The sequence below is a fragment of the Ambystoma mexicanum genome, chromosome 3p (genome assembly GCF_040938575.1).
Source record: "Ambystoma mexicanum isolate Mex_15411 chromosome 3p, UKY_AmexF1_1, whole genome shotgun sequence".
Classification (NCBI taxonomy): domain Eukaryota; kingdom Metazoa; phylum Chordata; class Amphibia; order Caudata; family Ambystomatidae; genus Ambystoma; species Ambystoma mexicanum.
Window position 1 is genome coordinate 1035559382 of NC_090925.1, and position 144179 is coordinate 1035703560.

Below are 144179 nucleotides of genomic sequence, written 5' to 3' on the forward strand. Positions count from 1 at the left end.
TTTCCCAATCAGCTTTCTACGAACTACCTCATCCTGATTAATGCTCTGAATCTGCTTCACTGTTCTTCGTAACATCTTTTTTGCAGATGCTACATCGGTATTGTAATAGTGGGTATGCCTAACTTGGCCAGAGTCAGTTGCTCTCATTCCTAGGGCCATTTTGTCAGTTATCTGACCCACAAACAATTTGAACTCAAATCCATTATAATTTTGGAGTTTTCAATCATAAGTCGAGCAGTTCAATACATGATATATTTGAGGGAGTTGGAGACGGATGAGCGTAGGGCTCGGGAAGGAAGATATTTAGGAAGAGAGAGTTGAAGGTGTTTAGGCCCCAGGCCCCAGAAGGCCTTGTGGACAATGCAGAGGGTTTTGAACTTAATCCTCGCAGCTACTGGGAGCCAGTGTAGCGATTTCAGTCCTGGAGAGATACGTTCCCTGGGCTTGAGGCCAAGGAAAAGTCTCGCAGTCCTGTTCTGGATGAGTTGCAAAGGGCGGAGAGTAGAGGCAGGCAGATTCAGATAGAGGCTGTTACAGTAGTCCAGTTTCGAGAAATCCAGGGCTCTAGAGACAGTGAGCTTCTGGGGGAAGGAGAGGAAAGGAAGGATACCTCTGAGGAGGTGAAGCTGGTAGTGTGACTTCTTAGAGACGTCAGATATGTGATGAGAGAAAGAGAGTGTGGAGTCGAAGATGACCCCAAGGTTTTTAGCCTTGCAGGTTGGAGCAGGAAGAGGGCCCAGAGAGGCTGGCCAGAGAGCTGCAGGGAAGGACGGAGTGGGTGTGCCGATGAGTAGAATCTCAGTCTTACTGGCATTAAGGCAGAGGTCATTGGCGGCATACCATTCCTGGATAGCAGACAGACAGTCAGAGATGAGGGAAGGAGAGGAGGAGGCCGAGGGTAGCCTGAAAATGAGCTGGGTATCGTCCGCATAGCACTGAAAGTTGGGGCAGAGAGCAGCGATGCGGTGGGCAAGGAGTGCCAGATACTATCATCTATCTCAGAGGCAGCATCTGGACAACAAAAAGTCTAAGACTGTTGTAATCTTTTCTTGTTGTCTTCTTCACTATGAGCCTGCGGTGGAAAACTGCAGCACTTGGTCAGTGTGCCACTGTGGGCTAATAATAACTTGCTTCAGAGTACTTCACAGCTGCACGCACGCGCACTAAGCCTTCTGTCAACGCATGTTATTTATATCAAGCGTTTGGAAATGGTCGCACCGAAGCCTGTGCCGACATCTCTCCCACGCCGCTCACTGAGGCAGGAAACACCCCCCACTCTCGCCACCTTGCGCAATAGGAAAGTTCACATCCATTTTCCTTCCCCTCATTTGTCTGTAAACCATGAAGAGAAATGGCCTCCGTCGCGCAGCGGCGGCCCGGCGCTTTGATATATTGCACTAATAAAAAGCCCATTTTCTGGAGGCTGCCTCCAGGAGCTGGCAGGTCGTCGGAGTGTGTGAGCGGGTGAGCTAGCGGTATACCGGGGCTTACATGTGCGGCCTCTGGAATATGGAATTGAGTGGCTGAGAGAGGAGGGTGCCCAATAGACATTGGCCATATTTGAAATTTCTTCTAAAGGCGCAATAGGAAAGGAAGAGAAACAATCGCGAAAATAAAAGCAACAGAAACAAAAATGAAAAGAGGCGTTTCGGGAGAAGAGACAGCTGTACATGAGATTGCAAGACATGAGAACGGGATTAGCGCTAGAGAGGGTGGGGGAAAAGGCGGGAATAGAAATCTAATGAATGGCGCCAAGATTGGTGAGACAATGGAGAGAAAGGGGAGGGAAGTTTTGAGATAATGAGTCAGGGGTAGTTGAGAGGGGAGGTGGGAAGAAGAAAGCGGATATCGGACACAAAGTGAAAGAATGATGTATATAGGAGGGAACACAGGCAAGAAAAACAGGAATTGAGGGATGGTTAGAGAAAGGGAGAGGGAGAAGCCCAGGGTCAGATATAGTGAAATGGCATATAATCAAAGCTGGGCGTTTCTCTAGGTATTTATTATATGAGCCTCCAAGCAACGTGACAGCAGGTGTTATTATGATATGTTATTTATAACGCGCTTAATACCCAGAGGTATCTAAGCAGGGACCCAGGGATCAAACCTGTGTTGCTCCATGGCCTCTTGCTGCCAAGGCAAGCTCGTTGGCCCTGAGCTATCCTCCCGAGACTTATTATTCAACCCAAAAATAATACTTGTTCTGACTTTAGCTGGCTGAGGCGGCTTGCTGGAATTTGAACATTTAAACTTTCCTAACAGCATATAGTGCATAGCTCATGGGTTAAGTGCGCACATCTGGCATGGAGTTAGCGTGCACTTAGCAAATCTACATCCTGGACTGCCAACTCAGCCTTTCATTCGTCTGACATTGGTACATTATCATTAAATTGGGTAAGAATAACAGTTATTATTTCAGAGCTCGGAAGTTGAAAGCACCTCTCCAGTGGATGCATCAATGTGCTGATTTATTTGACTGGGTGAATAGATGTAAAGCAAAGGGCAATGAAAGTGGTAGAGAATACACCTGGGAAAACGGGTTCAGCCTGATTTCTGAATTGCAGGCAAATCGCCAGAACTGAACTCTCCTTAACTACCCTCTGGTTTTGGGTGGATTTGGCTTCCAAGGTTATACATTTTGCATAATTACAAAGGAGTGTGGGAGCCACTCTACTGAGAACGAACATGGATCAAATACCCTGTTCTATGGAATTTCTTCCACTCGGGGGTCTTCAACCACGTTCTCACTGCACCCTTCACAGAGGAGAAATAACTATTTGCATATCAGTCTGGCCCTGCCCACAAGGGCAGTCCACTACCGAAATGCAAGACAATTCTCCTCTGAACAAGAGTACCACCAGCAACCCCAGGCATCCCTTGCTCACTGTGATATGGAGAGGCTCAGCTTCACCTCACTGATGAGGCCTAAAAAGGCCGAAACACGTGTCTGGGGTTGATGATGGTACTCTTGTTCAGAGGAGAATTGCCTAGCATTTCGGTAGTGGACTGCCCTTGCAGGTGAGATCAGAATGATATGCAAATGGCGGTTCTCTGTTGTGAAGGGTGCAGAGAGCTAAAACGTGTTTGTAGACCCTTCTGAGTGTGAGAAATTCCATAGAACAGGGTATTTGACCCATGTTCGTTCACAGTAGAGGGGCTCTCAAACCATTGTTTAATTTGTAAAACTTGGGGGTTTACCCTAAGTAACTCAGGGTAATCCAGACGCGGACCCCTTGATCACTGTGCCTTAGAGCGGCTCAGCTCCACCTCACTGATAGGCCCAAATAGGCCAAAAACGTGTCTGGGGATAATGATGGTACTCTTGCTCATAGAAAAATTGCCTAGCATTTCAGTTCTGGGCTGCCCTTGTGGGTGCGATCAAACTGATATGCAAATGGAAATGTCTCTTTTCTGAACGGTGCAGTGAGCTAAAATGTGGTTGTAGACCCACCTATCTGGGAGAAATTGCATAGAACAGGTTATTTGACCCATGTTTGTTCTCTCGTTCTCATTAGAAGGGCTCGCACACCCTTGTTTGATTTATAAATATGTCATGCATGCTTCGAGTTCCATATAGGTCCTGTAAGCAGAGGCATGATGTTGCTAAAGCAGTTCAGGATGAGTTAAAAAATAGCTTAGGATTTAGTTGAGGGAGTGTTTGAAAGCTGGCATTGGCTGGCTCGCCTATTTGTGACTACTACAGAGGGAAAAAAAACCAGGCACGTACTTGCATAACATATACCCACATGACCTTTCTTTTCATTGACTACTAGGTAAGAGAAAATCCCATAATAGTTTGAAGGCAGGCAGGATATTTCAATCAGTGTCAATGTTTTATGTGACAACTTTTTCTCAGACCAGATTCTAGAAGCAAAGAAAAAATCACAGAATTGTCTGGAGTCAGACCGACTAGAGCAGTGCAGAGAAAATCACAAAATGGTTGGATGAAGAATATTACTCTTACTGATGTTGAGCTATTAGTAGGGAAGATAAAGACATAGATGTGTTAAAGGAAGGATATTACAGTCAGTGGTTGTAACTCAATGTGCCATAATTTTCTGGCAAGACAGAATATGAGCTGCAAAGACAAAATCATGGAATCGTTTGGGGTCTGAGAGGAGCCAGAAATGAGCCACGGGCACACAGGACTCCTGTTTTGGGATAAAGGCTTTTATTAAATCAAAAGAGGTTGGGATTCCTAGTGTAAGAGGTATTTCCCTGCCTCCACCAAAACAAATGGGTCTGTCCCTTGTCAAGATGTCCAAAATCATATGTCCTTTGTTGTTAATCCTATTCTGCCCTCACACTCTAAAAATAAATCTAATGTGCAATAGGTATTGTCTCTGGCTCTTGAATGTGCACAAATGATCAAATCCAATACAAAAATGTAAGTTCAACCAAAGAGTTCCAAAGAGAAACATTTTCAAAGTTCCACGGGAGGACTCCCTTCCCCTGGTTCACCTTCAGCAATATGAAGTTCACAAACGAAAGAATGACCAAGTTCCTGGTAAACCAAGAGCGTAGTTCTTTCCTCTTGGAAAATCCACAATTCTCGGGGAAATGATTCCCTTCCCCAAGCTCCTCTTCACACACAAGACAGTTCAGAATCCCAAGGGCAGGGGTCTTCATTGGAGTTCTCTTATTTTAATGATATAAGGTTCACTTGACTGTGCCTGGTGTACTCCCTTGCCACATCCTTTCTGTATAGACTTTCAGTATTCAACCTGCAGTCCTTCTTAGGTACTTAGCTCTGCCTGGTATACTCTCCTGCCAGGACTTTTAGGCATTCTTGAAACCATTTAGCCTGAAATATTTCTCATACACTTGGCTTTGCCTGGTATACTATCCTGCCAGGACTGATATGTCATTATTTTCCCTTTTGTCCATGAAACAATGTTTGCCCAACATTGGCTTGTTAGAATTTGTTCAACCGAATTCTCGTTAATATTCACTGTTGCCTTTACTTTGCTTTCCTCCTGTAAATATGGGTACATCAACCCGTCCGTGGTACAATTCACAAGTACTTCAGGTTTTTCATACACTTCATTCTGAGATTCTCGTGTCCCTTGCTCAATGCGGCATGCACTTTTAAGCACCCTGGTAACCCATTCAACTTTCCTGGGCTTATGAGGTACTGGAAAAGATCTTTGTGTGTCTTTATTCTGGTTTCCCTCACTGTGCTGGCTTGGCGTGCATCCCATCAGCCGTTGTGCTATCTCTGTGCCTCTTCTACCTGTGCGCGGCTCCTGCTGCCTGCTGCTTCACGCTCGGCAGTGGAGGCTTCCTGCATTCCAGCTTCCTCCGGCAGTCTCAGGTCTTACCTGCTCACAGCTTCCCGTGGTGTGCTCCTGCCTGCCATTTTGACCGGCGACGTGCATTGCAGTCAGCGTCTGCTCCTCTAGCTCACACCCCTCATCATCAGCTGTGCTGAATTTAAAATTCTTAGCCTGTCAGAGCAATCTCCAAAGACTGAACTGCAGTGTTGGTTTGCCGGTCCAAGGCTTTTTTTATTGCTCCGGCCCTCTTCCTCATTCCCAGTTGTTGTCAGATTGTTCTCTATGTCATGTGCGGAAGTATTGGAAGTGGAGTTGGCAAGGGTATGAGGAGAGTATTACAATAGGTCATTAGGGCCTGGGGAAGGGAAGGGACATCCCTAAAGAGGAGTGGGGAGTATGTGATTTTCTCAAACAATGCCATATTGTTCCCCTGGGAATCTCCTCCCCCCATATGATCCTCCCACATATATCCACCCTCAGGGTCAGGATCAGGTAGCAGCTGCCCTCCCCAGGCCACATGGGAAGACACTATCCCAGGGAAAGGAACTCTTTCTCTACACTGTCACTGAACATGTACCAACTTCTTCATTACCTATGTATTACCTGTACTAAGTAACTTGCTGTAACAGTGCCACAATGCCTCTGGGCCGCTGGGTGCTTTATAAATTCAAATAAAATAAAATAAATGACTTTGTCAGATTCATTACAGCTCATATTACATTTAGTGGTTGTGACAGGGTGTTCCATCTATTTGTGACAAGACACAATATTAGTAAATGAGATTTTAAAATAATAATAATCACAAAGTGTCACAAAAGATGTCCGAAAGGTTTTCACTAATGGTTTGACAAAGAATATCTATTTTCTTTCTTTTCTTTTTTCTTTGGGTGGAAGGAGGAAAGGTAAGCCTTGTCATACAATCACAAAAAGCAATACAATTTCATAAACAGTGAATCAAGTGTGAACAAAAAAAACAAAAAGAATGGTCTGAATGGCTATAAGTGCTCCTGCTCTCTCTTAATGTGGATCTACCAAGTACTCTTCCTTAAAGCAAGCCACAACCTGCAGAAAACCAGAAAGAGAGCTGGGCCTTTATATGGCCTTCAAACAGCCCTAGATGTTCTAGTAATCTGATTGGTTAACTGAATCTTTCTGAGAGGATCCTTGGGTCTGGTTGGCCCATCAAACTGAAGCCTACACACTGAACTTCCATGCAAGTTGAAATGCAAATTCAGCCTGTCTCGGAATGTCTTATAAGCTCATGAGTCAGCCAAAAACTAATTTGGGTTGACTTGCATGTTTGGTGTCTGGGAGGTTCTCTCACCACTAGCAGTGAGGGATGAAGGAATAGCATAGGCAGCAGACCGAGGGGATATGACTAACCAATAGAGCGTAAATATGGGGCAGAAAGAGGGACGAAGGGAAAAGAAACAACATACAGAAAAACAGATTGCGAATGATGGAAATGCGGAATTGAGAACATTTAGGGAGAGCGACAGAACGGGAGTGATAAAAAGATGAAATGTTTAAGAGGACAATGAAGGGATGAACGATAGTGTGAAAGTAGACAAGAGGAAGAGACAGAGAGGCAGTCTAGGGTGGAGAGGGAGAAGGCAAGAGGTAAAGTGAAATGCAATTAGGGATTGAAAGATGGGAGGGAAGGTTTATCATTTATTTTTACATTACTAGAGTGTGCTAAACCCACAGGCATCAAGGCGCTGGTTGCAGTACAAGTTATAGAAGGTGAGACATGATAAGAACAAAACAGATATAGGTAGTAAAGTATTGTCATGATCCAGGGGTCCAGGACCCTGTTGTCCCTATTAGGACTCCTGTCACATTCAGCACCAGTAGTAACCTTTGTGCAGGGGAGGGCTGGACTGCCCTGGTGCGCTGCAAGCGCTTGCATCACTCGAAGCATAAGGAGCCTGCCACCCTTCCAAGATGGACCCCATGCTAAGGCTCAGTCAGATAGCCAACATGGCCACCACGTGTCCTCACAGCCACAGTCTACATAACACACTCCAGTCCACCAAGGGAGTGACCCAGGTCAATAGAAGCCATACCCTGAGGCCCACACCCTTGCTTTGCATTGTTTCTTCCTATGAAGCAGCAGAACACTTACTGTGTTCAGGACCGGACCAGACCTGATCTTCTCAGCGACCCATACCTGCAAGGAGAAAAAGACTGTTAACTCAAGGCAGAAGTTCTTCATTCTCCATTTCCAGTTTTCTGTAACTGAGGAAAGGTACTTAGCGATAATCGCATTTATCAAGATCTTCACAGATGATCCGCTCCGCCATCTTGAGAATGTCGTCACAGAGCCTGCAAGATACAAACAGAGGTATTACTTATTGCAGCTTCACTGGGGCAGCAAGGCGGCTGGTGAAATTGTGTTTAGCAGAAGGAAGGAATGCAGCAGTGTTAGCGCTGCAAGTGCCACAAAACCACAGTCATCAGAAAAGGCACTAAACAGAAAGGTAAAGGAAGCAGAGACCGAAAGAAAAGAGACACAGCAAGCAAAACAAGCTGAGCAGCAAGAAAACAGAGTAAAAGGCATTGGGGAAGAAAAAGAAAGCAGATAAGTTCAGAACATAAGCAGACAGGAGAACTACAAAATAAGACACTGAGTTGCACTCCTCAAGCACCCAAGCAAGTTACAGCAGCTCTGGGCGAGCAACAACTAGTGAGGTAAATGGCAACAGGTGCGACCAGAACAGGCCCCAGCCCACCAGCAGTCACACCCCATAGGTGAGTCTAGCCTTCCCCTAGGGTACATAAGAGACAAGGGGAGAGTGGGGGTTAGTAAGCACACAGGTAATTGTACTTTTGATTCTAGGGGAACTTGCAGCCACCGCTGACACCACTTCCATCCGGGGCATCACCTACATCCAGTCCTCCCAACCCTGTCTACCCTAAACACGGCAGTGTGTCATCACACAATGCTGGACAGGTTTGGGGTGGTGAGTGGTGTGGGACACACAACGAGAGACCCAGATGCATCCGCAGGGTATCAGGTAAGCGTTACAAGTATACGTTACAGAAGGTGAGACAAAAAAAATAAGAAGACACAGGTAGTGAAATAGTCAGAGTACAATGTAGGGTCGATTTCTAGATGAAGAGCCACGTTTTCAGGAGTTTGTGGAAGGACCAGTAGGACTGCTCCGATCTTAGAGCTGGTGGCTAAGTGTTACATAGTTTGTTTTTTTTTAAATCAAATTTTATTAAAAAAATTTTCGTTACAACATTGCATAGAATATTAAAACATGAATCTCCATGACAAAATTATAACACATCCCCCTGTCCCTGCCCCCACCCATCCCCAGTTCAAGCGCTCATACATAGTTCACCTAGCGAGTTTGTGGAGAGCATAACAGTGTTCATTCAATTGTCTCTTTGCACACTGGAGTTTTGGGCCAAACATTAGGCAACTTTCAATTGGTCCAGTTGGCAGCAGCCTTTCCCATCCGGGGGGGAGCCCCTGGTGTAATTCTGTCCCACTAGGCCGGGCAACCATATTTTAAAAAAAAGGGGAGCCATAGTTCTTCAATATTTGATTTGGACTCATCGATCAGATGGGTGAGGAACTCCATGTCGTAAATGGCCCGTACTTTCGTGACCCTTACCTTTTCTCCCGGCATACCAGGACTTTTCCATTTCTGTGCCAAACAACACCAGGCCGCCACCAACAAGACCTGCAACATGTGACCCTGAGTTCCCTTGTGGTCATCCCCTATGTCAATTTCAAAGAGGAGGAGCCAGGGCACAGGGACCTTTCGACTCCATCAACCCCTTTGATCCAGGATAATACCTCTCCCCAATGTGTCTGGACCACCGGGCACCTCCACCACATATGGATGTAATCACCTTTTACCTTCTTACATTTCCAGCAGTGCAGGTCATACCCCACGCTCAATCTGTCAATTCTCTGCGGGGGGTAGTGCCACCTGTATATAACCTTAAGGGCCTGGTGCCGAAATAGCAGCGAGTGTTACATAGTTTTGCCGCAATGACCAGGAAGTTGGAGCCACCTGCTTTGGCTCATCTGAATCTTGGAGTGATTAGAAGGTGCACGTAGGCAGCTCTAGTTGGTCTTAGTGATTGGGCTTTTGTGAATTTCTACACAAGGTAAGGAGGGGCTGACATTGAGAGGCATTTGTGGGTAATGGAAAGTGTTTTGAAAGTTATACGTTCACATATTGGAAGCCAATGGGCGACTCCTCTGACCTCTGAGATATGTTCTCGCTTTGGAATGTTGAAAGCAGCACAGAGTGCATTATTCAGGATAACTTGCATTATATGGATAATCCGCATAGAGGTGCCAGCAAAGAGAGCATTGCAATAATCAAGTCCAGATCTGATAACAGCTCTTGCAATGGTGAGGCAGCTGACTGAAGATAAGAAGGGCATACAAGCATTGATCATTTTGGTGGTATGGGCGGCAGTGGATGCAATGGCATTCACATGGTGCACAAGTGAGAGGGAGGCATCAAGGTACATCTCCCAGAGTTTTCACTGTTGAAGAGACATGGATTGTGATGCCATCAATGGTAAAAGAGCAATACAGCTTGTTGAGATTTTTTTGCATAGCTGGTGATCCCAAGAGGAGAATCTCAGTTCTTTCGTCATTGAGACAGAGTAAGTGGGAAGACATCCACGCCTGGATGGTATGATAGACTGTGAGTAGTGTAAAGGAGTCAACTGCACGTTGTCGGCATAGTTTGTGTAGGAGTTGCCTTGATTGTCTAGGAATTCAAATAATGTTTTGTTTAAATGTTATAAAGGGCGGGGGAGACACAAGAACCTTGTGGGAGCACCACAATAAATTGGTGAGGGAGGAACACTTGCATTTTCAGCAAATACTTAGATAGTTCTGTTGGCTAGGAAGGAGGAGATTCAACTGGTTACTTCATGTGAGAAACTGGCTGCTGAGTTAAGGTGCAGGCAGAGGATCTTATGGTCCAACAGATCCAACTCTGAGTGATAGAGGAGAAGTAGGAGGGCAGGTTTACTAGCGTCTTTGATCGCATCTGATTGTTTAGGGCCAGTAGGGCTGATTTGGTACCATTACCAGCACGGAAGCCTGATTGGCAGGTTCCTAGGATGTGGTTATTCTCTAAATATTTTTGTATTTGAAGGTAAGCAGCATGGTCCAGGATCTTTAGGAGGTAGCAGACTGTGGCAATGGGCCTGGAGTTGGTTGGGAACATGGGATCCAAGGATGTTTTTTTCAACAACGGGAAAACCCAGGATTCCTTGAGGCTAGTGGGAAAAAGGCAGGAGGAGAAGGATGCGTTAATGAATGGTGTAATAAACAGAGTCAAGGCTCCCGAGCAGTCTATGGATGTATAGTGTGATCGGCATTGTTTATGTTATTAGGCACCTGCAAGATGCGTATATGGCTTAATTATGGCTGTGCTGCAGTTGGTCTGAAGGTTTGGCTGATGGCAGGCAGTGTACATAGGGGATAGTCTTGATGGACATTCTTGCATGCAAAGCACAGGTCCGGTATTCAGACTACTCAATGTTGGGGACCGGTTAGCTGTATTATGCTGGGGGCTTTGAAATACGTGAGCAGTCCCACAGGGTAGTTTGTTATGTTTGGGTAGCTGCGACGTGGGCAACACAACATGAACAGGGCAGGGCTGAGTCAAGTGCCAATCAGGTGTGCTAATCGATAGGCGTGGTATATGGCTGCATTCCCATGTGGTGGGCAGGCTAGCTGTGAGCCTCCAGTTGCATCAGCAGATTTGGGTGTTAGCTGGCTATGTTTAGGGGCCTGCAGAAGAGGCATACAAGCAAGATTAAAGTAGGGCAATGTTATGTCCTAGTGTAGAGGAGCAGGCGCAGTGCAAGCTCTTGGTCAGGCATTTCTGAAAAGGTTGCAAATGGAATAGACCAAGCAGGGACGGTGGTGCAGGCACTAGAATGGTGGATTCTGGTGGCCCCGTAAACATGGAACACTAGGGAGACTGTCAATGGAGATGTTCTTCAGGTTCAGGGTACGTGGAAAAGTGGCGATGCGCACAGGTAGGCAAACATGCGGCTGAGTGGAAATTATAGGTAGGAGAAAGGGGTGGGTGGAATTGTAGAATAATGGGGTGTAATCCTGTGAGCCAAGAGTGTAACTGTGTGAGGGGCCCAGGAGAACACACATACCTTGCGGCAAAGACGGCTTGATGGCCCACCACGGCCAGGCAGGGGTAATCGGCCTTAGTGCAGTGCCTTTGTGAGGGGCCGGCTTTGCCTCCCGGGTCCTCGGATCAAGGCAAATATGCTGAAGAGTCTGCCAATCCACGGGGATGAGGGGTGGGGCAATAGACAGTGTTACGAAGTGAAACCCGTGTACGCATGCGCAAGCCTCATTTGGGCACACGCATGTGCGATTGTAATAAACGCGTCCCGAACGGCAGTTGCCGCCGGGACCTTGCAGCCAGCAGACACGTCTCAGAGTCTTTCTGTGTGTGCATGCGAGTGCGGTATGCAAGGTGACCCGAGGCACTCACAACGGCCTAACATTGGCGACGAGGAGTCAGCACGTAGTGAGAGTGTGCGAGCCGCAATATCCCAGACCTGCAAGTCATGGTACTCCGTCTCACTACGCAGCTCGAATCTGACACAGCTACTGTTGGCCATTTTGTAATTCAACGTGTGACACTAGCGACCCATGAGGGTACTTGTGCGTTGTCCACGTGATTACAATTGATCCATTTTTGGAATCTTCATGGTTTCCCTTGGTGGGGAGCCATGATTACTGGCTTTGGTGGTCAAGATTGGTCATCCAGCTTGGAGGAGTTGCTGCTACAGGTGGCTGCATGCTGCAAAGAAGGTTAGTGGTCACTGACTGCAAGTCAAGAAGCCCACATCTGCCCACAAGTTTCACCAGTGGTGAAGTGCTGTCTGTGTGGGGAGGGTTTGCGGCCTCATACACGTGGATGAGGTGCCTGTGCGACTTGTGAAGATGAGTGACCATGAAGGAGAGCCAGCGGTACCAGCACAAATGTCACGTAAACAGCAAGACACTCTGGCACCGATGCCGGAATTCGGCACATCAGGCCCTCCTTCCAAGCTGGGGCCCAAGTGGCTAATCTGGATCAAGAAGCTCTACATGTTCTTCAGAGCGACTGGGGAGGACGATGACGATGCAAAGGTTGCGACGCAGCTGTACTCAGCAGGGACTGAGGTGCTCCACATCTATGAATCTTTGAGCATTCAGGTGGTTACATATGACGCAGTCAAGACTGCTCTTCAGAATCACTTCATACCACTGTCGAATATGGACTTTGACAGGTTTGTGATGTGTAGTGAAAAACAGCATGATGACGAGTCCCTGGCCAATTCTTTGCATGAGTGCGCCAACTGTCAAGCACGTGCAGATGGGACAATGAAGAAGGGATGGTGAGAAACCAGTTAATTCAGGGGTGCAACTCGAGCAAATTGCGGAGGCAGATCCTGCGGGAGCCCGGAATGACTTTGGCTCAAATTCTGGACACTGGCAGGTTATATGAACTCGCAGAAAGCAGAGGGGCAAAGATGGATGCGGCAGTCCGGCCAGGCAAAAGTGAAGAGGCTTTTTCCCTAGGGAGATCCACTCCATCGAAATCTCGGTGGAGCCAAAAGCGACAAGCCGCATCCCCTACCCAGGGCACCCCACCAGCATGTCAATACTGCGGATACGATCTGCCGCACGCAGAGGACTGCCCGGCGAAGTCAAGAGTGTGTGACAGGTGTAACACACCAGGCCACTACGCCAGGATGTGCAGAGCAGCAGCGCCAGTGACGACCCACAGGGGCCCGGCCAGGGCAGGTAGTGGCAACTTCAGGAGACCACGGAATGTGGCCACGGAAGAACAAGACATACAGAGACTCAACCAGGCTGAAGAAGAAGAAGAAGAGTATGAGGAGATATCCTTCATCTCCAATATAGCTACAGGAGCCAGGAATAGAAGGCAACCCACCTGTGTGGTGGACATTAAAGGCATCCCCACACCAGTCCTAGTCGACATGGGTACGTCGGTGTGCATCCTGGCCACAGAACATTACAAGGCCCTCACTGGCCCACCAGAGCTTGAAAATTCAAAGGCAAGAATGTACACGTTCAGAGGTAACACTCCGTTACCGATCCAAGGTGTCTTTGTCGCACCAGTTGTGCATGGTCCCAATGCGATCAAAGCTCAATTCTATGTGATTGATGTCAGCCCCCATTCCCTCCTGAGCTGCGCTGCGTCAGAAGCCCTGAATATCATTCACTTCACTTTGGCTGTGTACCAGTCGGACATAGAACAGCTCCTGGACAGGTTTGAAAGCCTCTTTCAGGGAGTAGGAAAGCTGAAAGCTGAACCGATACGCCTGCACATTGACGATACTGTAAGGCCCACTGCTTTCAAACATAGGAGGATACCATTCCATTTAAGAATGCAAGTGGAGAAAGAGCTACAAACACTGATAGATATGGACATTATAGAAAGAGTACAAGGACCCACGCCGTGGGTATCACCAATCGTAGTGGCACCAAAACCCAAACAACCAGTTGCAGTCCGCATCTGTGTGGACATGCGGTTGCTCAATGCTGCTATAAAGAGGGAACATCGCATCAGCCCGATGTTGGATGACATTATCAGTGAACTACAAGGTGCCAAGGTATTCTGAAAGTTGGACCTACATTCCGGGTACCATCAACTTGAACTACACCCGGAATCACAGTACATCATGACCTTCACCACCCACGAGGAGTTATATCAATTTAAGAGACTTAGTTTCGGCATATCGTCCGCCGCCGAAGTGTTTCAAAACACTATCAGGGGATCGCTTGCTGGCTTAAAAGGGGTCCTCAACATGAGCAACGATATTCTCGTCTTTGCGTCGTCTGAAATGGAGCACATGAAGAGGTTAGAACTGACCCTACAAAGACTGAGCAAACTAGGCTTGACCCTGCACCGAAGCAAATGCAAATTCTTCAAAGACTGCATACAATATTTTGGATTTGTCTTTCATGCAGGGGGAATCTCGCCCAACACAGAGAAGGTCCGCGACCTTCGCGAGGCAACAGACCCAGAGTCGCCAGCGGAAGTCCGCAGCTTCCTCGGCATGGTAAATTAATGTAGCTGTTTTATCAAGGGACTTGCGTCACTCTCAGAACCCCTCCAAGCACTAACGAAGAATGACGCGGCCTGGACATGGGACAAGAAAAAACAGAAGGCGTTCCAGGACATCAAATCAGTGCTGTCAGATCAGGACACCATGGCCTACTTCGATCCGGCAATCAAGTCTGAGATTGTGGTAGATGCCAGCCCTGTGGGCCTGGGGGCCGTATTGCTACAGGCAGGCCAACAAGGCAACATGTGCCCCATCGCCTATGCAAGAAAGGCGCTATCCAAGACTGAGAAACGGTCAAATAGAAAGAGAAGCGCTCGCAATACTATGGGGTTGTCTGCACTTCCGCCGTTACATTCTTGGAAAACCAGTGGTAGTGGTCAACGATCACAAGCCCCTTATCCCCATTATGGCTGGGGCATCCTCGAAGCCTCCCCCATGCATTGAACGCTGGATGCTGTCACTCATAGAGTACGGGGTGAAACTACAGTACAGGCCGGGAACCAACAACCCCGCAGATTACCTGTCCCACCATGCGAACCAAGGATGGGAGCAGGGCCATGGGGAGGTCATAGCGTGTCAAGAAATAGTCCACAACATCGTGGAAGTGGCCATGCCGGTGGCGCTGGCTTGTCAAGACATCGTCAGAGCGTCCAAAGAAGATGAAGTGTTCCAGGTCATTAGGACAGCCACAGGAAGTAGGGAATGGAAGGAGGTACTCGGCAACAACGCAAGGTGAGAAACAAGAGCGCAACGGGACATGCAAGCATTATGGAAGGTGAGACATGAACAATCAATTTCAGAGGAAGGCCTGCTCCTACGGGGCCGACAGATAGTGATCCCAAAAGCACTGGTGCCAAAGGTGCTAGAGCTGGCACACACAGGACACCAGGGGTCCACCAAAATAAAAAAGCTTGACTGAGGCCGAAAGTCTGGTTTCCTGACCTGGAAGAGAGAATGGATGAACATGTGGAGAGATGCCTGCCGTGTCAGGCTGCAAGTCCAGCAGAGAGAGCACCCCCCATCAAGTCCATGGAGAGGAGCGAGCAACCGTGGGGAATAGTCCATGTGGACTTTGGATCGACAGGTAGAGGAATGTACTTCCTGGCCATCATAGATCAGTGGTCAAGATACCCGGAAGTAGAACTGGTGGAGTCCACCGCATGTGACCACACCATCCTTGCGCTATAGAAAATGTTCACGACCCATGGGTTTCCGACCGTCCTATGCTTAGATAAGAGGCCACCGTTCCAAGCAGTCAATTTGCAAAGTATATGGAGGAAAGGGGAATCCAGCACAGGAAAGTTAAACCGCTCTGGTCCCGGGCTAATGGAGAAGCAGAGAGATTTATGAGGACTTTAAACAAGACATTTCGGATCTCTGCAAATGGGGATGGAGAACTAAGGAGAAACTTATTTGAGTTCCTACGAGAGTACAGAACGACCCCACACCGGTCCACTGGGGTTCCCGCAGCGGAGGCTTTATTCAGATGATGTCCAAGGGTTCTCATCCCCGAACTTGAAGGCAGAGCACCTGGAGTGATTGATGATGTGCAGGTTAAATATGAAAGAATGGCCAGGAATTAAAAGGAGAGCGAGAGAAGACATCTACAAGAGAAGGATGTGGCAGTGGGTGACACGGTACTGGTCAAGAACCGTCATCCGGTAGGGAAAATTTCATTCACCTATGAGCCGAACCTTTTAGAGTAACACATGTAAGAGGTTCAATAGTGACAGTGGCCAATGGGTGAGGAACCGTAACCAGGAACAAATCGTTCTTCAAGAAGGTTGACTCGAGTCCCACGGATGAACCACCTGAGGGGACATTTCAGCCAGGGGCAAGGGAAGTTCAGCAAGAGGCAATGGAACCTGAGGAACATGGACCTGATGAGGAGACACCACTGCCGACCTTCGGGACAGGGTCGACAACCCCTTGCTCGATTTCAGGACTATATCATGGACTCAGAAAAATGAGCCGTCAGCAGCCAAAGTTGGGCGACTCACGTTGAGTCACAGTTATGTTATATCATGTTTGGTTTCTGTTTTAAAGAAGAGGAGGGATGTTACAAAGTGAAACGCGTGTACGCATGCGCGAGCCTCATTTGGGCTCACGCATGCGCGATTGTAATAAACGCGTCACGAACGGCAGTTGCCGCCGGGACCCTGCAGCCAGCAGACGCATCTCCGAGTCTTTCTGTGTGTGCGTGCGAGTGTGGTATGCAAGGCGGCCCGAGGCACTCACAACGGCCTAACAGGCAGGGCTCTCATATGTTGATTAGCCTCCTCATGGCAACGGCCATGTTTGGATGTGGTTCATTCACCATGTTCTGCTTGTGAATCCCAGAAGGTATTGCAGGTATTTCAACCATTTTCAAATGTAGAAGTTCTGAAATCGGAATGCAATGCTCATCAAAGCTTACTGTAATCAGCCTTAGTGCAGGGCCTTTGTGAGGGGCCGGCTTCAGAGACAGAGAGTGCTAGGACTCCTTGAGTAACATCGATAGATCCACAGCGGCTCTGCTTTTGGGGCAATGTCTTCTTGCTGGATGGCTATGTTAGCCGTATTGGACCTGCAGGTATAAGTCAGAGATGTAGCACAGAGGTAATGGCAGAGTAGGGTACCCTGTCACCTAAGGGCCCTCCGCTGCTCCAGCTCAACCCGGGGAAGACCAGGCATGGTGGAGCACAATGATGAAAGGAGGATTGATGTGGAATCAGGAAGCATAGCACAGAGTGAAGAACAGAACATGGTGTACATGCAAACTCTGCTTCTCCTTCTCCTGGCTGGTTCTCCCGGGGCCTGCTCCAGCATGTCAGAGCAAACATGTACTACAAGATCTCTGCAGGCTCATGGTAAACGTCCCAACTCTTTGATCGTTCGTTTCCTGTGATGATGCTGCTCTTGGCCTCCTTTAATGACAGGAATCAGAGTCTCATTAAACCACTTAACACTATGGAAATGGGCACTTCCACAAGGGGTTAGTGTCAGCTGATAGCATGACATTCTGGTGTTGACCTGCAATGACACCAGCAGGCCTGCGCAGCTGCCAGATTCTTCACTGGTGGTTTGTGCCAGACTGGGGCCACATCAAAGTGAACCACATTTCACAGTGATGCTCGATGTGGAGGTTCTTCCACTGTGTTTCCACCTTGGATGCTGATTGGGCATCCACTCTGTGACTCCAGTGTAGAGGTGCCATTGTTTTTTTGGGGGTATTCTGTTAAAGTACCCCTGTCTTGTGGATGGGAACACCCAACCCCTTTCTGGATTTGTCTTTGGTTGAGGCCTTCATCCGATGGGTTTTGGTGAACATCTCCATTGTTTCCCACGGTGTTTGTATCCTGTATCGTCCATGCCTAGAAGAGGGAGTGACGTAAGAGAGAAAAAAGAGACACGCATGCAAAAAAAATAAAGAGGCTTCCATTTAGAAGGTTAGACCATACATGTTTAAATGGGTCTATCTCTATGATTTGTAATTTGTGAGAGATAAAAGAGAGTTGTGCAGCCTTAGGCAATCAAGGAGTCGTATACCAAAACAGCCAAAAATTGTAAATCCTGTTACAATGTATACCACTTCGTACCGTATATATGGCACTTTCATAAGTCCATTCTTCACTCTCAGTTCTAGGAAGTCCCTAAATCTGCAGCTATAGTTCCACAGTCATACCATGAATTTGCGGAAGAAAGCATGTTGGATCTGTCTGGCTCCACCCTTTTCCCTTTCCATTTTTCCTCTGTAATGGGCTCCTGGGCACGACCATAGGAGCCTATCGATAAAGTACTGACACTAGGGTTCCTCTCCTCTTCTGATCCTTTCTCACTGGAATGCTGAGGTCATTGCAGCTGGAACATCCTGCATCGTCGTTTGTATTTGCATTTACATAGGACTCCCTGTCTCTGCCAAGATCACAGGTAGATTCCAAAGGGTCTAGAAAAAAACTGATGTGTCATCTTCAGACTCTGCAACATCGATAGCTTTTCTCCCAAGGAACAAGGAACGGCCACAAGGTGCTGCAGGCAAAGGCCGCAAGCCGCCTTAGTAATGTCTACAATACCAACACAATGGAAAGACACCTAAGATTGGCCTCCCGAAACCATTAGCTATGCAAGCATTTGGTAGAAGGGAACTCCATTCACAGGGCTCCTCCCTGTGCAGTGTCAATCCCTTTCAACACATGCTCGAAGAAGGCATCCTGAAATTCCGCATAGAGCTGAAAACTCGCCCGCGCCCTAGTGTTTATGGCTGATGGATGACATAACTGCTTTGATGTACTGGTTCACTCCAGAAGTGGACTTCATGAACAGTACACCAACACCTTCTGAAAGCACACAGAAGTGGCAAGAGACAAAAAAGATCAAAGAAATATAATAGTGTGATGAAAGGTTGTCACATATGAGAACATTGCTACTTGTGCACAGGCCCTGGCCTGTTCACCCACATCCTGAGATTTGGACACAACCCCCCATATATACTAGGCACAGGGAGGGGGGACACAGAAGGACTCCTACAGAGAAGGTAGCGTTGAACCGGTTCGAAGATGCAGGAGAGCAGTTTGAAAATGCTAAGGGTGCCAAAAGCAGCACTGTTGTTCCTGTTGGCTCAAAGCACATTGAACATGGTTTGAATGCAGAACGAAGCTGTGTGAACAAGATTCCAGCTGCTCCCGGGCTTTCTGGTTGCTGGCAGTTCCTCTCCATAGGCGCCTGGAGGCTCCTGGGCAAGGTAAGTCATTTTGTTCTGCACTTCCACTTCAAGGAGCTTGGCCGGCACTTACAGGAGATCATTCATCTCAAGGGAGGAGCCTGGTTCCAGTGCAGATGGCAGAGGGGCAAGCATTGGCCCCAACTGCATTCATCCCCATGGATCCCTGGGGCTGGTTAGGGGACAGAACTCTACCCTTCCTTGGGTCCCCTTCCTTATAAAGGTAAAGTGTCAATAAGAATTGGAAAAAAAACAAGTCTGCTGTAAGGGGTCCAATCCATGCTGCTGTAACAATAGACCCTTGACTTATTGGTTCAACGTTCATCATCGCCCGTTTTTATTTCAGAGAGTTTTTTTCCGATACATGTCCCAAAAAAACTCATAAAAAATATGGGGGGTGGAGGGGTTGGGTAAGGGCATATAAGGGGTAAGGGTGGTGGGAGGTTACAGAATAAATAAAAGGGAAGAGGGATTTGGAGGGGCAACCCTCAAATAAAAAATGAAAATATTCAATGAGTTTTTTCAGCAAGAAACTCAGCGAAAGCAAATCCGGGGATGAATGAACATAGAACCATCTTATTACATCATACCCAGAGTGCCTTGTCCTGCAGGAAATGGAGGAGTCAGGAAGAGAAAGAGGCCCACAAGAAAATCAAGATGTTGGACCCCAATCTAACATCCACCTTTACCTCTCTGGCTATTCCAACTCTGCCCCTTTCCCATGCCTGCTGACTTTGAAGGCCCTCTGTAGTGCAGCACCCTCCTATGGGACCGGTCCTTTTTATTTGAGTGCCGCATTTGATGCAGGGGTCCCAGGTGATTTCCAAGTGAGAGCTTTTCTGTCTGCTGGGAGGTGTTACTCTTCACCCCAGAAGATGTGTGCCTAGTACTGTTTCTTGATTCTCTGTGTATATTTAATAATTGCATGTTTTCTGCTTTGAAAACAATTGGGGACTATTATTGAAATTGTTAGAACCTTTAGGAACTTTTTTTTTTTAAATCGTCTAAATTAGATTTTTAGCAGAGTCCTTATCAGGCTCGAAACCTATATTGATTGCACATTGCACTTTGGCTGTTTTGTGCCTTTCTGCAGCCTCATGTGACCGCGTGGCCTTGTCAGCAGTCCCGAACTACATATCCCTTCGGGATTGTAGTGCGGGCGCTCTCATAGTCCAGTCAGGCACGTCAGCACCGGCGTGTCTCGGCCAAGCAAGTGTGCACAAGTCTGCGCATACGTGCTTGCCAAAGCTCGTGTCCCTTGACCGTTGTGTTACCATTTTCCCGTGCGCTCTTGCCCTTATCCACACTAGCATGGATATTTCTCAGGTAAGGGGTGTCTGTCAGGATTACGGGAAGACTTTTAGGCAGTCCATAGTGGACAGATACTTGAATGTGTACAAAAACGACCTGCCACAAACCAATAAAACCAGTTTATCCTACGCAAATAGAGGGGAAATGTGGAAAGATCCCTCACCTGAGATGGGGGGCTTAGATCCACAACCAACTATAGCAGGCACATCGAAAGGGGAAATATTTGGGGAGACATATTATAGAGCAGAGGGGCAGGGCGATAGGGCACAAGAACCTGGTGTAATGCTAGACGAAGCAAGTAGCACTAGCGGTAGTCACACTAACAATGTCTGTATGAGGGAAACAAGCAGTGTTGCTTTGAAACAAATTGAACAGAAAGAAACCAAATTGAAAATTGCCTTACTAAATACACACTCTTTAGGTAAAGCAGCTATCAATATCCAAGATTATGTACTGGATAAAGATATAGATCTTATGGCCATAATAGAAACATGGTTGAAAGATTCCAGCAGACCGGTCATCAGTTTACTCCTAAAGGATTAAAATTCTATAGACAGAATAGAGTTTCTGGAAATGGAGGAAGAGTGGCAGTTATAATTGGAGAGGACCTATGCCTCTCCAGATCTACAGTTGTTTGTGAGGGATATGAGATATTACATTTAAAAATTATCTCTTCCCTAGTACATTGTACTAATGTTATCCTGCTATATCGTTCCCGAATGAGACACCTAATTTCAATCAGTAATTGGCAGGCATCCTAACTAACCGTAATGAAATGAATTCCTCCACAGTGTTGATGAGGGACATCAACAGATGGAGAGGAAATGAGATGGATAAAGAATCTCTGTTGCTTGAGCAAACATTAAATAGTATTGAAATTATAGTGGATAACTGTGAGCCTACGCATATTAAGGGCAATGTACTAGATTGGGTTGCAAATAGGAAGTTATTGAGCTGTGTGTATGGTCAGATCATTTCCTTATTAGTTTTCACATCATTTTACCAGGGAAGCAGGGTCTGATTTTCAAACCCGACAAAAGTATCACTAATAGAAATTTGAAAAGGTAAGACCAGAAGACCTTAATATATGTTTATCAAGTATTATGGCAAATACCTCAGATCCGGACTCCCCAGACATCCTGGCAGCCAGGTATAACTGTGATTTGCAGGCAATGCTTAACAGTGTAGCACAAATAAGGACAGAGATGGCGAGGGACCAGCTGAATCATCACAATTGGTTCTCCCCAGAACTTACCAAACTTAAACAGGAAAAAAGGAAGGCAGAACAAAGCTGGAGAAAAAATAAGTCTGAAGAAAAAAAGACTAGTTGGAAAAATATCAAGAGCAATATACAGATGGTTTGAGGCAAAGAAATGTTATTTTGATGGCGAAATTGAAAATTCAGGAAACAATACTAAGACATTGTTTGAGATTCTGAGAAGCTTGTAAAAGGCACATATCACTCAGAATATTTTAATTCCTACAGCAGAGGACTTTACAAATATACAGCATGCATTTGCTGATAAGCACATTGAGGCACATGCTAGGATCACCCAAGAATCTATCTTGGATATATTGCCTAAGGTAGAGGTGGATGATGCAGGAAACCATGACTCTCATTTACATTGTTCAGTTATTTCTGTCTCTGAGATGGAGACAATTTTAAAGAAAATGAGGCCCACATCGTACCCAGGCGATGTTGTTGCCTCTAAAATGGTTTTAGATAATATCTGTCTTTTTGCCCCAATTTTAACACGTTTTACTAACACTACTTTTATTCATAAAACCATTTCAGATAGTATAAAAAAGGTTGTGATATCCCCTTAGTTAAAAAAGGCAGGACAAGATCCTAAAGACCCAAACAATTTTTGACCAGTAACAAACGTACCTTTTCGGTTGAAAATTATTGATAAGTTGGCCACTATTCAACTACATTAATATTTGGACCAAACTAACATTTTTCACCTAAGGCAGTCTGGATTCAGGTCTAATCACGGGGCAGAGAGTGCGCTGATAGATCTCCAGACACAGATGTTGGACATCTTTGAGAAGAGCAAGACAGGTCTACTGATGCTGCTTGACCTTTAAGCAGCCTTTGACTTGTTCGATCATAAAAACCTTTTAGCCACACTTTCTTCAGTTGGACAACACTCCCTGCATCTATCGAATGCATTGAGAAATTTCCTTCCAACAGGATGTCCAGAGTATGTTGAGGGCAGGCCTTTTCTGACTATGAGACATCTATGTGTGGAGTACCCCAGGGCTCTTGCCTGTCCCCAGCACTCTTCAGCATTTATTTGCATCCTCTCTGCAGTCTTTTGAAGAAGAAAGGGATAAAATTCACCAACTATGCTGGCGACACTCAGCTGATTGTTGAGCTGAGTGGTGATTGCATGGAGGATATACTGGTGAAAGACTGGATGTCAGCCAATCATCTCTGTTTGAACAGTTCAAAAACTGAAATGTTGATTTTTGGATCTTCTCAAACTTTAAAGAAGCTGGATTCACACTTCACAGACGTCATCATTGATGGCTGCTGCATCAAGACACAAGACAAAGTAAAGATCCTAGGTGTGGTACTAAACTGCTCATTGGGGGCTGATGCCCAAGTGGAAAGAATGGTTAAAACGTCTCAGTATCACCTCAGACTGCTGAGAACTGTTAACCCATACGTCACACACAAAAATTGTGAAACTCTAGTACAGACTACTGTAATGCCCAGGTTGGGCCACTGCAATGCGCACCAGAGTGGAGCAAACAAAAATAACAACAACAAACTACAAATCCTTCAGAATGATGCTGTACGCATATTACCCCAGGCCAGACGTGAGATTCATTGGCTCCCGGTGGCATCACAGATCCTCTTTAAGATTTTGACCATGACCCATAAATGTATACATAGTTCAGCGCCGGCATATCTTAAAGATAGTGTCACCATGCAACAACAAGGGAGAATAACACGTTCTACCAATACCCTCCATTTTACCTGCCCAAAGGTTAAGAGAACAAGAGGGAAGGGACGCTCCTTCCCTGTTCAGGCGTCACAAGCATAGACTGAACTGCCAGTTATCTTGAGAAGAGAAAAATGTCTCTCCACCTTTCGCAAGCGTTTTAAAACGCTACTGTTCAACTAACCATGCTTGCCTGGATGCACCTGATCATTTGTTCTCTATGTTGTTGGTTTTTTATGTGTGCCGTGATGCCCTCGGGCTCCGGCACATAATAAACAAGCAAACAAATAAATACATAAATGGCAGACAGCACACTGCCTATTGTCTCACTTTCTGAAGTGGTGCTAGCCAAGCTGCCATGAATACACATGTCCTCACATAGCTAGTTGTATGATAACAAATTGGTGTGGCTTCAATAATTGTGGGCTTCTGACAGTCACCACACCATAACCATATACAGCTTATTCTTAGAGATTACCCAGGCACCAGATTGATGAGGTAACAATTCTGATATTTTAAATCAGAGGTGCTGAAGTTCAAATGCAACCTCTGGCTGCATTCACTTTGGCTCACAGCAGCTGTCATGAATGCACATTTCACCTTTGAACCTCCCCTGTGCTACTGATGACCAGGTACTGCAGTTGGCGGGAGACAGGTGCAGCAAGGGCACATGTATGCACTTTGTTTTTTGCATGTAGCTTTTGATGAAAGGGGTGCCTGTTTAGCAGACCCCCTTCCAGACACAGAATTACCCACATCATTTTATGTAAGTGAAAATAAAAAGATCTGGGGTTTTCACATCATCACCAGATGGCAATCCATCACAGTTTTAAAATGTATGTTTTGTAAAAATCCTAAAAGATGAAGTGGGTCTGGCTTTTTGGGATTTGTGCTTGAATGTGCCTTCTCTTTTCCATGAGAACCAGAAATGACCAAGATTGTGCCTTTATCTTTCTGTCTATAGGAAAGTATTGTGATGTGCTTGGAATTCTCAATGATTCTAAGTGACATCATTTGGGGGTTCCAGGGTTGAGGATTCTATTGTTGTTAGTTGATGGCTATGTGTATGCCAATAAAGGAATTACTTTCATACTGTGTCCCTTAGTTAATTTCACTTGGAGACAAGTGACACTTGTCATGCTGGAGGTGATGTGCATCCACATGATCAGTAATATGATCTCACATCACCCTGAAGTATAGGAGTTCGTAGTGGTAATAAAGGAGGTAAGGTGCAGTGAGCTTTATGAGAGTTTCATCTGGTAACAGGCAGAAGATAAACACAAAGGTAGCTTGCCTCACCACAGTCAAGGGGGAACACTAACAACTCAGATTGATCAATTCAAATCCCTCAGGTAACATAAATTCACTTTTTGTCATTTGGGTTGGAAACCAGAGCCACCCAGACTAGCCACTCCAAACTCTCAGTCTCCTTCATCACTTCTTTTTGCATCCTAGCATCCAACTCTTGTTGGAGATTGTCCTGCATACTGTGTGGTAGAGGGCACCCTTTATGTACAACTGACTGAGCATCATCTTTGAGAACAACTTTGTTTTAAACCCCGTTAACTCGACCATCTCAGCCCTGAATGCATCCCTGTTGTTCCAAACATCAGATATTGCCCATATACTTACAGGATTAATTACATTGTGGCCAATCTAGGCCACAAATTCCTAGGCTGAACATGTTTTCTTCTGACACTTAATGGCACTATGAACTTCCCTAATAAAACAGTATTTACACCCCCATATGTTTTCAGTTGTACCTCTAAAGCCCAGAGATCATTGAAGACATTATGGAGTATGGATGCTTTTGTGCTTTCATGATGGCTTTCATGCCACCCAGCTTGAATACATCTGTGGGTCTCTTGCTGCGTAGGTCATGAATCCCAAACACACGGCCACTGTTTCCACATTAGACTTCTTCAATAGATTTCACTGTCCTGTCTCCCTGCCGCCATCTCAAACTTCCTCTGCACAGCTTTGCAAAGTGGCCATGTTTCTTACACCTATGACAGGCAATTCGTCTTCATGGACACAAAATGACTGCTGGATAAATGCCAAGGATTCCCACTCTTGAAACATCTAATCCCTTTCCCGTGGGTATCCAGTTTTGTGGTGCTCTAAATTTTGTACAATCAGATGACACAGATTGTTCATGTTTACCCAATTTCATAAATGTCTGTCTGCTCAATCATGGAGCCAGAGATCCTTAGTCAACAGGGATGACTGCTTCAATTGGGGGTTATTAGAGTAACTCACTAACTGATCCCTGATTAGAGGGGTGGCTAGGTCTCCAAAGTCACAGGCATGGCTAAGCCATGCAGGTCTACTCTGTAGTTCTTTACAGATTCATTTGGCCCTTGTGCCTGTGAAGAAAAGCAATGTTTACTGATACTTTGTTGATCCTGGGTCCAAGTTGTTTGTGCAGTTTGAATACCCTTTGTGGCATGAGTCCAGTTCACCTCCACTTTCTTCTATTCATTTTGGATGACAATCATACATTCTTTGTCCGTACGGACCCAAGTTCTAGCAGCACAGCTTCCTTCCTGGAAGGTGAAAACATTTCACCTCCGTTCGTGACGAAGTGAATGTCAAACAATTCCTTCTATCTTTTACATGGCATGGATGGGGGAACCAGTTCTGCTAGAATGGAAATATAAGGTGATCTACTTGAAGTTTTGAAGGATGGAGGTACACAGGGACACGCGTGATTACTTATCTACTATTATTTATTAACATTAAAACAGAATATATATATATATAACTATCAGAGTATAAATGGGGATATGAATGGAGCGTCAGGATCAGCTGTGCTTCTTCACACCAACCGCCAGCTTCTGCTCACGCATCTCTGTTCCATCAGTCCCGTTCCACGTTGGAACTCCAGGCTCGCATCAGCTGCATGATAGCATGATACTACACATCCTCCTCTGTCCACAAGACACCTCTCACTCTGCAAAATCCATCAGGTGTTTAGGTCTCCGATACATCATTCCGACCCTTGATATTGGAACTCCTGCCATGCTTGACATCTCTGGTACATATGCCATGCTTGACATATCTGGTACATCTGGTAAGGATAAATCCACTCCATCTGTGCGCACTCCCTCATCACACCTCATATTACTACCACCAGACACGAACCTCACTCGACCATTGTTCCAAACGCTCCCATCCTTGGTTCTTAGAGCATGTTTGAAAACTTCAATCACCTCAATGGGCTTAGACCACTTAGCACCATTCAACCTTAACACTTCTGGTAGCTTGATCCTCACCCAACATCCCACTTGGGGAAACTTAACTGATCTGAACCTTCTGTTATCATGCACACACTTATTGTTCAACTGTCTCATCCTTATTTTCTCCTCCACCTTGTCCAAAGACAACTCCATACTCATCACCTCACTCATTCAACCCGGAAACAATTTGGTGTTAGCTTTTCTTCCTCTACTGAGCTCAAAAGGTGATACCCAGTTGTACTGTGTGGGGTGAACCTATGCGCCACAATTGTCATCCTCACCACTTCTTTCCAATCTCTAACATGGGACCATGTCCACCTAATCGCTTCCCTCAACACCCTGTTGTACCTCTCCACAATGCCATTGCGCCATTGTGTGCTTGAGGGGAGAACCTGACTGGCTCTAAGGGGGGATATTTCCCACAGGGATATCTGAAAAAACATGGTTTGAGGAAATTGCACTACATCCCATACGGTAACCAAGTGTCTTCACATTTGCAACGCTAAAGGACAGGGACCCAAGTATTGTCCTCAGCTCCAGGGAATTCCTTGATTAGAGCTATTGATCATCAACACATTGAAGCAGCTATTGGAAGGGCTCCAGCGGTCTGAAAGGACCAATTTTATCGCAATCGCAGTGTCAATCCACAACATTAGAATGTTGGGGAAACTGTCCTTATTCACAATGCCAGGCTTAAAAAATACCTCGGCAAGAACTTCACAGGCCCAAAGAAGGTCATTGCGGTGAGACTGAATGTTGTTGTACTGGAAGAGGGGGAACTGTGGGCAATGGGTCTCCTCATCAGGCAAGAGGCCCTGATAGGAAGTGGGTTGTTGAATTCTGAGTTGGGCTGTTTCTCATCATCTGATGTGACAGTGGTATGTCACGCCACAATCACTATTGTCACTGCATTGGGTGATTCCCATGCCAACCACATTATGGCTTTGAGGTTTCACAGGGTGGTGCAGGACATTCCTCAAGCCCAGGCATCAGGGCCAGCTCCCAAATATGGAGTGCATTGCTCTAGCTCTTTTCAATGCTTTCGACAAACATTTTTTGTGGAAGGATTGTAGACTGAAGGACCTCAAGAGGTCCCGAGGGAAATCCGGGGGAAGTGCTGTGAGGAAACGAGCCTCAGCTCCCACCCAGGGCATTCTGAGCCGGCAAGCAGGGAATGAGCAGCACCCTGCCACACGCTCTCTCTCAAAACCTCCTGCCTTAAAACTATATACTTCCTGAGCATAGGAACCACAAGATAACATTATCACTTACAGTCATAGATATAGTATTGTATGCTGGAAGGTCAGTATTATGTGTTAACAGTGTCATGTGCTAAAGTAAAATAAAGGCCACTAACACAACCCCTGGGCTCGGTGTCATCATTGACAGGCCACTACATAATTGGCGACGAAGGACGGGATCGGCCCAGCTGCACCACGATGCAAGGAGCAACGCCACCACCACCATTCCTGCAAGTCCAAGGCAAACCAGCAATTCCGTGACTCCAATGGGAGCCTTTATTTCACCCTATCTGGATGCGATGGGTGGAACAGGATATCCAGCCGTGCGCAAGAAGGCCATGTTATTAAACGCGCTGGGTGTGGAAGGACAAAGAACTTTTTCAGGCCTGAACCCAGAAACCCCAACAGGAGAAGGTAATGACGTCTATCAAGAAGCAAAAACGAGAATAGCCAAAGGATTCTCATGTAAAGAAAATGTAGTACTACATAGAACCAGATTTTATGGCAGAAAGCAAGAGCTGACAGAACCTGTGGATGACTACGTAGTCATGCTAAGAGAACTGTCTGCGTTATGCGCATTTGGAGCAACATCAGACGAAAGAATCTGCAACATGCTCATGGTCCACACGAACAACACAAAGGTACAAGACAAATTTATTCCCGAAAAAGAAATTGTGTTAGATAAAGCAATCCAAATTGCGAGGGCTGTTGAAGAGACGTCCAGCAGGCGCAAAGAGTGGGGAATTGCTGCGCAATCACCCGAAATACAGTGGGTGCAATCCAGAGGCAGAAGGGACAGAGGACAACGTGAAGCCAGGGATGATGCCGCAGTGAAACGCGAACCATTGAAGTGCCACAGGTGCGCCAGCACAAGCCACTTAGCCAACAGCAGAGAATGCCTGGCAAGGAGTAAAGAATGTTAAAAATGCAGAAGGTATGGGCACTTCGCATCGGTGTGCCCGTGGAGAGCGAAGACAACTGTGATAGCAATCCAGAGCAAAGAAAGAAGAAATGAGACATACTCAGATGAAGAAGCAGGCGCAACAATTCTCATGGTGAATAGCGGCACTAGTCGGAGAGAAAAGCCCTACTGCACCATCAAAGTCAATGGTCATGAAACAAGAGTGATGGCAGACTCGCGGTGAGACTTCACCATACTACCCTTAAATTTGTATAAAAACATGCTGGGAAGAAAAAGAGTAGAACCCTACAAAACAAATGTCAGTCCCACGGTGTATGGAGGTTCCAGTATAAATATTTTGGGGTATGTCAGAGCGACAGTAGAATTCAAGGACAGAGTTACCAGAACAAAAGTATATCTGGCAGAAAATGGACCACCAGTGCTAGGCTGGGATGACCAAGCAAAATTGCAATTCAGGCTCGACCCCAGCGTGGAGGAACAGGTCCTGTCCATAGACAAAAATGGTGCCTCAATCAGCAAAGAAAAATGTCCGCAATTGTTTTCAGTCACGCCCGGCCGCATCAAAAACTATGTGCACAAGATAAAACTAAAACATGGAGCGGTACCAGTCAAGCATAGAGTGAGACCCGTGCCGGCAACGGCGAGAGTTGCACTACAAGAAAAGCTCAACAAGATTCTGTTGGAAGGAACCATAGAGACAGTAGAGACATCTGAATGGCTCAGCCCAGTGGTTCTTACAAAGAAACAGCATGCCGGCGACAAGCGTATTTGCATCGACTTGCGCAGCCTAAATATGGACCGAGTATAAATGAACTGATCTTGCTCATGAAAGAGGCTAAAATATTCTCAAAATTAGACATGAGGGATGCCTACCACCAAATCACTTTACATCGAGAATCCAGACCCCTCACGGTATTCATAACCCCATTTGGAATGTATTTGGAATGTATCAATTTACCAGAATGCCATTTGGGTTGTCCTCGGCGGCCTCTGCGTTCCAGCGCATGATGGACTCGCTCTTGAAGAACATTGGAAACGTCTACTTCCAGTATGATATTTTAAAAAACTCAGAAGATACAGAAACACATAACACAGCGCTCCGCAAAGTGTTGGCAAAATTGCAGGAAGCAGGAGTGCGACTTCGCTACAGCAAATGTGTACTACAGGCAGATGAAGTAGAATACCTGGTATACACCATATCCAAGGCAGATATCAGTCCCAAGAAAGACTTACTGCAAGCAATCGTGCAGGCACCCCCCCCCAACCAGCAAAGAAGAGCTGAGATAATTTTTGGGACTATCAGAATACTACGCAAAATTTGTACTGAACTTCTCAAAGACCACTGCTCCCATGAGAGAATTGCTCAAGAAAGGCGCAGAGTACCACTGGGATGCAGAACAAACCAGAGCATTTGAAGATGTCAAAGAAGGAATAATGCATGCACCCTGCTTGCAACCTTTCAATCCCCAATGGAAGATCATGATTACCACAGATGCCAGCGCATACGGTATGGGAGCAACGCTCACGCAAAAGAAAGGCGATGAAGAACACATTGTCGCCTTTGCATCAAAGGCTCTCTCACAATCAGAAAAATATTACTCCACCATTGAAAAGGGAATGTTAGCATGTGCATGGGCCGTGGATTACTTCCGCACATACGTATGGGGTACAACATTTTGTCTGGTAACCGATCACAAACCCCTAGTGCACCTACTGAGCCCGGTAGGAACCCGCACAGTGACACTGCGGCTTGCTCACATTGCCGCCAAGCTGCAAGAATACACATATGAAATACAGCACATTGCGGGATGGAAAAATGCCCAAGCGGACTGCATGTCCAGACTCCTGCAACGCAAAGATCAGGAAACCAGTTTTCTACAAGACTAATGCATCATTGCATCACTCATGAACCTAAAGAGCAGGGAATTCCTTGAAATGAGCGAGAAACACTGGATAGAAGAAGCAGCCAAAAATGACACCACAACGAAAAGTGGGTAAGAAAAGGGTGGCCCGATGAGAGGTCTATTCCAGAAGGGTTGCGTCCCTACTGGAAAGTGTCAGATGAAATATTTGAAAATGGAGGGATGCTCATGAGAGGTGACCAAGTGATTCCACCAATAGCCATGAGAAGAACCATCATATGCAGAGATCACGCTGGTCATCTTGGAAACACATGACGAGAATGCGAGTAAGGGAAGCATATTGGTGGCCAGGCATGGACTTGGAAGTAAGGGCCATGACAGAGAGGTGTCACGAGTGTATGAATAGTGACAAGAGACTCAAGGTCAGGCAAGCCCCACTACACCCCACAGAAGTGCCCGAAGGAGTGTGGAAAAAAATTGGGTTTAGACTTTATAGGCCCGCTGGAATTCATGGAGCATGAGAGCAAGTATGGCATAGTTCTGGTGGACTATTTATCGAAATGCTTGGCTATGTTGGTCAGATCTAACATGGCGACATCTTTTTTTCTTCAATCATGAGTAAAAATGCTCTTTTCTCTACAACACATTCCTTGCGGTCACGCGCCCTTGGGGTGTGGTACAGCCAAGTGAAAATCACATATAAATAGTTAAATAAGAAGAGAAAATCCCAAGTTGAGACTGCGCCCAGTTTTCTCAACAAGCGTTTTATTATAGTGATGCCCTTTGTGATAACACGTGTTTCGGTCCCTCTTGGACCTTTCTCAAATCAGGGCTGATTATATGTATCAATAAAAAGAAATGGTCACAAAATTATAAAGATATTTTCAAAATAATATGAAAGCAAAATTAAAAAATTAAAAAATGACAGAAATGTTCATTCACAAGTTTGACCAATTTTGACATTAGTTGATGGATTAAAACAAACCATAAAAAGTAACAACAGTTATTAAATCAAAGTAAACCAAAGTGCCAGACAAAAAATGGAGTGGGGAATAGGGAGGAATGTTGGGGGTCAAGAGGTAGGCAAAAAAAAAACATTTTCGTTAGCCAATGCTACATGTAATGTCACATCAAAAATCAAGGAAAGTTGAATTCAGGTTGTCTGTTTACCTTATTTTCATCTAATTCCCCTTATGGGTTAAAGCAAACAGTAGTCTCTCTTCGAGTCTCGGGTTAGATCCCTTCGAAAAAATACAAATCAGACAAAGTTGTCAGCTCCAATTATGTGTGCTAGATCATCATAGATATCACCTAATATTGTGTGATAGTAATTCTGTGCATCACCAAGGTAAATGTGTTTGTTTTTAACTCTTAAGCGTTAAAATATTGTGAGGATGTTCTTAAGTGTCCATTACTTTGAGTGCCTTAGTAGTAATACTGCGTGTTATCCATCAGTTTCATGCATACATTTATGAGAGAGTAATGCCCCTTTATTGCCTTTCCATATATTATTCCTTTTATATAAGTACTCATTCAGGTTTTCAAATCATTCTTAACTGACTGTATATTCTGGCTTTTATTAATGCTCTGATAAGAAGAGCCGTGCGCGCGTAACGCCGCGCACGGCAAGACAATAGTAATGCTGCCGAGTGTTTATGTCTTAGTCCCAAAGGCACGGCAGGCATTTCTATCAAGTGCAGCGTGTGCTACAATTGCAGGATGGCCTCTTACCTGCCAACATTATTCTTGCGTCTAATCGCGCACCGCGGATTCTCCTGAGGGAGCAGCGATCGGCGCCTAGTCCCACATTAGTGTGTTTGTGTTGTCATGGAAACGGATCCTAGCCCTGGTCCATTTTCTAATTTAGTGACAACATTTCTCCTATGTTTTAGTGGCGGCCATTTTAAGCTAGTGTTTGTAACGTTACTCAGGTGTACTTCAGGCATGTTTTATATTCAATTTCATTCCCCTTATCTTATTGGTGTATTTTCAGAAATTACTAAAACTTACTGAACCAGGTACTGCATCAATCGGAAATTAAATTAACAATGTTATATACTTACGAGACTTTTTAAGAAACCCGTATTTTTCACAATTACGTACTGGTTGCACGTATGTCAATAATGGGTTCTAGTCTCATTTAGTGGATTAACAGTGAGACAAGTAACCGCTTAGGGTTCGCTGTCTAATCTTATTTGTGTTACTATTGTCACTTACTATGAGTGCCAATAGGAGAATTACACTTCTCATATGAAGATACAATGCTAGAGTGCCGTACTGAAACCTGTCCAGAGAGATAAGTACAAGTATACACATTATAGAATATTCATGATAGTTCATTTGGACAAGTAAAGTTGTGAGAAAGAAATGGGTCCTCTAAAGAAAGGACACCATTTCATTGTCCGTGTTTAAACCAAGTACTGTAGAGTTAAGTTTGCAAATTATTCTCGCTTCCGCTTGTCTTAGTTTCTTTTCTTTATTTCCACCTCTTCTGCCTAGTGAGATCTTCTGAAGGCCAGTACATTGTAATTCAGCTTTATTAGCCATCTGATGTTTTTCCTGCCAATGGCAGGCCAATGGTAGTCTCGGATCTTGACGGCTAATTTTGGCTAGATGTTCCCTGATTCGTATCCTAAATTCTCTCTTTGTGCTACCAATGTAGACCAAATTGCAAACATATATAATTCCATATACCACATAGTTTGATCTGCAGTTGATAGGTTGTAGAATCTTCAGTGTTTTATTGTTAGTGCCAGTAAATGTGTCAGTTTTGTTATGTGCACATTTGCACATTGTGCATGTACCACACTTTCTAAAACCATTTGTAGATGCTTTAAGCCAGTTCATTGGTTCTTCCCCAGTCAGATCCGGTAAGTTCGATGGACTCAATTTGTTCTTTATGGTTGATGCCTTTTTGTATATAATTCTTGGTTTATCGTCCACATTATTCGCGATGTTCTCGTCCAGTTTGAGAAGGTGCCAGTGTTTTGCTAGTATTTTGTACAAATTTCTGTGGTCACTAGTGTATTTGGTGATAAAGCCTATCATTAATTGCTCCATCCCTTTGGTCTTTGGTGTTAATATATGCTTCTGGGTTAATGTTGAGCTTTTTTCTAATGCTCTTTTAACACATTGTTCTGTATAACCTCTTTCCAGAAACCTGGATGTTAACAGAGTACATTCCTTCTCGAAGTGTTCAGTTGTTTGACAATTTCTTCTTGCTCTTATAAATTCACCTGTAGGTATATTCATGATTGTTGGTCTATAGTGGCAGCTCCCTGCGTGGAGAGTTGAATTCACTTCTGTTGGTTTGCGTTATGTATGGGTTCCGATCTGATTATGGTCAATATATATCGTGAGATCTAGAAAATCTATGCTTGTTTCATTGCAGTTGCCCGTAAATTGTATTCCCATTTGATTTTGATTGATTCTGTCTTTGAAGTGTGTAAAGTCTAAGGTTGTACCTTTCCATATTATTAATACATCGTCAATATATCTCATCCAATGCACAAGTTCTCCTTCATGTGCATTGTCTTTGTAGATGATTGTATCTTCAAACAGGCCCATAAAGATGTTAGCTAGGGCCGGGGCATATTTGGTGCCCATAGCTACGCCCTTTGTTTGTCTGAAAAATGTATTGTCGAAGTTGAAGATATTACTTTTGAAGGTCAGTTCAAACATTTCTTTCACCATTTGAATTTGTAGGTACATCGATGCAGAATCCTCCTTAAAGGTGTGATCAATTGCTTTCAAGGCCCATGTATGCTGGATCGATGTATACAGTGCGCATACATCCAGAGTTGCAAGTTGATAATTGCTTTCCCAATTTATGCTTCTCAACTTTAGGATGACATCAGTAGTATCCTTTATATATGCCTTCAATCTCATTGTTCTTGGTCTTAGGATGTTATCCAAATATGGGGAGATGTTCTCTGTTGCCCAGCCTATTCCGCTGAGGATGGGCCGTCCTTCCGGTATATGTTTGTATCACTTATATATCTTGGGCAAAAAATACATGATTAGTATGGTGGGTTCTTTGATTGTGAAAAAGCTCCTTTCATCGTCCATAAGTAGACCTTTGTGGTGCCAGATCTTAATTTGTTGCTCCAAGTTGAGTACTATTTGTTTCGTTGGATTAGAGAGTCGTATTTCATAAAACAATCTGGGGTACTCAAATGCTTTCTTGCCATTTCCAAGTAGTCTTCTCTATTCATGATAACATTGTTTCCCCCCTTGTCTGCTTCTCTTATCACAATTGAACGGTCAGTCTCTAGAGTCCGAAGAGCTTCTTGTTTCTGTGTAGTCAAGTTATATTTGGTTCTAGTTTGTTGTCTTTTCCAATCCGTCTAATACAATTCTTGTGATACCGCCTTAGAAAAGGTGTCTATGATGTTATCCGCTGCAAATTGTGGTACAAATTTGGAGACAGGTTTAAGCTCTTTAGTTGATAGCATGTCCGATTCCACATTAAGGTCTCTTAGTACTTCGTTAATATCATAGCTCTGCAATGGACCTGAGCAGGTGTATCTCCTCTATTTCCTTGATACTCAAATTGCTCTGTTGTATCTTAGGTTGTGATTGGTAATTCCCTGGTGCTTTGGTGGCAAAGAATTTCTTCAATTTCAATTTGCGTACAAACTTGAATAGGTCTATATGTAAGTCTGTAAGTCTGTCTCATTATGTTTCACTGTGGGGGCGAATGACAATCCTTTATTGAGTAACTGTTTTTCTGTTTTTCTTCAGGTGTTATCTCTCTTCTGGATAAGTTCAGGACAAGATTTGGTGTTATTTGGTTCTGTTTAGTTCTTTTGCGTTCGCTCTGGTAAGCCCTTTGTTTGTGTTTCCTTGTAATCCTGGATTCGTTGGATCTTGTGCCCCCCCTCCTTCCTCTCCTCCTGGTGTACTGATAGTTGCTTCGCCGGTAACTGAAAACGGACCTGTTTGGGTGGAAAGTTCCTATTACCTTTCTTATATCTTTTTATTTGGTTCATGAAGCCTGAGGGTGATTTCCCACTTACATTTGTCTTCTCTGTTTTATCTTCTGCAGTAAGTGCTTCTCCTTCTGAATCTGTTTCCGAACTTGCGGATGATGTGTTCGGTGTACTTGTTTTTGATCCAAATTTCGTGTTTTGACTATATTTAGTTTGGAAGGTGTAAACCCTGTCTTCCTGGTAATCCCTCTCGTCTCTGTAGTGTTTTCTTAGTTTTCTAAGTTTCACTTCGTCCTGGTAATTCTTAAGAATGTCGTGCACAGTATTATAGTTCTTTTCTTTCGTTGTTTCTTGTGAATTTTTTCCACAATCTCTTTTCTGATTTTGTCATTCAGTTCAATTGTTCTTTTGTGCTTCTGTGTTGCGTGTTCTATCAGGAGTTCCACCATTTTGTTTGAACTTCCGTTAAGATTCTTCTCCCACAATTCTGCTAGGTCGTTATCCAAATCGTTGCTAAAGTTAGGGAAAATCAAAATCCTCAAGCCTCTAGGGATTAGTTCATTTCTATTGCAGTAAGGCTGTTCCAATGATTATGTACAGCTTGGACTTAAATCATTAAGTGAGTCCTGACCTGCTAGAAAGGATGGAGCGCTGAATTTGGCAGAAAGTCGCTAGCCTGCTGAACTGTGTTCATTCAGTTATTTGAAGGCATGAATTACAGCTTTTTTCATTGACTGCTCAGTATATTTAGAAGGTTCTTTGCCGATGCAGGCCTATTATTATGGCTAAGGGATACCATTTTTATTTTGACCTTTACAAATATATTGGCTCTGAAAGAGATGGGATATTGATGACCTTAAGGCTAGTAAGTTTAGAGCGATTGGAAGTGGCGAATTTAAGCAAAGATGATTTGTTGAAAATCTGCACCTTGCTTAAAAAAAAAGTTGTATGAGTATGATTGGTGGCGCACGTGTGATGGGAGGCACATGTATAAGTTACATTATCTCAAGAAAACAAACAACAAGGTATGCTTCAAAACTATTTAAGCACTTTGCCATATGCTACTCTCAGAAATGCCTTTATGAGATTTAGGTTGAACTTGAGAGATACATGGGATACGGGGTGCTTTGTTTGATGTTTTTGCTGCTTTCTGCAGGCTGTGGACAAAGTAAAATAATTTGCAATTTATTGTCCTGCTTTAGCAGAGTTGAGACCAGAAATGTTTGCTATTACATTGGTTTCTGACTATGAGCAGTGATGAATTCTGGAGAAGACTTTATAGTGGTTTTTATATGCATAAACTATTGCAACAGTAACATTTTTAAGGTATATTCATTTACTTGATTCTCACAGTGTGATAAGAAATTTGAAATGTGGAATTCAGTGGGTATATTGTTTATAATCATTTTGAATCTTGTTTTTTTTATTTTATTTTTTAAATTTTCTCTTATTGAGGTTTTTGTTCATTACCAGTCACAGTAAATGACATGTCTCTGTATACTTTCTCTACATACATCCGTCTTTGATCTGCAACAGTTTATTGTGACTTTCCCTTTTCCCTCCCCCCACACCCCTGTGGGTCAAGCAGACATCTTTGGGATTATGTCTCAGCATATCTTTGAGTGGTCACAGTCTCTTGTTGAGGAAATTACCCATTTGGTGAGTCCTTTTTAATCACAATCTTTACTTTTCAGCTCTGGGCATCATATTCCTTAACATGTTCACTCCTCTGATAAGTTTTTATCCGTAAAGTCTATCCATATAGTCTCGCATTGTGAGGATCTCCCATGGAGAGAAGCTGTTATCTTTTCCATTATACATATGTTTGTGGCCACATTGATCCACTCGTTCTTACTCAGGTCTGTTCTGTACTTCCATTTTGTTACAAGTATGGCACGGGCTGCTAGTAGTAACTGGGGAATCAGACCCTTAATCGTACTCCATTCATTATCACTTTTGTCTAGATCAAATAATATGAGATGAGGGTCTGGAACTCTTTTGACACCGTCTGTTTCTTTAATCCAACCAGGACCTCGTTCCAAAATACCCTTATTCAGGAGCAGCCCCACCACATGTGAATAGTCGGCGACCTCCCCACATTCCCGACAGCATCTTGTGTTGATCGTTTGGAACATCTTAGAGTGCCTGAGAGGGTTGTATTGCCATCTGTGTAACAATTTGATTGCATGTAATCTGTATTGACTTGATATGGACATTTGCAATGTCGCTTTGCACATCCTTCCCTACATTTCTGGATTTATATGTTCACCTAGGTCTCTTTCCCATCTTCCTCTCAGTGGGTTTGTGGTCCCATCCCCTGCCTCAACCAATTCTTTGTACATAGCTGATATAAGTCCCTTCATCTCTGTCCTAGAATGTAGCAACTTTTCAAATGTGGTGAGGTCTTGCATCAACTTGTCTTTCCAAGCTGATTTCGTTAGATTGCTTTAATCTGTATATATTGGGAAGTGGACAATGTGCCTATCCCCAAGGCTTCAGTCAGTTCTGGAAGTGTGATGAAAGAGTCTTTTTTTATGTCATTTGGCCACTCTCTCTAGGCCAGCCTCATATCATGTTTGGAACCTCTCAATGTTGGGGATGTGTTCATTGATTCCCAGAGACCATAAGTGAATCAGTGGGGATGGCCATGTGGAGATCCCTTGCATCTTCGTCACATTTCTCCAAATGCCCCATATGGTGTTCAGAATTGGGTGTCTTTGATTCTATTATGAAGTTTCCTTTTAAGAGCCAAGAGCCACTCCGATACAGTGGCCGGTGATAGGTAGTAATTGTCCATGTGTATCCATTGGGGTTCTTTGTGGTTGCGTAAATGGGGAATTAGGATGCGTAACTGGGACGCTTCATAATATTTTCTGAGTTCGGGTGCCCTACTCCACCTTTATCTTTGGGGAGTGTTAGGGTGTCATATCCGATTCTAGCTTTCTTCCCCTGCCAAAGGAACTTCACTATTGCTTTCTTGACCTCAAAGAAGAAGCTTTTGGGTATCTCTAGAGGTAGCATTTGGAAGGGATATAAGAACCGGGGGAGGCAAACCATTTTGACAGCATTGCGTCACCCTAGCCAGGATATCGTAAGTTTACTCCATTTATTAAGGTTGGCATGGAATTGTTGGAGGAGAAGGGGGAAGTTGGCTTCATATAAGTCCAGCAGGTCTTTAGTAATCTGTATTCCCAAGTATTTCAACTTGAAGTGTTCAGTTTTGAGCCCAAGTGGGGAATACCTGGTTTTATTTGCCTCTGTCGATCCCCGTAGAGGAAACAGAATGGATTTGGTTTTCTTCACTTTAAACCTGGCGAGTTGGCCGTATTCTGCTAGTAAATAGAGAGCCCAGGGAATGGACATCATGGGGATAGTCATATGTAAGAGTATATCATCAGGGTAGAGGGCAACCTTATATTTCATCTCTCCCAGTCGGATCCCCTCTACCTGGGAGTCAGTCGTCAATGTTTGGGCCAGGGGTTCAAGGGAGAATGCAAAAAGAATTGCGGAGAGGGGACCTCCCTGGCGCGTACCACGTCCTAGTTCCAACCATCTGGAGTATTCTCCATTCACAAATATGGATGCTTTGGAGGATGTGTATACCGCCTGTATTCCCTTTCTGAACCACGGACCAATCCCCACCTTACCCAGGACTGCTCTCAGGAATCCCCACTCAACCCTATCAAAGGCTTTCTCTGTGTCAATTGAAAGTAGGACAGGTTCATTGGTCATGTTCTGGGATGCATGAATAAGGTGGAGCGTTTTACGCATTGTGTCCGCCCCTTGTCTTCCCAGTATGAATCCGACCTGGTCGAGGTGTATGAGTTGTGGCATTAGCGTCTCCAGTCTAGCGGCCAGAACCCTTGTGTATATTTTCGCATCTAGTTTGAGTAGGGAGATAGGGCGGTACGATCTACATTTTTTCTGGGTCTCTTCCATCTTTGGGAATTACCGTGATCAGGGCATGGGTGAAAGAGTCTAGAGCTTTCCCTGTTTCCAATATTTTGTTAAAGAGGTCTGTCAAGAATGGTGTTAGTTGTGTACTGAAGGATGTATAGAATCCTGCCATGTACCCATCTTCTCCTTGGAGTTTTGACTAGTGTTAGCCTCTTAATTGCGTCTTGAACTCCTTTCTCGGATATGGGGATTCTAAAATGTCTGAGTCCTGGCCTGATATCTTGGGCATGTCAATAGAAGACAGGTAATTTTCAGTTCCAGGTTGATCAGGGTTTGTCTCTGAGGTGTATAGAGCTTGGTAGAAGGAAGTGAAGAATTCAGGAATGTCAGGGGTAGTATTGGCAGGGCAGGGTTGTCCTCGATTATTTCTAATTCTTTCTGCTCCGCTCTTTGCGCTCTTACTCTTGAAGCTAGAAATGCGTCAGCCTTGTCTCCTTTCTCATAACATTTCTGTTTCAGGAGTCGAAGCCTACGCCCTATCAGCTTGTGTTCTAGTAATCTCAGTTCCTCTCTTCCTTTTTGCCTCATTAATTTTGATGGGATCGTTCACCTAATTCCTCATGTTTTCTCTCTCCAACTGACAGATTTCGGTTCTGAGTCTGTGTTCAATGATCTGTCTTTCCCTCTTCTTGCATGACCCTTCCTTTATTAAAATAACCCTCCGGGTGGCTTTCCCTGCCTCCCAGACCACTTGCTTAGATACCTCTCCAGTGTTATTTAATTTAAAGCATTCGTTTATCTCAGTCTCCAATGTCATCTTGACGACAGAATCCTTCCAGAGACTTTTGTTACATCGCCATTTCCCTCCCACCACTGGTAGATACTCCCAACGAATGTCTGCTATCACATATCGTGATCTAACCACATAACTGGGATGATCTCTGAGTGTGTTGTGATGTCGGAGAGATCTTTGGACAGGTATATATAATCGATTCAGGTGAACGTGTTGTGTGGGTTACAGTAAAACATGTAGCCTTGTTCATTTGGGTGCATGTCTCTCCACATATCTCTCATCCCATATGTGTCCATCATCCCCATGAATTCTGTGAGGTTCCCCCGGGTTTGGCTTCTCGCATTGGGATTACCATGTTTCCAATCTTTAGCTGGGTCTGCCCATTGATTGAAATCCCCTCCTAGAATGATATGGCCGGAGGCCTATAGCATGATCTTAGGGATCGATTTTGCCAGAAATCTAGCATGTCCAGTGTTGGGGGAGTAGATTGTGGCAATCACGACCTTAACCTTAGGAATGTTTCCCGTCACCAATAGAGCCCGCCCTTCTACATCGGACCAAGACTTGGTTACCTCAAGTTCTATACCTTTTCTGATTAGAATCCACACTCCTCCCTTCCTCAGAGGTCCAGATCCCCAGAACTCCATCCCTATACGTTTTCCTAGTATTTGCCATTCTTCCCCTTTTGCACATTTTGTCTCCTGTAGTAGGAGAATATCAATCTTGGCCCTACGGAATTCTCTGAGTACCAATGATCTCTTAGTTGGTTAGTTGAGCCCTTTTACATTGAGTGTTCCTACTCTTAAGGAATCCCTTCCCCTTACTTCAGTAATCAATGGCATCAGAAGTTCTTGTGGGATGGTAGGTTGTACTCCATGACCAATATGTTATTTGCTCATTACGTTTCCCACTATGTCAAGCGTTTCGGACCTGTATAGGTGCTGCATCAACTATTTTCCCTTGTCTGCCCTCTCTCTCTCCCCCATCCCCTTCTTCACCTGGGTGGTGGCATCTGATCGAGCCGGTTGATAGCACCGGTCTTGCATCGAACCACCTGTGAGGACCGTTACTTCACACCCCTTGACCTGATATAGTATCTCAAACTCAATTGAGCCCCATTGTGCCCCCCCCAAATTTCAATGTCCTGGCCATATCATAGTTCCAGGAGTATCCGCTTATTCAAGTCACAATTTGTATAGTAGAATTAGTTCAGTCTTACCACATTCAAGAATGGTCAGTTTACCCCCTCTGGGGAGACATTGCCTCTTCGGTACTTTCTCGAGCCTTTCACCCGCTTTGCGTGGGGCCCTGGATGTGCCACCCTCTATCTTCCCATCTCAACTCCTCTCGATTGTCTTCTCCCTCCCTGGGTCCAATTAGCTCAGTGATGCACACCTTAATTTCTTTCTTGGATCTCACTCGTATCTTGTTTCCATCATATTCAAAGGAAAGGGAGAAAGGATAGCCCCATCTGTATCGAATGCTCTTTTCCTTCAGCCATTTTGTGAGCAGTCCACACATGTGCCAGAGGGCCAACGTCAGCAAGGATAGGTCTTGATATATTGATATTTGGGCACCTCCTAGCGTGATTGCCTCGCTGCTTCTGGCTTTTTCAAGAGCTCTGGCCTTGTCTTGGAAGCAATGAAATCGGGCAAGGACCGATCTTGGTCTACACGGGGGACCCCCCTCTCTGTGGATCCGCTCTGTTTTGGGTTCATCTATGTCATCATCCAAACACTAAGAGTTTGAGGATGTCATGGAGCGTTTTCCTGAGATCGCTTTCAGTCTCTCCTTCTCGTTCCGGAATCCCGAAAATGCAGAGATTGTTTTGTCTTTCCCTGGTTTCCAAGTCATCCATCTTGAGTTTGAAGTCCTCTTCTCGTTGCTCCAGTTCAGTTATCCTTTGCTCAAGCTGCGCTTCAAGGGTATCTATGGATGCCTGGTTGTTCTCTAGCCTTTCCTCCATGTTGTCTAGTCTTTGTGTGATCTTATCTATTTTAGCTCCAATGTTGGCCCCCATGTTCTTGATTTCTCCTAACAGGGCTCCAATGCCCCCTTTCGTGGCTGCAAAGTCATTTCGTGTGGCGTCCATCGCTGCCATATTAGAGGTGCCAGGCCAATTAGATGTGGGGGTGCAGGCAAATGAGGCAAATGTTTGTCTCACGTTCATGTAACCTTGGGAGGAGTGTTAGCTGCATGTTGAAATTACAATCAGGGTGAATTGGTCCAGACGTTTGGCGGGAGTCTTGGAAGAACATTGCTAGCTCTCCCTAAGCACTGGGAAGTGGAGCACCTCTCTCAGTCCCTTTCAAAGGCTTACCAGTGTTGCCATTGGTGACAGGCTTCATTGTGTGTATGTATGCACTTCTACCAGGGAGGGTCAGCAATGTCACCTTAATGTTTGATTTATTGTCCAGTTTTCCTACACGGCTCTTCCTCTTTTAACCATATGTGTGGTGTGGTGAGATGGTCGTCGGACGATGGAGTTGCATTCTTTCAAGCCTGTAGGAGGGTGTCTTGAGAATGGTTCCAGGATTAAGCTGAGATGTTGGAGTCGTTGCCGGATCCACCCGTGTTGTATCCGCTCCAGGGTATGCAGTTTACCTCAATTTGTTGTTCTCTTAGGGGGGAAGAGAGGTGGTGGTGCTTATTGTCTCTGTTGTGTGCCCCTCTCCCGGTTGTGTTCTTCTACTATATGGGGTATTCAGCTTATTGATCCGCGGTGGTTGGGTTTGGCCATATTCCGATGGAGTCCCAGGGAGGGGCACCATCAGGGCTCACCAGTTTACCCTCTCTTTGTGCTGTTTTGATGGGGGCAGCTATTTAGTACTGCAGCGTCCTTTGTTTCTACAAGATTCTTCTGGGGCACAGTCCTTGTACTCAAATATTTGGCTAAAGGCTCCTTATTTGCCCCTCTCCCGCTCCCTGCTCGCCTGGATGGGACTGTACAGCTTGTCTATGCCTGTATCATTCTATGTGGTCACATATGTTCTGAAATGATTATTTTCTATGTTGTGCTCCGATGGCTGGTGCAGGAGCATTTGGGGTATAAGGGTGAGGTTTCTGTGTGTCCCCCTACCTCCAGAGGTCCCAGTAACCCCTGCGCTCATGGGGCTCACGGCGCTTATCTGGCCGACGGAGCCGCAGAGGGAGCACGAAGGTTCCAAAGGCGCCGGGAGCATCACACAGTCCCCCACCTCTAATCCACCTCGGCCGGGCTGTCCTCTGGCAGCCCCCACCACCCAGTACAGGTAAGCGCACCTGCAAGGGCACCAGGGAGAGCTGAGTGCGGGCGGATCACACCCCACAGCTCTTCCCCAGCGCAGGTATGGGGAGGAGCAGGCCTCCAACAACGGCAGGCTGGGCGCTTCCTGACCGAAGACACCCACCTTCTTGGTTCACTTGACCGATGTTCCTCCTGCAGTTGCTTTGCAGTTCGGGACCGTAGCTGTGCGTTGGTCCTATGGGTCCTGCCAGCGGCACCGTGGAGGGACTCTTCCTCACTGCACCGTCCCTCAGCACACGTGTTCCTGGCTGGTTTCGTTTTCGCCTTCCTGGGTCCGGCGGGCCGTAGTTTTGCATGTTGCGTTCGGGGGGATTTCCGCACTGATTTTTGCCAAAATTTCTTCCAGGGAGGGGGGGAGATGTTCCCACCTCTGCCATTCATTTTTCTCCTAATGGGGGGGTCCAGAAAGTGGGGGCTCAATCCGCTTTATGGGGACGTGACAGCAGAGCTCACGCAGAGAGAATGGATGCCCCCTGGTGGCCAATCTGAATCTTGTTTTTTAATGGATATATCAAATGGAATTAGGTATAGTGAATGTGATTTTGTTATTGTATGTGATATTCTGTATATTTGTGTTTTAAATGTTTGGAATGTATATGTGTATGATTTGAACTAGCCAACACAATAAAACAATAAAAAACAGGGAAGTGGAGTCACATCAATGGGGATGCAGATGAAAGTTTCTTGATTAATGTTGCTCTGAAATCCCACTGGTAACTAACCACTTCTCCATTTACCTCCTTTCATGTGACATTTACGGGCCGATTCATGGAATAAATGTGAGCCGAAAAGGCGAGCGCAAGCGTGAAAATCGCAGCGCAAGCATGAAAATCGCAGCGCACGCGTGCCAAAGCCGCACACATCGATTCATGGAATTCAGTGCGCGTGTAAATCCTGGGATGCGCGCTAAAATCGTGGGTGGTGCACGCGGGCGCACACGTCATTAAACGGTGTGCGCTACACATAGCACAGCGCACACAACAAAAGTGGGCATAACACGGGGCGTAACACGCGGAATGGGGAACAACCCATGAAAATGTGGGTGTTACGGGGAAGTACAGGAGGTAAATGCTTGCAATGCCCACACGCGCACGCCAACAACACGTATTCATGGAATCGGACAAGGGAAAGGCATGTGCCAAAAAAGACGCACTAATCCGGAGACACGTACGCCAGCAGGAAGCAGGCATAAGCAGCCCCGCGCAGCATAAAAGTGTGCGCAAACAACACACAAGCTCAGACGCTACGATGAATATATTGTTCCTCGCAGCAGTGGTCGTGGGACAGCGCAGGAGGAGGGTAGCCAGGCCCCGCATTTTTTTACCCAGGACCAGCCTTTTTGGGATGCCTGATGACCAGGTGTATGGGAGGTACAGGTTTCCACCACACATAATCCTAGACCTGGTGAGGCAGTGGGAGGATGACCTCACATCACCCACCCTGTGCCCGCAAGCACTGAGCCCCTTGGAAAAGGTGCTCAATGTACTGCACTTCTTGGCTACTGGTTCATTTCAGCAGACAAGTGCCATAGTGGGGCGGGTGTCACAGGCCACACAGTCACGCTGCCTACACCAGGTGTTGACCATCATGACTGCACGCCCTCAGTCCGCAGGCACATATACATGCCCAGAACACCTGCAGAAAGGCAGGCTGTTGTCCAGCAATTTTACGGGCTGGCACACTTCTCCAAAGTCCTAGGTGCCATTGATTGCACCCATGTGGCTCTAAGTCCACCCAGGGCCACTGAGCACATCTATCAGAACCGCAAGCACTGGCATTCCATCAACATGCAGGTTGTATGTGATGCAAGGGAATCATCACCTCAGTATATGCCAACTATCCAGGGTCCAGCCATGATAGTTTCATATTCAGAATGTCACCCCTAAACCGGGACCTGGAAGCTGGCCGCCATGGCGACACATGGCTAATTGGTGAGTATAAATGCCTCTGCACATGCATGCATGTCAGAAACTGAGAAATGGGAAAACCCCACTAATGACAACCACCATCACCTCCCCAGGGGACAGTGCCTACCCTCTGAGCACCTATATGATGACGCCAATTCGGAACCACCCGAGGTAAGATACAACACAGCCCATATTGCAACCCGGGCATAGTGGAGCGCACATTCGGAGTGCTCAAGTCACGTTTTCGCTCCCTTCACCGCTCTGGTGGGCAGCTGCTATATGCGCCCCCAGTAGTGTGCAGGATCATAGTGGCAGTATGTGTCCTGCACAATGTTGCAACCCGCCGGAGCGTGCCGGTGGACATGTTGGTGCCCCCACATCCCCAACCACATTCACGGCCGCTGCGCATGGGAGGTGTAAGGGCACATGGTGAGGCAGCCCGTACCCAGCTTGTGGCAAATTACTTCACCTAAAATTCCTCCCCTGCGGAGTGCACACAGGCCTGGCACATACCAGCTGACAATCAATGATGATGACAAAAGGGAAAGTCAACTGTCACAACCATACCAGCCTGAGATTGTTCACCTGGAAGTGTTACATTGTGTGCATCCCTACCTACTTAAAAACACCCAATGCTGTGTCAGAAAAAGACACACATTCATGCAGCAGGAAGGACTACCCCCTTGCAAAATACCACATCAAAATAGTACCATGTTACCCAACCCCTCCCCATCTCAGCTACCCAACACACAATGGCATGCCATGCAATGTGAAAGCAACCAAATGAATGCACAACACATGACACAAGTGTCACAAAGTGCACTGTCCCTAATGTAAACAGGCCACAGACAATATGCGCTCAGCAATCAATAAGAAACAACACACATGAACAAACACTTACCAGCAACACAAAACATCAGCTCAGGATGAAACCGTGTTAATATATGACAGTAAAAAATTGAAGTAGTGCAAGTCTCACAACCTGACTAAGGCAGCACATCGACCCCTTCCAACTGCAGAGTGTTGCTGTCAGGCAAATGTCTCAGTGTACTGCATACAACATGAACTGCATCTGCAAAGGAGACGCCTTGTGAAAACATGAAGAACCTACATGTATATAAAGAGAAAGACATGGATGCACAAGCACATATCAATACACCATGCAGTGTAGAATCCAACAACAATCCCCCCTAGGGATGTACACACAGTTTTGACTACAGACTGCCCACACAACTCATGGGAGCCCAATATCACTGTGTAAGTTACTGTCACTTGGTCACACCCTTTGCAAGCCCATGGAAAGGGGAAGCAAGAGGGGTGTGTGTGTCAGGAAACCAAGCATCTAACCCAAAGACAGGACAAGCCTGCATGGGCTCAGCTGGAATACACAGTGGATGCCCACGGGAGCCACACAAAGCAACACACTGTAAAAAAATAATATTAAAAAAAATGGCCATGTGTGGACCGGGGGGGAGGGCACCCAGGGGGTTCGAGGTACAGGGTGCACCCCAACACCCACATGTATGGATGCTGAGAAAAAAAAATACCTCCATGGGCTCATGGCCTGCACGGCTGCGCTACAGTGGGAGAACTGCCGTCGCTCTCTTCACCCTCTGCTGCTACATCAGGAGGTAGCCATGATATGGGAGGCAGCCCACACAAAGCCCTGGTATGGTCCTCCATGGCAGCAAGCATGCAGGTCTGGAAGGTGTGGTTCTGCAGGATGATGGTGCGGAGATCCCCATGCAGCACCTCACGGGTTGCCCGCATTTCTGCCTGCAATGCCTTGCGTGATGCCCGGATTTCCACACAGGTTGCCTGGCGCTCAGCTGAGAGTGAACGTGTGAGCTGCTCCAGCTGCTGTTCTGACCTAAAATTCCGGGAAGCCTAAATTCACCCAGAGTATCTCTGAGGAACCTGTGTTCTAACCTTAGGGCTTCCCTGTGGGCCTGTGACTCTACAGATATGGTTTCGCGCAGAGCCTCCAGTACAGCCCGTCGGTACCTGTAGGACGCCAACATGTCCTCCCTGTGTGAGTGGCAAATGGAGTCTATTGCCTGCTGCTGGAGCGCCATCGCCTTTCAGGGGGGAGAATGGAAGTGGCAACCCTAAACATTTCCTGAGCCATCATTTCACACGATGCTCCCTGTTGTGCTGCAATACTGTACATGGAGTTCTCCCACACTGTATTGCCTGGTGGAGCACGGCCACCGCGTTGACGGGCACCACACCTGTTTGGGGCAAGGCAATCTGCACCTTGCTGTGCTGGCACTGCATGAGGCTGCAGGACTGCATTCCTCCTTTGATCTGCTGGCCCAGGAACAGGAGCAAATATTGTGGAGTGTGACCCTGCATCCGTAACCGCCAAAAGCAGACTTGCCAACACTGAAATCCCCATAGAGAGGTCTACCCCGGTGCAGGTGGGTTGGACAGAACAGCATCCCTGCTAGAAACACTCACCTGCAACAGCACATATGTCTCACTGTCCGATTCAGCACCTGATTCATAGAGGTCTGCGGAGGTGTACCCAGAGACACCCCTGGACAGCATGGTTTGTAGGACAAATGCGTTTTCACCCACCACCACCCCATGTCCTCCAGTGGTGCCCGGTTGTGGCTGTGATTCCTCCTGGGTCTGCACCATCTCCTCCTCCTCAACAGCATCAAGTGCCTCATCACCTGCAAAAACATGAAAGATAACAAATGGAAACAAGTATGAGCACCATAGCACACACATAGGCCTGACGAGGCAGAGATCCAGTACATAAATTACACCTCCCACATGACTATAACCCTGGCATGCATGCACTGTCAATGAGTTGGAAGGGGAGGCAAGAAGCACACACTGAGGACTCTAAGATGGAAAAGCAACACATGTGCTGCATGCTGGATATCACTGGCATCAACATTAGCCTGTGAGTGGCATGTCCAATACACATAGATGACACATGCTAGCACACAGATGACACGTAGCATAGCCATGGTACATTTGACAAGTACAGCCATATGGTAGGAAATAAGTACTGTCACCCATCCATGTGAGATGGACATCATGAGATACAACATGCAAAATAGTGTGACAAAAAACGCATGTGCCACACGCTGCAACAGATCCAGTATTCAATTATACAGTGATGGCAGGCAGATGGATACATCAATGGTTGCTCACTTCAACATGACAGAAGACAACCGTCATGTTCAACATTCAAACAGGGCCCAAAAATGATTGTGTGCAGGCCATTACTCAATCAGCCTGAATGGGTAAATCATTCCCATAACAAGGTAATAAATGTGGGCCATTGTGGGGTGTAATCTATGACAGAAGTATGTCACATTTGTGGGGAAAGGGCAGAAAAATGTGTCCTAAAAATGGCAAGGATTGAAACAATCAGACTGAATGAACAGGAAAACATTTTGAACAATGTTGTTGCAAGATGACAGTTGAAGGGCAACTATAGTAATCTGGTGCAAAGTGGCTACTGTGGTCAGAAGGGATACTGTCATACCCAAACCCAAGGCCGGGGAATGGTTTGGAGGAACCACACGGGTGACCATACCAGTCATGACTACACAGCCTCACCTGGCACTCAATCAGAACACATCACCCAAGCAACATACACATGGATTGCACACACAATCATGGGCACTCACCGGACAATGCTTGAAGATCTGTTAGGTCTCCCACGCCTCGGATCTGTTACTCTGTGACGAAGGTTCCAGCGACAGACTCATGTTCAGTGAGTTGGTTGTCCTCTGGTGGAGACCCACCGCCAGTCACCAGAGTAGAGGCATGATTGGAAGCCAACTTGTTCTTTGCTCTAGGTTTCAGGCCATTCCACTGCTTATAGCAATCATCAGCTGTGCGCCTCACAAATCCAAGGGCACTAATGTGGCCCGCGATGGTCTGCCAGTGGGTCCTAGGTTGAGCAGGCGTAGTCTTGCACCCCACAGTCACCACCATTTCGCAGCTATGTGCCAACACATAGGCCACAAGTGCATCTAGTACGGCGTCATTGAAGCTAGGCTTCCTTGACATGCCGGAGTGTGCAGCCGTGTCTGGGATCCCAGTCTGTAGTGCAAGAGCACCCTTCTTCTTCCTGGAAGGTGGTGCGGATCCTGAGTGGCTTACGCCACTCTGGTTGGTAGGGGCAGAAGCGCAGGGGGACTGAGTACTTGAATTTTCCAAAGGCACAATGACCAAAGGTCTCACTGCAGGCATAGGCTGCAGGGTGATGCTGGCAGGACCAACCTCGGTGTGATGTACTTGGACCGACACTGTCCCGGCTGGGAGACTCGGAGCTGGGGTGTATTGAGCTGCAGCTGCCCCTGCAGCCTCCTCACCCTGGCTACTTGGGGCAGCAGATGACATTGCTGCCCCAGATCCAAGTGGCCTGTTGACAGCAACTTTCACCACCACACGTTGCTTAGACTTGGTGACACGGAAGTCAGCCTGGGAGTCATCCTGTGCCGGTTAAGTTGACAATATGGGCTGGTTTAACAAGGGCTGAGCTGGGATGGTGTCAGCTACATTTCCCACAACCATTGGGGGGGGCATAGGTGGCACCGATGGGTCCTCCACACACTGCCCTCTTGGGCCACCCTGCACATCCAGGCCACGTCCCCTACCGCGCCCACCTTTTCGAGGTCGGCCACCTTTGCCTCCCTTACTGCTTGGTCACCTCCCAACCATGGCACTGATGTTGTTGTGCGTATGGGAGTTGCAGTAAACAATTGTCCTGGGCAATTGGGGTGAAAGGGGTAGGGTACCAGATGGTATTCGTACACTAGTGCTCTAGCAAGGCTGTCTGTGACCCCTGGTGGGGAATATGATGATTCACGCAATGCACAGGCACCCCGAAAACAATATCAAACGTGCACGCAATCCCTGGTAGACCACATGCGTGGAAAAATGAACCCGCACTACGCTGTGGGACCCAAAAACACAAAAATAAGTGTACGCGTGATACACACAGCCTACAATGACCTCTGAAGGGGTACGCGACACACAGTTGGAAAATACATGCGCGACTCACTGTCTGCCTGTAAAAAGAATGTGAAAAAGACGCACGTGGGCACGTTGGCAACACCCCAACCAAAAGAAGAATTGAACGCTGTCTGAGGAAACAGGGAGTACGAACTGGAACCTTTGTGAAGTAATCGTGTGTGAACCGACAAGAAGTACAAGAATCACCCGCTCGCTCTCCACAAAAAGCACGTACAAGAAAATGGTGTCCTACACGTACCTTTTAAGCCAGCCCACACGTGCGATGTCACTTAGGCACCTACACACTAGATGCCTTTCCTCCAATCACATGCAGTGACACCCGGACGTGCAGTTTTTTCACGTGTACATTAAACATGCACCCATGTTGTAGGAAACGCCCGCATGCGTAACGTCACGACGCGCTTACGCGCTAAGGGCCTTTCCTCAAATTTCACGCTGACGTGCACTTTTTTCATGTGCCAAATCACTCTGACAACACACGGAAGACCACGCTCCTGCCCAGAATGCCATTTACCTGCCCTCCAGAGCCCCGAGCACGTTCCCACCTGCCATCTGCTGCTGCTTGCCTGCCTGCTGGCCATGTGACCTCCTATTTGGTGCCTGCACATCAGCCATCTGCAGGGCTGCAGTTGCTGTGACCACCCCTGCTGGAACTGAAGACTCCCGACTGGGATACCATCACTCCACAGCCCAGCCCCAGGACCCAGTTACCCACCCACACCTGCCTCTGGGGTTGCCATGTCGGACACAGCACCATCTGGCACCACTGGCAACCCCCAGCCAGAGAGGCAGAGGGCTACCAGCTTCAGTGCCAGTGAAGTTGGTATCCTGGTGGAGCAAGTCTTGGGGCAGTATGATGCCGTCTTTGGAAGTTTGCGCGCCGACAATGAAGGACGGAAGAGGATCTGGATGGACATTGTGACTGCCAACAACGAGGAGGGGGTGGCAGTCCGCGACATTCAACACGTCCGGAAGCGCTGGGAGGACTTTAAGTCCAGGGCTCTCAACAAGGGCTCAACAAGGGCTCTTGAAGGCAGCGGATGCCAAGGGTTGCCGGGTCCGCCTAACCAACAACCAAATGAGGGTCCTGGAATGTATACACCCAGCGCTCCACGTCCAGGTCCTTGAGAGGCAGACCCGTCTGGATTTGAGCGGTAAGTGTACATGCGTACTGATTGGACACTGTGCGTGTTGAGGTGTGCCAGGAGTGTGCAGGTTGCACATATGTCTTTGTAGGCCCATGTATGGATGCCTATGTACAGGGACGTGAACCTGCCACATGTGATTCCTCTCATGTGTGAGACACATCGATGGTGTATGTGTTGGTAAGCATGCTGGGCAAATGCATGTGTGGGTGCACACATGTAAAAATGTATGTGTATGCACTGTGGCATGGTTGTGGTGTCACACATGGATGCTGGTTCCTGCTGCATGTATATGCACTATGTAGATGTGTGTGTATTTGACAAGTGTGCAACTGTGATGCAACATGGATGCATGTGACACTGACATGTAGGAGGCTGATTGCCAGATGTGACATGGATGGCGATGTTATCACTGCGACAGGTGGTGGAGATGTACAGATGCATGTAAGTCTGGTGGCGTGTGTGCATGTGTTGTGCACTCCCCATGTTGCATGTGACGTCAGGCTCACCTTCGGCTGCTCATGCTGTTGTTTGTTGTTTGTGTATGGATGGTGCTGCCTGGTGCAACATTCCTGTTGATTTGCTCATGTGTGTGAGTTGAAATGACATGTGTGTTGGGGAGTGTGATGCCATGTCTGAAGTTTGACACTGCCGCTCATGTACAAATGTCATGTGTGTATCAGTCTATTGTACAGTGCCCTGATGCCTGTGTTCTATCTCTCCCTGTCTGCAGCGTCAACTGTTGAAGAGGGCGGAGAGGGTGCTGTGGAGCAAAGCGGCAGGGATTGCACAGCCAGCCGGAGACGCAAGGCCCAGCTCCCCTCCCATGTTGTCATCTCATCGGGGAGTGAGGAGTCTGGTGCGTCCCAGGCCGCAGCTGCCGAGGGTAGGTCCAAGAGGCGGAGGTCGGAGCTGGACTCCTCGGCAGCATAAGAAGGGTCAGCTGAGACCCCACAGCGTCCAATGGAGGAAGATGGCACGGAGTCATCCAGGTTGGTGGGGGGTTTGGTGGAGGAGGAGGCCGTGGAAGGGACACATGCAGGGTCTGGAGGGGGGGATTCCACTGGTGCTAGTGGTGCAGTCCAGGGGCAGGGACAGGAGGTAGCACAGGCCGCCGCGGAGGTGCCTGTGTGTAATCCTGTCCCCATCTTGTGACTGCATCATCCCGCACTAGCAGGCATGCCTACGTCCAGACCCGTTCTCAGGGAGGGGATGAGCGCACAACAACTGGCCTTCCTCTCCCTGCAGACGTAGCAATCCGGGACCGGGTTGAGCCTGCCCTGTCTGGGTTGGCGTTGGGTCAATGGAGCATGCAAGCTGACCTGCAGTGTTTTCGTGAAGACACTGCGCGTCATCTTGGATGCCTCTTTGACCACGTTGACCTACTAGGACAGGTCACCAGTGCTGGATTCCTCCGTGTGCTGGACCTTCTTCCGACCCCCTCCTCACCTGAACCCCCTATGCGCCAGTCGTCCTCCATGCCATCTTCCCACCCATGTATCACCTGGGTACCCTGTGGAGCTGCCTCTGACCCGGCGGCCAGGCTGGTGGAGGACACATCCCTGCCACAGTCGGGAGTCGATGTCCAGCAGAGGGGGCCACCACAAAACTGCACCCGAGCCGGAGGAGAACGTGCAGGCAGCAAGAGGCAGGGCACAGGCACATCAGCAGCAAGCACAAGGTGGGAGCGATGATGGCTCGGGGCCATCAACATCAGAGAGGCAGGCATCGGCCAGAGGGCAGGAGGACGCTGGATTGGGAGTGTCTTCTGTGTGGCAGCAGTTGGGCCAGGCCATAGATGCGGAGCGGGGTCTGGCGGAAGAGGCACGGCTCACAATGGTCAGTGTGGAGAACTCCATGCGCAGGGCGCTGAGGCGGGCCGAGTGCCTCGAGGCAATTCACAGGGAGTTGGAGTTGAACATGGCATCGTCCCTGCAAAACCCCGGGCCATGGAAGAGGCCCGCCTCCAGGACATAGACCAGGAGTTCGATGATGCCCTGGCCCGGGAAATCAAAAAGTGAGCCGTCGGACTAGCCCGCCCCCAATGTATATAGTTTGTAGTGTTAGGTTTCATTTTCGTTTTGCTTTATTTTGGGGTGCTTGGACAATGCCCCACCCTTTTGTATATGGTTATTTGTTCGGTATTTTTTTCATAGGTTTCATTTCATTTGTTGGGCTCATGGACCCTGGATTGAATAGATGTACATAGTTGAACTATGGATTTCTTAAAACAACATTTTTTTAAATCACCATGGATCAATGGATTTTCCAATTTAAGTTTCCTTTGGATTTGCTTTGGTGGACGGAGAGTTTGGACGAACTTTCTTTTGGATTACTTTGGTTTGAGACTTCATTTTTTTGATTCATTTTTGGACATGCATTTATTTTCTTGTTTAAAATATTTTTCATGTTTTCATTCCATCGCCTTAATTTTGTGGAAAATACATTTTGATTTATTACTTTCATGTGTGGTATTTGCTCATTGGTTTACTGCATGTCACAATGTGGGTTTACACAATCACTGGCACCCAGTGTATTTGTGTGACGGACATGTGTTGATGTACATAGTTGACTTTTGGTTTGTGTCATGTAATAGGCCTTTCAGTGTCTGTCACTGCTGGGTGGGATGGGGGTGTGCATGGGGACATGAGTCGGGGCCTGCTGGCAGGTGCCCGTCACTGCTGGCTGGGTGAGTGCGGGTGCAGGGGGACATGAGTCGGCGCCTGCTGGCAGGTGTCCGTCACTGCTGGGTGGGTCCAGGGTGACATGAGTCGGGGCCTGCTGGCAGGTGCCTGTCACTGCTGGGTGGGGGGGTGCAGGGGGACATGTGTCAGTGCTCACTTGTGCATGGTGACATGTGGGCTGGCTAGGGGGCATGGCCAGGGTGGATGGGCTGCCTGCAGGGCATGGCCAGGGGTGCAGGGTAGTCCCCTGTGGTGTGGGCTGCTTGCAGGCCCTGGGGAGGGTGGTGAGGGCTCACCTGGGAGGACACACACTGCCAATTTGCGTTGGGGCACCCCAGGTATACACGTACCCCTCTCGGCCAGCGAAATCACATGTAAAACTTCCTGTGCACCCCCAAAAGACACACACCCCCAAAATACACATACCCCACTCGCCCAAGGCCTATCGCGTGTGAAACTTCCAGCGCACCCCCAAAATACACGTTCCCCGCTCGCCCAAGGCCTATCGCGTGTGAAACTTCCTGCATACCCCAGAAATACACGTACCCCGCTCGTCCAACGCCTATCGCGTTTGACACTTCCCACGCACCCCAGCAATACACATACCCCACTCGCCCAAGGCCTATCGCATGTGAAACTTCCCGTGCACCCCAGAAATACACGTACCCCGCTCACCCAAGGCCTATCACGTGTGACACTTCCTGCGCACCCCAGAAATACATGTACCCCACTCTCCCAAGGCCTAGCGCGTGTGAAACTTCCCGCGTACCGCAGAAATACACGTACCCCGCTCGCCCAAGGCCTATCGCATGTGAATCTTCCCACGCACCCCAGAAATACACGTACCCCGCTCGCCCAAGGCCTATCGTATGTGGAACTTCCTGCGCAACCCAGTAATACATGTACCCCACTCTCCCAAGGCCTATCGCATGTGAAACTTCCCGCGCACCCCCAGAAATACACGTACCCCACTCGCCCAAGGCCTATCGCGTGTGACACTTCCTGCGCACCCCAGAAAGACACGTACCCCGCTCGCCCAAGGCCTATAGCGTGTGAAACTTCCCACGCACCCCAAGAATACACGTACATCGCTCGCCCAAGGCCTATTGCGTGTGACACTTCCCGCACACCCCAGTAAGACACTTACCCTGCTCGCCCAAGGCCTATCTCGTGTGAAACTTCCCGCACACCCCAGGAATACAAATACCCCTCTTGCCCAAGGCCCATCGCGTGTGAAACTTCCTGTGAACCCCTGAAATACACATTCCCCGCTCACGCGATTGCAGTGTAGCGGCCCTGTTAGCTGGTCCAGGGTTAGCGCGGCCCTTTGCGCTGCATTGGGGATTTCAATGGTTTTTCCTTGCGCAAGGGATGTTCTTGGGGGCGCAACTGGCGCTGCGGGATGTTCTCTGCGCCAGCACTCAAAATGGTTTGGTAATTCCATGAATACGCGGTGCGCCAGAATGCTGTTTGGTGCACAAGGCTGGCGCACGCTGGTGCACGCTGGCGCATGCTCCCTCTCTGCGCTGCTCGCGTGCGCTGCCTCTGCGCTGAAATCTATGAATTACCCCGTTAGTGTGCATAACTGGTTATCTACATTGTTGGTAGGCACACAAAGTATCCCATAAATGCCCACACTTCTTATTATTTTACCATGTCTTACTTGACTATCTGTCTAGTGTTTTCTGTCACTTCAAAAGCCTGCATCCGGGCAGCACATGGAGGCGTGCATCATTGTTTTCATATCGTACCATCTCCTCTTGAGGCCAGTACATTTTGCAGTTTATCAGTGGCAGATCTTTCCACCAGGAGGAGGCAGGTTGGCCAAAATTGGAGCTTTTAACCTGGTGGAGGGCAGAGTTCTGGTGTGGGTTTCTATACACAGGTAAACCCCGCTAGGAAAAGCAGCACTTTGGATCTTTTCTGGTTCCCCCATTCAAAGATACAAGGGGGTTGGGGGACAAAAAGATGTGGCAAAAATTGTGTTTAAATGGAAGTATACTGTGCTTCGATCCTATCATGATCCAAAGTCTTATGACACTAATAGCCAAAGAAGAAGGAACTCTTTAGTTGCTCATAGATAGATTGATGCGATTATTGACTATCTATCTAAATCTTCTCCTGGGAGATCTCAGAGGAGGTATTTTCGACATCTGCCACCTCATTATAATTTTGTTCTCCCTCGTCAGAAGACGAGATACCCTAAACTTCGGGATCAGAGATTGTTACGTTAAAAAAGAGTTTGTGGTGCATCTTATTCACCACCTGAAAGAGAATCTTGTTGCTGCAGAGGCTCCACCTCCATCAACATTCCAAAACATTACAGTCATTCAAAGTCGTCTTCGTTGCCCCTTGATGATGGCATCCAACATGTTGCAGCTAGAGAATGGTGTGTCAGTGAGAACAGTGATATTCTGCAAGTCCTCATGAAGAGTGCAATGCAATGCTATTTGACTTCATTGGGCAAACGGCTGTGTACCCCGATGATGCTACTACCCTTGATTCTACTAATCAAAAGATGGATAATTCTCTAAATAAATACTTCTGGGATTTGCCCTATGCCCTGTATTTTCTTACAGTGCATTTCCTATGCAGCTAATTCTTTGCAGTCTCTGTCTCTGGTCTAGCTAAAGTTTGAAACTGTTTATCTCTTACTAGTATCATTCAGAGGCATGTTGAATTGCTATTAGACCTGGCTTTCTCTAGCATCAGGCACCGCAGATGAGGGCAGATAGAGCACTTGAGTCAGAGATTGGAAGATGGGTGGGCCATCTCAATGTACTCGTCTTGTGAAGCTTCCCTTTCTTGATGATCAAATTGACAAAATAATGAAGCAGGACTACATGGATCTCCAAAGGTCACATAAGGACCAGACTGAATCCAAGCCTTCATTCTCATGGTTGCATGGAGATCTTCTTTCTTTATGGAGGCTCTTACACCAGACATCTACACTCAAGCATGGTCACGGGGCTAATGTGGCAGCACCCTCAAAAGCATAGTCAGTCCTCTATGTTTAAGGCTCCTGTTTGTTCCTGACTATGCCGAGCTCCCTCTGGATAATGTAATGGAACGTCAGATGTTATGATTTATGGATATCTCGAGAGACAATTCTTCAAATCTTTGGGTAGTAGAAATCATCAACAAGAGATCTTGCACCACATTCTCCTCTATCACCCTGATCACAGATTTTGGAAGCCCATATTCCTTAGGATTGAGCCAAATTGTTGATTGCTCACAGGTATCCACTATTTCTACCAGTTGTTAGAAATTGAGGTTATTGATCAGTTTGCAGAAGTGGATCAGAAGAAATGATTTCCTTCCATTCGTTTTCTATTTCACCTAGCGCCATGTCCTGGACCGGAACAGGTTGAATACATGTATTCCTAACATCATATTTTAAAAGGGAGACTTTTCAACAAGTGATTCATCTGTTGAGTAAAGGGGATTTTCTCTGTTCTATAAAAATGCTGGATTCATACAGTGTCTTCACATTGCTTTCGGATTTCTTATCATAGCTTTTTTCCTTGTCAGTTCAGGGGAGGAGAAATTAGATCAAAGCTCTTTTCGGTCTGATTTAGCTCCATAAATCTTCATGAAGATCATGTGCCCACCATAATGTGGGGTTGATTCATGATGGGGTATAGATCGGTACATTTATTTTGGTTTGTGCCTTGCACATACCTCCGCAGTGGCAGAGGCGAGTGCTGATATCTGGAAAGTGTTCCGCATTATACAGGTTTCTTGTCTGCTTCTGAAATGGCTGAAGTATTCTATTCTCCTCTCATAAACAGCTTATAGGGGCCCAATTCATATCAGACAGGACATGGTGATTCTATGGCAATATAGGGCAAAGACACTGAAGTGAAAATTGAAGGACTTGGTGGACAGAACACTGGCACAGCTCAGATGTGGATTAGGTCATAGAAAGACACAGAAACCTCTTGTTTGTGCTCCAAAGAACAGATGGAAGATTGCCTAAACAGGAACAGTTCCATTCTTCGAGCTGCAATTCTCAAAGATCTGCTGTGTTCCACCTATGTGCAGCTGAACCATGATTTTAAGTTTCATATGGACAGAATAGTCACTAAGCATATATAAACCTAGAGGACAAGATCTCAATCCATTTTCCCTCTATGAATTCTCTTGCCATCTGGCAAGAAAGAGTCTGTTATCTGTGGTAGCCGTACATGTCCTGGGATTACCATGTTGTTCCCATCATTCTCGTTTCTTTTCTGTTCACCTATATTTTTGTTGAGATTTTGCATTGAGTCTGGCACACTGCTCCAACATCTGTTAACTTCTCGACAGAACTCCAACATGCACAAGTTCTTTCCCAGTCTCCCAAATATCTGAGCCTGGAAACTGAATCTGCCCTCCGTAAGATGCGCTAGGGGATCTTTTTTTTCTTCTCCTAATTTCCTCTCGTGTGTGAAACACCTAAGGATCTCCCACCCGCTAGTCCCCAAAGATATGTCATCTAGGTGGCCTGGACACAGCCATCTCTTTTGGATCCAGTTCCTGGAGGTATACCAATGCAGGAGGATCACCTGTGTGAGGGGTCTTCTGGGGATGGGAGTGGGACACTGGATGGCAAAACACGGTATCCTTCCCTGTAACACGTTTACCCCATCCTATATACAGTATAGGATACTTAGGAACTCAGCACCCCCACACCCATTTACATGAACACTTTCTTATGGACAGCTCACTATGAGAGAAAATGGACTAACACACGAGCGGTGTACCTAACATGTCCCAATACAGTGGTCAGGCAATACCTAACCATCACATACACCTGACTTACATTACACTTCCCGCACGGGTAAAAGGCGGAGCACGAGAGCACACTATGAGCAAGGCAAAACACATGAGGAAGAAGCAGTTCCAGGGTGGCAGTTTAACACGAGGAGAAAGACAGCAAAACAGAAGGGGGGCCGCAAGGAGGGAAGTCCCCTTGACCTTTTTGACGAGGAACTGTTACTTTCCCAAACCCTCAAGAATAGAAAGCATAAGACCAGGAAACGAGGCTGAAGAATACTGTATTGTGTGTCAGAGGTACCTGAGGCCCTCCCGCGTCGATAATCAAGGTGGGGAGAATCGCCTGCCACTGTGGTACTGTCCTTGGCTCCTACAACAAAGCAATACCAGTGAAATCAACACAGCTGGCGAGTTGGGGAGAGTGAGTACAGACCGGTCTGTGCTGAAGCCAAGGTTGCAAGCATCAACATTGTATGGTGAGCGCTGTTTGGTATTTTGTATAGATTTGGGGCCTAGCGGTATTTTCTTACTGCCAAAATGAAAATAATTCAGTAATAATCACTCTTTGCATTCAGATTAGATTTGGTATATAGTACTACAGTATACATACATTATTTCAGCACACTGATACATTTAGTGGTATACATTATGTTGGTATGCATTATTGGTATCCGTGGTTGGTGGTATTTTTGGTGAGCATAATTCCTTTGTTTTATTTGTGGCCCCAATATCCAGAACCCCTTATTTTTGTTTAGATTGTTCGTGTGATCACTAGAGAGACCTCAGGCCTACATTTCAGAAATACCACATTTTCATTTTTAGTGTGCCACCATGGGCAATTTCTCACTGAATTATTTACAACAGCGAGCAAACATGTGGTACAACACTCACTATTTTATATACAACAGTGAACTATGTCCCGGGTCTCTATTTCTGCTGACTCCTTTACCTTCAGCCGGCTATAACACACACAGTTATTTATAATTGCTCATACTGAATGAAATCGTGCACACAGCTGCAGCCAAGTCTTATTTTTAGCTACCTTAAAAATGACAATTGCACTGTCTAAACATCTCCCCACATCATCAGCACTGCAATGGTAAATGCACAAAGGAAAGAGAAAATAAAACACACTACCTGTCTGCTTTCAGATATTTTTGTGTATTATAAAAATTGCATTTAACACGATCTTACTCTTTTTACAGAGATAAATGAAATAGCACAGTCAACATTATCTGTAACAAAATGAGAAGAGGGTGACGAGAACAGTCGCAACATTAAATATGTTGATAAACACTGGAATTTCCCTCTTCTACACTGACTGAATAGTTTCGCACTCATGCACACTGCCCCCGTACTTTGCAATGTATAATTACCTAATCTGTTCAGCATGTGAAATTCTTCGGCTGGTCGCCTTCTGGATGTGGTAATTCCCTCTTCAAGCACCCCCAGTGAGAACAGGCATCTGCCGTTACTCAAACCGGGGATTATTGTCTGGAATTCCCAGTCTCTGCAGCAGTGCAGCTGGGATCTGCTTTTTCAATCAGGAACTCCACAGCCACCAGTCAGGTCTTTCTCCGAGCTGTGTAAAATGTATTCTGCCTTTTTCTCCCCCCAGATTCTACAGGAAAACCTGGTTACAGCCTCTAATATGATGCTTGTCCAATAAGAATCCCTCATGTTCTATCCTCCTCCTGCACACAATGGAAATCTTTTACAGTAAGCAACTGTAACAAAACTGATTTCCTGCTATTCGAGTCTTTGCTTCCTGCAAATACTGTGGACAGAGTAGCACAGAGCAGCAAAAAGAAAAAAAAATCTGGATGCGCGTTTAAAATGACTTTCAGAGCCTGTCTTTTCCATCCATTTTGCACTAGAGAACACATTATTTTATTAATGAGTTAGCATGTTAGTTTTCTGTTAATGAGGTTAGTTCATTAATCCTCAAATGTGTCTCCTGCAACAGAGGAATTTCAGGTAAAAAAAATATATGCTTTTAACTGTGAAAAAAAATTATTTGCATTTTATATGTAGAAATCGTTTTTGACTGCATAGCCTGTTTTCATTTACATGTCCATGTTACACTGGCAACACATGCCTTGCTGTACCACCTTATAGCAATGCACCAAACCCATGCAGTGGTGCTGCACTTCAAAAAACATGCTATACATTGATCCTGTGCAGTGGTGCTGTGCTCTGTGCTCCCAAAACACGCTAAACAATCATACATATCCCCTCCTTTTTTTTTTTACTTGGCTACGATCCAAGCCAATTGGAAAAAAACAATTTGCCCCCCTTTTCAAAGTGTAGCAATCCCATAAAATGAATATTCACGTGCATAAATGAAAAAGTTGAAAACCACTGCTCAACATATATCAAAATTCATCTGAGTCCATCAGTTCTTCTAAAATGTTCTACATTTGCCTTCCCAATGGAAGTGTCCATAGTTCAGTGTTTTAATTTTATACTTGAAGTCAATTGAAAACAATAAAATAAAACAACTAACTAAAACAAATTATTAACATAACAGATTAAAACAATTAATTAAAATAATAAATACGTGGAACTCCATATGCCAGGACACTTGTCTGCCTCTTTTGGTTCATTCGGGTACTCTTTCATCTTGGTACTCTTGGATCCTTTTCTATACAAGTCATCTTTTCTTTGGCATTCCGGTTATTTTGTCTTCACCTCCACCCGGAGGCAGGCATCATTCGATCTTCATCCAGGGGACTCCAGGCAGGACTCCATCGTCTCCCGTGACCTCCGGTACAACTATGTTAATATTCTAAATCAAATAGAAAAGAAACAGATTAAGTATATAGCACAATACTAACTTCACCATTTTGCCAAAAATAAAACATGCTTTGTAAAACATTTCGCCCTTTTTCTTTTGCCTTCTGAAATTAAGCACAAGTTATAGAGAACAAGCATACATAAAACAACATTCAATATTTAATCTATTTTCATTCTGCACATCGACTCCATAAACTTCAGCTTCTTTTTTATGTTATATATATATTTACATATATTACAGTGTTTATGTGCCATTATAATCAACCATCTTTATTTAACTTCTCTGTCACTGCCTCCTGACTGTACCCATTTATTTTACCTTTTTGTGTTCAAGGGACTTTATCTGTTTCTACACGCTCCAGATGTTTTATCTCATGTCTTGGATGACATGGCTTGATTTGATTTACATGCACAAATTGTTCTATTGCTGTTTCACCTTCAGTCTTTTAAAATTTTATAAACTACAGGAGAGACCTTATCTATAATTCGAAATGGCCCCTGCCAGGCTGCTAGAAATTTAGAATTTTTCTGTTTACTTTTTCCAAAATGAAACTTATACACCTGATCCCCTACACTGTATTCTCTCACTAATGTTCTTTGATCGTAGTATGTCTTGACGCTGTCAGCAGCCCTTTCCAGATTTCTCTGCACAAAGGCAAATGCATGTTGCAAATGCTTCCTCAGTTCATCAATGTACTCATGAACTGTGGATGCATTCACAAGTGTCTGCTCATGTGTTCTGTATAGCAGGTGTTGTGGTAACACCATTTTCCTACCTGTCAAGACCTCATGGGGGCTAACACCTGTTGCTTTGGCATGAGTTGATCTGATTGCCATTAAAACCAACGGTAAACGTAAATCCCAGCTGGAACCTGCTTCTGCCACGAATATCTTTAACATGTCTACAACAGACCTATTGCTCCGTTCAACTCCACCTGAAGACGCTGCCCGCTATGCGATATGTAGTTTCCTTTTCACACCCAGTATTTGCCATACCTTACTCATTAGAGTACTTGTGAAATGACTTCCTCTGTCTGACTCAATTCTTTGTGGCAACCCAAACCTTGAGAACACATGGTTCACCAGCAATGTGGCTGCTGTTTGCGCACTACAATCTGGTGCAGGAATACATTCAATCCACTTCGACATCAAACATATAACACTTAAAATATAAGGGTTTCGTCTGCACTACCTTTTTAAAGGGCCTACATAGTCTATTTGCAAATCTGACCATGGAAGAGTTAGGCCTCTTTTCATCAATGGGGCTCTATGCATTGGTGAAGCAGGTTTAAATTGGGTGCATACTAGACATCCTCTAGTATATAATTCCACATATTGGGATATATGTGGCCAGTAAGCATAATCTTTTAGTATTTCCAATGTTTTTTGTGAACCTCTGTGGCCTGCAGTTATTGCATCATGTGCATGTTGTAGCATTAGCCCTCTGAATGAAAGGGGTACCACCCACTGTATCTGTCCTGTTATGGACTCTCTAATCATGAGTCCATCCTGTAATCTAATTAGTTTTTTATTCTTTAATAGCACCCTCAACTCTTCTTTTCCTGTACAATCATTTTCTGTTAAAGGGTTTTGTTCAGGATCTATCAAATGATTATAATAGATTCCCAAAATCCGATCATTCTTTTGTGCCTCAATCAAATCTTGGTCTGGCGTGTCATGGCCCCATTGCACCACTGGTTGATCTACCTCCTTTGGTGCTTTAGAACATGTTACTGCATCAATCTGTATTTCACCCAGTAAATCATCAATAGGTAGCAATTCTCCCATCACAGCCCCAATTTTAGCCAGGTGGTCTGCCTTATCATTTCCCTCCTTATCCTCTCCGGGTGTTTTTAAATGCCCACGAATTTTTCTCCAGTATATTGTTAAATCATTCTCTGACACCAATTTGTCTATGGCTTGTATCATTTTTCCATGTTTAAGTGGCTTTTTGTTGCATGTAATCATGCCTCTCGCTTTCCAGCCAGGTAAATACTCCACAAAGCTATTTCGTGCATAGTCAGAATCAGTCACCAGGACAATTTCACTGAATTTATTATCAACTGCAGTAGCAATTGCTTTCTAAATGGCCGCCAATTCTGCCACTTGACTGCTTCTAGCTCCAATCCTCATCCCTATACTGGGGACGCCTTCACATTTCAACCAGACATCCCCTATTCCTGACACTAATTGTTTATTACTGTCATTTTCAATGTGAAAAGCACAACCATCCACATATACAGTTGGCAAATCCTTGCATGTTTTTTCATCAAAAGCTTTGTGTGGTGATTGTTCAAATTCCTGCAAATTAGGTTCCACTTCCATTTCATTTGATACCTGTTCAGCTGCACGGTCATGTAAGTCAGCTAACCCTTGAGCAATTGGGCTATTTTTATTTTGTCCATATCTCACTTCTACAGGAAAACCTTGTAATGCCAGCATCCATGAAGTGATTCTGGACTGCACTAGATTACCTGACCTAATTCTTTTACTCTCTAAAAACTGCAAAGGTTGATGATTTGTCTCAATAATCACCTTTTCTCCCTGAACAATGGGGCGGAAATGTTGTAGCGCCCACACAGTGGTTAATAGGGCCTTTTCACATTCATTGAATTTTATTTCAACTTGGGAAAATGCCTTACTTGCATAGGCAATGGTTTTGTGGTTCACATCATGTTTTTGACATAACACTGCTGACATACAATGTTCAGAGAAACCTATTTCTATAAAGAAATCCCTGTCCTTTATGGGATATGCTAAACATGGTGCCTTTACAAGGCATTCCTTTAATTTAGCCACTGCCTCAGACTGCTCTTTTTCCCGTATCCAGGGTGTATTCAGTTTAAGCAGTTTAGTCAATGGTTGAGTGATTTCAGCATAATTTTCAATGAACTTTCTGTTATAGCCTGTCATCCCTAATAAACTTTTTATCCCTTTCACATTTTTAGGGTCCTTTAGTTTTTGTATGGCCTCTATTTTCTTCTTTTGTGGATTTAGTCCATGTTCAGTTACTTCATGGCCTAGAAAATTCACTTTTTTCTTGCACCATTGTGCTTTTTGTAAAGACACTTTGGCGCCTGCTTTCTGCAATTGGCCAAGCACATGCCTTATTTCATCAAAATGGTTTTTTAAGCTTTCATTATTTATCAGGACATCATCCACATAAACTATGGTTCCTCTTTCCGCTGCATCAGGCATGGCCTTCCTCAAAAATATTCCAAATTCACTCCCACTATTAACGTACCCGAACGGAGTTCTAACCCATGCGTATTGAGTCCTGTCAAATGTAAAGGAAAATAAATTCTGTATCTCCTCTGCCAATGGCACGCACCAATATCCAGAGGTGAGATCTAATGTGGTAAACACTTTTGAACCATGTACCTGAGCTAGGCCCAGATCAATGAATGGCAGTGGCCATCTGGACACTGGTACTCTTTTAGTTAACTCCATCAAATCTGCACAAAGCCGCCATTGACCATTTGGCTTTAACACACCTAAAATGGCCGTGTTGGATGTGCTATGGATAGGCCTAATGATTCCTCGCGATTCTAAATTTTTAATAATCTCTGCCAATGATTCTAAACATGCCAGCGGTAGTCTATACTGGCGTACAAATACTGGACTTCTGCTACACCCTTCCGGAAGTTTGGCCACATGTAACTTAGTTAACCTGCAATCATAGGCATCTTTTGCAAATACATCTTTAAATTCCATAAATATCTTCCTCAATTCGTTTCTATCCTCATCGTTGTCACACGCATCCGCTAAGGAGATCTGCTCTTCTACCATTTTGGAAAATTCCGGAAAATGTTCTGGTAGTGGAATCTCGGCGCTTTCCTCTAGCTGTGTAGCTGTGTCTCTTTGTAAAGCTGGCACTTTTAAATGTTTTGTCATGTCAGATTCCATTTCAATGGGCTGATTTTCTATTTCATTTTCACTTAAATCAAATGTTATCCAACTCTCTTGATAACAGCACACTGTCTCACTTGAATCATAAGGGTACACAGAATGAATTCTAAATATTCCTTTGGGCTGAGAGTCCAGGTATTCTGGCAACTCACCCTTGGCATCTACATACTTTTCAGGGATATTTCCAATCACCATGTTATTTAGATCTGCAGTATAATGTGATTTTTGTATAGCCATCCCCAATGGAGAGTTTTCCTCTAAAAGAATATCTTGACAACCTTTATTATTCAGCATAATTTTTACAGACCCTTCACCAATATCTACCAATGGAATGCATTCATAATCCAGGCCTTGCTGTTTTATGGATTCATTCAGGCACACAAATGCATCAGAATCTTTCATCTGCTGTCCATTTTTGCACCTTAGTGTTATTGCAACCTGTTTGGTGAATGCAGGGATAATAGTATGCTTCCTCATCTGTAATTCAACTGCATATGGGACCAGCTGCGCGCAATGAAAAGCTCTTCTTTTGTCTTCAAATTCAGGTGCAGGCCCACCCAGGCGCGACGATATTTTTTGATTAAGGAAGTCTAACACCATACACATTCTGTGCATGATGTCATTGCCCATGTAAAAGTCATTTTGTGCTCCACTCACTATCCACACAAAATGGTGAATTGTTTTTTGTCCAATGTTAATTTTCAGCATGCATCTGCCTGCAATTCGGTTTTCAAAGTCTGGACTGTCCAAACCAGAGACATATTGGTACTTAATTCTAAATTTCAGGATCTCCTCCCTCTCCATTATTTTTAGCAACAATTTCTCATTAATGAAACTCGTTTCCTGTTCAAGCGCTAAAGTGTCTTTTATTGTTTTAAAACAGTCATTTATAGCAACATGAACCCATGGTTGCTCATCTTCCATGTGTATTTCAGCAAGAGTGGTAATGTGTTTTTCTGAATCTGCTATAGGAGTAATATTTTGTTTGCATATCTTTTCTTTTAAATAAAAACGTAATGTGTGCTCATCTATGGCGGTCTGCCAATTTTTCCTTGGGTCCAAGTATATTTGTACAGGTAGTTTTTCATTGTCGCTCTGCATTTTGTCTTGACACATTAATATAACAGTGACACTAGGTATGCAACAATTCTGGAGATATATCTCCACAGCATCATTTGTTTTGGCAACGATGTGACATTCATTTATGTTGCTGTTTTGTGATTTTAGTTTCTTAGGTCTTAATGGTTTTTTGGTTAAGGACCACAGCACTCCATTCACCCCATCTATGAGAGGAGACAATCTTTTCAGGCAATCTGTCCCCATCAGAAATGGAATTTCACAAATAGATGTGATACATTTTTTTTTAGTTTTTTTTTTTTTATTGATTTAGTTGCATTATTTTTATGTTACAACTTTTCAATAAACATGACATCAACACAATCTGAACATGGTAGATTAAAATAATATAAAAACAATTTCAGATCATTTCTCAAAGGATCCTTCAGATTGGACAAACAGTAAATACAAAACAGATATTAATAATCCGATATTCACAATTTGATCAGAGTTTCTTCAATAAAAGGACACGGTGTCTTAAATTTCATCATACTCGGTTCAACTATGAGTATTCAATCGCGGATTCAATGAATTTTTCCTTGATCTAAATTTAAAGAGAGAAGAAAATGTACAGTTGTTATCTGAATTTTCAAGTCTGTCGAACCAAAAATACGATCCCAACAAGCGTCAGATTCATAGATAGCAAATCCAGGGCAATATTTATGAAAATGCAATTGCCTCAGACTCGTAAAATTAGGACATTTAGTGATTAAATGGGCTAAGGTTTCTGGGATTTTGGTTGTTTGGCAAAACCGACAAAAATTTTGAAGAGGTCCTATAAGGTGACGCGTATAGAGGAGATCTCTCGTTTCCCATATATGTAGCCGGAAACGGAGGATTACATTTCTATATTTCGGTGAAGGAGCTCTTGATAAATAGGATTGTGTAATGCCTCTTTTATGTGGTGGAAAACGAAAGCTCGAGGCATGTTTATAGGTGAGACATTTCTGATGCTTCATGATCCAGGAGGTGAATATTTGCCTCAGCTAAGATCTTGTAAACTGCTGACAGCCATCTTTGGATAAAGACGTGATCTGTCGTAAAGATGTAGTTCGACAATACCTTAAGTAGGTTGTCTATCCGAGATGATATTAGACATTTCCTGAAAAATTAACATTGTTTCCAGTTAAGATGTGCTGACAGGGAAGAGAGGCCAAGTTCGTATCGTAACCATGAGATGGGAATACACTGAGGCAGATGCAGCACATTTCGCCAAAATTTAGCCTCCCATTTATCAAGAGTAGTAGATGGTACGGGGGGTCCTGCTTCCAAACCGTATAATATGGTGGGAATGACTTTCATCTGCCAAAATGTTAAGGCCGGGATTATGGAAACATTTCCAAATTTTGCAACAAGAATACGTGATTGTGAAATCGCTGTAAGAAGTTTGACTTCAATCTGAGCCATGTGTTTCAATGAATGGAGTGAGGCTTCAAAAATAATACCTAGATAGGTATATGATGAAACCTGGGACAAAGAAATATTATTACCAATCAACCAATGTTTCCGAGTATGGAGGCCAAGATGAGGATTGAACATCAAGACTTGAGTCTTTGTGGAGTTAATTTTTAGATCATTCTCTACGACATAATGGTCTAGGGCTGATAAAAGTTTTTGTAAACCATTGGGAATCTTTGAAATGAGAACGATATCATCAGCGTAGAACAGTGCTTTAATTGGGACACCATTAATTTTCGGAGAATCTGATTGAATGGGTTCAAAGGAATATTTAATATCTTGGATATAATAATTAAAAATGTCTGCCGCCAACAGACAGCCTTGTTTAAGGCCGCGTGTAGTCGGAATCGGGTGGAAAAGTAATCCATTCAACGTCAATCTAACCTGAACCGTGGTGGTAGAATGAAAATGATAGATAAGATCGGTAATGGAGGGGGGACATTTGTCATGAATAAGTTTAGACATAAGTTTAACTCTAGAAATTGAGTCAAATGCAGAGTGCAGGTCCACAAAAGCAAAGTAGACCTGCTGTTTTTGAATGTGACACAGAGATTTGATGGAGTTTAGAAGGAACAAGTTGACTGCTGTGCCCATTCCGGCAACAAAACCTGTTTGGAACGGATTGCGATGGAGATGGATTGAAGTCCATGCAGAAAATTCAAGCAGCAAAAGCTTTGCAAAAATCTTGCTCGGCGAGTCAAGAAGCGCGATGGGTCGATAATTCTCAGGGAGCGAACAATCTCCCTTCTTGTAAATGGGCACGAGAATAGACAAGTGCTATGAAGATGGGAGTGTTCGAGTGATCAAAATGTTTTGAAATAAAAGGAAGAGAATTTGGGCCCAATGGTTTATGTTGGATTTAAGCATTAAATTGCTGATTCCATCGGGTCCTGCAGCTCTCGGATTTTTAGCCAATTTTATGTAATTAATAATGGTTTCCATCTCGCAGTTCAGGGACCATTGCGTGGTGGACTGCATTTGGTATTTGAAATTACTGAACTCCGGATCAGAATATAATTCGGAGAAGTGTTGGACCCATTGCGCTTCTTGCACGCCATTGGCTTGTGCATCTAGTTGATGATTACAATGTTTATGCTTAAGTAATTTCCATATACTTGCAGAATTTTTTGTAGCTAGAGTGTTAAGCATAAGCTCACTATCTTGTTGAAATAACAAGGCTCTATGTCCATGAACCCAGTTGGTATTGCGGGTTTTTGCCTGCCTTGCGTGGGCAAACCGAGAGCTTAGTGACGATGAGAGCAATAATTTCCATTCCTGCCTATAACTAGACCTTCTATGATGTAATTCATGATCAAAGGAGTGTAAATGAGTAATCGACCTCTGTTTAGAGATAAGAATGTTGTTCTGAAATTGTTATAGAAGGTGTGTATATTCTATCTTAGAATTGGAATTGGGCACCGTAGAAGGGGCAAGTGATTGTTTTAACATCCAAAACATTCTAGAGGACACCGAGAGGCGATTACCAGAGGAATTGATAACAAGTTGTTGAGAGGACCTTTTAGTATGAGAAGGCGCTATAGCCAGGGGTCTTAGGAAATGTATTGTCAAAAGCTTGTGGTCACTATACATCTGAGGAGTGATGTTTAGTGAAGTGATATTATAAAACAATTTTGAATCAGCATATATATAATCAATTGTACTGGTGCTTAAGTCACGGCGCCAAGTAGTTGAGGCTGGAAGATCACCAGGCATAGACCCGTTGATCATCATAAAGTTATTGTGAGACATGAAGGTAGACCAAGTCAAGACCTCCTGGGCAGTAGATTCAGAAGTAGGATTAAAACAATCAAGATCAAGATCGCCAAGAAGAAAAGTGGCAGTAACATCAGATGCCTGAGAAACTATTTCCAACATATAGGAGAGTTCTCTAAGGAATAAATTCAAAGAGAGTTTTGCCAGATTCCGGTATATGTTGAAGATGGCCATATTGCCTCCACAGCCAATTACTCAAACTAATTGTATATAGATGTCGAAGGCGCACCATGGAACTATTTATAGGTCGGAAGATTGTCTAACTGCTACCAAGAGGCCCGACATTGGACGACCTTTCTCACCTCTTACAGCCGCAATAAGTGCAATTGCATAATTGTCCCAGACAGGAGGAGTTAGAAACCATGTTTCTTGAAAAGCCAGTATATCATAAGAGTGAGTGAACACATCAATAGAATGTTGTAAGTGAACATGGCCTCTGGTGTTCCAACAACCTAATGAAATGGAACGATATTTCGGAGGATCTTGAGGTTATAAATTGTGACAGCCATTTTTGGTAGATTGATAAACTCGTGTGGTTTGAAGGGATTTACCTGAGTCACTAGCCGATAAATTTGTTGAGGTGAACAGGGATTGTGATCAATACCTCTTGTTTCATTCTGTGCTTTCCTATTTTTATGTTAACCTCAGTTACACCTATAATGGGCACCTCCTCCCCATTAACGTTATGCACTGGACCTTGATTTTCCTTCACTGTGATCTGATTCTGTGGGGATCTCCCTTCATTGATACTCTTTACCAGCTCCTTGGACATAATTGTGGCCTGTGCGCCAGTGTCAATCATTGCAAATGTTTGGCATGTTTCTTCTACAGTGATGGGAGCATAATACCTGTCCTCAACTTCCTCAACTTCCTCTAATACACATAAGAAGTGTGAACTCTTACTGATTTCAGGACTCACCTTTCTCAGGCCTTTTTCACTTTTGGCTAAGCACATTGGTAAATGGAAAGACATTTTTCCCTCCTTTTTACCCATTTCTGCACGAGAGACTTTATTCTTGTTCAGAGGTTTTTTGGAGTGTGGCCACTGTTCGCCTATCCATCCACGTATCTTCAGAGGCCACATTACAACCCTCCAACTGAACATGTGTAACAACATCATTCAGCAATCTGTCATTGTCTAATTCTGTGCATTTGTGATCATTTAGTGTGGTACCAGCCCTTTCAGCCTCTTCAAAAATATGTGGCTCAAAGAATTCTTCAGGTGATTGGCATGTACCCTCCTTTGGAGTATTTCCTTTTTCTGCCTGTGTTTGGTCATTGTTTTCACCTTCCAGGGAAGAAATCATAGCATCCCCACTTACTCCCTGTTTACTGGTATTCCCCATGCATGAGTCATTTTTCCTAAATCTGTCTCTTTGTTCTCTTGGAGTTTCAGGTTTTCTTATTTCATTTGTACAAATCTCCAATGTTTGATTTAGCTCTAGGTTAAACCGTACCTCTCTTTTAGAAGTATTTGCACTTTCTGTGACATGTTCATTTACTGGCATTTTCAGTTTTAAATCATTAGACATCTCAGAGTCATAATGCGAAATTACATCAGAGCAATCTGTCTTTTCGGCGCTGTAGGTATCATGAGTACTTAGTCACTTTTCAGAAGAAGCCCCCCGGTCATTGCTATGGCCATCAGCCCCCTCTTTAGATGGTTGTTTTTGTGCTGTATAGAGCTTTCCTATTTGTTCAGCTAACATTTTCACTTGTGCCTCGAGGCACTGGAACCTTTCCATCTCTCTAGAATCCTCTTTCTGTGGCCTAGGTCGATATTGGTTGTTTTCCCCCCGATTGGATCTATTCTGATACCTCTCAGGTGAGTGATTTCTATTGGGATGGTTCCTGAACTCTTGATTCATTTGTGGAGGGGAGCGCGGTGCACCTATCCTTTGGTTGTAGTCCCCTGGTGGGGGATCATTGTACTGACGTGGAGTGTAATTCATGCTCTGTCTCATGTCCTGTCTCTCATGTTGTGTGTACTGACCCCTATGTTGATTCCCATTATCAGCAAATCGATCCACATATCGAGGTCTATCCTGATTACCATATATCATGGTGTTGGGATCAAATTTGCTCTGTGTCCCCAATGTCTGGTAGGGACCATCATTTCTTTGATCTTGATTTTGTCTCTGATTATAGTTCATACCTGACATATCAGGCCGATAGCCTGCCCGGGGCCTATGTCATCCCTAATAAACTTTTTATCCCTTTCACATTTTTAGGGTCCTTTAGTTTTTGTATGGCCTCTATTTTCTTCTTTTGTGGATTTAGTCCATGTTCAGTTACTTCATGGCCTAGAAAATTCACTTTTTTCTTGCACCATTGTGCTTTTTGTAAAGACACTTTGGCGCCTGCTTTCTGCAATTGGCCAAGCACATGCCTTATTTCATCAAAATGGTTTTTTAAGCTTTCATTATTTATCAGGACATCATCCACATAAACTATGGTTCCTCTTTCCGCTGCATCAGGCATGGCCTTCCTCAAAAATATTCCAAATTCACTCCCACTATTAACGTACCCGAACGGAGTTCTAACCCATGCGTATTGAGTCCTGTCAAATGTAAAGGAAAATAAATTCTGTAACTCCTCTGCCAATGGCACGCACCAATATCCAGAGGTGAGATCTAATGTGGTAAACACTTTTGAACCATGTACCTGAGCTAGGCCCAGATCAATGAATGGCAGTGGCCATCTGGACACTGGTACTCTTTTAGTTAACTCCATCAAATCTGCACAAAGCCGCCATTGACCATTTGGCTTTAACACACCTAAAATGGCCGTGTTGGATGTGCTATGGATAGGCCTAATGATTCCTCGCGATTCTAAATTTTTAATAATCTCTGCCAATGATTCTAAACATGCCAGCGGTAGTCTATACTGGCGTACAAATACTGGACTTCTGCTACACCCTTCCGGAAGTTTGGCCACATGTAACTTAGTTAACCTGCAATCATAGGCATCTTTTGCAAATACATCTTTAAATTCCATAAATATCTTCCTCAATTCGTTTCTATCCTCATCGTTGTCACACGCATCCGCTAAGGAGATCTGCTCTTCTACCATTTTGGAAAATTCCGGAAAATGTTCTGGTAGTGGAATCTCGGCGCTTTCCTCTAGCTGTGTAGCTGTGTCTCTTTGTAAAGCTGGCACTTTTAAATGTTTTGTCATGTCAGATTCCATTTCAATGGGCTGATTTTCTATTTCATTTTCACTTAAATCAAATGTTATCCAACTCTCTTGATAACAGCACACTGTCTCACTTGAATCATAAGGGTACACAGAATGAATTCTAAATATTCCTTTGGGCTGAGAGTCCAGGTATTCTGGCAACTCACCCTTGGCATCTACATACTTTTCAGGGATATTTCCAATCACCATGTTATTTAGATCTGCAGTATAATGTGATTTTTGTATAGCCATCCCCAATGGAGAGTTTTCCTCTAAAAGAATATCTTGACAACCTTTATTATTCAGCATAATTTTTACAGACCCTTCACCAATATCTACCAATGGAATGCATTCATAATCCAGGCCTTGCTGTTTTATGGATTCATTCAGGCACACAAATGCATCAGAATCTTTCATCTGCTGTCCATTTTTGCACCTTAGTGTTATTGCAACCTGTTTGGTGAATGCAGGGATAATAGTATGCTTCCTCATCTGTAATTCAACTGCATATGGGACCAGCTGCGCGCAATGAAAAGCTCTTCTTTTGTCTTCAAATTCAGGTGCAGGCCCACCCAGGCGCGACTATATTTTTTGATTAAGGAAGTCTAACACCATACACATTCTGTGCATGATGTCATTGCCCATGTAAAAGTCATTTTGTGCTCCACTCACTATCCACACAAAATGGTGAATTGTTTTTTGTCCAATGTTAATTTTCAGCATGCATCTGCCTGCAATTCGGTTTTCAAAGTCTGGACTGTCCAAACCAGAGACATATTGGTACTTAATTCTAAATTTCAGGATCTCCTCCCTCTCCATTATTTTTAGCAACAATTTCTCATTAATGAAACTTGTTTCCTGTTCAAGCGCTAAAGTGTCTTTTATTGTTTTAAAACAGTCATTTATAGCAACATGAACCCATGGTTGCTCATCTTCCATGTGTATTTCAGCAAGAGTGGTAATGTGTTTTTCTGAATCTGCTATAGGAGTAATATTTTGTTTGCATATCTTTTCTTTTAAATAAAAACGTAATGTGTGCTCATCTATGGCGGTCTGCCAATTTTTCCTTGGGTCCAAGTATATTTGTACAGGTAGTTTTTCATTGTCGCTCTGCATTTTGTCTTGACACATTAATATAACAGTGACACTAGGTATGCAACAATTCTGGAGATATATCTCCACAGCATCATTTGTTTTGGCAACGATGTGACATTCATTTATGTTGCTGTTTTGTGATTTTAGTTTCTTAGGTCTTAATGGTTTTTTGGTTAAGGACCACAGCACTCCATTCACCCCATCTATGAGAGGAGACAATCTTTTCAGGCAATCTGTCCCCATCAGAAATGGAATTTCACAAATAGATGTGATACATTTTTTTTTAGTTTTTTTTTTTTATTGATTTAGTTGCATTATTTTTATGTTACAACTTTTCAATAAACATGACATCAACACAATCTGAACATGGTAGATTAAAATAATATAAAAACAATTTCAGATCATTTCTCAAAGGATCCTTCAGATTGGACAAACAGTAAATACAAAACAGATATTAATAATCCGATATTCACAATTTGATCAGAGTTTCTTCAATAAAAGGACACGGTGTCTTAAATTTCATCATACTCGGTTCAACTATGAGTATTCAATCGCGGATTCAATGAATTTTCCCTTGATCTAAATTTAAAGAGAGAAGAAAATGTACAGTTGTTATCTGAATTTTCAAGTCTGTCGAACCAAAAATACGATCCCAACAAGCGTCAGATTCATAGATAGCAAATCCAGGGCAATATTTATGAAAATGCAATTGCCTCAGACTCGTAAAATTAGGACATTTAGTGATTAAATGGGCTAAGGTTTCTGGGATTTTGGTTGTTTGGCAAAACCGACAAAAATTTTGAAGAGGTCCTATAAGGTGACGCGTATAGAGGAGATCTCTCGTTTCCCATATATGTAGCCGGAAACGGAGGATTACATTTCTATATTTCGGTGAAGGAGCTCTTGATAAATAGGATTGTGTAATGCCTCTTTTATGTGGTGGAAAACGAAAGCTCGAGGCATGTTTATAGGTGAGACATTTCTGATGCTTCATGATCCAGGAGGTGAATATTTGCCTCAGCTAAGATCTTGTAAACTGCTGACAGCCATCTTTGGATAAAGACGTGATCTGTCGTAAAGATGTAGTTCGACAATACCTTAAGTAGGTTGTCTATCCGAGATGATATTAGACATTTCCTGAAAAATTAACATTGTTTCCAGTTAAGATGTGCTGACAGGGAAGAGAGGCCAAGTTCGTATCGTAACCATGAGATGGGAATACACTGAGGCAGATGCAGCACATTTCGCCAAAATTTAGCCTCCCATTTATCAAGAGTAGTAGATGGTACGGGGGGTCCTGCTTCCAAACCGTATAATATGGTGGGAATGACTTTCATCTGCCAAAATGTTAAGGCCGGGATTATGGAAACATTTCCAAATTTTGCAACAAGAATACGTGATTGTGAAATCGCTGTAAGAAGTTTGACTTCAATCTGAGCCATGTGTTTCAATGAATGGAGTGAGGCTTCAAAAATAATACCTAGATAGGTATATGATGAAACCTGGGACAAAGAAATATTATTACCAATCAACCAATGTTTCCGAGTATGGAGGCCAAGATGAGGATTGAACATCAAGACTTGAGTCTTTGTGGAGTTAATTTTTAGATCATTCTCTACGACATAATGGTCTAGGGCTGATAAAAGTTTTTGTAAACCATTGGGAATCTTTGAAATGAGAACGATATCATCAGCGTAGAACAGTGCTTTAATTGGGACACCATTAATTTTCGGAGAATCTGATTGAATGGGTTCAAAGGAATATTTAATATCTTGGATATAATAATTAAAAATGTCTGCCGCCAACAGACAGCCTTGTTTAAGGCCGCGTGTAGTCGGAATCGGGTGGAAAAGTAATCCATTCAACGTCAATCTAACCTGAACCGCGGTGGTAGAATGAAAATGATAGATAAGATCGGTAATGGAGGGGGGACATTTGTCATGAATAAGTTTAGACATAAGTTTAACTCTAGAAATTGAGTCAAATGCAGAGTGCAGGTCCACAAAAGCAAAGTAGACCTGCTGTTTTTGAATGTGACACAGAGATTTGATGGAGTTTAGAAGGAACAAGTTGACTGCTGTGCCCATTCCGGCAACAAAACCTGTTTGGAACGGATTGCGATGGAGATGGATTGAAGTCCATGCAGAAAATTCAAGCAGCAAAAGCTTTGCAAAAATCTTGCTCGGCGAGTCAAGAAGCGCGATGGGTCGATAATTCTCAGGGAGCGAACGATCTCCCTTCTTGTAAATGGGCACGAGAATAGACGAGTGCTATGAAGATGGGAGTGTTCGAGTGATCAAAATGTTTTGAAATAAAAGGAAGAGAATTTGGGCCCAATGGTTTATGTTGGATTTAAGCATTAAATTGCTGATTCCATCGGGTCCTGCAGCTCTCGGATTTTTAGCCAATTTTATGTAATTAATAATGGTTTCCATCTCGCAGTTCAGGGACCATTGCGTGGTGGACTGCATTTGGTATTTGAAATTACTGAACTCCGGATCAGAATATAATTCGGAGAAGTGTTGGACCCATTGCGCTTCTTGCACGCCATTGGCTTGTGCATCTAGTTGATGATTACAATGTTTATGCTTAAGTAATTTCCATATACTTGCAGAATTTTTTGTAGCTAGAGTGTTAAGCATAAGCTCACTATCTTGTTGAAATAACAAGGCTCTATGTCCATGAACCCAGTTGGTATTGCGGGTTTTTGCCTGCCTTGCGTGGGCAAACCGAGAGCTTAGTGACGAGGAGAGCAATAATTTCCATTCCTGCCTATAACTAGACCTTCTATGATGTAATTCATGATCAAAGGAGTGTAAATGAGTAATCGACCTCTGTTTAGAGATAAGAATGTTGTTCTGAAATTGTTATAGGTGTGTATATTCTATCTTAGAATTGGAATTGGGCACCGTAGAAGGGGCAAGTGATTGTTTTAACATCCAAAACATTCTAGAGGACACCGAGAGGCGATTACCAGAGGAATTGATAACAAGTTGTTGAGAGGACCTTTTAGTATGAGAAGCCGCTATAGCCAGGGGTCTTAGGAAATGTATTGTCAAAAGCTTGTGGTCACTATACATCTGAGGAGTGATGTTTAGTGAAGTGATATTATAAAACAATTTTGAATCAGCATATATATAATCAATTGTACTGGTGCTTAAGTCACGGCGCCAAGTAGTTGAGGCTGGAAGATCACCAGGCATAGACCCGTTGATCATCATAAAGTTATTGTGAGACATGAAGGTAGACCAAGTCAAGACCTCCTGGGCAGTAGATTCAGAAGTAGGATTAAAACAATCAAGATCAAGATCGCCAAGAAGAAAAGTGGCAGTAACATCAGATGCCTGAGAAACTATTTCCAACATATAGGAGAGTTCTCTAAGGAATAAATTCAAAGAGAGTTTTGCCGGATTCCGGTATATGTTGAAGATGGCCATATTGCCTCCACAGCCAATTACTCAAACTAATTGTATATAGATGTCGAAGGCGCACCATGGAACTATTTCTAGGTCGGAAGATTGTCTAACTGCTACCAAGAGGCCCGACATTGGACGACCTTTCTCACCTCTTACAGCCGCAATAAGTGCAATTGCATAATTGTCCCAGACAGGAGGAGTTAGAAACCATGTTTCTTGAAAAGCCAGTATATCATAAGAGTGAGTGAACACATCAATAGAATGTTGTAAGTGAACATGGCCTCTGGTGTTCCAACAACCTAATGAAATGGAACGATATTTCGGAGGATCTTGAGGATCTTGAGGTTATAAATTGTGACAGCCATTTTTGGTAGATTGATAAACTCGTGTGGTTTGAAGGGATTTACCTGAGTCACTAGCCGATAAATTTGTTGAGGTGAACAGGGATTGTGATCAATACCTCTTGTTTCATTCTATGCTTTCCTATTTTTATGTTAACCTCAGTTACACCTATGATGGGCACCTCCTCCCCATTAACGTTATGCACTGGACCTTGATTTTCCTTCACTGTGATTTGATTCTGTGGGGATCTCCCTTCATTGATGCTCTTTACCAGCTCCTTGGACATAATTGTGGCCTGTGCGCCAGTGTCATTCATTGCAAATGTTTGGCATGTTTCTTCTACAGTGATGGGAGCATAATATCTGTCCTCAACTTTCTCAACTTCCTCTAATACACATAAGAAATGTGAATTCTTACTGATTTCAGGACTCACCTTTCTCAGGCCTTTTTCACTTTTGGCTAAGCACATTGGTAAATGGAAAGACATTTTTCCCTCCTTTTTACCCATTTCTGCGCGAGAGACTTTATTCATATTCAGAGGTTTTTTGGAGTGTGGCCACTGTTCGCCTATCCATCCAGGTATCTTCAGAGGCCACATTACAACCCTCCAACTGAACATGTGTAACAACATCATTCAGCAATCTGTCATTGTCTAATTCTGTGCATTTGTGATCATTTAGTGTGGTACCAGCCCTTTCAGCCTCTTCAAAAATATGTGGCTCAAAGAATTCTTCAGGTGATTGGCATGTACCCTCCTTTGGAGTATTTCCTTTTTCTGCCTGTGTTTGGTCATTGTTTTGACTGCCCAGGGAAGAAATCATAGCATCCCCACTAACTGCCTGTTTATTGGTATTCCGCATGCATGAGTCATTTTTCTTAAATCTGTCCCTTTGTTCTCTTGGAGTTTCAGGTTTTCTTATTTCATTTGTACAAATCTCCAATGTTTGATTTAGCTCTAGGTTAAACCGTACCTCTCTTTTAGAAGTATTTGCACTTTCTGTGACATCTTCATTTACTGGCATTTTCAGTTTTAAATCATTAGACATCTCAGAGTCATAATGCGAAATTACATCAGAGCAATCTGTCTTTTCGGCGCTGTAGGTATCATGAGTACTTAGTCACTTTTCAGAAGAAGCCCCCCGGTCATTGCTATGGCCATCAGCCCCCTCTTTAGATGGTTGTTTTTGTGCTGTATAGAGCTTTCCTATTTGTTCAGCTAACATTTTCACTTGTGCCTCGAGGCACTGGAACCTTTCCATCTCTCTAGAATCCTCTTTCTGTGGCCTAGGTCGATATTGGTTGTTTTCCCCCCAATTGGATCTATTCTGATACCTCGCAGGTGAGTGATTTCTATTGGGATGGTTCCTGAACTCTTTATTCATTTGTGGAGGGGAGCGCGGTGCACCTATCCTTTGGTTGTAGTCCCCTGGTGGGGGATCATTGTACTGACGTGGAGTGTAATTCATGTTCTGTCTCATGTCCTGTCTCTCATGTTGTGTGTACTGACGCCTATGTTGATTCCCATTATCAGCAAATCGATCCACATATCGAGGTCTATCCTGATTACCATATATCATGGTGTTGGGATCAAATTTGCTCTGTGTCCCCAATGTCTGGTAGGGACCATCATTTCTTTGATCTTGATTTTGTCTCTTATTATAGTTCATACCTGACATATCAGGCCGATAGCCTGCCCGGGGCCTATCTCCTAAATACCTAGGACTGATGTAGCTCTCCCTATTACTAGGATCATGTGATTGAAACATTGGTGCAGAGTGTGATGACCTTTGTTGATTAACCCTTTGTTCAGGTCCGAATTACTTTTACCTGGACTTTGAGCAGACTCAAGGGACATTTTGGCTGACCTGATTTCCATCACTGTTACTGAGGGTTCTTTAGATTTAGGTCTAGTATCTTTCATTTTATCACTTTCTCTACCCTGACCATAGAGTACCTCATATAGTTTTGTGCTTTGATGCACAATCCACTCAAGGGACTTGTCACGATCAAATTCACGAACCAATTGGGATATGATGTCTTTCTGTAGCCCATAGAAGTAGGCGGTTTTAAATTCATTAGAATTGGGGTCAAAAGATACATCAAAGCGAGAAAATGATCTTTTTAAGTCTTGTAAAAACTGGCGAGGGGATGTATTAGGCCCAGCAGTAAGTGTGTAAGCAACTTTCTTTGCCTCCTGTAATGACTGGAAAGGAGAAAAATGACGCCTAATTTCTTTTTCAAACTCCACCCATGTCATATTCTGCTGTTCTTTTAATCCCCTTATGATGCTGGCCATCGGAGTATCTAAAGTTAAATGAAAATATTGTCTGTACTGTTCCTTGGGTATCTGGAGTGCTTTAAAAATGTCATGAACCGCTTCTAAGTGATCCTCAATGCAGCATTCCCCTCCTTTTTTAAATGGTTTTATCAGAGCTTTAATAGATTTCATTATTTTTATGGGGCTACTTGTTGCAATGCATGGAATTGCACTACTTGGTGACTCAATCCTGGTTCCAGGTGTATGGGATTGGTGGCTGCCCCCAATGGGAGTATCAAATCCCCCAAGGGCGCTGCAACCAAGTTCAGTCACCGGCCCAGTCACTGGAGCACTAGCTCTTTGGGCAGAACTAGAATTCACCTCCACTCCATTGAATGTAGTACCCTGCCGCCTCTCCTGGGACCTTGGAATGCATATTTGTTGTTCTAAGTCTTTGCACTTTTTAAGGAGCCTGCATGCTTCATTTTGCAGATAGTTGTTTTCATCACTCATTTTATTTATTACCTCCTGCATGTCGCACATTTGCATTTGGCATTCATTGAATTCTTTGTTTCTCTTGTCTCTTTCTTGAATCATTTTAACCATTTCTTGCTCTGCACCTTGGAGATCACTTTCCTTTTCAAAATTATCTTTTTGTAAAATCTGCATTTCTGAAACAATCTCATCTTTATCCTGTCTAATGTGATCCACTAAGGCTTTTAAGTGTACCAATTCTTGCTCACTGTCTTCAAACTGTTTCTTGCTTTTGGACAAGTGAATATCAAAATCTCTGCATTTTAATTGCATGTCTTTCTGACATCCTTCTAATTCTGTTCTTAACATCTCCTCTTTTTTACTTGCCCCATCTAAGTCAGTCTTTAACCTGTTAATTAGCTGGGTATCATTTTCTTGCATTCGCAGGGACCTATTCAAAATAAACCATATTTTAGCGCATAGCCGTATTAAACAGTCTTTCTCTGCACTTTCATCGGCTGCATTCAATAACCTTGTAAGGCACACCTGAATTATGCTGCCTTCTGCAAAAATATTGTCTAGTTTTTCTTTCTGCACCTCACCCTGAATGCGGTCATGCCATTCTGAGGTATTGTTCGATGACCACGTCCCATGTGAAAACAACTTTGCCTCTAAATATTGCACTAAGTCTGAGAATGTGGTTTCCCTTTGTGACATTCTGAAATTCGTTTTTGGTGACACACTGTTATTATGAAAAGGGTTCCCTTTAATGTACAGATGGCAGTCTGAGACACAGTTGCCACGCCCAGCAGGTGCTCTATGATCACTTTCCCGGCCAACGCACCATAAATATGTTGGGTATTTTGTATAGATTAGGGCCTAGCGGTATTTTCTTACCGCCAAAATGAAAATAATTCAGTAATAATCACTCTTTGCATTCAGATTAGATTTGGTATATAGTACTACAGTATACATACATTATTTCAGCACACTGATACATTTAGTGGTATACATTATGTTGGTATGCATTATTGGTATGCGTGGTTGGTGGTATTTTTGGTGAGCATAATTCCTTTATTTTATTTGTGGCCCCAATATCCAGAACCCCTTATTTTTGTTTAGATTGTTTGTGTGATCACTAGAGAGACCTCAGGCCTACATTTCAGAAATACCACATTTTCATTTTTAGTGTGCCACCATGGGCAATTTCTCACTGAATTATTTACAACAGCGAGCTAACATGTGGTACAACACTCACTATTTTATATACAACAGTGAACTATCTCCCGGGTCTCTATTTCTGCTGACTCATTTAGCTTCAGCAGGCTATAACACACACAGTTATTTATAATTGCTCATACTGAATGAAATCGTGCACACAGCTGCAGCCAAGTCTTATTTTTAGCTACCTTAAAAATGACAATTGCACTGTCTAAACATCTCCCCACATCATCAGCACTGTAATGGTAAATGCACAAAGGAAAGAGAAAATAAAACACACTACCCGTCTGCTTTCAGATATTTTTGTGTATTATAAAAATTGCATTTAACACGATCTTACTCTTTTTACATAGATAAATGAAATAGCACAGTCAACATTATCTGTAACAAAATGAGAAGAGGGCGACGAGAACAGTCGCAACATTAAATATGTTGATAAACACTGGAATTTCCCTCTTCTACACTGACTGAATAGTTCCACACTCATGCACACTGCCCCCGTACTTTGCAATGTATAATTACCTAATCTGTTCAGCATGTGAAATTCTTCGGCTGGTCGCCTTCTGGATGTGGCAATTCCCTCTTCAAGCACCCCCAGTGAGAACAGGCATCTGCCGTTACTCAAACCGGGGATTATTGTCTGGAATTCCCAGTCTCTGCAGCAGTGCAGCTGGGATCTGCTTTTTCAATCAGGAACTCCACAGCCACCAGTCAGGTCTTTCTCTGAGCTGTGTAAAATGTATTCTGCCTTCTTCTCCCCCCAGATTCTACAGGAAAACTTGGTTACAGCCTCTAATATGATGCTTGTCCAATAAGAATCCCTCATGTTCTATCCTCCTCCTGCACACAATAGAAATCTTTTACAGTCAGCAACTGCAACAAAACTGATTTCCTGCTATTCGAGTCTTTGCTTCCTGCAAATACTGTGGACAGAGCAGCACAGAGCAGCAAAAAGAAAAAAAAATCTGGATGCGCGTTTAAAATGACTTTCAGAGCCTGTCTTTTCCATCCATTTTGCAGTGGAGAAGACATTATTTTATTAATGAGTTAGCATGTTAGTTTTTTGTTAATGAGGTTAGTTCATTAATCCTCAAATGTGTCTCCTGCAACAGAGGAATTTCAAGTAAAAAAAATATATGCTTTTAACTGTGAAAAAAATTATTTGCATTTTATATGTAGAAATCGTTTTTGATTGCATAGCCTGTTTTCATTTACATGTCCATGTTACACTGGCAACACATGCCTTGCTGTACCACCTTATAGCAATGCACCAAACCCATGCAGTGATGCTGCACTTCAAAAAACATGCTATACATTGATCCTGTGCAGTGGTGCTGTGCTCTGTGCTCCCAAAACACGTGATTGAACTTTTAAACTAAGATATGATACCTTTGACAGAGTAGTCCGGCACAACGTGCATGCTCATTTTAAGCTCTATGTAAGGTATCCAAATTAGAGTGGAGAAAGGTGAAAGAGTGGCAAAGAATTGTACATCGAAGTGGTCCTGCGATGGGTCAAGCAAAATCCTGTGCATAATTGAAATGTCTTTGATGTTGAAATTGCCTAACAAATTGATGACAAGTGAATTAAATTGGTCCAAGCCCGAACGAGGAAGATTAACTGAAAACTTTTGGGATAAAATAAGTTTTGTGTTAAAGAGAATTAAATTGGCCCGGGCCCAGCGGAGGTAGACTGATGGAACATTGTATTAAACTGGATCTGAGGGGCATACGAGGTGAATACTGAATCACCTGAGAAATTGGACACATGAAAATTCTACAAAGTTTGCATTAAAGGGGATATGAGCCCAGCTGAGGGGGATCTGAGGTGAATAGTGAGTCACCTAAAAGGTTGAGTATGTGTGAACTTCAGAGAGGAAAATAACGTTTTATTTGTCATATCAGACCCTCTGAAAGAAGAGACTTTGAAAGGCAAAGAGACTTGGGCACAGAAGGCCCTGATGCTAAAGTTTGAACTGGACCCTCATGCCAGAGAAGTCAGAACCTCTGCTAAGCTCGAGTGTACCGCCTTTTCCCACGCTGAAAACATGGGAAAGGGAGGCCAATGGCATGAACATCCTGACATATGATTTCTGAACACTCTTTCTCTTGCATGCACCATTTTCCGACGCCATTTGTATTTAGAGGTAAGGATTGGCAATTGGTTTATTAGTATAGCCCTTTCACTTTGACAAGTCATCACTAGGACTGCGTTGTTATTTGATAGTCGTAGCTTGCTCCCATCTTTAGATTTAGGATTAGATAGGCGTTTTTCAAACCCTTTTATTTGAAGTTCAATAAGCACCCTAGAACTGTGGTCACTTGTGTCTTTCTTACTGTTAATACCTTACCTTCCTTACAGATGCCAGTGTCAGAGGATAACATCTACAAAGGTAGTTCCCTTTTGAATTACCATTAATTGGTTCCCTCTCTGGAGGCTTTTTGTCATTGTAATAATCTAACAAAATGATACAAAAAAATTATACACCTAATGTAAAAAAAAAATCAAATGGAGTTAAAAAGATCTTAAGGGAAATCATGTATTCTCAAGAATTGCGTTGTGCTGGTAACATAGAAAGTTAAGCGTGAACCTCTCGAAACTTCAAAATATAAGTCACAAACATGTGTGAACACTACTGCACTCTGATAGGGATGATATCCCAATGCAAATATGTCAACAAGCAACATATTTAACACAACATTGAAACTGAAAAGTTCAACAAAAAGTTGTAGACCCAAGGGTCAAACCTACTTCTCTTCTCAACCCAACTTATTTTATCACCCATTGGACCTCCCACCATCTTGTGCTCCTCCCACTAATCCAACATCTGCTACCCCTGTTCTCTACATGTAAACCCCTGGATGCATCCCCTATGAACAGCGCTCCCTTTATATAGACAAAGTATTCGGGAAAGAAATAGTTAGTGAAAAAAACAACCCATAATGTATAATGCAAATTTGATCAAGGGTGCACAGTTGTTGTATAAGTGCATTTGTTTCCAAAGTATCTCTGTCTTAAAAAAATTGATATCGAGATAAAATCTCAAAGAAAATACATAGAGAATGAATATCCATGTCAGTTTGTATTCAACTTCAATAGCATCATAATAATCCTGTATACCCAGCAAGATACTCAGTTCTCACAGTTCCGTGGGCTACAATATGTACAACTACCTAGGGAAATAGGTTAAGAAAATAAATTACTTAATTAATCTTTATAATGTGCTTAATAGAGGAGACCAGTCTTTAAGCACAGGACAGGAATTCAAACCTGTGTTGCTCTGTGTGTATTACGCCTGAGCTATCCTCCCAGCCCACACTTAGAAACACACTAATCCCATCACGAGTATTCCCCTTGAGGTCCCAATCTGGTGTGCCACACTTGGTAGCCGTTGCAGGTCAGTTGCAAATGCATGTGCATATCTATTGGATTTATAAAGTGGAAACCTAGCTGGGGAGCAACATTTTAAGCAGAGGGGGCAACGGGAAATCAGTGCAGTAAAGCCTGGTGGCTGCTAAAGAATCCAAGTGTACTTCCTACTAAACCAACGTGGACCCTGGAAGGTTTCCCATGAGAGACCTCTCTCTAAGTACATAACTTGCTTTTTGATCAGATAAAAATGTGTGTCATCTCCCTTAATTCTGATGATTCACAGTCAAAGATGCTTACTCTGACAGAATGCCACATGTGGTGTGTACTCTCCTGAGTTTTGATTAAATTGGAGGCACAAAAGGAAGGCCGATTATGCAGGAAATTGTGTTTTGGCAAATGAATCCACTTGATGCATAGCCACAGTCAGGGGTGTTGCTAAATCTGGAAGAGATCTGGGGCTACACTAATGTTGGGATTGTCGAGACTCAGGGCTAGCTGGTCTTTTGGTTGTAGCTCCTGAGCGTCTATCCGAGGCTGCAACCAAAAGACCCGGGGCTATAGCACCCTCTGCCCCCTTCCAGCAACGCCCCTGTCCACAGTTTTTAAAACGTTGTGTTAGTGGTTATACCTTGGATGGATTCTATGCCATAGTGTGAGTAACTAAACCTCTAACACTGGGTAAATGTTAGCTTCTGCTGTACACAATCCAAACCCGCTGCAGCCACTTGCAGGTGAATTGGCAACCTTCCAGAACCGAAGATGCATGCTGCATGAAATGTGCTCTTGAGATATTCTGCAGCATATTCAGATCATGAATCGTGATAATAACCAGTTGCAGGTTTTATGGAGTTGTGGGCACTGGCCTTGTTGTGATGCATGAGGTAGATAAGAGGTACCATAATATGAATCTTCGACTTAATTTCAAAGCAGGTTATGAATTCTAATAATGTTATTATACAACAAATGAATACTCTATGTTGCCCTTCTTTTCTCTGTTTTGTGTTTTTTGTGAGATGTGCACTTTTATAATATGATTTATGATCATGAATTTCTTATATTATTATCTGATTTCTTTTGAAATGCAATCAACTGCCTTGAATAGTGAGATAGTCTTGATAAAGACTGATGTGTCGAAACACGCGTTGACTATATTTTCCAAATGCAGAAGAGCAGGATTCGAATGGAATGACTGCTGAGCTACATGATACCTTCTAATTTTGAGAAACTGTTAATAAATACTTAAGACAAAAACAATTTGTACTTGTTACTGCCAACAATCAGACTATGATCAAGCGCAATCATTTATGTTAAGGATATTATGTTTTTTGTTTACATAATAGCTATGGGGCATCACCTATCTTAACTAGATTGCTGCTGTTCACTTACACTGCTGATTAGGGGATCTGGAGCGCTCAAGCAGACTGATATTATTTCCAAACTGTGATAATTGAATTATATTCACATCATTGCTTCTTTTCTGACAGCATTTCACTGGGAATGAATTTTGATAAAATGCAGTTGTTGATTTGCACTTTTATGTGCACTCTTGGCTTTATCAATATCAATAGTTACCAGTCAGCAAATGTAAGGTATTAATTAAGAAGACCGCTATTCCCAAACCCATGCCATCAGCAGTGATGTTTTATTGTCAACTATTAAGCCCCATATTAAAACTCTGCTGGGATTTCCAATGTTCCTCCATACCAGGCGTCAACTGTTTCTGGCAGCACAAGTGAGAAGCACAACAAAGGCTGAAAGTGATGTAGTTCTCTTAAAATGTTAAAGTTTATTTACAGAAACAATACAGTAGAAAGAGTTTTCAATATTGAATGTTTAGCGAAATGAATGTCTATTAGAAGGTACCTAATTTGGTCTCGTCCTAGTCCCGCTTCAATGTTCCATGGAACATCCTGGTCTTTTTCTCCAGGTTGCAGGTATGTGGGGTTCTTGAACCCACATCCAGACCATTCATAGTGATGGTCCTCTGAGGCCAACACGCCACATTGTTGACAGAGTTTTAGGTTCTCCTCTAGAAGTCTGTGACATAGTGAGATTTTTCTCAACAGCAACCCACTCGTCTAGGTATTCAGCGACTTGCTTTGAGAGTGCACTGTAGGATGGCCACCACTCTGGTCTAGGGTCCGAGGCATCATTGACACTGCCCTCCTTGCTACCACTGTATTAGCCTCCTTATCCCTCAATGAGATTGAACCATCTTTTCCTTCTCCCAACACTGCTGATATCTGCCCTGGAATGATCTGGTCCTCTGGAACCTCCCTGGTCTTTCTGGCTCCTAGGGAATAATCCTAATACATTCTCTTGATTTCTCAATATTTAATTATCAGATTTTATCTAACTTCAAAATCTTAAACATCAACTCTTTACATATTTCTTTATCTTGAAAATGTGAATTCCAGTTTTGCTTTAAGATAATGTTAGTCATTAATACTAGTAAGGAGAACTGCACATCACTTTCCTCCTCCTCAAGTCTTGTAACTATCTCCTCTTCTAACTTCTCTCCATTCTCATCTTCAGATTGTAATGTGTATATCCTTCCTCTGCTTCGCAGATTCCTTGTTTCCAGACAACAGTCCCCCTACAACTTCCTCAATAACTCTCAACATGGTAACAATTCTCCAACCTCCTCAATAATTACCCTCTAATTTGTCTTCCTCCTTCCAACCTCCAACACTCTCCTCCCAGCACTCCTCTCAATAGACCTGCAGCGTATTAGTCTCCTCCAAACACCTACCACAAACTTCATGAACACCAACGTACGTTGACTGAGCAAGTTGGCTTTTATATTCTAGTCTCACCTAGTGCTTAAGGGTATCAATTGCAGCTATGTGTTGTAGAATGGACTGGTCTGTGATTGGGGCATGTGCGTGTGGCCAGGTGGGTTGAAAAGGGGTTGGCCTGAGCTTATATTAAGGTCTGTCACCATCTTGAAGTCAAAACTGCTGACAACATGTGTGAGGTCTCCTATGCTGCCATGTGGAGTCTTGCTGACATTGTTGGCCTTTAAGTGGCGCCCTTTGTGTTGCCAACATGTGAATCAAAAGGCAGAAAATCCTCTTGTTAGTGAGGGATGATGTTAGATGGGAATTTGACATTTTAATTTCTGAGAAATTATAATTTTGCAATCTTTTTGGCACCAGTGGGAGAAACAAAGTTGTTTATTTTGTCTCTTGTGCATACAATGCACATACATTTTGTTTTATTCTGCGCATGTGACAATTGCATCTTTGTATCTGCCATGGTCTGAGCTAGCCTGAGTCATGCTCTCAAATGTTCCCTTTGCAGTGGTGGAGAAAATAGAAATGTATTTCTCCTCTCAACAGTGAATTAAGAATGTTGCAGTTCTGTTCCCTTAAAAGAAAAGACAATAACCTTGATGCTGTGTGTTTGCATGTGGGTAGAGAGTTGGGAAGGCTCACCGGGAGGGCTAAAACTAAGGATAGAGATATCCTTAAGGAGTTTGGCCCTGGCCCTCTTACATGGTGAGCATTGGTGTTGGGGTGTGTCCTTCTGTGACTGTTCCCGGTCTTGGTGATGGGAACCAGTGAGGGTGGTCTGGGGATCCCAATATACCTCCTCTGGCCCCAGCATTCAATAGCTTGGGGTAACACGCCGGCCCCTTGCACCACCCCACTGTTGGTCCCCAAGGTTAAATTGGATGGTAGGTGCTCTTAGAAATAAAGCAAGGTATTGCAAAAGGGATTAATTGTGGAATAAGTACAAAGAAGGTTATGGCTGTATTAGTGAAAACACAAATCCATCTGCTGAACTTGCCATTCACTAATTTTCCATGCGACAGAGTCCAAATGCTGGGAAAGCTATGCCTCTCTCAGAACTGAGACCTTCTGGTGCCATTACAGTCCAGGAAGCCCGTTATCCAACCAAGTGAAATAGTAGGCCCTTGAGTATTGCGATTTAGCTGAACCCATAACATACCGCTGGAACTAGTATGTCAGGGTATGATTGAAGAAAGAGATTAGTAAATGCAGCTAGGACTCTGTGTTCTTGGGAATGCATGAAATAAGCAAAGCTAAGGCAGACTGGGATTCCAAGAGAAGTGAGGATCACTACCACCACTTTGAATATCGCAGCATGCAGAGAAACTACACCCAGGTAACTCAATGCAAACAAAGGTACCCTGTGAATTGCTGCAAATAAGAGAGGATACTCCACAAAGGAGATATTTCCATTGGACCCGTGAGGGACGCTTGGCAGCCACCAATGCCCTACTAGTGCCTATTTTCATATGGAGTTGGAAGCGTCGACTTTCTTAATTACTTTGTGGTTTGTAAGGACTTAAATCCTGTAACAAAGTGAGTGACTACAAGAGAATTGCAAAGGGAGGAAGAGCCTTACCTCAATGACCTTTGTGAACAGAAGGACCTCTACACGAGCAACCTGCAGCTTGCCACCTGCTGAGGACCAGAGATCAGGACACCAAAATACCTTATGGGAGATGGTGTGCCTATAATTGGCCTCAGCTAACCTCACTCTGGTGGTGAAGCAAAGAGGTCGAGGCTACAGCTTGTGTGGTTTTCCATTAGCACATGCAGTAAGCATGTTGCAGCTTGAAGGCATTAACACATAAGGTAATTTAGGACATTTCCTCTCCACAAAAAACGGTGAATTTTACTGAGTTTCAATACGGAAAATAAATTTGTTGGTGTGCAAAAAGTTGAGACATCCTCTTACCACCATATTTTTAATACACCTCCAACCTCTTGATGGGGGCAATAAAGGTTTCATCTGGCTTCTGCATGCTTCATGCAATGGACCGCTTCCTGATTCATCAATCTCTGCTTCATCTGTCTATCAGCCTGACTGAGCCTGTGGAAACTACATGCTTTAAATTTGTCATCTTCTGGAACGAGCCTCGAGTCACCTCATCACCCTGGAAACACAATGACCAAACCTATAGCTTTGAATGCTATCAACACCTATCAAGTCCATCAAGCATCTCAGACTCAAAGAAACTGCTGTAGTGCCCGAACCAAATCTAGCCTTTGCAGCGTACTTTTGAAAGCATGTACCATTGAGTCAACTCAAAGTCTTAAAACTGGATCTCACATCTGTGAAAAAACCAAGAAGACCAACCCAATGCTGCTGAGCCACCATCAAGAGAGAGAGCTAAATAAGTTTTGGACTTGGTGTCATTCCTGGGCATTCCAGATACCCAGACCACCTGGATTCATTTGGGCACTAGAGACTTGGTTATTCCCCTTTCCTCTGCGCCAAGTTGTTATAAAAGTTTGGCCAAAGCACATTGAAGGTTTTGCTCCCCGTTGAAGTTCTTTCGGACAGAAAAGTATTCGATCAAAGGTGCTGTGCTGACTTGAACCTGAGATATGAGGGAGGCCAAAGAGGTTGAACATGAGTGGTGCCAGGAACTTGAGAGCACCTGAGGGGTGCTGAGAACCTGATACCATTTGAATCCTGGGTGATGTTCAGAATCAAAAATATGGAGACTAGGAATTAAAACCACCTGTATTGGATTTTGTAGGATCCTCTGGCAATCAACAGAATAATCTTTCATCCAGCCAAGGAGCAAATCAGTCTACATCCAGGGGCAGATAGCCAGAAGCTGGGCAACATGAACCCCTATGAGAGGTGTGTGAATCAGGGGAGCCAAGAATGCTCTGGGCAACTCCGGGACAATAGAAAAGTAGACCATTGCAAGAATGTAAAGCTTGGAGTGAAGAAGAGGTTTGAGGGTAAATCCACTTTGTCGGAGTGCATTTGATAACTTCAACTTGTTTTTGAAAGTCTGTGATATTGATAACCGTTCATGAGAGCTTGAAAGCTGCAAATACAGAGACTGTTAATCCTGGAGGTGAAAACAATGTTGAAAATAAAAGTCTCACAGTTTGAAAAGTTTTGGTCTGTTTATTCAATCAACAACTCTGCCACAGCTTGCAGGTACAGTATTTAAAGTCTCCTAGCATTGTATTTAACAGGTTTCTTGTAAGGATTCCACTGTACTCTTTTTATCGCCTTCCTAAGAATGAAAGGCTGAGTCGGGCCTGCGTGCGTAGTTTGAGCAGTCATCTCATCAGTGAGTTGTAAAGTCATTGGACTATGATGAACATTGAAACCTATTAGCCTTGCTTTTCTCAAAGCTTCTTCCATTATCCTCTCTATCATGGCTCTTTATTCTCTCTATGCCTTCTACACATTCTCACACGACCCCTCTCTCCAACTCTCACTCTCTGTCTCTCTATGCACTCCTGCTGCCTGACAGTGCCACTCTTGTCTCTTCCAGCCCCCGCCGTGACCTCCCCGTCCTCCATCGCCTTTCATCACTGGGAACTCGTCCAACAATTTTCAATGTATACATCCAAACAGGGCTGCTACAGTTTACACAGCAGATCAAAGCAATTACATTTCAAGTAATAGGAATAAGGACAGGCGAGCTTACCGGGCGGGGAATGCAGACGGAGGCAAACAGAGTATGGCGGGGTCCCAAAGAAGGAGACAATGTAGGGAATGCTGATGGGGACCTGTTTTGCGGCAGTCTTCTCAAGCGACCTCGGGCTTCATTCATTGAATGTTTAGCATAGTGCAAAGTGACTTTGCACTGCCAACAACACCCTGATTCACAGAGCGGTGCAAGTGTATTTTTGCAGTGCAATGGCCCTTTGCACTGCAAAAGTACTCTTTGCACTGGGAACTAGTACCATTTAGCTCAGTGCAAAGAGTACTACACTTTGCATCGCTCTGTGAATCAGGGTGTTTGTTGGCAGTGCAAAGCCACTTTGCACAACACAAAGAATTCAATGAATCAGGCCACTAGTCTCTTCCAATCCCTGCAGGTGGCACTGCATGTAATGGAATTGGAGCACTACTTTTGAGAGCTAAGCCTTCTGCAGTCCTATTTGGAATTCTTGCAGTGCTACACAGTACGAAGCATCACAAATGGGGTAACAAGCACTTAATAAACGGCATTAATTTTATTTTATTTAAAGGTTTAAGGCGCACACCTAGCCCAAGAGCAGTGGAGCGCTGTACAAGGTTCGTGTAGACAGCATTTGGGCTTGCGTCTTTTAACAGTGGCGCAGTACTTTGAGATGCGTTCTGTGTGTCCACTGAGATTAGTCCATGATCAGGTGCTGTTGAAAAAGCCACGTTTTGAGAGATTTGCGAAATTGGAGAATTGTGGGGGAATTCCAAGTGGATACTGGGATCCAGTTGCAGAAGCTAGGTTTGTGACACCAGAAGGATTGTGTCAGGGTCCTCTGTTTGTGGACTTGTTGTGATTCGATACTTTCATAATTAATATTATAAGTAGTGGTAATTATTATCATTGTTTTGAATTTTGTTTGCCCTTGCTTTTGAGAATTACAGATGATGCAGTCCAACCTCGTCTGTCACAGCAGTTGACTCTCTAAGGAATGGTGTTGGGGCACTCGTTATGAGAAGCCGGACATTCTGGCACAACGCTTTCGGTGCTGGCCATTTTGCCACATCACCTTGGACGCATGTCCCTTTTAGACCCACCCTGATGGCCACAGCCAGTGGGGGTGCAAGGACCTACGCACCTGGATATTTCCACTTGATTAAATATGTCTTTCGAAGCACCGACAAATGCAGTGCTTCGGGTGACATATTTAAACACACACTAGGAGCTCAGCACATGGAGCTGCACTTTAACTGTTCGCTCCATGCGCAAATAGGTTGCTGTTAAACAAGCAGCACTATCCAGGTAAGCAAGTGCCTGCGCCCTGCCGGCCGCGGCCAAAAGGGTGCGCCTAAATTGGACTTGTGCCCAAGGTGCTGCGCCAAAAGCGCCCGCGCGGAAACACAGCGCACCAGAGGTTATGGGGTCTTACCACTGTTGCAAACCTTTTGTCTCCCACTAGTGGAAGTCTGCAGTTAAGAATGCCAAGCGATAGACGTGGTGGTGTCATAGCTTGGCCAGACCTACTTCTCCCTGAAGGAGCCTTATAGTCAAGATGGTGGAGTACTAGTTACGTGTGTGCTCAGTGCTCCTGAAGTCTTTACGGGTCATTCTGAGGGTCCAGCGGGTTTCTCAATGGATTATGATGATGGCATGGCACTGGAAATCCCCATTTGGGATTTGGCGGATTTATCATGGGAGTTCATGCCGCCCGCCGTATTCTGGGAATTTTTGGCATTGAACAGAGGTTTTATTTCTTGCTCAGAATGAGGCAATGTGGTAAGCATGGTGATAATGCTGTTACTTCCAGAAAAGGGCAGTGACAGAATTACTGCCATTAGTTTATTGTGCCTCCCATATTAGGCACACAAAAGAAAAGCTATCTTGCCTATACCCTCTTTCCCCAGTGACCTGTCTCGGGAAGATAGCCCAGGATCACTGGGCTCGTCTTGGAAGCAAGACGATGCGAAAAAAAAAACACAGGGTCGATCCCCGGGTCCGCGCTTGAAAATCTCTGGATATTAAGCTTGTTATAAATAACCCATTACAAATACAACCTAACCCAACCCTTCTTTTTCAGACCCGGCAGAGCACCTGGAAAACATGCAAATTACAGTGGTGCATTCTTTAAATCCTGGTAACATAACGATAGGGAATGGTGCTGAGTACTGGTTTTAGGAGTCTCACCATTCCTGCTGTCCATTGTCTTTCACAGCAGGACACACTTTAGGGAATGGTCCTGAGGCACTGCTTTTAAGGGGGCTCACAGTTCCTGCCATACTTGTCTCTTGCAGCAGGAGGCACAGATGGGAATGGTGCTGGTACAGTGAAAGGTACAGTGAGCTAAAGTGTGGCTGAGGATTCTCGAGTGGGTACCTTCCCAAAGAACAGGTCAATGGGCCGTGTTTGTTCTCACAGAGAGGCACCAATGGACTATTTTTTGATTATTTAAGGGACTTAGGTTTAGTCACCCTACGTTTCCTAGGGTCATTCAGACGTGGACCCCTTGCTCACTGTGCTTAGAGAGGCATAGCTCCACCTCACTGATGAGGCCCAACAAGGCTGAAAGATGTGTATGGGATTGTTGTTGGTACTCTTGTTCAGAAGGGAATTTCCATAGCAGTTTGTGCTGGACTGCCCATGTGGGCAGGACAAAGACTGATATGCAAATGAGAATTTCCCATTTGTGAAAGGTACAGTAAGCTAAAGTGTTGCTGCGGACTCTCACGTGGGTACCTTCCCAAAGAACAGGTCAATGGGCAGTGTTTGTTCTTGCAGAGGGGAACCTTTTGACTATTTTTTGATTATTTAAGGGACTTAGGTTTAGTCACCCTAAGTTTCCTAGGGTCATCCAGACGTGGACCCTTGCTCACTGTGCTTAGAGAGGCACAGCTCCACCTCACTGATGAGGCCCAACAAGGCTCAAACACGTGTTTGGGGTTGCTGTTGGTACTCTTGTTCAGAAGGGAATTGCCATAGCATTTTGGTGCTGGACTGCCCATGTGGGCGGGACAAAGACTGATATGCACATTAAGGTTTCCCATCTGTGAAAGTTACAGTGAGCTAAAGTGTGGCTGAGGATTCTCGAGTGGGTAACTTCCCAAAGAACAGGTCAATGGGCCGTGTTCGTTCTCACAGAGAGGCGCCAATGGACTATTTTTTGATTATTTAAGGGACTTAGGTTTAGTCACCCTACGTTTCCTAGGGTCATTCAGACATGGACCCCTTGCTCACTGTGCTTAGAGAGGCACAGCTCCACCTCACTGATGAGGCCCAACAAGGCTGAAAGATGTGTATGGGGTTGTTGTTGGTACTCTTGTTCAGAAGGGAATTTCCATAGCAGTTCGTGCTGGACTGCCCATGTGGGCAGGACAAAGACTGATATGCAAATGAGAATTTCCCATTTGTGAAAGGTAGAGTAAGCTAAAGTGTTGCTGCGGACTCTCGCGTGGGTACCTTCCCAAAGAACAGGTCAATGGGCAGTGTTTGTTCTTGCAGAGGGGCACCTTTGGACTCTTTTTTGATTATTTAAGGGACTTAGGTTTAGTCACCCTAAGTTTCCTAGGGTCATCCAGACGTGGACCCATTGCTCACTGTGCTTAGAGAGGCACAGCTCCACCTCACTGATGAGGCCCAACAAGGCTGAAACACGTGTTTGGGGTTGCTGTTGGTACTCTTGTTCAGAAGGGAATTGCCATAGCATTTCGGTGCTGGACTGCCCATGTGGGCGGGACAAAGACTGATATGCACATAGAGGTTTCCCATCTGTGAAAGTTACAGTGAGCTAAAGTGTGGCTGAGGATTCTCGAGTGGGTACCTTCCCAAAGAGCAGGTCAATGGGCCGTGTTCGTTCTCACAGAGAGGCGCCAATTGACTATTTTTTGATTATTTAAGGGACTTAGGTTTAGTCACCCTACGTTTCCTAGTGTCATCCACACGTGGACCCCTTGCTCACTGTGCTTAGAGAGACACAGCTCCACCTCACTGATGAGGCCCAACAAGGCTGAAAAACGTGTTTGGGGTTGCTGTTGGTGCTCTTGTTCAGAAGGGAATTGCCATAGCATTTCAGTGCTGGACTGCCCATGTGGGCGGGACAAAGACTGATATGCACATGGAGGTTTCCCATCTGTGAAAGTTACAGTGAGCTAAAGTGTGGCGGCGGACTCTCGAGTGGGTACCTTCTCAAAGAACAAGTCAATGGGCCGTGTTCGTTCTCACAGAGAGGCGCCTATGGACTATTTTTTGTGACTGTAGGGAATTGTCCAGGAGCACTGGTTTTAAGGGGGCTCACAGTTCCTACCATACTTGTCTCTCACAGCGGAAGAGACTGGAGGGAAAGGTGGTAGAACATTTTTTGAGGTGGGGCTCACAGTACCTGTTGTCCTTGTCTTTTCCAGCAGGTGGCAATGTAGGGAATGGTGCTGGAGCACTAGTTTGAGGGGTTTACCATTGCTCCAGTTTCAATGAGCGCCTTCCCTATGCATGTGCCCAGGCTTTCCCCGTAACAATGCCAAATGAAAAAGACTGACTGTTTCCAACTAACAATTGGAAAATATAGAGAGTATGCATTTGTGTATCAGTGTGTATTTGGTGCAGTGGTGTTTAAAGGAGGTAAAGAAAAACAGCACATGAAAATATCTGGGCATCAAAGCCATTAACCCTCCAAATGATCAAATTTCATTTTGCTCTGATTTCCCCTCTCGCTGCTACCATGTGTATCATTACATCTCACTGATAGCATAGTGCCCTGGCTAGCATCCTGCTCCCCCATCACAAAAAAGGACCCCCGCCTGATGTCCTGATTTACAATAAAAGCTCCCTATCAGGCGGCCTCCCTCCAACCCCACACCCTTAACTAGAACCTCGTTAACTGGATTGCAGACGTGGGCTGCATCAGCATGGCAGTGGTCGGGCCTGTTGCCATGTCTGGGAAGGTTCGAGGGTTCTTTGTTGGAGGGTCATGCGACGATGGAGGGTTCTACCTGCCCAGGCATTTCAACAGAAGGGGGCGTGGATGGAAAAAGGCAGGAGATGCGACTCACATCACCTGCAACTACAAATTCCTGTCCTGCCATTCACAGCAATGGCAGGACAGGCCACTGCCAAAGAATGGCCACCTCTCAACCACATCCAGGCATTTTTATGTGATTGGTATTGGCATTAGCAGGAAGAGCTGAGGCTCGCCCAGTCTCTTGTCCAGCTAGAAGCTTGCGTGGCTCACCCTGCTCTATGGCTAAGCATGCAGTCCCCCATCACTCAGCATGTCTGTTCAATCTGCTTGTCTATTCATTAAAATAAATCTATCTCCTGTTCTTTCTTACTCACTTATCTCCAAGGCATCTCTCTCATCCTCTCTCTCTCGGTTGAATCTGACTAAAGGCCATCTCTCTCTATCATTCCCTGGATCACTTTCCCCCCTTCGTTTTCCTCTCTTTCCTACCTCTCTTCTCATCCTTCCATCTTTCTGACTTAATCTCTTTATTGTTATCCCTCTCTCTTAATCTCCACCGGCATCCTTTATTTCCAGACCGCCGCACTTTTAATGAGGCCCCATGTGTGTTCCTTCCCGGTTTCCCTCATAACTGTGTACTTGATGCTCACCCCAACCTCAACTGCTCTCATGCAGTTGAGCACGCTTACATTTCACTCCATCCTAGGACCCTGCATATGTTCATAAACCACCTGAAATAAGAATGCCACAATTCCACACCCCGTTTGACTAGACCCCAACTAAAGACTGGGTCCTTTATGGGATCCACATGCATGCTGTTGATCCCCTAATTTGGTCTCCTGACAATACCCCTCTTAGATATTAGGAGAGGGCTTTGTCCCCTACATTTTTGGGTGTGGATCCCCCGTGTGCTCAAAGAGAAGAACACGATGAATTGGAGAGTAGCTTGCTGTGATGTAGAATGCTCCATTGCGTCATCCATAGACAGGCCGTATTCATAATAAAAGTTAAAAGCAATTTTCAATCCAGAGGTGCCATGTTTGTCACAAGCCAGAGCATTGCTCCCTGAATTCAAAAACAGTTCTCTAAGTGTAAGAAGGTTGAAAAATGTGAAAAGGCAGAATGCACACACATCGTCGTATCACACTGCAAGCATCACAAGTGACGGTGAGGGCTACAGAAACCACTGTCACTCACAGCGGGTCTGATGATGTGCACCACCAGATGAGAGTAGAGGGTCATGCCTACTGGCTTCTTCACACTTGGTCCCATAACTTGTTGCACATAGAAACTAGTGGCAGCAGTCCAGACTAATGCCAGATCTGAGGTCTCAATGAAGAATGATTACATTGGATTTCTTAAAACATCATCAAAACCCAAGTGTTAATATATAAATATATAATTATGTTCCAGCTCTCACTGTGAGATGTTGTTATGCTGTCTGTGGAAAGTCTGTCCAAGAAACAAGGTGCTCTTGGAATCCCACACCTGCACCTCCTTCTGTAATGAACCTGCAAGTCATTGTTAGTCCCCTAATGGCAGGGGAACTGAGTTGGTCATTTTGATGATGGTGGGACTCTTGGTCTGATGGCAGCGAATTCCTGAAGGAGACACGTAACTTATTTTCTCACAGAACGTGATCCTGCCATCAGGGAAGCACAACACTGAGAGAGCAGTCATCGATTTTGGATGGATTCATTGATAGCCTAGAAGGCACTATCTTTGTGGTCTAATCTCTGTCCTCTGTTTTTGGAGCCCTTTGTTACTGCTTTCCTGTGCCTTCCGGTTAGTAATCGATAGCCATTCTGTACAGCAAGCACCTGGTAAGGAGTTTTGCAGCCTGTTTGGTGTCCTTTTGTAAGGATTTACCAGTGTATTTAGTGTGATTTCCAATCTGTTTTTTGTGCTTGATTGCTTCTAGAGGGCACTGCCTTTGTGGTGTAGTCCTTTATTTGTGTCTGTCCTTTCCCCTCCCTCCTCCCCTCTTCATAGCAGTTGGCTAAGGCAGTCAGGTGTCCCAGGCCCTCTGTTTTTGGAGTTCTTTGTGATTGCTTTCCTCTGCCTTCCTTTTAGTAATCCATAATCCTGTACAGCGAGCAACTAGTAGGGAGTTTACAGCCTGTTTGGTGTCCTTTTGGAGGGACGGACCTGTGATTTAGTGTGATTTCCAATCCGTTTTTTGTGCTGGATTGCTTCTGGAGGGGACTGCCGTTTTGGCGTAGTCTTTTGTTTGTTTCTGTCCTTTTTCCTCTCTCCTCCCACTCTCCATTTCTTAAGCACAGCTCCCAGGGCAGCCTTGCCTGGGCAGCTGGAAAAAAGGGCTCAAGGCTAAGGGCACCTCCCTAAGCACCTCAATCGCCTGTTTGTCATTTCGCCTTGGGCACCCCAACAAGACCTCTAATGCTGTCTGCAGCAACCACCAGGTAAGAGACAACTATTTGGTTGCAAAGCCAGTGCTGTGTTTGTGATTTCTTGACACTGGGCCTCATTACGACCCGGGCGGTAAGGGATTACCGGTACCGGTAAGGGCACTGGTACCAGTAGTCCCTTACCGCCCTATTACGAGGTCCCTTTGCGGGTCCTCCCTTAACGCCTGGTTTTACCAGGCGTTAAGGACGGGACCCGCAAAGGGACTTTGGTGCTAATAACGGTACCGCAATTTGCGGTACCGTTATTAGCGCCTTCCCCATTCCTATTGAGCCCTATGGGGGCTCAAATGGGAATGGGGAAGGGCCCTGGTGAATGGGGAATTACCGCTCCGCCAACCTTTGAATGGGGCGGTAATAGCTCCATTCACCAGGGCAGAGTCGGTGAGGTTTTGGAGGCAGCCATGGCGCTAATAGTGCCATGGTTACCTCCAACCTCGTAATGACCCCCACTGTCTTGCATATACCTGGACTATAATGTTACTGGACTGTTGATTTGGCCATTGTGCTATATTTACCTGTAGTTTGTGTACAGCCATTGTGTTGAATTCAGCTTCTTTCTGAGAATAGCCACTCTTCAATATTTTTGAGTGCAACCACTATTTAAATGTAACTGCAATTTGAGTGCAGCCTTCTGTGTTTAACTTAACATAGCCACGGTGTGGGAGTCAGATGCCATTTCAGTATAGCCACTTGGGAGAATCTACCCTTGCTTAGAACTCGTCCACATTTAAACCTAGCTGCCTTTGAGTAAAGCCACTGTGTCAAAGTTTTGCTGCATTTTTGTGTATATCCACTGTGCCATACTTAGCTGCATTTTGAGTGTAGCTATTATATCATATTTAGCTGCATTTTGAGTGCATCCACTTGTGTCAAATTTAGCTGCATTTTTTAGCATACCCAAAGTGTCATATGTAGCTGCATTTCTTTTAGACTCTAGTCTCGCTTAAAGATTGCCCCTTTTAAACCTAACTGCCTTTGAGCATTTCCACTGTGTTATACTTAGCTGCACTTTTTAGTATAGCACTGTATTATATTTAACTGCATTTCTGAGTATAGCCACTGTTATATTTAGCTGCCTTTTTGAGTGTAGCCACTGTGTTATATCTAGCCGCATTTCTAGTTGTAGCCACTGTGTTACATTTAGCTGCCTTTAGAGGATAGCCACTGTATTATATCTAGCTGCATCTTTGAGTATAGCCTATGTGCTTTATTTAACTGCATCTTTGAGTATAGCCACTGTGGTATATTCAGCTGCATGTTGAGCATAGCCACTGTGTAGAATCGAGCCTCGCTCAAAACCCAACCCCCAGTTAAATCTAGTTGCCTTTGAGCATATCCACTGTGTTATACGTAGCTGCATTTTTAGTATAGCCACTGAATTATATTTAGCTGCATTTTTTAGCATAGTCAATGTGTCATATTTAGCTACATTCTTGAGTGTATCCACCGTGTCATGCCTAGCTGCATTTTGATTAATGCCACTGTGTTAAATCTAGTTGCATCTTTGGAGTATGCCCACTGTGTTATATCTAATTGCATCTTTGAGTATAGCTTATGTACTTTATTTAACTGCATCTCAGAGTATAGCCAAAGTGGCAAATGTAGCTGCACTTTGCATATAACTACTGTGTAGAATATCACTCAAACCTGGTCAAACCCACCCCCATTTAAACCTGGCAGCCTTTGAGCATAGCCACTGTGTTATACATAGCTACATTTCTAGCATAGCCACTGTATTATCTTTAGCTGCATTTTCAGTATAGCCAGTGTATTATATTTTGCTGCATTTGTTAATACAGCCACTTTGTTACAGTAAGCTGCCTTTTTGAGTATAGTCACTGTGTTATATGTAGCTGCATCTTTCAGCATAGCCAGTGTAGTATATTTAGCTGTATTTTGCAACTACTGTGTAGAATCTAGCCTCGCTCAAAACCCAACCCCATTTAAACCAAGCTGCTTTTTGCGTATATCCAATGTGGTGTATTTAGCTGCATTTTTTGTATAGTCACTGTGTAGAATCTAGCCTCACTAAAGACCTGCCCCCTAGCTGCCTTCGAGAATAGCCACTTTGTTACATTCAGCCGCTTTTTGGGCATTGCCACAGTGGTATATTTAACAGAATTTTCTAGTTTAACTTCTGTGTTATATTAAGTTGCTTTTGAATATAGCCACTGTGTAGAATGTATCCGTGCTTTGGATTCACCCCTTCTAAATTCAGCTGCATCTACGAAAGCAAGAAGCCAGCCAGGACTCAAAAGTACGAATCACACTCTATTCTTATGGAACATAGCCGAAAGCACGGCCACCCACCTGCATGCCTCTGCTTTCATACACTACTCTAAGAAAGAAATCGTATTACTACTCTGCCATACAAATGCAGCTATCCCCATGACAAAATTCTGGTTAGCTAAACACATAATAAGCCTTCTGCTGTCGCTTACTCTCTAGACTACCCCACAGCACCCATTCACGTGCCAGCTCAACATGGATAGCTAGCTAGCTTGCACTTGGCCACCCACACATACCTTTGTATTGGCTAAAACGCACACACATTCTAAACTCCTCTGACGAAGTTCCCAAACCTGGACTACGGTCCCCCAAGGGAGTTCTGTGGTAAAATGCTTATGTATATTCCTGCCTGTGTACAGAAAATATCTTTAAGGCAATAATGAAACACCGGAACAGAATTTTGTTTAATGCTCAGAGACACAGGTTTTTATTTCATCCTTAGTGGACTCCACATGGTCGTACAATCTACCATGTGAACCACCTGGTCTCTCTCATTATCTCTCTGTGTCTGCCCTCCCCCATTCACAAGGAGAGCATTTTTTTTTACATTTTACAGTTAGTGTAGTCTTACAAAGGTCTTTAACCATGGGCTAAATCTGAACTCCGGCCAGGGAGTCAACTTACTCTCTATCAGCTGTTCCTTGGCTAGATAGCAGACAAAGCTTGATTTGCAAGCACAAGTGGGCAGCTGACGCCATACATGGGCATTCTATGTTTTTGCAAGCTCAGGATTTCTAAAGCAAGACACGTTTGCATCTTTCCTGGTTTGGAGAATCTATGTCACAGAATTTTACAAGGCCTACAATTTGAATACAAGGTTTACAGTTCCCCAACAGCACTTTGAGACCATACCAATGGGAAAAGGCACTATACAAATGACCATTATATTACAATACATTACATGGACTAGGACTTCGTTCTGATATTGGAAAGGCCATCTGGCAATTACTTTGGATTTTTTGGTCCTTGCTCTATGTCACACTTTGTTCACACCCTCATCAATTGTCTCACCACTGGTTCTCATCTTTGTGTTACTGCAGGGGCACCCTTCAGAGGAATGCCTGTGCCATCCATACATGTGGATTTGTAAGTCATTTCTGATAGAAAATTACATCCCTGTTATTCAAATAAATACAAATTTAGAGTTGCTAGTTTCCACTCTGCTGGAAAAAGAAGGATGGTCACCAGTGAAAATAAACATGGTTTATTGGAAAGTAAGGTAGGCTAGGGAATTGCCAAATCACATAGATGACTTCATGACTAGCTGGACTGACACACTTAGAAACACCCATAAGAACTGTTCCCTCAAAAGGAATCCCCACCAAGAAATGATTATGTTTGCTGTGCCCTGCTGGACTGCAAATCGGTGTACAGGACTTTAAAAGCTAGTCTCCAGACCATCTTGATGGATTGAGAAATATCTTGCAAACTGTATCAGTTCAGAGTGGCCCTCACTGTCTGTGCTGAAGCACACTGGACACTGTGAGTTGCTGGTTTCTCAAGGGGAGGGGCCAGCAGAATTTGGGCAGATCACTCAAGGGATCTATGGGTTGGATCACAGGATCCTTCCATGCACCTGGCAACAAATATCACAATGCACTGTGCACAGAACGCGGTGGCAAGTGGGCATTTGCACCACCTTGTTGTTACGTGTCAATAAGTGTACCTTTCACTCTGTCATCTGCTGGTAGGTTGCAAATAAAACATGAAGGGATGTATTGTGATTTTGGAAATAGTGATAAAAACAGTCCATATGTAGGGCCTGTGTTTACTGCCCATCTGATTAAGAACCAAAACACTATTCCTATGAATATCAAATTCAGTAAATACCACATGATTTTGAGGTCAAATGCTCCATAAATATGACCTTAACTTTGACCTCCACCCAAAAGGTGTAGATAAAAATTGTACACAAATAAAAAAAATAAAAAACAGAAAAATCTGTAGAGTGACCCCGAAAGTGGGTGAAAGAGTTCAGCTCTTAAATAGCCACTTATTCCTCCCCTTTGCAATTTAATGCAGGGAAAGATCAAAATGTTTTTATTTATTTGGCGTATTTGCAAGTCACACTTCTCGCAGTTAGGGCTCAAGATTCGTGGCAGGATTAAACCAAATAGAATGAAAAGGGGTTAGCATGCTTTGAAAGTGACTCAGGTATTCAGGGAGCGACAAAACTGTTAAAGGACAATATAATTTCAGTAAAGTTTGGGAAACAAGTTCCACAGGGAAGTGCCATCTGTATCCCAATGAGGTAGACTTGAACGGGATGGTTTTGGGGGGCTAGCAATTTCCTGTTGGAAGAGCATAGGGATCTGGGAGCTTTTGGGATGTGATCCAGTTGCATGGATAATCTAGAGTGTCGACATGCAGAGCTTTATAGACTAGCACAAGAGGCTTACCATTGCATCTCTTTTTGACGGGAAGGCAGTGTAGCCACAGATCAATAGGATGTATGTAGTCTTGAGGGTCGATATGAAATTAGTTAGGGTGACCAGGCGTCCCGGTTTTGCCAGGACTGTGCCAGAATTGGGTGCTCTGTCCCCTTATCACAAGAGTCTTCTTGATTTACAAACCCTGGCCCGGTTTTGGATGCAGGGAGGGTGACAGTTCCGTTTTTTTTTATTATAAATAAATAGACATCATTATATTTTCAGAATGTTGCCAACTGAAGATGGACGTGAACTGCCAGCCTTCCAGGAAACAGCCAGACAAGTTAACTGCTTGCACCACAGAGACTCGCTAAGAAACAAGCAAATAGAAAGCAATTCAATGTCAAACAGAGCTACAGCTCCTTTGTTATTAACATTCTTACATCTAAACTCAAAACCGCACAATGTATATGCAGATACTGTGGGGTGGGGTAGGAGGGGCATGTCGTGTTACGGGGAGAGGTGTGAGTGAGGTAGTCCTTTTACGTTGTTGGCCGTCCCGGTTTTGTGTCTTGAAAATCTGGTCACCCTAAGATTAGTGCACTTAGCTCCTTCTTAGACGTCATTCCAGTAGAAATATTTAGGATTGATTAGAGGTCGGGCTACAGTATCTAAATTCGAGGGTGAGAGAGGAGGTTTCATGTTGCAGAGTAATTCGAAAGTGAAACAACCAGTGCAAAGAGTGTGGTTTATGGGAGCCTCAAACAAAAGTGAGAGAACAAGGATCAATGCTAGGGTTTTATATTGTGTGGCCTCAAAATATCATCATCCCGATGATTGGGATTTGTCAGTAGAAGCGTAGGGTGCAGAGAACCTTTGGCTATTGCGAGGGTAAGGGTTTCCATTTTGGTTTTATTCAGATTCATCATGCTAACCTTCATTCAAGTAAGGCAGGTTCAAGATGGAGGTCACACGGTCTATCTAAGGCCAACCGTTACCTGGATGACAGATGTATAAAATAAATGAGTGTTGCCACGGTACATGTGCTATTTGTTGAAAAGTGTGGGGTACCGGCTGCTGCATTTCAGTGCTTAACATGTTAACAGAACGACAATAAGGGGGACGGTGGCCTGAGCAGATATTAGAGTATCTGTTGGATAGGAGCACTTTGAACCATCCTATTGCTGGGGTACAACAAGGGCTACTGATCTAATAAGATCAATTCGGATTTGGTAGTCCAAGGTATCGAAATTGATGTACAGGTCAAGAAAGTCCAAAAGCAGGCAGCAGCTGGAGTCATTGATATGGTGGAGATAGTCTGCCATTTCTAGCAGAGATGTTTTGGTGCCATGTTTTGATCGACATCCTGATTGCATTCGTGTGTTGTTAAGTCATTAAGAAGATGACAAAGGTCATCTGCCAGAAGGAGCTTTAGTGCTGTGAGGTTAAAGGTAGTGTCAAAGGAATTGGGTTATTTTGGTTCATTTGAAATTTGAACACTTAGAATTAGGGGAGGTTTGGGGTACTGGCCTGGTTTACACTGAACTGTATGTTAGGGGGGGTGAGTGTAGAAGCTAATTGCTGATAACAAGAAGGTTCAGCTAGCCCGGGTTGAGTGTCCAAGCAGAGCCTCTTTAATGAAAGAGCACATAACACCTAAAAGACAATGATTGGAGGCCTATTGAATACAATATGAAGAGGTACAACGAGCAAGCGCTCAGTGACAATCAGAAACATGATTGCTACCTTTTGGTAAGAGTTCAAAAAAACAAAAACACTAATTTATTAATTGAGTCTGGTATTCAATGTCCTCGTCGACACATAATGCGCTTCCACTTAATGCACTTAAAATTGTAGCAACATGCTTCATTTAAGGGCAACAAATACTGACTTTGTTCAGCAGGTTAAAATAAATGTACTTACCATCCAGAATTATGAACAATGGGGTTGTAAAAGGGTCAGGGGATTGATCCTGTCTGGGGGGGACACGCGTCTCTGCAAACCTGGGGTTAGCAACATTCAGAGTGTAGTCCAGATCTGATTATTACCCCAGAGTCAGAGTGAAGATGTTGGGGGCAGGGGTGTTGTTGGGTCCCAGTCCATGAACCACCTGAATGTGCCTGGAGTACGTGTAAAGGTGGTGTCACTCTGTGTCACAAATCAGGACCAAGTTCCCTACTCGATGCCAGCCCTTGTGTAATTGCTGTAATTTCCCAGCAATAACATTCCTCTGACTTTTTATGCTGTGGGATCTGATATGCAGGGAACAAGTTGCTCTGAATTGGGCATCAGTTTCTTACCATATGCGAGATTCAGGATTGATCATCAGAGATAACTTTCCTTCACTTACCTACGTTGTGGATTAAACCACACATACGCAGGTGTGCTTCTGTGTGGCATGCCCTAATGTTCTTGTGATTGAACACATAAGCAGGATGTGAATCGTCATATGTTTATTAAACCAGATTTATGTCTGTTCCACTCATGCAAATGACTGAGCCTGCGGAAGGCAGCCATTAAGCTGCCCCCCCTATCTGCCTATCGATTTTATTCATGCCTCCCCATCCCCCTTCTCCTTTTCGGGGGGAGGGGCACCTCTTCCCGCTGCGCGGCCCCACTGCACACCTACCGCCCCATCCCTCAAGTTAGCTTTAGAGGCCTCCAGGCCACCAGACCTTTCCAATCACGGTCTCCAGATCATGTCCATTAAAACCCCACGCACTGCGCGTCAAACTTCCTGACGCAGTCTTTTATGGCTTGGGTTTTGAGGAATGCAGTCTGAAGACTGCAAACGGTTAAATCATTAAAAATTATAGACCTTGGGGTCAGCTTTGAATTCCATGTCAATTAGACTCTCGTAAAAATTGAAGTGCCGAAGGAATATACATCTAAACAAAAATTCGGTTTCCTGGCATTCCAACACTTGAGCAACAAAATATTGGAATGTAATTGTGATGATCTTGTGGATTTACAATTAGTCCCTTTTTCACCCTATCCTGTGTGCAAATCTCTCTAAACAGCTTGTTAACAAAATCTTTTCGTATATGAACCTTATCACAAAAGCAAATTTAGTCGCTGTACTCCAAAAAAAAGAAACCCATGTAATCTCTCCAATTGTAAATCCTTCCTTCATTATTCTCCAGATTTATTTTATTTTTACACAATTTTGTTCACAACCCTCATATCATAAGTATATCCCAGTCACCTAATTACACAATAAAGAAATCTATAATATTTTTTATTGCATACATTTTGAATGCATAAGTCAAACTACATCTCAAATGAAAGTAAATTACAGCCTGGTTTGTCTATGTGGGGCAGGCCAATTATGCAATGGGGAGCATTCCAAACTCCTTCCGTCTGAATATTGTATGTCCCCTCCCTAATTTATTGAGATCTAAGTGTTAAAATCCCCTCCCACAATAGTGAAACTATCTTTATGAGGACCTGCAGTTGACATGTTGGGATTTCCTCAAAGAAAGTAGCCAATAGTACAAAGGTGTTTTCCTTGGAGCAAGCACAGTCTACTGACATGAAGCACATGTGTTGGACTTGTTTTCCATTATTCCCTCATTGAGAACTATGTATTCTAGTGTCATTGCCTTGGTGGACTTTGGAGACCAATGCAGAACAGACTTAGTTATTCTCTATGTAAAATCAAGACATGTCTTCGATCTCCTGCTTGGTGAGGCTCAGGCCTCACTTCCTATGGGCTATGATTTGTTTAAATGCTCAAAAACACTAGATTGGGTAGCAAGTTATGGCGAGTGGGAGGTCAATCCATGCTAGCAACAAGAGTGGAAGAACCATGGACAAGTCAAGGGAGAATGATGTGGTGGAACGATGTTTAACTGAAGGGGATGGTGGATGGCTCCCTGGTTGCCTCGCTGGGAATTGCACCTGTAGAGGTGTGAGGTTTCAAGCGTAGGATTCATCCCTGAAGGTTGCCTCCTGGAATACGAGAGGCTTTACGCATCTCCTGAATTCGGGGCAGGATATGGCTATTCTGAAAGTCTTTCATATAATTCATCTTCAGGAAGTTTGGTTGGCGGATCCCCCTTTGTTGCACAGTTTTAAGATTCATCTGTAACCAGCATGGAAAGGGCCTAGATGAAGACCTTCCGGAGGGCTAATCACAGACATCAAAAATGAGCTGGGCTGGGAGAGAACCAACCTTCAAATTAAATTTTCTGGGTCTCTTAGCAACCATACTATTGCGCACAACTGAAGATCGACACATTATGAGTGACGTCCTATTAGTAAATGTGTACTGCAACCATGGCTTGGTTTCTCAGACTGATTTAGTCGGCTGCCTTGGAGAGCAGTTGCAAGATTGGTCGGAGGCTGGGAGAGGTGAAGACATTCTAATATTTGGGCATCTTGACTGTTAGTCTGGAACAAATTTGAAGAGGATGTGCCACAAAAACGAGTTAAATAAATGGCAAGTTGGTCGGGATGCAAATAGGTGGATCCAGCTAATGGATCTTTGGGATCTTCAATTTCTGAATGTTACTTCTTCTGTGGGGCAAGATCTGGGTTTGACTTGGAAATCAAATGGAGCCTCTTCCACTTTGGATTATGTCTTTGTCTCCCTGCCCTTGTTTCAGGTCTCCAAGGGGTTTGAGATATTTAATACTGTCAGTAGCAAACATTTGCTGGTAGGAATGTTTTTCTCTTTGGGATGAGAAAAGAGAGTTCACACAGTGGCTACACATGTATGTGTGAATAATGCTGGTACTCGGCTAGTGTGGAGTCATGGGACTGTTAGTAAATGTAATCATGATTTGAGATTTTCTACTATGGATATGACATATGAGGAACTTGTGAAATTTCACTCTGAGTCACATTTTTCACATTTGATAAAAGTGAAGCTCTTGAGACTGAATCGAGCCACGCAGGCTTGAGGTTCTTCTGGTGGTAGGGGCACCTGAAGAGAGAGCTGCATGCATTGAAAAAGAATAAACTTCCTGTTGATTTACTATTCATTCAGGTGAAAAAATTAAAGCACATCTTTAAGAACTGGCTAAGGGCTCATAAAGCGAGAGTCTATCAGTGTGAAGGGAACTGATGTTAATTATTCTGAAGGCTAAGGATATGAGAGGGTTCTGGAAACTGCTAAATGTGGATTCTGGTACTCAAGCGAGAAGACAGGTAACCCCGATCTCTGAGAGAGAATAGATTGACTTATTGGCCAATATGTATTCAATTCCAGAAACGAAAAAAGAAGTGGCGATACTGGAGTCTGCAACATGGTACCTGGAGTATGCTGGAGAAGATATAGAGTGGTTCATTAGATTGGCAAAGCCATCAAGAGCAGCTGGCCCTGATGGGGTGTCCAATCTGGTGATGAAAGATGATCCTGCTCTTTGGTCTGAAATCCTGGAACCTTTCTTCAGGAATATCTTGGCCACTAAAGTCCTTCCAGAGTCATGGAAGACAGATTTATAAGAAGGGTGATAGGCTCTCTCCGAAGAACAATTGTCCTATCACCCTTCTAGGTATAAGTAGTAACATCTTTACCCCAGTATTACTGAGAGCTCTGAATGATTGGACTAGGGAAGCAGGTAGGTTTGATGAAAACCAAGCAGGTTTTCGAAAATCACTGGGGACCATGGCCAATAGCTTCACAGTTATGACGCTTATCAAGGCTATCAGGTCTGGGAAAAAAACACTCTATCTTGTACATGTGGATCTCTCTTCAGTGTCCGACGGGGTTCGAAGGAATATACTTTGGAAAAAGCATGCAAATTGGAAGATCCCTAATGCCCTGTTGGAGATTCTGATTGTCCCACACACCAGATCAAGAGTTAGGGTGAGGTTGGATGTAGCGGGTACCTTATCTGGGCCAGTCCTTCCAAATTGTGGAGTCTGGCAGGGTTGGGTTCTGGCCCCCTCTCCTTTTCAATCCTCTATCTGGCTGAATTGGGGCTCTGGTTGAGTGTTGCAAATGGTAATCCCCCCAGACCGCGCTCAATGTCATTCCAATACCTTGTATACGCAAATAATTTGATTATCTTTGACCAAATGCCTGTAGGTCTTCATCGGTCTTTGGCTGCCTTGAGCGCTTTTATGGAGATGCACGATCTGACCATAAATATACAAAAATCAAAAGTTATGGTCTGTGATTCAAATAGAAAGAAGTGCACCTTCTTGTGGTGGGTTAATAATGAGAAGTTGGATTTGGTAACTCAATATTAGTACCCGGGCTATACCGTTTATAGCCATCAAAGACAGTTGGAGCATTGACAGACTCATATGAGTAAAACTGAGCTATACATTTCTCAAATGAAAAGGATCCTCTTTAGGTATGGAACATTTTTCACTAATGCACACATTAAAGTATTTTCCATTGAAGGTTTTGCCGGCTCTGCTTCATGACTCCAACATCTACTCAGGTTTGTAGGAGATCTATTGTAATCGCCTAGCGGGCCATAAATGTTGAGATGTCTTTGGTGTCCCTAAATGTGTGCCGATTTCAGTGATTCAAAGAGAACTGGGGCTGGCTTCTATAGTTGCATGTCTAAAGTTGAAATCCATAGCGTTTTTCAGAAGTGTTAGACACCCGGTGGAAAAGTCCCAATTGAGCAAACTAAATGGGATCATGAAAAAGAAAAACTGCAGCTCATCTCCAGCTGGGATCCAGGAAAAATGTCATCATTACTAGAGCTGGAGAAGTCTGTGGGTCTCTTAGATCGGGATCCACAAAATGTAAAAGAGGCATTATTAAAAATGATTGGATTAAGAAAGGAGAAATAAATAAAACTTTTTCCTGATATGGAATTGCATCGAAAATAGAGAAACCGATGTCAAAATGTCAACCCTACTTAGTGAAGTACCCCTGTCCTTCTTTGAGGAAGAAATGTATGAGTATCCGACTAAACATTCTGCCTACTATGGAAGTGGAGGGGGCTCATATGACAATTGATAGAAAAATAAAACGTGCTGATTTTGGAAGGATGTGACATCCATTGAGACGATGGAACATCTTTTGACAGTCTGTCCCCAAACGCTCCCATCTCTATTGAAATATTTTAAACTTTTTTCTGGGTAACAGAAGTTTCTATAGTCCATCTAGCTCATGGGGAATTACATTTTAGTTGGGGGACAAGTATGATTATTGCTGCTACTTGTATTGAACAAATATTGAATTTGTCATAATATGTTTCAAGGTTGGGTTTTTATTATCTGGATTTTGTAGGTAATTGAGTAAGGTTTGCTAGAGACCATGTGCACACATAAAAAACAAATAAAAACAAATTTCACACTGCATAAACTTGGATTCCAGTGTAAAGTTTAAAAAGGGGTTACATTTTCATCCACTTGTGGCAGTTTCCCACCACGTGTTAGAAACAATAATTGTACTAAATTATGTCACTGAGACAGAGACAGTTTTAGAGTAAATCCATGTCAAATAAAGATTTAATCATTCAAGTTTTGACTTTTATTCATAATTTGAAATTCCACAGAAGACTTCACGCTGGGAATTCTCACCACGATCACCAGGGCACTGAAAATGAGAAAGGAACAAAGCAATTATTTTTTCAATGTCCAAAAAGGACAATGCATAGTTTGAAAACAGTGCTACTTTGTTTCGGTAATTATTGTGTTGTAATACACTCCTATTAAATAAAACAGGCCCAACATTTTTCATTCCAAGACAAAACTTTAACTAAAGTTCTACCAGGATTAGGCATGTAACTTGAAGGTAAAATGTATTGTAGAACAAGAAAACACACACGTTCACACACAATGTACCGGTTAATGCCACACTAGGTCTAGATGTTTAGACATGTTCTAAATACATGAATATTAGAAACTTCGAGTCCATGCAAATATGTTCCTATGTAACCTTCTGCCCACCCAATAAACTCATCACAATCATCAATGATGGCAACCCTTATTGATGAGCCTCTAGTTCTTAAGTATTTTGCATCACGGCATTCCAGATGTGGATGGGACGGAGAAAGTCATGAACGAGTGTTTATGATATCATTGGCATTTACTTATTTCAGTGCGTTGTTGGGCACCATCGAACACCATGGTGCTGCTTCAGGGTGCAGAAGTTGCAAACAAAATGTACACAGACAATAAACTAGATTTGGAGGACAAATCCTACGCTAGCTGGATTCTTTCTAAAAGAACAGCCAGGCCAGGCAGGTGCTCTTTAGTTTTCTCGTCTTGGGCCCCTGCATTGTTACGCAGCCCCCTTACCACCCTTTCCTGTTGCCAAATTCGCTTTGACACCTGCCTGTAGGACCCAGAGTGTGTAACAGAATTAGTTTCTATGTCTAGATCTATGTCACTGTGATTGACGGGAGTCTGTGATCATCCGCCTCCCGATTGACGACCTCTATGTTGCGCGCCAACAAGGAGCTGCGTAACAGGTGTCTGAGACTTGATGTTAACGAGAATGAAGTAGTTTGAATTAAGTGCAGTAATGGTCAAAGGACGATGATACATTTTGGATAATCTCTCAATATTCTCTCAGGTCAATGATGTAGATGGCTTTTCCACTCTGTAAATACTTAGGAAATTGTTCCATATCTTGACCCGAAGCATACCACTGCCATGACTCTGCCATTATCTCATCTTCATTACAACTGAACAATAGCCTTTTGTCGTGGATGCCAGCTTGCTTCAGGTTATTACCACACGCTCTGAAACACTTGTGTACGAGCGCGATACAAATAAAATATCATATCATATCATACCTGGTGCAAAATAGGGACGCGTGATTTTTGACCAGGTTCAAGTTTTCAGTGCATATCAGTCTTTGGTTAACTTCTCTGCTTTCATTTTCAGTCATTTGTTGAGTCCAATCTGAAGCTCTCTTTATCACATAGATCAGTTTTTTACTAGAATACACTCCCTTTCTTACTTTCGAATCAAAATCAAAACACATCAAAAGTCTAACATTATGTTCATATGTGTCAATGGCCCTCATTACGACCTTGGCGGAGGTCCATGGTGCAATTTGCACCATGGTCCATGGCGCTAAGCTGCCAACTCCGCCATGGGGGTTGGCGGACTTACCGCCCCATTCCGAGGTTGGCGGGGCGGTAAGTCCCCAATCCCCATTTACCCTTCCCCATTCCCATTCCTGGCCCCATAGGGCATAATGGGAGTGGGGAAGGCGTTAATTACGCCACCGTAAATTACGGTGGCGTAATTAACAACAAGGTCCCTTAGCGCCATGGATTTTAACGCCTGCAAAAAGCAGGCGTTAAAATCACCATGGCGCTAGGGGAACTCGTACTCAGGCGGTAAGGTACGCCATGGTTTACGCCGGCGTAAACCCCTTTCCGCCAGGGTCGTAATGAGGGCCAATGACCTTTTCAATGCTTGTCTCCAAGTTCTGTAACTCCTTTGCACTCCAAGTCAGCACTATCAAGATTCATCTTGCGTGCATCTGTAAAATGAAGACATTGGCCCTCATTACGACCCAGGCGGTAAGTTACCGCCTGGGTCGTACCCTTACCACCATGGTGTAAACTACGTTTGCACCATTGTGGATGGCGGATTTACCACCCCATTCCAAGGTGAGTGGGGCGGTAAATCACCATTTCCCATTTACCCTTCCCCATTCCCATTTTTGCCCCATAGGGCATAATGGGAGTGGGGAAGGCGCTAATTACGCCACCGTAAATTACGGTGGCCTAATTAGCACCATGGTCCCTTACCGCCATGGATTTAAACGCCTGCAAAAAGCAGGCGTTAAACTCACCATGGCGCAAAGGGACCTCGGAATCAGGCGTTAAGGGTCGGCGCCGTTTACGGCGCCGTTAACCCCTTAACGCCTGACTCGTAATGAGGCCCATTGGGTCAGATTCTCTACATTGGCTCCTTTAAAATAATGCACAGAGGATGCACTTTTTTAATTTGGGCTAGTTTGAGAAATGCACAGGTCTCCTTTTTCTCCAAAATGATCAGCGCGTTTTTAATCAGGCGGGCCAACAGCACAAACGATGCCCTGACGAACCCCCCTTGCATACATTAGTGTTGGGAGTGAGCCACCGGACAGTAACTTTGACTAGCGGTCTGCACCCACGTGGGGGCTGATAGCTCCTGTCAATGCAAAATGCTGAAAAAAGAAAAAAAAACATTTCTAGCCCTGTTTAAGGGATGGACATTAAAATGGAGCATGAACGGTTCATGCCGCTGCGGTTTCACTTGAAAAGAAATGCACGACATGCAGGGTCAAGGCAGGTCACATGAAAGTGGTGAAAGCACTAGCACTGTGAGGCTTTGCCTAATTCGTGTCTCTCCCTCACAACATGCTTTATGCAGCCAAATTAACTTTTGCTGTGAAAAGCATATGTGCAGGATGGGGAATGTTGCATGTCACTTGCTACCACATATTAAAAAACATCCTGGCCCACAGCAGGATGCATACTAATCTGTGGCAGCCCTTTGCCTTGTGCCTGGTCTCCACTGACAGAAGCCATCTGCATGCTAAACCACAATGCTGTCCCCTATGTGCACCGTGGTGGGGATTAGTTCAGAGTTCATATCCCTGGAAGAATGCCTCTGGTCCAGATAGTCAAGACTGTTCTGCCCCAGTTGACACGGGCGTTTCTATTTATATCTTACATTTCCAGCTCTGAAATCGATGTGCAAAAAGTAAACGTAGCATTTGCAGAGACAGGCCCCCTAAGGCTCCTCAAGGCGCATGTGCCTACCGAGCCCACACGAAAAGGGGTGTCCCCACCCACATGGGGCCAGTCTGCCATTACCTTCCAAGGAAAGCGTGTGAGAGGTTGGCTGCATGATGCTTACATCAGCAGAGAGCGCCTCGTGCATGCACATCACTCACTGCTTTGATAGTTATGAAATCGAGGCATCGAATCCTGTGTGTTCATCATAAAATATTTAGCTTTTGTAAGGTACTCTTTAACTTCTTTCTTCTGCTGAACTCGCTCTATCAAACCTATCCCCTCCCCTGCACTCCTCACTGTAACCCCCCTTGGTGAACCCCCACTGCACTGCAGTCTGTTGCTTCTGAACTTGATTTCTGCCTTATACATCACATGCGTACGTACAAACATAGACAGACTGTGCTAAAATTCCATGGAAGAAGATTTCTTTTAAATCGCCATATAATATAAATTTACCATAGATCATATCTGTACACGTCAGTAAACTTATAACGCACAGTAATAGAACAGCATCCTCAAAACACCTCATAATATTTTGTTCATTTGATAACAACTCACGCCAATTATTTTGTTCTCAAAAATATTTTAACTTCTTATCTGTGGCTGCAGATTCTACTTATGTAATGTTCCACATTGACAGCATGTGAAGTAAATCCATGGACATAAAAATTCACTATAATATGTATGTATGCTTATATGTAGGGATGTATAAAGCGCAAAGTAAGTTGGAAGCCGCAAAACCCCCCAAACCCTATATGTATAATACATCCACATTAGGTTAAAAACGAATATGAAAAAGTTACTGCATGAACAGAAGATGTAATTAAGAGATGTCTGCACACATTAACCAAATTTTCTCCCCTCCCTACCCATGACTCCTATACTTGATTCTACCACACTTATACCTTATGACTCGAACTTCCTCCCCAGACCTCATTCAGATTTATTACCAGACAACCTTGACTCTGCCTACCATGGCTCTGCAAATGGTTACCAGACTTGGACCTACCTACATAAACTTGTTTTATGTTTCTAATATGAATGACGTTTAAGCACAAGAATTTCTGTTACTCATGGCGCCTTAGCAAAAGCTTCACCGAGACTATGTAGCCTAACTGTCAGCTCAAATATCAGATACTGAGTGCAAGTAACCAGGCCACTTGAATGGATGATTCCTATCCTTTTTACATATGTCACACAAGAACTTTGAAGCAGCCCCCCCTTGCAAGTTAATGCATTCTAAAACTCAAATATTAATTTGCCATCTAAGGATTTTGAGTAGGCAAATGTCATGTCTACTTTATAAGCGGAGAGCAACATTACAATATCATTTACCTGACCTGCAAGGGATAATGGGTATTGACTATGCCTGCCATTATTCGTATGCAGTATTAGGGCAACAGATATTCAGATTACTAGAATGCTTTTCACTCAATCTGCCACCTTTCCAGGTTTTCAAAGTTCCATGGGGCATAGACCGTAACAAATTATATGCTAACACGCTGCTATAAAAAAACAATTGAAATGAGTATTTTTATTATCCTACCCAACAATGTAAAAGTGGGGTATGTTACAAACAATCTTGTATACACTTCATAGTAGTTGTGTACTTACAGATTCATGGCATTTTCTTAAACTGCATATAATGTCATGGTCAGGTTTTAAACATGTTTTGCATTACAAAGTATTGTGGGTATGCAAATATCCCAGTTAGAGTTTAACTGCTACAATCCCTCACTTTTTACAGAGCCCTGACAACAGGTATTGGAGGCTAGAACAGGGGACGGGCTGGGGTACAGATGGAAGGACACAGGAGAACACTCTTTTGGGGTGAAAAACAAATCAGCAGCATTCAGAAACTAAATCAGACATGTTGGCAGGGCAGTTCAGTGAAGGAAATGTGTGTGTTTTCCGAAGGATAGGATACTCTAGGAACAGTTTAGGAAACTGCATTCGGTTTCTTTCTCTGCTCTGCTGATGAGGGGCTTTTCATTATAATAATGTGTTTGGGTTTATTGCCTCTAGCCTTCCATGCATCTTGTCCAACTGATGAAAGCGAATTTCACAAGAGGGGTCCCTAGTTAAAGAAGAAAGCACTCAATCTGTTGTAACTCTGAGCATTGCTGCTATAGACTTCAAAGGCAAATATATGCGATTTTCTTCAACGGTGCTCCAGACGAAACCTCAGTAAGACTCTGGTGGAATTGTGTCTAGGCTGTGGTGAGAAAGGGTGGGCAAAACTGTAAGCTGTATTATGTATCCTGTCATATAATTTCCTATGTAAGGGTTAGAAGGAGAGCTCTGATATGATGTTACTCCCTACTCCGAATCAAATGATTTTTCAGGGAATAATAACATAATTAGCTTTGCCAGTAGGGATATTTCATGTTTAATAAAATATGTTCTTTCCCCTTAAAATTCCTCTTGAGATTGGGCAGTAGTATTATTTGAGTTTCTACCAATGCCACTGCTCTGCAGGTTACTGATTCGAAAAAATATCAGTGGAACTATGTGGATAGAAGCAGGGGATAGGTTCCTATATGTTCATGGTTTCCTGTTTTTGTTGGACACATTTTCCTGTTTTTAGGGAGTAACAATGGATCATGTATATGCCTCTTAGCTGAAGGCTGGTTTTGAGCAAATGCCACAACTCACAGGACCACGTAATGTGGATAGCAAGCAGAGGCCCAGGAATTATGGTAATCAAATTCTGTGGTACAGTTATTCAAATGCAATTAACGTCCTTACACACATTTTGAGACATGTTCTCCTGGCCCTTGAATTACTTCATTAAAGTGGTACATGAATTGCTTTTTGCATATTTTGTGATGTATTCCTTTTAGTTGCCATTATTTCATTTGCAAAAATGTTATCCTGTCTGAATTATTTGACAGCCACATCAGTGATGATAGATCTGGTCTCTGCCTTCACCTCACAACTGGAGGACGTTAACAGGGCCCAGTTAAATCTCCTCAAGTGATGATCCAAAGATGCTTCCCAAGATGATTCAAAGAAGTTGTAGGAGACCCCTGTTATTATAGGCAAATGTCCCCAGGTGATTGGACTAAAGCTGGCCTGCTTTAGGGGTCCACCCCTGTCCTAGAAATGAATGGACTTTGCCCTTCTGATGTCACGCCCAACTTGCTTTGCCTCAGTGAAGGTGGAGGGGAAAGGAAAGAGAATGAAAGGCCGAGAAAATCAAGATTGCAGGACCCTCACAAAACTGTGCAGACCCCTCTCTGGCTCACCCTAATTCCACCCCGTCCCTCTCAATAGGATCAAATGCTTTTAGAAATGGAACCCACTGGTGTGAGGCCTGGCTCTCTGTGAATGGGTGTGCCTTTTGGTATCTGTTCACATGCCAGCATCCTGTGGAGGGGTTAATCTGTGGGAAAGTGTGTTTCCTGCCCTTACAAAGGAACAAAGAGGATCAACCCCCCAAGGCTAGCCCTGCCAGTGGACAGTGGTGGGCCTTGTCTGGGAGAAATACACATAATTCTTCCACAGCTGAACGGAGCCCACAGGGCTGATACATGTGCAAAATCAATGTAATGTGGCTGGGATAACTCTGAGCGATGCTGGTCATCATAACTTAACTCAGTTATGACTTATATTTACCGTTTTACGTGCCACCAGGACAGCATCTTGAGAGTTATGCAGTTTTTGGAACAGAGGTGCATATGTTAAATGCCGCCCGGGCATGGCAGAGGCTTAGGTGTTTCTGCAGCTGTCGAGAGGGCACCTGTAGCCACTGAGCCTGCTCTGTGCCACTGGTAGAGCAGGTGCTGTGAATCAGAATACTGATGCAGCCAGGCACTGGTACACACTATGATTTCGGCATGGAGATTATGAAAGGCAAATCTCATTAGCAGATTCCCCTTTCTGAGATCCAACTGGCGGCATCATTTTATTATTTAATACAAAATGAAAAAGCCACGGCTTTCATCCTTTCAAGACGGCAATACATCGCATAAATATCATAGACGCATGCAGCGCCTGTTGTGTGTGACCCAACATGGCACTAAGCCCGGTTCATGTTTCTTGGCTGCCTTTCAGCCATTCCTATGTCACCACATTAATTTGCAAGTGCAAACATTGCTTTGCAGAACCATTTAAGCCTGTTGCAGTGTTTGCAAAGGTTAAGGGGATAACAGAGTTCAATATAAGGAACTAGAAAGCAAAATGTGAATATATGTATATTGCAATGCAGCAGAACATCAAGGGATTCCCGACAATGACAGGCCTTGAAGTGCATCAGTCTAGAAGTGATTCTGTTTGCAATTTACACTGTATAAAAGGCACATTATTTTGCTTGCTGCAGCATTAGCAGAGTGGCTCCAGATTAACAATAGAACTTGTTTATTACAGCCTTCAGAAGCGTGCAGAATCCGGCAGGAAGCGCTATAGGTGAACACCAATTATTAATGCTTGCTGGTACTACCACTCTGGAAGACTAATTAACTAAAAGTGTCATCTAGCAGCCCGCTCCGCAGCTCGCTCCCCCATACACCAGCCCCTGGTCTCGGTGACTTTTTCTTTCCTAATTAAGCAGTTTCATCCTTGCATCCACATAGGTCATGAAAAAAGAAATGAATGTATTTTCTGAATTTGTTAAAGAATATGGATTTCGTTATGGCATGTGGAAGGGTGATGTTTGTCTCTGGATCCAGTGATTCTCATATAGGTTTGGTTCTCGTTTGATGACTTGTGCACCCTTTAGGTGTATAAAGGGGAGGAACAGCAGCATGAGCAAAGGGGTGTGGGGGCGAAACCCCAGTTCATGTAGATCAAGTGTGATCTAAGCTCCCATGGGCTAATTTAATTTTTCGTCTTTGAGGAATATTGCAGTCCAAGTTTGGGGAGAGCCAAGCAGGAAGAAAGGTCTGAACGCCTTTTTTCCGGTCTACATCACATTCACATACATGCCAACATGTCCAATTCCGTTTGAGAGCGGGTTGCCCAGTATTTCTTTTTCATTGCCTTCTGGGAATAAAAGTCCTAGATTTATAATGGGAAATCGAAACTACAAGTCCCAAAATGGAGAAAAAAAGCAAACTGGAGTGAGCAAGCTCTTTCAGAATGAAATAGGGCAGATCCGTGTCGTTTTCCCAAAATCTGATTTTGATGAAATCTGCCTCCCCGCCTCTACTCACCACTCTGTAGTGCCCTGGCGTTAGTGCCGGATTACCAAATAGGTAAAGTAGGCACCAGCCTATGGGCTCCACTCCTTCTAGGGGCTCCATGACAACAGATGAAAATAATAATGAATAATCTTGAAAGAAAATTACAATCAAGCTTTCTTAAATTGTTTCCAAAAGATAGAAAAAAAGAAATCCACTTAAAGAAATGAAAACTTAACATTACACACTCTATAGACTATAGAGAGAAATAGGGTATTAAAGTAATGTACCCAGTAACAACTTAAAGTACATAAACAAGAGAGGCCAGATTCGCATAAGAGTGTGTCTCTTCAAAGCTCATCTTCTGGCAGCTGGCAGTTTGTAAAAATAATCTGGTCCAAACTACGTAAGTGTAATGTACAGTAGTGATGGCCATCTCCATCTAGTAACTGACGTGCACACTACTTAGTTCAATGTTATCGCACTAGAGCAGGCTTGTCCGAGCAGGCTTGTCCAACCTTTTTGTATGTGGGGCCGAAGCATTAACTTTTTGTTACCCAGTGGGCCGGCGAGCCAAAAGTCAACAACCTCACCCAAAGCAGTATATTAAAAAGCAATATTGTGTCACCTTTGACACAATAGCATCACAGGCAGTGATGCACCATGCAAACCCAAAAATAGCTTTTGGTGTCAGGGGCAGTGATTATCTAAGGGAGCCCCTCCATCAAATGATCCGAGGTCAGTTGCTTGTGATTTGTTTCAGTGTGTATGTGTTAATATTTTCCTAAAATAGTGGGGGCGACCGAGCGTAGCGAGGGAGCTATAAGGATCTAGGGAGGGTTTGGGGGGTTCCCCCTCCAAGAATTTTTTTTCAAATATGGGGTTGAAATGCTGCATTTTACAGCAGAAAAAAACGGACCAAAAAGCCATAAGTTTCTAATCAGTTCTAAAGGGGAACATGAAAATTCCATGTCATCAACAGCAGACAAGAACATTTTACAACACAACACATTTTAATGATCTATGTGCCCACAGTGTAAGACAGCCCTGTCACTGATGTAACACATTGTCATGCTGGTTGTGCCCAAAATATACCTCTGTAGCAACATGTTTAATTGGCTGGCTGTTCCCAATTTAGGCCAACATTGTCCTTTACAAAGCATGATTGATGCTGCCTGAGCATGTGCAGTGTGCCCAATACATATGCCAGCTTACCTCTGTAATACACATTCATTACTTATGTGTAAATGATTGATGCTGCCTGTGCAGTGTTGTGCCCAATACATATGCCAGCTTACCTCTGTAATACACATTCATTACTTATGTGTAAATGATTGATGCTGCCTGTGCAGTGTTGTGCCCAATACATATGGCAGTTTATCTCTGAAATACACATTCATTACTTCTGTGTTAATGATTGATGCTGCCCGTGCAGTGTGCCCAATACATATGGCAGCTTATCTCTGAAATACACATTAATTACTTCTGTGGTAATGATTGATGCTGCCTGTGCAGTGTGCCCAATACATATGGCAGCTTATCTCTGAAATACACATTAATTACTTCTGTGGTAATGATTGATGCTGCCTGTGCAGTGTGCCCAATACATATGGCAGCTTATCTCTGAAATACACATTAATTACTTCTGTGGTAATGATTGATGCTGCCTGTGCAGTGTGCCCAATACATATGGCAGCTTATCTCTGAAATACACATTAATTACTTCTGTGGTAATGATTGATGCTGCCTGTGCAGTGTGCCCAATACATATGGCAGCTTATCTCTGAAATACACATTAATTACTTCTGTGGTAATGATTGATGCTGCCTGTGCAGTGTGCCCAATACATATGGCAGCTTATCTCTGAAATACACATTCATTACTTCTGTGGTAATGATTGATGCTGCCCGTGCAGTGTGCCCAATACATATGGCAGCTTATCTTTGTAATACACATTCATTACTTCTGTGTTAATGATTGATGCTGCCTGTGCAGTTTTGTGCCCAATACATACGGCATATGGCAGCTTATCTCTGTAATACACATTAATTACTACTGTGTTAATGATTGATGCTGCCTGTGCAGTGTGCCTAATACATGTGGCAGCTTAACTATGTAATACACATTAATTACTTCTGTGTTAATGAAAGAAGCATAATTCAATTCAACAGATAAAATGGGGAAAAGTGATCACCCAAAGGTGAACCTAATTGAAGAAACGCAATGTGAGCACAATCTTAAAGTATGAAGAACTAGACATGGCCGGGTGCCCTCCTCTCCTAGGGCCCAGGGGTGGCTGGTGCGCCGGTACTCGGATCACTCCAGCTGAGTTGAGGGCCATGTTGTAGGAACCGGGGAAGGAATTGACCTCATGGTGTGTGCTGTACAGCCCACAGTGTCTTGGATCTGGTGGGCTATGGTGTTATGCGCTCTGAAAATTCACTCCCGCAGCTGGCCTTCCTCCGACAGGGGCACAGATACCTCCCAAGGGCTGTTTTGCCTCATCCAGGTTAGCACTTGTCAGTTGCAAAAACAAAAACTGGATAGAGCCCCAGGCATTTTACCCGCTGTGGATGGTGTGATTGTGTTGCCTAGCCATTTTGGCAAGGAATTAATTCCCAAATGCGGTATAATCATGTGAGAATTCATTCTTTTTGTGACGCAATTTGAACAGTACCCAAGGGGAATGTTTTTTCAAAAAGTGATGTAAATTGTACCACCCCTCCCAAGGCAGAATGCTCAAACATTAAGGCAGCCCCACTGCTTTTGAGCCTCTGAGATACTGCTGGCCAGATACTTGTGTTTCTGTTTATCTGGCCAGCAGTATCTCAGAGGCTCAAAAGCACTGCATGCCACAAACATACGTCGGAAAATATGGCAGGCAGTACTTCCCACTGCTGGAAGCAAGGAGAACTAGGCCTCGGTGTGCACCACACGTAGCACTGTGAACCTGGGCTGGGCTGAGCTACTGGCTCACGCAGGCTCTGCCATTGGCTCGGCAACGCAGATGTGTGAAGGTGGCGCTGTGTGTCCGTCACTCCACCCACACACATTGCGTGATTATGAATTCCATTGGCTGAGAAACAGCCAATGGAAATACTGTTACCATGCAAGGCAGTTATTTATTTTATTTATTTCCACTACTACAACGTGCCTTGCATGGTAGCAGTATTTCCATTGGCTGTTTCTCAGCCAATGGAAATCGTAATGTGTGTGGACTACAATTCCTACCCTGAAACTGCAGCCACAACGCTGACTGCGTATAAAATAAATATAAAACGTACAAAAGTAACCCTAATGCTTTGTCTGTGCTCTTGGGCTTCGAGGGCCACATAAAATGGCTTGGAGGGCCGCATGTTGGACAACCCTGCACTAGAGCGTGCGCACAAGAAACCTCCAATGAAGCTTTCTGTGAGTTAGTGTGTCGCGAGTTCCCACCGGCTCGAGACCTCGGTAGCAGGGGTGTTGCTAGGTCTGGAAAGGATCTGGGGCTACGCTAATGTCGGGACTGTCAGAACTCGGGGCTAGCTAGGTTTTTGGTTGTAACCTCAGAGCTTCTATCCAGCGCTGCAACCAAAAGACCCGGGGCTATAGCCCCCTTAGCAACTCCCTAGCAATGCCTCTGCTTAGTAGAAAATTTATGAGTAGAAGCTTTGACAACACAGACGAGTATATAAATGGTACCTGATGTCTGAGTTACTAAGCACGCTTTTCTGAGTTATAATGAAGTTTGATTAGCTTCACCATCTAATTTCTACCATAACCGAATGAATCTACCCTGTTCATGCACTTTCACTCATTTTTGGCTGAGATTTAAGAATTCATCCATTTTCTTGAACTATGCATAAATATTGTTTGTCGTCACTCTCTTGTAGACCTATAATGTCAGCGCCTGAAAAGAAGAGGTATCAAAGCAGTGCAGAAAATTAAAAACGTAATAGGAGATCATGTGTGAGGGGGCCCTGAAATTTAGATTGGCTCTGGGCCACAGGGTTTTATCTGGCACTGCCTGACGTGCTTCAGGCCACACCTGCCGCTGAGACCCTGCGTGCCCAATGCTTCAGCCAGCCTCCCCTGAAATAGCCCCTCTTATTGTGGGGTGCATTTAAAGGCCCCAAACAGAAGTCCCTTTCACATGAATAGCAAGATTTTAAACACTGAAACAAATACAGCCTGGCATTTGTTTTTGTTTTTCGAGTAAAGTTAAAGTGCCATGTGGAAATTGGCCTACTTGTCATTACCAATTGACAAGCAGCATTGTAATTTACAAAGGAAGGAAGAATCAAAGATCCCTGTCACATGGAAAACAGGATTTTTAAACACTGAAAACAAAAACGGCCTGCACATCCGTGTGCAAATAAAAACGGCTTTAAAAAGCAAAAGTGGAAAAAATATCGCTGCTCACAGAAAAATGTCAGGAAAGAAAAAACATGATGTGTGGGTTAACAAAAGCAATGTATATTATGTTTCACCTACAAAACTCCAGTGACATTTGAAGAGCAACTTTGTCATCATTGAAAATGTCAGCCCATGGCAGATCCTGTGTCTGGCTGTGGGCAGAACTTCACAAAGGAAAACTCACACTTCCAGCCTGGATGTCACATCTCCCATCTAGACCACCCACAATAAACATTTCCTGCTACAGGCATTGAAATTCAGTGTTTTCCAGACCTGCTGGCTCTGAAAGCAAGGACTTCAAAGAAAGTCACCATTGCCTGGAGCATGACTAATATTTGTGAAAATGGGGGCACCCACTTCAAAGAGCAAGCTTCCAACAGAAAGGAGACTGATAAAGGTACAGGTTGAACTAGTGAAAACAAATGGCCGGAAGCAGAAATTGCCATTTGTCCCACAGGAAGATTCACAATTAAGTTAAAAGGACTATTATCATTTAGGCCTTTTTCTCAGCAACCATAATGTGGATTGATTTCATTTTTGTACAACATTTTATGTAATTTCTAGGCAATTTTGAGGATAGAAAATGCATCTACCTGTTACTCTGGGAAATGTAATGGCCAGTTAGACTAGGTTTCTGGCTGATCTGAACATGTTCTAAATGTGACAGTTGGTGAGTGGGTGGAAAATGAAATTAGGGATATGCTTAAAAACTTACATATTCATAACTGTTGTGCTTTTTAAGGAAATGGCAGAAATGTGCCACATGGCTGTGCTACATTGTACGTATTCGGTGTTCAGCTTATCTAATTCTCCATGATTAGCTACATCAGAAAATATGTTTAGTATGGCAGTTTCTAGTACATTTATAAAGTTGTGGCAAAACTGTCTAGATCCTTAGCCTATGTATCCGAAAATATAAATAGAATTTTGTTAAAATTCTAAATTAACAAAGCTCACTTCCCAGTGTGCGCATACAACTATAGCCTATCAGTTAATTGGGTAAAACTTGTTGTCCTGCTTGCCTGGACTTCTTTAAGGAAGAGGGGTATCTTTGTTCTTAAATTGGTCCAACCTTTTTATCCAGCTTCCCCAACACAGGCCTTTCAGTAATGGGGGTCTGAAATCCAAAATTCTACAAAGTATTCCAATTTTTCTGTCTTACTTTGCAACATAAAGCAAAGCAAGTGCTATGGGGTCTGAAGAAACAAAGTGATAAATCACCTTGTGTTTATTTTATACCGAATGTTTGCGCTGAAATCATAATTGTCATATGTATTTGAACCAATCTTGAAATCCTACTGCTAGCCTTTTAAGCCTGCAGGAAAATCAAAGTCGCACAACAGTACATAAGAGCTTTTGTCATTGATCAGTGTAATTATTTTATGAAATAAAACTTACAGAAAGTAAGAATTGTGTCTGTGTTCTTTTTAACTCACTTCAGTGATTTATTTATGCTGAGAGAAGTTGATTGTGTGTGCCATGGATAAAGTGGTGTTTAACATTTTTGTGCTAACTTATATTACTTCTAATTTAAATAAATCCCAATATATTTCTCGTACATCGGCCTGGTTCTTGGCTCATTGTTAGCTCAGCGGAGAAGGACCCAAGGTACATGACATGTGTCTGAGATAGGGCTAAAGAAAAATAATTTGTTAAAGAGTTTGTTGCATAACCACGTGAGTGGGGAGGGAAGGAACTCCCCGTGTTGAGGGTGGCTTCTCAATAAACTGTTACACAATGCAGGGGGTACCCCTGGACTCCCTCATCTTCTCCAAGTGCCAACAGGCCTGGTGTGGACAAGCATGCAACCTCCTTCACTCCTCAACAAATCTACCTCTCACAAACCTCATATTTCTATGGCCCTGTAACGTTCGTCTTGGCACCCGGCTGTCACGCTGTCATGTTACACATCTAATGGTAACATGTGGAAGATGTGCGATGTGCCAAAAATGCCACCCAGCTGTTTGGCAAAGGCTGTCGTTAGGGAAAGGATCTGTGTGAAAGTGTGCCTCAACGAATGAGGCATGTTGGAATATATGTCTTGCAACCTAGTTTGCAATGCAGTCCACTGCGTGTGCAGTATTTCAGAAAAAGGACAATGTTCGGATTCTCAAAGAATTTGCTTTTTTTAGATGCCCCATTTTTGGAAATGTACAGGTCAACTTATCCACAGAAGTGTTCTGGGCATTCCAGGTGGCTTAGCTGCAGCACAAATGATGCTCTGTCCAGCCTCCTTGCATGCATTATACCTGATTGAGGGATTATAATACAAGTGGGACAGTTGCGAGTTAATACCGCTGCACTTCCACTTAAAAATAATTGCATGGCAAGGGCAGGAATGAGTCTGTCATGCAATGTGCACCCCCAAGCCCCTTGCAGCTGTTCCAAATAAGCACAGGAGAATGTGCGTCTTTCTCTGCATTCAAAAGTTCATCCCATATGTGAATTCAGGGTGCACTTTAAAAAAGGGGCTAAGCTAGGAAATCTGAATGTGTGCATCTGCAAAGATCGCATTCCAGGTGAACTTTCATAATTCTGCTCAAGCTCATACCCCTTATTTGGGTCAAAACGAAGAATACCATTGAGTATGCAAAGCATTTTGAAAGTCATATTTTGCTTAATTGATAGTCAAAGAAGGTAATATGATCAGATCTTTTCAAGACAAGGACCAGTCTGTTCCCTCCATTCTGGGCAAGCTGTGGTTGCATTGTAGCCTTTTTTGCAGTCAATGTAAACACTAGTGCAGTAATGCAAACTGGGCAAGTCAATACTGCCATCCTTCGTTGTTAGTTTGGGCTATTAGGTGGTGCTTCAGCGCCAACTATAAGCCAAAACTATTGCATTCGAGTACAGACAGGGAGAAATGGCATATGAGGAGGGACAAATATGTTGTTGGTGCTGTTTGGTTTTTTGCCCACCCATTCACTGCTAATGGCCATGCTAATGCTTTGCCATCAAACCCTGCACTCGAAGTGCCTACCAGTGTTTTTTCAAAGCAGTGTTCTAAGAGTTAATGACTTAAATGAAGTTGTAAACAAGCTACTGGTGTCATCAAAATGTCTTAACCAGGTTTGGCTTCAGCCACTCGATTTATAAGCACTATGCATGTCCTTTACTGAAGTCCTGCTAAAAACGACCATTGCACAAATACAACAGTTTTAGCTTGTGTAGAAGTAGTAGGCATCTGCCAGGGACTGCTATTACATGCCCATGTACTCGCACCTGCTACTTTCAATTTCCAGTTAATACCACTATGGCAGTGCCTGGCAAGTGCCATTCCTATGCCTACACAAAAGCCCAAACTGTTGCCATTGTCAATGCTTGTTTTTGAATAGCAGGCTGGTCACTGATTTTATGATGTTTCCATGTCCGCAGCTGTGTCAGAGTTGATAACCTCAGTGGTAGAATGCCAAAATGGTCCTAATAAGGTGGATAGGTAGGGAAGTATTTGAGCAGTAATGCCCTTTTTTTCACTAACCGATGTCCACATTAAAGCTGTAATGGGATATGGTGGTAATAAAACTTTTACAGTGTCCTCCATTGGTTTAACTTCAATTGTATACAGTATGTGTTCTATATTCATAAAATAGAAGTCCACATTTTAATTTGTGTATGGCAGGATCACGTTTTTTTTTACATGGGATGATTTTGAAATGTCGTTTTGGGTTATGAGCAGGATAAGGATATTTCATATTTATTGTTCCTTTCACTAAATTTACTCAGTTTAAAGTCCTTCAGAAGCAAGCAGTGTAATGTAATGCAAAGCAGCCTCCTAAATCACAATTCTGCCATTTTGGTAGCCTCTTGAAGTACTTTTCTGGGGACATAATAACGACATAGGGTAACAGTGAGTTGGAAAGTACATATTATCACAAATAGAAAATACGTTGAGAGGTCGACACAGGTGAGTGGAGACCACAATGTTTATAGGAGTCATTGAAATATAGGTTGTGGTATTTTGAAGGATTTCAAGCCGGCGACCCTCCTCAGGTCATGGTGTGGGGTGTCGGAATGCTAAGTGTCCAGGTAAGGGGCTTATCTGAACAAGGAACTGATGTGGCGTGAGATCGCATGACGAGGTCGTGATGGGACAGCAAACGAAACAGGTGGTTGGGTTGAAGACAAATATGAACCGAGTGTGACAGAAAATGGAGAGCATAGAGGCAATTATGTACACGACTGAAGCAGTTTATAGAGAACTCACGTAGGCAATTTGAGCATTATATTATATAGGCAGCCATAGGGTCGATTGCTGGTAGTTGAATGGAGTCCAGGTGGTGAGTTTCAGGAGCTTCCTTCAGGGCAGCCATTTGGAGAGAAACCGGATCTGGCACATTTTCTAACTTTGAAGGTATTGTCCAACTGGAGAAGGGTGTAGGGGCAAAGAAAGTCAATTCTGAGGGGCGACAAGAAGCCATGGCTTTAGTACATTACAAGGGTGAAGCGTGTGTTTTACTGAAGGCTGAGGCTGGTGGCGGTGGAGAGCTACAGGCGGTTTCTAAATGTGGTGATGCCATATTGGTGAGGGAGGTGGAAGAGGTCATGTATGTACCATTGCTTTTGGGGGCGTTTGATGTGAGACACAGCATAGCCGCCAGTGGTAAATTCCCATGATGCAGTGTTCAGAGAGTGACATGACTTGGTGGAAATTTGGTGGTAGGGCCTAAACAAAAAGACCTGTGTGAAGTTCTAGGATTAAGTAACACATCTTTAATGAACTTCGATGACAAGGAAAGGGCCAAATTAAAGGCTCTCCCTTATAGCTCTTAAAATGGTTTCTTCTCAGGGAAATCGTGTGCAACGGCCCTGCTGTGACGACACAACACATGCCTCTAACAGAGCACATTCACGTGAATCTTGGCAAATTGATAAACTACTGCTGTGTATATTTCTGAAAGTGATGAATGGATACAATTGCTTCTAAATACTGCACCCTTCCACTGGGCCATCACACCCGTGGAATATGAAGGTCATATTCCCTATTCCAATGATATGACCTCAAAGGCGGGGGATACAGCATTTGCCCACATATCTCCGTCCCCGGTCGCGCAGAGTGAAGGATGGTAGCAGTAAGAGGAGGGAGGTATGGGAGGCCGGGCCCTAGATGTTTTCTTTTGGGCATGGTTGTCGATTGGTCCTTCTTGCTCCTCTTATCCACCCCCTGTACTGCTGGACCATGGACATAGTGTAGTAGGTGGCAATGGAACAATAATGGGCCAAACACAAACATTAATTTGTATGTAGGCCCTATCTACAATGGAGTTCATGTCGGCTCTTGGTTCTGAGTGGCATCCTTAAGACCTCACGTGCCACTCTTATGGCCTATCAGATATCACTTAGAAATACTTGGAACTATATACCCACTGTTAATAGGGAATATTTAGGGGCGCTCATGGCCATCTTTATAACATCTGGAGGGTCTGCGCACATGAAGCACTACATTTTGGAAGTCGTGGCATTTATAATGATAGACTGCAAAAGTGCAAGTCTATTTACCTGGCCGTTTGGAAAACAATGATTTGCATAATGACAGGATGTTCAAAATCATGCAATGTGGAAAATGTCCTTTTAATGGAAGCTGGTCAGATTACTCCGGCCCGGCTTCTTCTTGACTAGTTGATCTAATTCAATTTCGAGTTCCTATTCTGAATTGGAGGATGATTTATGATGCTTCCCCATCCTATTTATCTATCTGGACTGCTTGAATGGACCCACGATAGCACAGAAAGTAGAGCGCTTGCTTTGATATCTATGCAGGGCCTTCTGACATAGGTTCGAATCCCAGCATGATTCCACTTTTTCTGCCCTTGATGAATTTCTACGGAATCACCCGCTAAAAGGAAAGAAACATGTTGGGCTTGTTTTTATGACTGCTGAAATGTATTGTTTGTGTATGAATGAATAATGATTCATGAATGAGTGTGTATGGTACGAAAGATGATGAGTGGGATAGTAAATAAATTAATTTTATCATGCATTATCACTACGCATAAGCCACTCAATCATTTGGGTCCCCATCTTTGGGACTTAATTGTGGAATCGTGTTGTAATGGTAGTGTACTTTAGTATATTGTGTTTTATCTACAATTGCTGATTTATGACATGTTAATGAATGATTGTAGTTCATGAGAAGGTATCTACATCAATTTGTTGTACTTATCACATTTATTGTATCTGAATGAATACTAATTAAAATATGCAATTTTTATACTTCTTGACCTCCTTTGTCTTCCATTAGTGATGACAATGGCGTTTATTGAGGACATGCACTAGCATTCTCTAAACCTACAAGAAAGTGGTTTTGAGTCACAAGCTCTTTTGTTGTTCTCAAGGGTTGTACCCTTAATGTGAGGGTCTGCTTGTGATTCTAAGTTTTCCCTCAACCTCCTAATGTTTTGTTGTGGTTCGAATCCCAGCAGGGCCAAACTGAGCCTTTCATCTTTCCGAGGTTGATAAATGAGCACCAGTGGGTAATAATAAGCAGCGCTCAGATGCCTGAGGGTTTGTAGCGCTAAATTATTATTATTATCCTGGGTGAACACCAAGGTCAGGCTCGGTATCTACAATAAAAGAGTATAGGTTCCAGGAACTTAAAAAAGTACAGCTTACGTTCGTATTATGGTTTGAAAGATGCTCGTCGGTGCTGCCACATACTCTTTATCTGGACTGCCTGAATGGAACCATCATGGCTGAAAACGAAGGGCAGGTTCGGCTTCTACAATGAAAGAGCGTAGGTTCCAGCAACAGGCTTGCGAGGCAAAACGAGTTCGAGTCCTTGTTCTGGTTTAGAAGGCGCTCATTGGTGCTGCCCCATCCTATTTATCTGGCCAGCTTGAATGATGTCATCCTGGTTAAACCTCAGAGTCATGTTCTGCAGCTAGATTTAAATAGTAAAAATTGTAGAAAACAGGATTGGTAGGCAAGTCATTTCGAGCACAGGGCGGGTCTCTTTGAAATCCTCTTCTAAGCCTCAGAAACTGCACATTGTTGCTGCTTTCAAGCTTACTCTGAAACGCTATTTTCTATCTAGCCGATGAACTTAGGTATTTCTATAGTTTTATTTGTTAGTCTCAACGCGTATTTATTGATTGCTGTTTGTGATTGCTGAATTGTATCCTGTTCTGGTTTCATAATTTCTTATACTGTTTTAGTTTATTTTTCTGGGCCATGAAACTGGAACTTCTGTTGTATGCCTGCTCGCGGGCTACCATTGTATATGTGCCTTTCATCAGGGTATTGACCACATCTGACTAAAGCCTGGGTGACCAGCACACTCCCACACAAAGGGATAGACCGACTCCAACCACTAACGTGTTAGAAATCAATTCGGTGCGGAATGACCTGTTGGGACTGTGAGGTGCTAGCCGCATGGTGTCCTTGGTCCTCTCAAGCGAGGACCATGCAGCCCCAGGAAGGAATGGGTTAAAGGCAAGCGAGGTTGAGGCCAAGGTTTGCTGCAGTTCTGCCTATTAGGAAAAGTTCAAGTGTATCGAAATCACTTTTTCCGTCCTGGCTCCCGCAAATGCCTGTCGGAGCATTCAGTGCAATTAACCTTGCTCACTCCGCTGGGGCACGGGAGACGGGGCCAGGCAGATGGATTCACACAATTTGTGCCGTCCTGCTATCAGAGGCTCCCAGATGTCTGTGAGCAATGCGTCTGGCTCCCCGGCCCCCCTGTAACCCACCTCCCACTCAGGCACGCATCCTGGTATCGCCTGAGAACTGCAAAATGTGTCTATCAACTGCTCATACAGAAGGTAGAGGGGGAGAGGCATGGGCTTAGGAGAAAGGGGTTGGGGTGAAGAGAAAAGTGGGAAAAGAGAGAAAAGAAAAACAGTAAAAAGGGAGGAAGAATGACGAACAGGCGAAACTAGCTGAAGAGAGAGAGGAGGAAGAACAGAGAAAACAAAACGCAACAGAAGAAAGAAATAGAAAGGGGAAATGGTGAAAGGGAGTGAATGAACAACACAGAAGGAAAAATGTCAAAAGGGGAGATGAGTGGCTGGAATACCTGGGTCGACCATCCCCCTGACTTCCAGGGCGAGTCGCACCGAGTAGCTGGCTCACCCGGTGTCAACATTGGAGCCGTGGGCACGCAGAGGACAGACCGCAGGGGGACACCCTGCAGAGTCTGGATCACCGGATTCGGACACCGTGGCTTGGGGCACCCAGCTGACAGTAGCCATGGCTTTGGGCGCTCTCAGGCCGTGGCGGCACCAACAGGCAGTGGTCACATGGTGACACGCACACAAGAATCACACCAAGTCAGAGTTGCCACTTGCTGGGGCTCTGCTGCAGTGCCCCTCACGTGCCAGCAGAGCCTCTTTTACTAAAATGAGTCATGACGAGGTCATGATGCGTTTCCTTAAAGGGGCAATACGCCCACAGTTAAAGGGGCAATACCTATAGAGGGAAACGGTTTAAAGACTGCAAGTGATATATTGGCCCTTCAGCTAAGGATGAACCTTAGGCCCATAATGCTATGGCCCTGGCTACACTGAGCACCTCCATGTCAGGCCTTCTGGGCAAGACTATCAATGCCCCTTTAAAAACCTGTACGTCACCGATTCACAGATCGGTGTCTAGTGCAGTCTCTGCGCAGTTAACTTAGCTTGCTTTAAAACAGTAGTTCCGTTATGAAAAAGACTGTCTTTCCACAGGAGTGAAATTATGTTTTCGATTCCCTTTTTATGACACCACTTGTTGTCCGTGGAGTTTACTGAATCTCCCCGTAGAAAGTTCACACTGACTGGAACTGAGGCATGTTGGGATTGTGGCCTGTCCTGAAGTAAATATAACGGGAGCCTTTATAAAGCTTTTTTCTGCACCATGTGGTGTGTGTGTGCTATGCTTTTTCTTGTTGTATTGTCTATGGATGTTGTGCCATACTAATTGATTAGTTTTGCATTTATTGTTGTGATATTTAGTAATGTTTGGTGGTCAGGACAAGGCGCTGATTAGCTAGGAGAAGTATCTAGAAGAACCGACATTCAAGTGAACATCTTACAGACATACCAATGAATACAATGACTGGTATTAAGAATAACTGGTTCCATGTAATAATGCTAAAGAGCAAGAAGTGAAGTGAGTGGGCACCACTTGGTAATCAATCCATGTGTGTCCAGTATTCAAAATCATAAACAAAAAGGAAACTTGTTCTAAATAATTTGTATCAAAAGTTTTCAAAAGGAGCTGGCTGCGACGAGTCTGGAGACACCCAGACTCAAAATACATGTAAAGCAGGAGACCGAGTAAAGTACCAAGTCACGCAGCCGCTCTCCATAGAACCCAACCTGGGTATGTGGTTAGTAAGAATTGCTGGCAATTCAATCTTGTAGCAGCGGTAATGCATTCAGTTTAGAAATGAAAAAAATGAGGTTCTGTTGTTTTTCAAAACTATTTATATCCAAAATAATCTTAAGGTAGAGAAGTCAGTAATATCTTCTTAGTGAGGAAGCAATTGCCACAATTAGTTAATCAATCAGATCAAAATTGCCAATGCATTTCGGAAAAAATGTTCCTTCATCGGGACCAGTCTAAAGATAATACATTCAAGTACCGAATAATTGTACTTACTGAAATTGTTTGTCATGTATTCGGAAGATCAGTACAGTGGAAAGGGTTCTTGTGTTTTCTTACATGTTTTCCCACAGTACGCCTCACTTTGTTACCAAAACACACACAATTGTTGGGTCATATTTGTAGCATCCTTGTGGTTCTGCCTTATCCTATTTGATGCTACCATCCAGGTGACCTATTGTCCCAATAATGCGCCCACAAACTTGAGGTTGTGTGACACTCTATTTGGCTGTACCAGGAGGAGCCTGCAACTATAATTAGAGCACACGGCACATCCAAAGTCGCTGAAGATAAAACATTTTTGGTGATTTTCGGCCACTATTTATGTCCTAGTACCGCACTCACAAAAATGGAGGTCCAGCCTCAACCTATTTACTCACACTCGTCATGCTCTGACTGCTCACTTCTCCACCTCCTTCTCCCCATCCTTTCCCTCTATACCTTCAGACACATAGGTGTGGTGCAGTGCACCTTCATTTTTACGATCTGGCACTCGAGGGAAAGAGGGAAAATTACAGAGAGGACTAAAAATGCACACAAAACGACAAAAGGGCTACATCTGGAACCAACAAACACAAAAAAACAACACATAACAAAAAGACAAAAAAGGTTCAACTAGGAATCAACAAAGAGCAAAAACACTGCAAACAACTAAAAACATTTCCAAAATGAATTTGAATTTACCAAAACCCATAATGGAAGCCTGAAGCAAGCATGGGGCGTTCTCCTTTTTTAGAAAGCTCACCATCTCGGATTGGCTGGTTGAATGTCCCTCTCAGTTTTCGGGCCTCACGATTTGATGGCAGGAGTTGAACCCCTTTTCGAGGCACGAGGCGAGGGCCGACCCTTGTCAACCGGCAGGAATGATGCAGGCCATGTTGAGCTTACCTGGACAGGTCATATCTTCCCACAGGGCCGTTTTGGGGTTTTCATGCACCCCTAAAACTAAATATACTCAACATCAATCTTAGTCACACCACTACAGACAAAGGGCCTCATTACATTTAATGTAAAGAGGCCTTGGTGGAAAGGGGAATTACTGCCCTATTCCAAGGTTGGCGGGGCGGTAATTCCCCCTTCCCCCATTGCCCTTCCCCATTCTCATTTTGCCCCATAGTAGCGTAATTAGCACCCTGGTCCCTTTGAGGGTTGGTTTTTAACGCCTGCTAAACAGCATGCGTTAAAGTACCTACCCGCAAAGGGACCTCGTAGTGAGGCGGTAAGGGTTAACGGTCACCGGTACCATTACCGGAGACCGTTAACCCTTACCAGCTTCCGTGTAATGAGGCCCAAAGTGTCACAATTACTTACTAGAAATAATGGACCGGCAGGATAGAAAATTGTCGGCTGAGGGAGGGTTAAAAAGAGGGAGTGACGAGAGAAAATACTAGAAGGACAGACAATCATAGTAAAATGGTGGAGCAGGGAGTGATTAGGAACATACTTTGTGGGAGAACCACCGACAGTGTATTGTTAGTCACATGGGTAAATGAAAAGATAGGAAAAACATTAAATGAAAGTGTAAAAGGCTGGAATAGAGACAAAAAACAATAACAAAGAAGGAGAGAGAGTTCTCTAGATACGAAAAGGTAAAAAAGATAGAGACAAAAAATGAAAGGAAAGAGATGGAAAAGCAAGTGTGCTTTAAGAAATGAAGCCGAAGGGGAGAGGGAGAATGCACAAAGGAATATGGTTGATTGATAAGAAAAAGAGGGCAGAATTGTAAAAGTAATGGAGGAAAAAAGAGCAGATGGAATAAAAGGAAGAGACCAGGAAAGGGTGGGCATATGAACAAGAAATATTTAGAGGGATGAAGAGTAGTAAATAAAGAAAGCCTGAAGTTCGCAGTGGTGAGAAAATGTGTTCGGTAACAAAATAAGTGAAGCAGACATTTAGGATGGGACATGTGAACCCGGGGCCCTAGGGCGCTTTAAGACGAGGTAGCAATACTTAGAGATGGATGAGGATGCAGAACTTACTCATACATCAATAATCAAACCGACTTAGGAAGTTGGTAAAACTTAGTACTGTTTTATTAACAATTATCTAAAACAGGGAGTTACAACAGACATCAACAGACATTCGCACGATTTCTCTCAGTGTTTTACATGAAAAAAACACACATTTATAGCACAAATTCATCATCAATGATGTCATACTACGTGGCAAACTAAGAAAACCTACTTGGGGATGTGATAGGCTTAACAAGAACATCTAGGTATACATTCCGTACTGACAGGGGTTGTGATTGGGTCTCTAACATCAAGTGGACAACTAAGCCCATCCCAAGTGCAAGTCATCTTTGGCATAATACTAATATTTGACACTATATTGGTTACACAAACTATAGGACTCTTTGATATGTGGCCCTCTATAATAGTTTGGCACGCTTGTACCCTTCTGGAATATTCCAGTTGCTAGCAGCACACACGCTGGTTACCCCAGGTGCTGGGAGGGTTGGCCTGGTCATGCCTCCCCACGCAATTAGACCAACATCTATAATCACTCCTGTCGTCTGCCATTCAATTAGGCTTTGAACTTGGCCTTGTAGGAGCTCACTGTGACTGAGAATAAAAGGGAGTGTGGCATGGTCTTATCTTCTGATTTCGGTGTAGCTCGACCCAAAGTCTATTTCGATCTGACCATGTGACTGGATACCATGCTTTCAAGCTCTTCGTTGCATATAATACTGTTAAATGATGAACTCTTGACACCTTCAGTGTTTTTCCATTCCACCTCAAACAGAAGTTTGTTTCTTTCTCATGTTCATGTAGCTTCTTGACAGACAACCAGGCTCATGGTGGCCTTGACTCTTGGTGCTGGGCCAGCCAGCCTTTCTTGAATTCTCTTTCGCCATCAGCTATTTTCCAACTGCACCACACTCATGCCCTTTCTCTTTACAGGGTTTTAGGTTTGCTAAAGGGCATTGTGGAACATCCAGAATCTATACATCCTATGTATATACGTTGGCACATCACCATAATCTATTCACTACGTAGCCAGCCTTAGGATTACTTCGTCTACTTGTGTTACAACACCTGTACAAGTGTAAAATTACTTTGCATATTCTTCATTATTTCTTCACACAAGCATCTTCATTTCGATCCTGAAATGTTGCTTAACTTCGACACCTCCTCTTCATATCTTATAGAATGTTTATGTTCCTTGCTCATTTGTGTCTTTTCTAGTTGCGTCGGTTCTGCTCTATGTGACGTCACCAGTCCTTTTTCTTATTCATTGTCATACTTCTTCCGGGACTTTCTCCAGGAGACCATTATTTCTTCGTGAATGCATGTAAGGTTTCTCAGTGGATACTTTGTCTCAAGAACTATTTGCGGTATAGGCATTCTCACTGGTACTGCACATGTCGCAATTTCTGGTTCCCAACATGTAGGCAACATGGGGCGGAGCTTCTGGTAGGGATATTTGGCTCTTCCGCTACACATGTGATGGAGGCAGAAGGAGGAAACTCACGATGAAAAGGCACGAGCAAAGGTAAGGGAGAGCTGGGAGAAGGAACTCAACGATTCTGGAGCCTGACTGAGCTGAGAGAGAAATCGGGAGAGGAAGGGAAAAGAGTAAGGTGATAGGACATAGAGCAGGGATGTTATTTGGAGGTCGCGAGGGGTCACAGCTGCTACCCGCGTGGTCTCCCTAGCTTCCCCCCCAGAAAAGCAATTAATTATTATTTTTCCTTTTTAAATGTAAGCTCCTGGTCTGTGGCCAGTGCCATGTGGCTCTTTGTTTCTGGAGTGGTTGGATTCCTTGTTCACTTTCAGCAGTGACCCTAAATATGAAAGAATAGGAATAACAAATAATTCGCCTTCCTGGAATTCTATACAATAATTGCTAGACTCATTAAAGTTTTATTTCAGGCCCACTTCATGGGGTGATGAGTGCCAACACAGGTTGGGTAATATTGTATGTATATTTGTTGGTGGCAGTGTTGCAATTATTGCAAAATAAAATCAGAAACTCCCAGCTCTTGTCAGAACTGTGAGATTTTACATTTAAAAATGACCCCCAACTCCATGTAGCTGTGTGAATTTTGTTCTAGTCCATCGTCCCCCATTCCACATGCCCAATTTCAACTCTGATCTTGTATCATTCCTAAGAGAATTGAACGGCCCAAATTGTTCAACCCTACTGGCCGCTGATTTTAAATGATAGATAAATAATCACTTGGATAGAGAAGCTTCAATATTAGTCTCAGCCTTATACAACATTGACTTTTTGTACTCAATCATGACCCCACCAGATCCCATGGCAACACCCTTGATTGGGTTGTGGCTAGGAACCTTGATGTTCATATCAACAACACAACCCTTTGTATATGGTCAGATCATCATGCCATTGATTTACATGTTGTGCTGTTAGATCCTCCCTCAAAGAAAAAAAAACATTAACAAAAGTTGTTAGCCGCAACTTTAAAAACAATTAGCTCAACTGATCCGCACACCTGCATTGATCAGGTTATGCGTTCCTCTAATGATTTGGACTCCCTCACTTCCTTGATTACATTCTTTAACATAGTTGTGGGAGACATGCTTAAGAAAGTGCCCCCCCTAAGGCCCAAACTAATTAGAGAGAATGCAAGTCATCATGAATGGATAACGCAAGAATTGAGCCTCTTGAAAAAAAGATAAAAGAAAAACAGAGGCCAGATAGCAAAAGGATGCTTCTGACAACAGGAACTCATCGACTTTCAACAAGCTTTCGACAGTGTCGACAGAACCCGTTTATGGAATAAAATGGAAAACTGGCATTGTCCGCAGGACCTGCTCTCTGCAATAATAGCTCTACATGAGGAAGCCACCATATGTGTACATTTGAACGCAGCCGGACCATTGACTCAAGAGATCAACACCTCAAGAGGATGTCCATTGGCATCAACCTTATTCAGCGTTTTCATCTCCGACTTGAAGATGCTATTTGGGTTATAGTGAAGTCTGAACTGCTTACAAACTTAAGTAGAACAAAAGGACTTGAAAATCAACATCAAGAAATCAGATATTTTGAATCTACGCCCCTTGCATGGCTGGATACCAAAAACACAGATGTACAAATGGATTGTGGGAAATTAGCCAATCAAAGTAGTTAGTTCAAGTAAATACCTGGGTCTCTGTGTTAATGCAAGCATAAATGATGACCCACGTATAGCAGACGTCAAGTGGAAAACAAATAACCAAAGAAGACAAGGTCTAATCATACACAGAAAATATGGGACATTTTCCTTAATTCCGCTTATTACATTCTACAAGCAGAAAGTAGCCCCGACGTTGACATATGGTGCTGAGGTCACATTATCTACTCCGTGGGACATATGGGACCTGCTGGAAGGCATGTTTTGGAAGAAAACACTGAACCTATCAAATTGTCTGCCTATAGCTATGATAAAACTTTAATTAGGATTAACATCACTATACACACGAGTAGTCTGGAACACATTGATGTTCTTTTGAAAAAATAATCATGAACAACAGTCCCTTACAATTAGACATATTGAAAAAGGAAATTATGATGTCATGACTGGGACGCAAAAGAAAGAAGGGCAAATAAACACAACCTCAAGCTTGAACTGACAACATCTTTCAGGTTCCTAAAAATGGTACCAAAATACCTTACACGATTCCCAAGTGCTCATCACAGAAATATGTTTCTAAGGATAGGATTAAATATCATCCTGAAAAAGGAACTATTATTCGAAAGACATGATGTGGACACTCCAAATGACCAATGCAGATTTTGCAACAATGAGAATGAATCTTTACATCTTCTGACACTGCTGTGTCGCACTTTAACGGTAGAAAGAACTATACATATCAGCAACCTAATATCCAGAAACGATCACTTGTCGGCTGACGAGTCGTGGACTCGCTGCCATGAGGGATATGATTTTAAACTAATTTATGCCTTAACCAACTTTTTGCAAGAAAGTCTATACATTGATTCACACAATGGTGCCAGGACTACCAGTTGAATAGTTGTCTATTCATGGAACCCTGGATGAACAACTTAGTTGGCAAGGCATTGTGTCGCTAAAATCAATTTGCAATTTAATTATAACTAAATGTCCTTAAGTAAAAGTTTGTAATAAACTAAACGCTTTTAATTTTAAAAAAATAAACAAGAACATCTGAAAGGCTTCTGAGAAAGCTTATCGGGCAGCTATTCTGGAAACTAAGAAGAATTTATTTTAATAAACAGATAGATGAGGCAAAAAACAGTAAGAAACTCTTTGAAGTACTCAGTCTCTTAGAAAATCCAAAAGCTCTACAAACAAATGTGACCCCTACTGACAGACTGTACTAGAGTTCAGCTTGCATTTGAAGCTAAGATCTCAAAAGCTTGTGACAGGATTAGGAGTTCTTCACTTAAAAAGAAATCGGATTCTACCTTGACAGTGAAAACTCCACTGGCGGGGCAGCAGTGCTTTGGCCTTTGCTCTATTTCAATCACAGACATGATCAAACATCTATTTATGACACGCCCCTCATCTTGACTGAAAATGTCATCCCTCCTAAAATTAACCTTGACAATAAAGAGATCTTTGCTCCCTTTTTTGTCAGACTTGTTAAATCTTCTTTTCACCACAAGATAAGGCCAGAGGCTATTAAAATGGTTACTGCTACTCCCCTTCCTAAGAAATCGGGTCTAGAGCCTATGGACGTTAGCAATCTGAGACCCATAACCAACTGTAACTTTCTGTTGAAGGTCCTGGACAAAATCGCTACTTCTCAACTGCACGAATTTGTGGAGGCAGCTGACATTTTACACCTTAGACAGTCGGGCTTCAGACCCCTACATAGCACTGAAACTGCCCTATTAGATCTTGAAAACCTCATGTTAGGTATTATGGATAGGGGACATATTGGTATCCTGATTCATTTAGACCTATCAGCATCTTTGACTTGTTGGACCATGAGCACTTGCTCCACACCTTTAATGATGCGTGTTTATGCAACCAGAATTCAATTAATTGGGAACAATCCTTCCGGTCCCATAGGATGTCTAGAGTTTGCTGTGGAGAAGCTTCCTCCCCCCAAGCTCCTATCATCTTTAGTGTCCAGCACGGAGTCTGTATGTCTGTTTTGTTATTTAACTTGCCAAAAGTGAGTTAACACCTTGCACTCCAAGTGTACCTTAATTTTGTGACTTGGTTATTTAGAACTAAGTAGATTTAATATGTAATTAGAGGTGCGGGGGAGAAGAAAAACAACCCTGGCATTTGGGTTGTGAATATAACTAGAACAAAATAAGTTCCCTGTTAGGGAACTCCCGTCCCCCGCACACTATATAGTTAAATAAGGAGAGCATTTCATGAATTGTGTTTACAATTTCCGATTTCCACCGTTTTCCTTAGATATTGCAGAGACGTACTAAACTCACTTCAGAGGTGTTTAATTTAGAGTTCCGCAATGCTTAAATGGGCTTTCTCCCTTATGGGACACTTCCTTAAGCTCCAGTCGATTTTTCATCTGGACCTTAAACCTCAGGGTATGAGTTTTGCATGCAACTGAAGAGCAAATATGCCAATATCTAGCCACCCATTTTTTTAGCAGAATGTTAATTCCGCAATTCTTTAAAATGTCTTTAGATACGTAAAAGGGTAAGAGTCATGATGGTTACATACACTATGAGGGCTAGCAGTGTCCTAATCTGGTTCGTCCCTATTTTTCTGAAAATTCTAATGGATGAATTATGACCCATTATTAGAAGACCGATACTTTCAAAATAGCTGCCCAGTACTAGCCACCATGTAAGGGATTAAATGATTGGTTAATTTGTCACTATAATCTATCAGGCTGCTTCAAATTTCAATTAAAAATCCGCCCTGGATCATAATATAGCATGATGAGATATGTATGCTCAGACTACAGAATATACAGAGCTGGAAAATAGGTATTTACTCTGCATGTAATCATAATGGTCAATTGTTTATGGTCACGAATTAACATTTGTTGTTTGAATTGTCTTGATAACAGTTACCTGAAAGGTGCAGATTACTTATACTTGGGAAATTCTAACAAAGATTTATGTTTGACTTTTTGAAATAGATTGAAAGCCTGAATACATTATCAGCCCCTGAATAAGAGAACCTCGAAACGCTTTGGGCAACTCGGTTTGGATCAATAAATCTTGTAAAAATTGAAAAATTAAGTTGCACATTTATTAATTTTCCAAAGTATGATTGAATTACTTCTAATGCTACTTGGTGTATACGAATTGCTATTTTTACTCTCTTCCAAAATTACTGTGAATTTCCAAAGTCTAACCTTGAAACGTTTGGCTAGGCAGCCATAGATAGTGTGCGGGGGATGGGAGTTCCCTAACACGGAACTTATTTTGTTCTTGTTATTTAACTTGTACACCAGGCCTATCTGCAGTATCTTGCAGGATCTTTTGGTCTTCTTTACCAATTACACCAGCGACACCTATTTAGTGTTGGAACTATCTGGCGACTATAAGGATTGGGGTTGAAAGTCATAATTACAAATGTTTGAGGGAGAAAAGACCGAAGATTATTTTTTCAAAATAATCTTCGGTCTTTTCTCCCCTGAACATTACTGACTCGACCCACACCCCTACCCACACCCCCACCCACACCCCTGCCCACACCCCCAAAACACCCCTACCCACACCACCAACCCCCACACCCACTAGTTACCTTGCATTACGACTTGCTGTGTCCCTGAGACGCCAGTTCCCTTTCACATCTGTGATTGGGAACCGGCACCGCACAGTCCTTTAATTTTTCTTTTTTTCCGGACAGCTGGGGGGTATCCCCTGCAACCCCCACTCACAATATAGTGAGTAAGGGTGCGGGGGACACCCCCGCAACCCCCAGCACCGAATGCATGATCTGGTCAATCTTTTCAGCCGTTCAGATTTTTAGAACGGCCAAAATTAAGCCAGATCACACATTCAGTATTTTATTCTCTAACAGTTTGGACGAAACTGACTATAACCTTGACTCGAACCAAATCTCACGTATCTATTCTGCCATTGAGTCCTAGATGAATATCAACTGGATGTGCCTTAATGGCAATAAATCGGAGTTGTTGATATTTGGCTTATTTCAAACAAAGGCCAAATTAGATCCCAAATTTCAATCCTTTCTATTGGACGACTGTAACATCCCAGTTGTCAAAAAAGTTAAAATGCTCAACACTGCTCTTGACTCCACACTCTCCCCAGAGGCTCATACTAATCAGGTAGCAATAACTGGTTCTTTCTATCTCTGATTGCTGATTATTTGAAATCTATGACCTCACCTTATGTTCCGACCAGATTATTGCATTCATCTGACAAAGGCCAGGTTAAACCCCTGTGCTTTAAACGGTCTAATGGCTTAGGCAAATCCTTTCTAGCCATATCTGCTAAACTCTGAAACTCACTCCCCTCGATCTAAGGCTCAAAAATACTACCTGCAGATTTTCCGGCAAGGAAAAAACTGTTCTGTTTGAATAGACTCACCCAGATATTCCCTCAGATATCTTCTTGTCCCGTTTTCCTTGTTTGTTCCCTTATGTTCATGTCCAAAGGCAAAACATTTGATAAATATAACATGAACAAAATGTCAGTTTTTCAGGGAGAAGAGCAGCTCGTGCATTATGCTCACATCTGACATGGAGCCAGACTGAATTTCACAAGTTCATATCCTGGCAAGGCCAGCTCAGCCCTTCATCCTCCAGAAGCCAACAACTTGATTGCCACTTAACTGGGTACTTATGGCTATTGGTGCAGCAGGTAGACATGAAAGGAGTCCAGCATGAAGGACAATATTATCCTGCGAGGAAATAAACGTGATCCCAATAACCACTCTACGTCAGGGACGTCATTTCATCAAAATGCCAGTGGTAGCGAAAGTGACATCACTCACCCCTCAGTGACGTCATTTGACTCCACCCAAAGTGACATCACGGGAAGCGACGGAACAAAACCGTTCACTCCTTGACAAAGCAGGAAGTGGCATCACATAGCATTGTTCCTAGGCAGACTACAAAGATATGGTTACGATATCACTATAATGTGATATTCATTTCTTACAAGAATGTATCTATTCCCGTTGCGGATAAAAAAAGATAGAATGGCGCCACTAAATTTATTTAGTGTTACAATGGCTTTTCGTATCTGAAAATCCCATCCAAAATGTGCCTGGAATCTCACACCTAAGTAATCGAAGATATTAACTTGTTCCATTGGAATATCATCAATCGTTATTTTGATTGAAGTGTACTTCGCTGTAATTGGCTTCATAAACATTCTCTTGGTTTTTGCTGCATTTACACAGAGGCCTAGCTCCCTAGATGTTCTTAAAAAGATTGAGTGGGATTGTTTCAGTCCCTGTGGTTTAGTTGCTATTAGGACAGCGTCGCCTGCGTAAAATAGTGCCGGGAACTTAGTGCCAGAAAGCTTTGGCCTGTCCTGGCTACCCTTAGTAACTCATCTATAATCACCTGTATGTAAAGGTTAAATAAAAGGGGGGCCAGAGCACAGCCCTGCCTGACCCCTGATACCACCTCAAAGAACAATGTCTGATTGAGGACCATTTTATAATGAACAGAG